This window comes from Oncorhynchus kisutch, linkage group LG27 (assembly GCF_002021735.2).
Source record: "Oncorhynchus kisutch isolate 150728-3 linkage group LG27, Okis_V2, whole genome shotgun sequence".
NCBI lineage: Eukaryota > Metazoa > Chordata > Actinopteri > Salmoniformes > Salmonidae > Oncorhynchus > Oncorhynchus kisutch.
This window is the reverse complement of record NC_034200.2, coordinates 40,952,542-41,092,495: the sequence shown is the minus strand read 5'-3', so window position 1 is coordinate 41,092,495 and position 139,954 is coordinate 40,952,542. Positions and strand designations below refer to the sequence as shown.

Genomic DNA, 139,954 nt, shown 5'->3' with positions numbered 1-139,954 from the left:
CCCCCTCAACGGCCCAACTCCGGACACCCCCCCGCAGCCCAACTCCGGTCCCCCTCAACAGCGTAACTCCGGTCCCCCTCAACAGCCCAACTCCGGTCCCCCTCAACAGCCCAACTCCGCCCCCCCTCAACGGCCCAACTCTGCCCCCCCTCAACGGCCCAACTCCGCCCCCCCTCAACGGCCCAACTCCGGTCCCCCCGCCCCCACAGCCCAACTCCGGGCCCCCCCCCCCCCACAGCCCAACTCCGGTCCCCTCAACGGCCCAACTCCGGTCCCCCTCAACGCCCCAATTCCGGTCCCCCTCACGGCCCAACTCCGGTCCCCCTCAACGGCCCCAACTCCGTCCCCCTCAATAGCCCAACTCCGGTCCCCCTTCCCAGAGAACAACTCCAGTCCCCTCAATAGCCCAACTCCGGTCCCCCTTCCCACAGCCCAACTCCAGTCCCCCTAAACAGCCCAACTCCGCCCCCCCCCCCCAACTCACTCCGGTCCCCCTCAACAGCTCAACTCCGGTCCCCTCAACAGCTCAACTCCGGTCCCCCTTAACAGCACAACTCCGGTCCCCCTCAACCACACAACTCCGGTTCCCCTCAACAGCACAACTCCGGTCCCCCCGCCCCCACAGCCCAACTCCGCCCCCTCCACAGCCCAACTCCGTCCCCCCTCAACAGCCCAACTCCGGTCCCCCTCAACAGCCCAATTCCAGTCCCCCCAACAGCCCAACTCCGGTCCCCCTCAACAGCCCAACTCCGGTTCCCCTCAACAGCCAACTCCGTCCCCCCTCAACGGCCCAACTCCGTCCCCCCCGCCCCCACAGCCCAACTCCGGTCCCCTCAACGGCCCAACTCCGGTGCCCCTCACGGACGCCCAACTCCCACCCCGGTCCCCCTCAACGGCCCAACTCCGGTTCCCTCAATAGCCCAACCTCCGCCCCCCCCCCCCGCAGTCAGACTCTGCCCCTCCACAGCCTAACTCTGGTCCCCCTCAACGCCCAACTCTGGTCCCCCTCAACGGCCCAACTCTGGTACCCCTCAACGGCCCAACTCCGGTCCCCCTCAACGGCCCAACTCCGGACACCCCCCGCAGCCCAACTCCGGTCCCCCTCAACAGCGTAACTCCGGTCCCCCTCAACAGCCCAACTCCGGTCCCCCTCAACAGCCCAACTCCGGTTCCCCTCAATAGCCCAACTCCAGTCCCCCTCAACAGCCCAACTCCTGTCCCCCTCAACAGCCCAACTCCTGTCCCCCTCAACAGCCCAACTCCGTCCCCCTCAACAGCCCAACTCCGGTCCCCCTCAACGGACCAACTCCGGTCCCCCTCAACGGCCCAACTCCGGTCCCCTCAACGGCCCAACTCCGGTCCCCCTCAACGGCCCAACTCCGGTCCCCCTCAACAGCACAACTCCGGTTCCCCTCAATAGCCCAACTCCGCCCCCGCCCCCACAGTCAGACTCCGACACCCCTCCACAGCCCAACTCCGGTCCCCCTCAACGGCCAAACTCCGGTCCCCCCGCCCCCACAGCCCAACTCCGGTCCCCCTCAAAAGCCCAACTCCGGTCCCCCTCAATAGCCCAACTCCGGTCCCCCTTCCCACAGCCCAACTACAGTCCCCCTAAACAGCCCAACTCCGGCACCCCCCCCAATTCCAGTCCCCCTCAACAGCTTAACTCCGGTCCCCCTCAACAGCCCAACTCCAGTCCCCCTCAACAGCCCAACTCCGTCCCCCTTCCCACAGCCCAACTCCAGTCCCCCTCAACAGCCCAACTCCGGTCCCCCCGCCCCCACAGCCCAACTCCGCCCCCCCTCAACAGCCCAACTACAGTCCCCCTAAACAGCCCAACTCCGGCCCCCCCCAATTCCAGTCCCCCTCAACAGCTTAACTCCGTCCCCCTCAACAGCCCAACTAGGGTCCCCCTCAATACCACAACTCCCCCCCCCCCCCTCCCCCCACAGTCAGACTCCGCCCCCTCCACAGGCCCAACTCCGGTCCCCCTCAATAGCACAACTCCGGTTCCCCTCAATAGCCCAACTCCGGTTCCCTTCAATAGCCCAACTCCGCCCCCCCCCCCCGCAGTCAGACTCTGCCCCCTCCACAGCCTAACTCTGGTCCCCCTCAACGGCCCAACTCTGGGTCCCCCTCAACGGCCCAACTCTGGTCCCCCTCAACGGCCCCAACTCCGGTCCCCCTCAACGGCCCAACTCCGGTCCCCTCAACGGCCCAACTCCGGACACCCCCCGCAGCCCCAACTCCGCCCCCCCCGCCCCCACAGTCAGACTCCGCCCCCTCAACAGCAACTCCGGTCCCCCTCAACAGCTCAACTCCGGTTCCCCTCAACAGCCCAACTCCGGTTCCCTCAACAGCCCAACTCCGGTCCCCCCGCCCCCACAGCCCAACTCCGCCCCCCCCTCAACGGCCCAACTCCACCCCCCCTCAACGGCCCAACTACTCCGCCCCCCCCTCACGGCCCAACTCCGCCCCCCCTCAACGCCCAACTCCGGTCCCCCCGCCTCCACAGCCCACATCCGGTCCCCCTCAACGGCCCACTCCGTCCCCCTCAACGGCCCAACTCCGGTCCCCCTCAACGGCCCAACTCACCGGACCCCCCCGCAGCCCAACTCCGGTCCCCCTCAGACAGCGTAACTCCGGTCCCCCTCAACAGCCCAACTCCGGTCCCCCTCAACAGCCCAACTTCCGCCCCCCCTCAACGGCCCAACTCTTGCGCCCCCCTCAACGGCCCAACTCCGCCCCCCCTCAACGTCCCAACTCCGGTCCCCCCCGCCCCCACAGCCCAACTCCGGTCCCCCCGCCCCCACAGCCCAACTCACGTTCCCCCTCAACGGCCCAACTCCGTCCCCCTCAACGGCCCAATTCCGGTCCCCCTCACGGCCCAACTCCGGTCCCCCTCAACGGCCCAACTCCGGTCCCCCTCAATAGCCCAACTCCGGTCCCCCTTCCCAGAGACAACAACTCCAGTCCCCCTCAATAGCCAACTCCGGTCCCCCTTCCCACAGCCCAACTCCAGTCCCCCTAAACAGCCCAAACTCCGCCCCCCCCCACACAACTCCGGTCCCCCTCAACAGCTCAACTCCGGTCCCCCTTAACAGCACAACTCCGGTCCCCCTCAACAGCAACAACTCCGGGTTCCCCTCAACAGCACAACTCCCGGGCCCCCCGCCCCCACAGCCCAACTCCGCCCCCTCCACAGCCCAACTCCGGTCCCCCTCAACAGCCCAACTCCGGTCCCCCCCCTCAACAGCCCAATTCCAGTCCCCTCAACAGCCCAACTCCGTCCCCCTCAACAGCCCAACTCCGGTCCCCCTACAACAAGCCCAACTCCGGTTCCCCTCAACAGCCCAACTCCGTCCCCCCCTCAACGGCCCAACTCCGGTCCCCCCCGCCCCACAGCCCAACTCCGGGCCCCCTCAACGGCCCAACTCCGGTGCCCCTCAACGGCCCAACTCCGGTCCCCCTCAAACGGCCCAACTCCGGTCCCCCTCAACGGCCCAACTCCGGTCCCCCTCACAGCATCACTCCGGTTCCCCTCATAGCCCAACTCCCGCCCCCGCCCCCACAGTCAGACTTCCGACACCCCTCCACAGCCCCAACTCCGGTCCCCCCTCAACGGCCAAACTCCGGTCCCCCCGCCCCCACAGCCCAACTCCGGTCCCCCTCAAAAGCCCTAACTCCGTCCCCCTCAATAGCCCAACTCCGGTCCCCCTTCCCACAGCCCAACTACAGTCCCCCTAAACAGCCCCACTCCGGCACCCCCCCCCAATTCCAGTCCCCCTCAACAGCTTAACTCCGGTCCCCCTCAACAGCCCAACTCCAGTCCCCCTCAACAGCCCAAACTCCGGTCCCCCTTCCCACAGCCCAACTCCAGTCCCCCTCAACAGCCCAACTCCGGTCCCCCCCGCCCCCACAGCCAACTCCGCCCCCCCTCAACAGCCCAACTACAGTCCCCCTAAACAGCCAACTCCGGCCCCCCCCAATTCCAGTCCCCCTCAACAGCTTAACTCCGGTCCCCCTCAACAGCCCAACTAGGGTCCCCCTCAATAACACCAACGTCCCCCCCCCCCCCCCCTCCCCCACAGTCAGACTCCGCCCCCTCCACAGCCCAACTCCGGTCCCCCTCAATAGCACAACTCCGTTCCCCTCAATAGCCCAACTCCGGTTCCCTTCAATAGCCCAACTCCGCCCCGCCCCCACAGCCCAACTCCGCCCCTCCACAGCCCAACTCCGGTCCCCCTCAACAGCCCAACTCCGGTCCCCCTCAACAGCCCAATTCCAGTCCCCCTCAACAGCCCAACTCCGGTCCCCCTCAACAGCCCAACTCCGGTTCCCCTCAACAGCCCAACTCCGTCCCCCCTCAACGGCCCAACTCCGGTCCCCCCCGCCCCCCAACAGCCCAACTCCGTCCCCCTCACGGCCCAACTCCGGTGCCCCTCAACGGCCCACTAACTCCGGTTCCCCCTCAACGGCCCAACTCCGGTTCCCTTCAATAGCCCAACTCCGCCCCCCCCCGCAGTCAGACTCTGCCCCCTCCACAGCCTAACTCTGGTCCCCCTCAACGGCCCAACTCTGGTCCCCCCTCAACGGCCCAACTCTGGTCCCCCTCAACGGCCCAACTCCGGTCCCCTCAACTGCCCAACTCCGGACACCCCCCGCAGCCCAACTCCGGTCCCCCTCAACAGCGTAACTCCGGTCCCCCTCAACAGCCCAACTCCGGTCCCCCTCAACAGCCCAACTCCGGTTCCCCTCAATAGCCCAACTCCAGTCCCCCTCAACAGCCCAACTCCTGTCCCCCTCAACAGCCCAACTTCCTGTCCCCCTCAACAGCCCAACTCCGGTCCCCCTCAACAGCCCAACTCCGGTCCCCCTCAACGGACCAACTCCGGTCCCCCTCAACGGCCCCAACTCCGGTCCCCCTCAACGGCCCAACTCCGGTCCCCCTCAACGGCCCCAACTCCGGTCCCCCTCAACAGCACAACTCCGGTTCCCCTCAATAGCCCACTCCGCCCCCGCCCCCACAGTCAGACTCCGACACCCCTCCACAGCCCAACTCCGGTCCCCCTCAACGGCCAAACTCCGGTCCCCCCCGCCCCCACAGCCCAACTCCGGTCCCCCTCAAAAGCCCAACTCCGGTCCCCCTCAATAGCCCAACTCCGGTCCCCCCTTCCCACAGCCCAACTACAGTCCCCCTAAACAGCCCCACTCCGGCACCCCCCCCAATTCCAGTCCCCCCTCAACAGCTTAACTCCGGTCCCCCTCAACAGCCAACTCCAGTCCCCCTCAACAGCCCAACTCCGGTCCCCCTTCCCACAGCCCAACTCCAGTCCCCCTCACAAGCCCAACTCGGTCCCCCCCCCGCCCCCCCACAGCCCAACTCCGCCCCCCCCTCAACAAGCCCAACTACAGTCCCCCTAAACAGCCCAACTCCGGCCCCCCCCAATTCCAGTCCCCCTCAACAGCTTAACTCCGGTCCCCCCTCAACAGCCCAACTAGGGTCCCCCCTCAATAACACAACTCCCCCCCCCCCCCCTCCCCCACAGTCAGACTCCGCCCCCTCCACAGCCCACTCCGGTCCCCCTCAATAGCACAACTCCGGTTCCCCTCAATAGCCCAACTCCGGGTCCCTTCAATAGCCCAACTCCGCCCCCCCCCGCAGTCAGACTCTGCCCCCTCCACAGCCTAACTCTGGTCCCCCTCAACGGCCCAACTCTGGTCCCCCTCAACGGCCCAACTCTGGTCCCCCTCAACGGCCCAACTCGGTCCCCCTCAACGGCCCAACTCCGGTCCCCCTCAACGGCCCAACTCCGGACACCCCCCCCGCAGCCCAACTCCGCCCCCCCCGCCCCCACAGTCAGACTCCGCCCCCTCAACAGCCCAACTCCGGTCCCCCTCAACAGCTCAACTCCGGTTCCCCTCAACAGCCCAACTCCGGTTCCCTCAACAGCCCAACTCCAGGTCCCCCCGCCCCCCCACAGCCCAACTCCGCCCCCCTCAACGGCCCAACTCCACCCCCCCTCAACGAGCCCAACTACTCCCCGCCAACTCCGCACCCCCTCAACGGCCCAACTCCGCCCCCCCTCAACGGCCCAACTCCGTCCCCTCCGCCTCCACAGCACCAACTCCGGTTCCCACCTCAACGGCCCAACTCCGTCCCCCTCAACGGCCCAACTCCGGTCCCCCTCAACGGCCCAACTCCGGTACACCCCCCGCAGCCCAACTCCGGTCCCCCTCAACAGCGTACTCCGGTCCCCCTCAACAGCCCAACTCCGGTCCCCCTCAACAGCCCAACTCAGCGCCCCCCTCACGGCCCAACTCTGCCCCCCCTCAACGGCCCAACTCCGCCCCCCCTCAACGGCCCAACTCCGGTCCCCCCCGCCCCCCACAGGCCCAACTCCGGTCCCCCCGCCCCCACAGCCCAACTCCGGTCCCCCTCAACGGCCCAACTCCGGTCCCCCTCAACGGCCCAATTCCGGTCCCCCTCAACGGCCCAACTCCGGTCCCCCTCAACGGCCCAACTCCGGTCCCCCTCAATAGCCCAACTCCGGTCCCCCTTCCCAGAGAACAACTCCAGTCCCCCTCAATAGCCCAACTCCGGTCCCCCTTCCCACAGCCCAACTCCAGTCCCCCTAAACAGCCCAACTCCGCCCCCCCCCCCCAACTCCGGTCCCCCTCAACAGCTCAACTCCGGTCCCCCTTAACAGCACAACTCCGGTCCCCCTCAACAGCACAACTCCGGTTCCCCTCAACAGCACAACTCCGGTCCCCCCGCCCCCACAGCCCAACTCCGCCCCCTCCACAGCCCAACTCCGGTCCCCCTCAACAGCCCAACTCCGGTCCCCCTCAACAGCCCAATTCCAGTCCCCCTCAACAGCCCAACTCCGGTCCCCCTCAACAGCCCAACTCCGGTCCCCCTCAACAGCCCAACTCCGGTTCCCCTCAACAGCCCAACTCCGTCCCCCCTCAACGGCCCAACTCCGGTCCCCCCGCCCCCACAGCCCAACTCCGGTCCCCCTCAACGGCCCAACTCCGGTGCCCCTCAACGGCCCAACTCCGGTCCCCCTCAACGGCCCAACTCCGGTCCCCCTCAACGGCCCCAACTCCGGTCCCCCTCAACAGCACAACTCCGGTTCCCCTCAATAGCCCAACTCCGCCCCCGCCCCCACAGTCAGACTCCGACACCCCTCCACAGCCCAACTCCGGTCCCCTCAACGGCCAAACTCCGGTCCCCCCCGCCCCCACAGCCCAACTCCGGTCCCCCTCAAAAGCCCACTCCGGTCCCCCTCAATAGCCCAACTCCGGTCCCCCTTCCCACAGCCCAACTACAGTCCCCCTAAACAGCCCAACTCCGGCACCCCCCCAATTCCAGTCCCCCTCAACAGCTTAACTCCGGTCCCCCTCAACAGCCCAACTCCAGTCCCCCTCAACAGCCCAACTCCGGTCCCCCTTCCCACAGCCCAACTCCAGTCCCCCTCAACAGCCCAACTCCGGTCCCCCCGCCCCCACAGCCCAACTCCGCCCCCCCTCAACAGCCCAACTACAGTCCCCCTAAACAGCCCAACTCCGGCCCCCCCCAATTCCAGTCCCCCTCAACAGCTTAACTCCGGTCCCCCTCAACAGCCCAACTAGGGTCCCCCTCAATACCACAACTCCCCCCCCCCCCCCCTCCCCCACAGTCAGACTCCGCCCCCTCCACAGCCCAACTCCGGTCCCCCTCAATAGCACAACTCCGGTTCCCCTCAATAGCCCAACTCCGGTTCCCTTCAATAGCCCAACTCCGCCCCCCCCCCGCAGTCAGACTCTGCCCCCTCCACAGCCTAACTCTGGTCCCCCTCAACGGCCCAACTCTGGTCCCCCTCAACGGCCCAACTCTGGTCCCCCTCAACGGCCCAACTCCGGTCCCCCTCAACGGCCCAACTCCGGACACCCCCCCGCAGCCCAACTCCGGTCCCCCTCAACAGCGTAACTCCGGTCCCCCTCAACAGCCCAACTCCGGTCCCCCTCAACAGCCCAACTCCGGTTCCCCTCAATAGCCCAACTCCAGTCCCCCTCAACAGCCCAACTCCTGTCCCCCTCAACAGCCCAACTCCTGTCCCCCCTCAACAGCCCAACTCCTGTCCCCCTCAACAGCCCAACTCCGGTCCCCCTCAACGGACCAACTCCGGTCCCCCTCAACGGACCAACTCCGGTCCCCCTCAACGGCCCAACTCCGGTCCCCCTCAACGGCCCAACTCCGGTCCCCCTCAACAGCACAACTCCGGTTCCCCTCAATAGCCCAACTCCGCCCCCGCCCCCACAGTCAGACTCCGACACCCCTCCACAGCCCAACTCCGGTCCCCCTCAACGGCCAAACTCCGGTCCCCCCGCCCCCACAGCCCAACTCCGGTCCCCCTCAAAAGCCCAACTCCGGTCCCCCTCAATAGCCCAACTCCGGTCCCCCTTCCCACAGCCCAACTACAGTCCCCCTAAACAGCCCAACTCCGGCACCCCCCCCAATTCCAGTCCCCCTCAACAGCTTAACTCCGGTCCCCCTCAACAGCCCAACTCCAGTCCCCCTCAACAGCCCAACTCCGGTCCCCCTTCCCACAGCCCAACTCCAGTCCCCCTCAACAGCCCAACTCCGGTCCCCCCGCCCCCCACAGCCCAACTCCGCCCCCCCTCAACAGCCCAACTACAGTCCCCCTAAACAGCCCAACTCCGGCCCCCCCCAATTCCAGTCCCCCTCAACAGCTTAACTCCGGTCCCCCTCAACAGCCCAACTAGGGTCCCCCTCAATACCACAACTCCCCCCCCCCCCTCCCCCACAGTCAGACTCCGCCCCCCTCCACAGCCCAACTCCGGTCCCCCTCAATAGCACAACTCCGGTTCCCCTCAATAGCCCAACTCCGGTTCCCTTCAATAGCCCAACTCCGCCCCCCCCCCGCAGTCAGACTCTGCCCCCTCCACAGCCTAACTCTGGTCCCCCTCAACGGCCCAACTCTGGTCCCCCTCAACGGCCCAACTCTGGTCCCCCTCAACGGCCCAACTCCGGTCCCCCTCAACGGCCCAACTCCGGACACCCCCCGCAGCCCAACTCCGGTCCCCCTCAACAGCGTAACTCCGGTCCCCCTCAACAGCCCAACTCCGGTCCCCCTCAACAGCCCAACTCCGGTTCCCCTCAACAGCCCAACTCCGGTTCCCCTCAATAGCCCAACTCCAGTCCCCCTCAACAGCCCAACTCCTGTCCCCCTCAACAGCCCAACTCCTGTCCCCCTCAACAGCCCAACTCCGGTCCCCCTCAACAGCCCAACTCCGGTCCCCCTCAACGGACCAACTCCGGTCCCCCTCAATGGCACAACTCCGGTTCCCCTCAATAGCCCAACTCTGGTCCCCCTCAACGGCCCAACTCCGGTCCCCCTCAACGGCCCAACTCCGGACACCCCCCCGCAGCCCAACTCCGGTCCCCCTCAACAGCGTAACTCCGGTCCCCCTCAACAGCCCAACTCCGGTCCCCCTCAACAGCCCAACTCCGGTTCCCCTCAACAGCCCAACTCCGGTTCCCCTCAATAGCCCAACTCCAGTCCCCCTCAACAGCCCAACTCCTGTCCCCCTCAACAGCCCAACTCCTGTCCCCCTCAACAGCCCAACTCCGGTCCCCCTCAACAGCCCAACTCCGGTCCCCCTCAACGGACCAACTCCGGTCCCCCTCAATGGCACAACTCCGGTTCCCCTCAATAGCCCAACTCCGGTCCCCCTCAATAGCCCAACTCCGGTCCCCCTTCCCACAGCCCAACTCCAGTCCCCCTCAATAGCCCAACACCGGTCCCCCTTCCCACAGCCCAACCCCAGTCCCCCTAAACAGCCCAACTCCGCCCCCCCCCCCCAACTCCGTTCCCCCTCAACAGTTCAACTCCGGTCCCCCTTAACAGCACAACTTCGGGTCCCCCTTAACAGCACAACTTCGGGTCCCCCTCAACAGCACAACTCCGGTCCCCCTCAACAGCACAACTCCGGTTCCCCTCAACAGCACAACTCCGGTCCCCCCGCCCCCACAGCCCAACTCCGCCCCCTCCACAGCCCAACTCCGGTCCCCCTCAATAGCCCAACTCCAGTCCCCTAAACAGCCCAACACCGCCCCCCCCCCCCCCCCCCCCCCCCCAATTCCAGTCCCCCTCAACAGCCCAACTCCGGTCCCCCTCAACAGCCCAACTCCGCCCCCTCAACAGCCCAACTCCGGTCCCCCTCAACAGCTCAACTCCGGTTCCCCTCAACAGCCCAACTCCGGTTCCCCTCAACAGCCCAACTCCGGTCCCCCCGCCCCCACAGCCCAACTCCGCCCCCCCTCAACGGCCCAACTCCGCCCCCCCTCAACGGCCCAACTCCGCCCCCCCTCAACGGCCCAACTCCGGTCCCCCCGCCTCCACAGCCCAACTCCGGTCCCCCTCAATAGCCCAACTCCGGTCCCCCTCAATAGCCCAACTCCAGTCCCCCTAAACAGCCCAACTCCGCCCCCCCCCCAACTGCGGTCCCCCTCAACAGCTCAACTCCGGTCCCCCTCAACAGCACAACTCCAGTCCCCCTCAATAGCCCAACTCCGGTCCCCCTCAATAGCCCAACTCCGGTCCCCCTCAATAGCCCAACTCCGGTCCCCCTCAACAGCACAACTCCAGTCCCCCTCAATAGCCCAACTCCGGTCCCCCTCAATAGCCCAACTCCGGTCCCCCTCAATAGCCCAACTCCGGTCCCCCTTCCCACAGCCCAACTCCAGTCCCCCTCAATAGCCCAACTCCGGTCCCCCTTCCCACAGCCCAACTCCGGTCCCCCTTCCCACAGCCCAACCCCAGTCCCCCTAAACAGCCCAACTCCGCCCCCCCCCCCCAACTCCGGTCCCCCTCAACAGTTCAACTCCGGTCCCCCTTAACAGCACAACTTCGGGTCCCCCTCAACAGCACAACTCCGGTCCCCCTCAACAGCACAACTCCGGTTCCCCTCAACAGCACAACTCCGGTCCCCCCGCCTCCACAGCCCAACTCCGGTCCCCCTCAATAGCCCAACTCCAGTCCCCCTAAACAGCCCAACTCCGCCCCCCCCCCCCAATTCCAGTCCCCCTCAACAGCCCAACTCCGGTCCCCCTCAACAGCCCAACTCCGGTTCCCCTCAACAGCCCAACTCCGGTCCCCCTCAATAGCACAACTCCGGTTCCCCTCAATAGCCCAACTCCGCCCCCCCCCGCCCCCACAGTCAGACTCCGCCCCCTCAACAGCCCAACTCCGGTCCCCCTCAACAGTTCAACTCCGGTCCCCCTTAACAGCACAACTTCGGGTCCCCCTCAACAGCACAACTCCGGTCCCCCTCAACAGCACAACTCCGGTTCCCCTCAACAGCACAACTCCGGTCCCCCCGCCTCCACAGCCCAACTCCGGTCCCCCTCAATAGCCCAACTCCAGTCCCCCTAAACAGCCCAACTCCGCCCCCCCCCCCCAATTCCAGTCCCCCTCAACAGCCCAACTCCGGTCCCCCTCAACAGCCCAACTCCGGTTCCCCTCAACAGCCCAACTCCGGTCCCCCTCAATAGCACAACTCCGGTTCCCCTCAATAGCCCAACTCTGCCCCCCCCGCCCCCACAGTCAGACTCCGCCCCCTCCACAGCCTAACTCTGGTCCCCCTCAACGGCCCAACTCTGGTCCCCCTCAACGGCCCAACTCTGGTCCCCCTCAACGGCCCAACTCCGGTCCCCCTCAACGGCCCAACTCCGGACACCCCCCGCAGCCCAACTCCGGTCCCCCTCAACAGCGTAACTCCGGTCCCCCTCAACAGCCCAACTCCGGTCCCCCTCAACAGCCCAACTCCGGTTCCCCTCAACAGCCCAACTCCGGTTCCCCTCAATAGCCCAACTCCAGTCCCCCTCAACAGCCCAACTCCTGTCCCCCTCAACAGCCCAACTCCTGTCCCCCTCAACAGCCCAACTCCGGTCCCCCTCAACAGCCCAACTCCGGTCCCCCTCAACGGACCAACTCCGGTCCCCCTCAATGGCACAACTCCGGTTCCCCTCAAAAGCCCAAACCCGGGTCCCCCTCAATAGCCCAACTCCAGTCCCCCTAAACAGCCCAACTCCGCCCCCCCCCCCCAACTCTGGTCCCCCCTCAACAGCTCAACTCCGGTCCCCCTCAATAGCCCAACTCCGGTCCCCCTCAATAGCCCAACTCCGGTCCCCCTCAATAGCCCAACTCCGGTCCCCCTTCCCACAGCCCAACTCCAGTCCCCCTCAATAGCCCAACACCGGTCCCCCTTCCCACAGCCCAACCCCAGTCCCCCTAAACAGCCCAACTCCGCCCCCCCCCCCAACTCCGGTCCCCCTCAACAGTTCAACTCCGGTCCCCCTTAACAGCACAACTTCGGGTCCCCCTTAACAGCACAACTTCGGGTCCCCCTCAACAGCACAACTCCGGTCCCCCTCAACAGCACAACTCCGGTTCCCCTCAACAGCACAACTCCGGTCCCCCCGCCCCCACAGCCCAACTCCGCCCCCTCCACAGCCCAACTCCGGTCCCCCTCAATAGCCCAACTCCAGTCCCCCCCCCCCCCCCCCCCCCCCCCCCCCCCCCCCCCCCCCCCCCCAATTCCAGTCCCCCTCAACAGCCCAACTCCGGTCCCCCTCAACAGCCCAACTCCGGTTCCCCTCAACAGCCCAACTCCGGTCCCCCTCAATAGCACAACTCCGGTTCCCCTCAATAGCCCAACTCTGCCCCCCCCGCCCCCACAGTCAGACTCCGCCCCCTCAACAGCCCAACTCCGGTCCCCCTCAACAGCTCAACTCCGGTTCCCCTCAACAGCCCAACTCCGGTTCCCCTCAACAGCCCAACTCCGGTCCCCCGCCCCCACAGCCCAACTCCGCCCCCCCTCAACGGCCCAACTCCGCCCCCCCTCAACGGCCCAACTCCGCCCCCCCTCAACGGCCCAACTCCGGTCCCCCCGCCTCCACAGCCCAACTCCGGTCCCCCTCAATAGCCCAACTCCGGTCCCCCTCAATAGCCCAACTCCAGTCCCCCTAAACAGCCCAACTCCGCCCCCCCCCCAACTGCGGTCCCCCTCAACAGCTCAACTCCGGTCCCCCTCAACAGCACAACTCCAGTCCCCCTCAATAGCCCAACTCCGGTCCCCCTCAATAGCCCAACTCCGGTCCCCCTCAATAGCCCAACTCCGGTCCCCCTTCCCACAGCCCAACTCCAGTCCCCCTCAATAGCCCAACTCCGGTCCCCCTTCCCACAGCCCAACCCCAGTCCCCCTAAACAGCCCAACTCCGCCCCCCCCCCCAACTCCGGTCCCCCTCAACAGTTCAACTCCGGTCCCCCTTAACAGCACAACTTCGGGTCCCCCTCAACAGCACAACTCCGGTCCCCCTCAACAGCACAACTCCGGTTCCCCTCAACAGCACAACTCCGGTCCCCCCGCCTCCACAGCCCAACTCCGGTCCCCCTCAATAGCCCAACTCCAGTCCCCCTAAACAGCCCAACTCCCCCCCCCCCCCCCCCCCCCCAATTCCAGTCCCCCTCAACAGCCCAACTCCGGTCCCCCTCAACAGCCCAACTCCGGTTCCCCTCAACAGCCCAACTCCGGTCCCCCTCAATAGCACAACTCCGGTTCCCCTCAATAGCCCAACTCCGCCCCCCCCGCCCCCACAGTCAGACTCCGCCCCCTCAACAGCCCAACTCCGGTCCCCCTCAACAGCTCAACTCCGGTTCCCCTCAACAGCCCAACTCCGGTTCCCCTCAACAGCCCAACTCCGGTCCCCCCGCCCCCACAGCCCAACTCCGCCCCCCCTCAACGGCCCAACTCCGCCCCCCCCTCAACGGCCCAACTCCGCCCCCCCCTCAACGGCCCAACTCCGGTCCCCCCGCCTCCACAGCCCAACTCCGGTCCCCCTCAACGGCCCAACTCCGGTCCCCCTCAACGGCCCAACTCCGGTCCCCCTCAATGGCCCAACTCCGGTCCCCCTCAATAGCACAACTCCGGTCCCCCTCAATAGCCCAACTCCGGACATCCCCCCCCCCCAAAGCCCAACTCCGGTCCCCCTCAACAGCCCAACCTCTGTCCCAGGTTGTATCTAGTTTTACAGTAAAGTGAAGACACGTCACTATACAGCTGTGTCCCAGGTCTTCCTAGAGTTGTGCTGACTAACTCTCCTGTCGTCTCAGGATCCAAGCTCTCCTCCTCCAACGGCTCCAGACAGCGGATGATGCAGCGGAAGTCACGCAGGAAGCTGTAACTCCGGCAGGAAGCTGTAACTCCGGCAGGAAGCTGTAACTCCGGCAGGAAGCTGTAACTCCGGCAGGAAGCTGTAACTCCGGCAGAGAGAACGGTTTTGCTGAAGAGAGGGAGAGGGGATGCCCAAGCAGAGGTTGTGACTGTGGGAAGACCGGTTGGAGAGAACCAGACGGGGCCTCTCTCTTGTCATACATAATGTATTCACCTGATGAATCAGTACCTGTTGCTTTCAACAGTGATACAGTATCACTTTTTAAAGACATGATTTACAATTGTTTTTTCCCCCCCAGACATATTTAATTATAATAAATCAGTCTGTAATGAATGCTTTTAAGTGACACGATGAAATAAATACACAGATCTGCTTTTAAACTCGTCTGTCTTGCTTTTTCATTCTGGTGGTGTATTCATTAGTGGGACACTGTTGCTAAATGTTTACGTCTGTTTGCTTCCTAGTCCTATAACAGGCGTGTGTTAGACCCAGTCTACACTATAACAGGTGTGTGTTAGACCCAGTCTACACTATAACAGGTGTGTGTTAGACCCAGTCTACACTATAACAGGTGTGTGTTAGACCCAGTCCACACTATAACAGGTGTGTGTTAGACCCAGTCCACACTATAACAGGTGCGTGTTAGACCCAGTCTACACTATAACAGGTGTGTGTTAGACCCCAGACTAACCAGTCTACACTATAACAGGTGTGTGTTAGACCCCAGACTAACCAGTCTACACTATAACAGGTGTGTGTTAGACCCAGTCTACACTATAACAGGTGCGTGTTAGACCCCAGACTAACCAGTCTACACTATAACAGGTGTGTGTTAGACCCAGTCTACACTATAACAGATGTGTGTTAGACCCCAGACTAACCAGTCCACACTATAACAGGTGTGTGTTAGACCCCAGACTAACCAGTCTACACTATAACAGGTGTGTGTTAGACCCGGTCCACACTATAACAGGTGTGTGTTAGACCCCAGACTAACCAGTCTACACTATAACAGGTGTGTGTTAGACCCCAGACTAACCAGTCCACACTATAACAGGTGTGTGTGTTAGACCCCAGACTAACCAGTCTACACTATAACAGGTGTGTGTTAGACCCAGTCTACACTATAACAGGTGTGTGTTAGACCCCAGACTAACCAGTCCACACTATAACAGGTGCGTGTTAGACCCAGTCTACACTATAACAGGTGTGTGTTAGACCCCAGACTAACCAGTCTACACTATAACAGGTGTGTGTTAGACCCAGTCTACACTATAACAGGTGTGTGTTAGACCCCAGACTAACCAGTCCACACTATAACAGGTGCGTGTTAGACCCAGTCTACACTATAACAGGTGTGTGTTAGACCCCAGACTAACCAGTCTACACTATAACAGGTGTGTGTTAGACCCCAGACTAACCAGTCTACACTATAACAGGTGTGTGTTAGACCCAGTCTACACTATAACAGGTGCGTGTTAGACCCCAGACTAACCAGTCTACACTATAACAGGTGTGTGTTAGACCCAGTCTACACTATAACAGATGTGTGTTAGACCCCAGACTAACCAGTCCACACTATAACAGGTGTGTGTTAGACCCCAGACTAACCAGTCTACACTATAACAGGTGTGTGTTAGACCCGGTCCACACTATAACAGGTGTGTGTTAGACCCCAGACTAACCAGTCTACACTATAACAGGTGTGTGTTAGACCCCAGACTAACCAGTCCACACTATAACAGGTGTGTGTGTTAGACCCCAGACTAACCAGTCTACACTATAACAGGTGTGTGTTAGACCCAGTCTACACTATAACAGGTGTGTGTTAGACCCCAGACTAACCAGTCCACACTATAACAGGTGTGTGTTAGACCCAGTCTACACTATAACAGGTGTGTGTTAGACCCCAGACTAACCAGTCCACACTATAACAGGTGTGTGTTAGACCCAGTCCACACTATAACAGGTGTGTTAAACCCAGTCTACACTATAACAGGTGTGTGTTAGACCCAGTCCACACTATAACAGGTGTGTGTTAGACCCCAGACTAACCAGTCTACACTATAACAGGTGTGTGTTAGACCCAGTCTACACTATAACAGGTGTGTGTTAGACCCCAGACTAACCAGTCTACACTATAACAGGTGTGTGTTAGACCCCAGACTAACCAGTCTACACTATAACAGGTGTGTGTTAGACCCAGTCTACACTATAACAGGCGTGTGTTAGACCCCAGACTAACCAGTCTACACTATAACAGGTGTGTGTTAGACACCAGACTAACCAGTCCACACTCTGACAGGCGTGTGTTAGGCTGATATAGTGTACCTATGATGAAAATTACAGGCCTCTCTCATCTTTTTAAGTGGGAGAACTTGCACAATTGGTGGCTGACTAAATACTTTTTTGCCCCACTGTATACACCAGACATATACACTAGCCATATACACTAGACATAAACACCAGACATATACACCAGACATATAGACTAGACATATACACTAGACATATACACCAGACATACAGTGCCTTGCGAAAGTATTCGGCCCCCTTGAACTTTGCGACCTTTTGCCACATTTCAGGCTTCAAACATAAAGATATAAAACTGTATTTTTTTGTGAAGAATCAACAACAAGTGGGACACAATCATGAAGTGGAACGACATTTATTGGATATTTCAAACTTTTTTAACAAATCATTAACTGAAAAATTGGGCGCGCAAAATTATTCAGCCCCTTTACTTTCAGTGCAGCAAACTCTCTCCAGAAGTTCAGTGAGGATCTCTGAATGATCCAATGTTGACCTAAATGACTAATGATGATAAATACAATCCACCTGTGTGTAATCAAGTCTCCGTATAAATGCACCTGCACTGTGATAGTCTCAGAGGTCCGTTAAAAGCGCAGAAAGCATCATGAAGAACAAGGAACACACCAGGCAGGTCCGAGATACTGTTGTGAAGAAGTTTAAAGCCGGATTTGGATACAAAAAGATTTCCCAAGCTTTAAACATCCCAAGGAGCACTGTGCAAGCGATAATATTGAAATGGAAGGAGTATCAGACCACTGCAAATCTACCAAGACCTGGCCGTCCCTCTAAACTTTCAGCTCATACAAGGAGAAGACTGATCAGAGATGCAGCCAAGAGGCCCATGATCACTCTGGATGAACTGCAGAGATCTACAGCTGAGGTGGGAGACTCTGTCCATAGGACAACAATCAGTCGTATATTGCACAAATCGGTCCATTATGGAAGAGTGGCAAGAAGAAAGCCATTTCTTAAAGATATCCATAAAAAGTGTCGTTTAAAGTTTGCCACAAGCCACCTGGGAGACACACCAAACATGTGGAAGAAGGTGCTCTGGTCAGATGAAACCAAAATTGAACTTTTTGGCAACAATGCAAAATGTAAAACGTTATGCTTTTGGCGTAAAAGCAACACAGCTCATCACCCTGAACACCCTATCCCCACTGTCAAACATGGTGGTTGCAGCATCATGGTTTGGGCCTGCTTTTCTTCAGCAGGTACAGGGAAGATGGTTAAAATTGATGGGATGATGGATGGAGCCAAATACAGGACCATTCTGGAAGAAAACCTGATGGAGTCTGCAAAAGACCTGAGACTGGGACAGAGATTTGTCTTCCAACAAGACAATGATCTAAAACATAAAGCTAAATCTACAATGGAATGGTTCAAAAATAAACATATCCAGGTGTTAGAATGGCCAAGTCAAAGTCCAGACCTGAATCCAATCGAGAATCTGTGGAAAGAACTGAAAAGAACTGCTGTTCACAAATGCTCTCCATCCAACCTCACTGAGCTCGAGCTGTTTTGCAAGGAGGAATGGGAAAAAATTTCAGTCTCTCGATGTGCAAAACTGATAGAGACATACCCCAAGCGACTTACAGCTGTAATCGCAGCAAAAGGTGGCGCTACAAAGTATTAACTTAAGGGGGCTGAATAATTTTGCACGCCCAATTTTTCAGTTTTTGATTTGTTAAAAAAGTTTGAAATATCCAATATATGTCGTTCCACTTCATGATTGTGTCCCACTTGTTGTTGATTCTTCACAAAAAAATACAGTTTTATATCTTTATGTTTGAAGCCTGAAATGTGGCAAAAGGTCGCAAAGTTCAAGGGGGCCGAATACTTTCGCAAGGCACTGTACATAATAATACTACAGGTTAGTATATATAATACTACTACAGGTTAGTATATATAATACTACTACAGGTTAGCATATATAATACTACTACAGGTTCAGACATGTTTCATGACATCAGTTCAGACCAGCATATCTTTTCAGTTCATAAAGATGTTTTTTACATTCATATACAGAGAAAATAAATCATTTTTGGACACAACGATTATATACAGTGCAGTGATCTATGATTTCCATTCTAGATTTTGTCCTTTTTATTGGCAGACATTTTGGAATCATTTCAGAAAAAAACATTACTTGAAAGGAACCTATTCCACTCTTCACGTTATTTGCAGAAATACAGCAAATAGATACATCACGGAGCCTTCTGTCGTATGGTGACCAACAGGCACTTTGGAATGGGATTCTATAAATGTAGAATTAAACAAAAGACATTTGGACAACCTGGTCTCCTCAATATATATATATATATATATATTTATTTTTTTAAAGAAATAGCCTTTATAAGCTTGGTATTATAAAATACAATGTTAAAACCATATTTCTAGCCAATACATCTATTTGAGAGTAGAAGAGAAAGAGAAGATGTTTTATATTTATATCTTATATAACATAGGATGAACTCTACAGATCAGGACTCCAGATCCTCAGATGAAATGTCATCCTGAAGGACAATGCACAACATAACGGTCGGCGGCTGTGCAGATCCCCTGCTGGGTGGCGATAAAAGCTGCTGATTCAACACGGAGAATCGTCTGAAAATTAACAGAAAATTAACACAGCCATCTGCTTTCAACCGTTTGTCGACGAGGTCTGTTTTGTCCTTATTAACACTGCTTATTAATATCATCATAACACCATATGATAACACCGTATGATACCACCATATGATAATGCCATATTATACCAGCATATGATAACACCATATGATAACACCATATGATAACATCATATCATTACACTGTATGATAACACCATATGATAACACCATATCATTACACCATATCATTACACCATATAACACCATATGATAACACCATATCATTACACCATATGATAACACCATATCATTACACCATATGATAACACCATATCATTACACCATATGATAACACCATATCATTACACCATATGATAACACCATATGATAACACCATATGATAACACCATATCATTACACCATATGATAACACCATATCATTACACCATATAACACCATATGATAACACCATATGATAACACCATATCATTACACCATATGATAACACCATATCATTACACCATATGATAACACCATATCATTACACCATATGATAACACCATATCATTACACCATATGATAACACCATATGATAACACCATATCATTACACCATATAACACCATATCATTACACCATATAACACCATATCATTACACCATAACATTACACCATATCATTACACCATAACATTACACCATATAACACCATATCATTACACCATATAACACCATAACATTACATATCAACACAGCTCAAATTGTAAAAATAAAAAACAAAGAAGCAAAAACAGTTATTACCTACTACACTGAGTATATCAAACATTAAGAACACGTCCTAATATAGAGTTGACCCTCTTTTTCCCCTCAGAACAGCCTCAAATCATCCGGGCATGGACTCTACAAGGTGTTGAAAGCGTTCCACAGGGATGCTGGCCCATGTTGACTCTACAAGGTGTTGAAAGCGTTCCACAGGGATGCTGGTCCATGTTGACTCTACAAGGTGTTGAAAGCGTTCCACAGGGATGCTGGCCCATGTTCACTCTACAAGGTGTTGAAAGCGTTCCACAGGGATGCTGGCCCATGTTCACTCCAGGGATGCTGGCCCATGTTGACTCCAGGGATGCTGGCCCATGTTGACTCCAGGGATGCTGGCCCATGTTAACTCCAGGGATGCTGGCCCATGTTGACTCCAGGGATGCTGGCCCATGTTGACTCCAGGGATGCTGGCCCATGTTCACTCCAGGGATGCTGGCCCATGTTGACTCCAGGGATGCTGGCCCATGTTGACTCCAGGGATGCTGGCCCATGTTGACTCCAGGGATGCTGGCCCATGTTGACTCCAGGGATGCTGGTCCATGTTGACTCCAGGGATGCTGGCCCATGTTGACTCCAGGGATGCTGGCCCATGTTGACTCCAGGGATGCTGGCCCATGTTGACTCCAGGGATGCTGGCCCATGTTGACTCCAGGGATGCTGGCCCATGTTGACTCCAGGGATGCTGGCCCATGTTGACTCCAGGGATGCTGGCCCATGTTCAAGATGGCTGGATGTGCTTCGGGTGGTGGACCTTTCTTGATACAGATGGGAAACTGTTGAGCGTGAAAAACCCAGCAGCGTTGCAGTTGTTGATACTCAAACCGGTGCGCCTGGTACCTCCTACCATACCCCGTTCTAAGGCATTCCCATATTTTGTCCTAATCATTCACCCTCTGAAAGGCACACATACACAATCCATGTCTCAAGGCTTAAAAATCATCCTTTAACTGGTCTCCTCACCTTCATCTACACTGATTTGAAGTGGATTTAACAGGTGACATCAATAAGGGATCATAGCTTTCACCTGGATTCACCTGTTCAGTCTGTCATGGAAAGAGCAGGTGTTCCTAATGTTTCGTCCACATTGAACCATGAGCTGTTTTCATTGTGTTGACATACTGTGTACCGATGGCTGATATAGAAAATAAAGGACCACATTTCACCACCTTATTTTTCAAAGACATAAAACATCTAAGTTAAAATAGTTACTGAAGCGTTTTACAGACATGTCTGAGATCTGGTTGGTCTCTCTCTCTTGATCCTGGTCATATCAGAGCTATAGAGATCTGGTTGGTCTCTCTCTCTGGATCCTGGTCATATCAGAGCTATAGAGATCTGGTTAGTCTCTCTCTGGATCCTGGTCATATCAGAGCTATAGAGATCTGGTTGGTCTCTCTCTGGATCCTGGTCATATCAGAGCTATAGAGATCTGGTTAGTCTCTCTCTGGATCCTGGTCATATCAGAGCTATAGAGATCTGGTTGGTCTCTCTCTCTATATATGGCTCTGTGTCAGGTCACGACCTCAGAGGAGACAACCTGTATGGCACTACATGATGTAGAATAACAGCAAAAGCCACAATATGGCATCACATTTTACATTTGTAATTATTTGGTGAATATATTGTTCATGTCAAAGAATACATTTATATCACATTATATGAGAGAGCCTGGCTAGTGGGAGGAGTTAGTTACTCTATGAGAGAGCCTGGCTAGTGGGAGGAGTTAGTTACTCTATGAGAGAGCCTGGCTAGTGGGAGGAGTTAGTTACTCTATGAGAGAGCCTGGCTAGTGGGAGGAGTTAGTTACTCTATGAGAGAGTCTGGCTAGTGGGAGGAGTTAGTTACTCTATGAGAGAGCCTGGCTAGTGGGAGGAGTTAGTTACTCTATGAGAGAGTCTGGCTAGTGGGAGGAGTTAGTTACTCTATGAGAGAGCCTGGCTAGTGGGAGGAGTTAGTTACTCCATGAGAGAGCCTGGCTAGTGGGAGGAGTTAGTTACTCTATGAGAGAGCCTGGCTAGTGGGAGGAGTTAGTTACTCTATGAGAGAGTCTGGCTAGTGGGAGGAGTTAGTTACTCCATGAGAGAGCCTGGCTAGTGGGAGGAATTAGTTACTCTATGAGAGAGCCTGGCTAGTGGGAGGAGTTAGTTACTCTATGAGAGAGCCTGGCTAGTGGGAGGAGTTAGTTACTATATGAGAGAGCCTGGCTAGTGGGAGGAGTTGGTTAATCTATCAGAGAGCCTGGCTGGTGGGAGGAGTTAGTTACTCTATCAGAGAGCCTGGCTAGTGGGAGGAGTTAGTTACTATATGAGAGAGCCTGGCTAGTGGGAGGAGTTGGTTACTCTATCAGAGAGCCTGGCTGGTGGGAGGAGTTAGTTACTCTATCAGAGAGCCTGGCTAGTGGGAGGAGTTAGTTACTCTATCAGAGAGCCTGGCTAGTGGGAGGAGTTAGTTACTCTATTAGAGCCTGGCTAGTGGGAGGAGTTAGTTACTCTATGAGAGAGCCTGGCTAGTGGGAGGAGTTAGTTACTCTACGAGAGAGCCTGGCTAGTGGGAGGAGTTAGTTACTCTATGAGAGAGCCTGGCTAGTGGGAGGAGTTAGTTACTCTATGAGAGAGCCTGGCTAGTGGGAGGAGTTAGTTACTCTACGAGAGAGCCTGGCTAGTGGGAGGAGTTAGTTACTCTACGAGAGAGCCTGGCTAGTGGGAGGAGTTAGTTACTCTATGAGAGAGCCTGGCTAGTGGGAGGAGTTAGTTACTCTACGAGAGAGTCTGGCTAGTGGGAGGAGTTAGTTACTCTACGAGAGAGTCTGGCTAGTGGGAGGAGTTAGTTACTCTATGAGAGAGCCTGGCTAGTGGGAGGAGTTAGTTACTATATGAGAGAGCCTGGCTAGTGGGAGGAGTTAGTTACTCTACGAGAGAGCCTGGCTAGTGGGAGGAGTTAGTTACTCTATGAGAGAGCCTGGCTAGTGGGAGGAGTTAGTCACCTTATGTTTGAACATATTATTTGAAAGAGAGCATCAACTCTTTTTATTTTCTAAAGATAACTAAAGGACATGAATCTGAATTGTCTGGGAAGATAAGTGGTTGGTGAGGGGTCTGAGCCAATTACACAATCCGGTGGGCGAGTGGGTTCTCAGCCAATCAGGTGGGCAGCTTGAGTGTGGACGGTGTCTCGGCCAGGGGTTTGAGACAATCAGGTGGGCAGGTTGAGTGTGGACGGTGTCTCGGCCAGGGGTTTGAGACAATCAGGTGGGCAGGTTGAGTGTGGACGGTGTCTCGGCCAGGGGTTTGAGACAATCAGGTGGGCAGGTTGAGTGTGGACGGTGTCTCGGCCAGGGGTTTGAGACAATCAGGTGGGCAGGTTGAGTGTGGACGGTGTCTCGGCCAGGGGTTTGAGACAATCAGGTGGGCAGGTTGAGTGTGGACGGTGTCTCGGCCAGGGGTTTGAGACAATCAGGTGGGCAGGTTGAGTGTGGACGGTGTCTCGGCCAGGGGTTTGAGACAATCAGGTGGGCAGGTTGAGTGTGGACGGTGTCTCGGCCAGGGGTTTGAGACAATCAGGTGGGCAGGTTGAGTGTGGACGGTGTCTCGGCCAGGGGTTTGAGACAATCAGGTGGGCAGGTTGAGTGTGGACGGTGTCTCGGCCAGGGGTTTGAGACAATCAGGTGGGCAGGTTGAGTGTGGACGGTGTCTCGGCCAGGGGTTTGAGACAATCAAGTGGGCAGGTTGAGTGTGGACGGTGTCTCGGCCAGGGGGCCCACCATGCGTATCTGTAAGGCGGAGGAGCTCTTGGAACTGAGCATGGAGAGCTGTGTTCCCCCGTTGACACCGCTGCTGACCAGGGATGGGTGGCGCTGCTGATGCTTCAGATCCACGGTAAAGTACCGGTTCACCCTCCAGCTACGCCACTTCCTCTTGATCTCAGACTGCACCTGGAATAACAGACAACAACAGAGTGACAATGTAACAGTCTAGTCCACTAGGTGGTTACTAAACAATAAAAGAGTTACAATGTAACTGTCTAGTCCACTAGGTGGTTACTAAACAATAACAGAGTTATAATGTAACAGTCTAGTCCACTAAGTGGTTACTAGACAACAACAGAGTTACAATGTAACAGTCTAGTCCACTAGGTGGTTACTAAACAATAACAGAGTTACAATGCAACAGTCTAGTCCACTAGGTGGTTACTAAACAATAAGAGTCACAATGTAACAGTCTAGTCCACTAGGTGGTTACTAAACAATAAGAGTCACAATGTAACAGTCTAGTCCACTAGGTGGTTACTAAACAATAACAGAGTCACAATGTAACAGTCTAGTCCACTAGGTGGTTACTAAACAATAACAGAGTCACAATGTAACAGTCTAGTCCACTAGGTGGTTACTAAACAATAAGAGTCACAATGTAACAGTCTAGTCCACTAGGTGGTTACTAAACAATAACAGAGTCACAATGTAACAGTCTAGTCCACTAGGTGGTTACTAAACAACAACAGAGTTATAATGTAACAGTCTAGTCCACTAGGTGGTTACTAAACAATAACAGAGTCACAATGTAACAGTCTAGTCCACTAGGTGGTTACTAAACAATAACAGAGTTACAATGTAACAGTCTAGTCCACTAGGTGGTTACTAAACAATAAGAGAGTCACAATGTAACAGTCTAGTCCACTAGGTGGTTACTAAACAATAACAGAGTTAAAATGTAACAGTCTAGTCCACTAGGTGCTTACTAAACAATAAGAGAGTCACAATGTAACAGTCTAGTCCACTAGGTGGTTACTAAACAATAACAGAGTCACAATGTAACAGTCTAGTCCACTAGGTGGTTACTAAACAATAACAGAGTTATAATGTAACAGTCTAGTCCACTAGGTGGTTACTAACACTACTACTTAGTATAATACTGCAGGCAGTTATTCATAACGACACTGGGCTATAATCAGCTGATGCTATCATCAGATACCATGTCTAGAGAGGGTAAAGAAGCCTCCTACCTCTCCATTGAGGAAACAGTAGAGGACAGCCACAACAAAACCCTGGAAAGGGAAAGAAGAAGAGAGATGAGCAGTTCGATTGCCCTTTTCAACAATGCTCTCAGAGTTACTGCTATTCCACTAACCCACCGTCTTAGAAGGAGTGTGTTACCTGGAAAGATCCTAGGCCCAGCTCAAACACCAGCCTCTCCTTCTTGCTGACGTCCTCTGGTGAGAAGGCAAACACAGTGTAGTGGATCCCGAAGAGGGGGATGAGTAAAAGGGTGGACCGAGCCAGACGCCTGACAACAACACATCATATTGTTACTACTTATACAAAACCAATACACAACACAACATTGTCACAACCTTAGAACAACAAATACACAACGTTATACTGTTTCAACCTTAGAAAAACCAATACACAATATTGCACTGTTTCAATCTTAGCACAACTAATAGAACTATAATAAAATGAACACACATCACTGTTACAAGCTTAGAACAACTAATACACAACATTACACTGTAACAACCTTAGAACAACAACCATACAACACTCTTACAACCGTCGAACAACCAATACATTCCTGCCACAACCTAAGAGAAACCAACACACAACAAAAACAACTAACAGGCAACATTATATATCCTACTAATAACAACACTACTACAACCTGACTAAGACTCAGACATCCTCCTGACAACAACACTACTACAACCTGACTAAGACTCAGACATCCTCCTGACAACAACACTACTACAACCTGACTAAGACTCAGACATCCTCCTGACAACAACACTACTACAACCTGACTAAGACTCAGACATCCTCCTGACAACAACACTACTACAACCTGACTAAGACTAATACTCAGACATCAACACCACTACAACCTGACTAAGACTCAGACATCCTCCTGACAACAACACTACTACAACCTGACTAAGACTCAGACATCCTCCTGACAACAACACTACTACAACCTGACTAAGACAAACACTCAGACATCCTCCTGACAACAACACTACTACAACCTGACTAAGACTAATACTCAGACATCAACACCACTACAACCTGACTAAGACTAATACTCAGACATCAACACCACTACAACCTGACTAAGACTAATACTCAGACATCAACACCACTACAACCTAAGACTCAGACATCCTCCTGACAACAACACTACTACAACCTGACTAAGACTCAGACATCCTCCTGACAACAACACTACTACAACCTGACTAATACTCAGACATCCTCCTGACAACAGCACTACTACAACCTGACTAAGACAAACACTCAGACATCCTCCTGACAACAACACTACTACAACCTGACTAATACAAACACTCAGACATCCTCCTGACAACAACACTACAACAACCTGACTAATACAAACACTCAGACATCCTCCTGACAACAACACTACTACAACCTGACTAAGACAAACACTCAGACATCCTCCTGACAACAACACCACTACAACCTGACTAAGACAAACACTCAGACATTCTTCCGACAACAACACCACTACAACCTGACTAAGACAAACACTCAGACATCCCGCTGACAAAAACACCACTACAACCTGACGAAGACAAACACTCAGACATCCTCCTGACAACAACACCACTACAACCTGACTAAGACAAACACTCAGACATCCTCCTGACAACAACACTACTACAACCTGACTAACACTCAGACATCCTCCTGACAACAACACTACTACAACCTGACTAAGACAAACAATCAGACATCCTCCTGACAACAACACTACTACAACCTGACTAAGACTCAGACATCCTCCTGACAACAACACTACTACAACCTGACTAAGACTCAGACATCCTCCTGACAACAACACTACTACAACCTGACTAAGACAAACAATCAGACATCCTCCTGACAACAACACTACTACAACCTGACTAAGACAAACACACAGACATCCTCCTGACAACAACACCACTACAACCTGACTAAGACTAACACTCAGATTCCGGGTTGCTTCTGAGAATAACATTGACGTATACACTGACACAGTGACGGAGTTCATCAGGAAGTGCATAGGAGAGTTGTTCCCTCTGTGACTATTAATATCTACCTGAACCATATACTGTGGATAGATGGCAGCATTCGCGCAAAACTGAAAGCGCTAACAAATGCATGTAACCACGGTGACTGAGAACATGGTTGAATACAAACAGTCCGTAAGGCAATAAAACAGGCAAAATGTCAGTATCGAGATAAAGTGGAGTGGCAATTCAACGGCTCAGACACGAGACCTAAGTGGCAGAGACTCCAGACAATCACGGATTACAAAGGGAAAACCAGCCACTTCATGCTCCCAGGCAAGCTAAACTCCTTCTTCGCCTTCTTTGAGAAGAACACAGTATTGTTCTCTCTGCCCAAGATGGCGTAGCAGTAGGTCGTCCTGTCCTGTCGTGTCCCTGTATATATCGTTTCTTTTTCGTTTTTTACATATTCTCTCCACATATCTCTTTGAAAACATTTTGCTAAACCTTAAGCTTCCAAATACTCTCCTGCAACCCGACTCACCCAATGTAGCTATTTTTCCTAAAGTATTTATATTTACTTCGGGACCCCTCAACTGAAACTAGCCAGCTAACCAGCGGGTATGCTAGCGGTCTTCAGCTAACCGGTCATCAGCTAACCTGTAGTTCGGAAAGCTCTCGCCTGTTCGTACAACGCGACTTTAACCAGAGCATAACGGACCTATTTATTTTTCATCCCCGGATTCATCCCCGGATTCCCACCGCACACGGAACATCTTTCAGCTGGATTTTTCAGCAACTAGCTATCTAGCTAAACCGCAACTCCGGATTACTCCTGGCTAGCGTTTCCACCCACTTAGCTTGAAGCTAGCCCGGCCGTAGCACCTGTGCTACCACCGTAGCATACTCCTGAGCTACAATACCCGGGCCCACGACCGGTCTACCGATGTCATCGCATGAAGAGGAATAAACAGACTCACCCCATCGCGACGTCCCCCAAAGGCTAACTCTCTAGCCCTCGCTATCTCCCTGCTTGCTAATTCGGCCTGCTAACTGCTAGCTTGTCCAGCTCCGGTCCGCTAACTGCTACCTTGTCTAGCCCGGGCCTACAAACTGTTAGCTTGTTAGCACAGGCCTGCTAACCGCCTGAATCGCCGCGTCCCAAACGCTCACCGGACCCATATTTACTTTCTATCTCTTTTGACTTTTAATTTGTTTATACCTTCCGGAAACCTGCCTCACCCAATGTGATACGGAATCGCTATTATTTTTTTTATTTTTAGAACACACTCAAGAACCTCCAGAAGCTAACCAGCTAACTAGCTACAAGCTATTTAGTCATTGTTATTTTTTTTTTACCTGGATAACACTCGCCAGTCCAGCTTCCCTGCCCCATCCACCGCTGCCCCCTGGACACTGATCTCTTGGCTACATAGCTGATGCACGCTGGACTGTCCATTAATCACGGTACTCCATTCTGCTTGTTTGTTTTATCTGTTGGCCCCGTTGCCTAGTCTACGCCATTTTACCTGCTGTTGTTGTGCTAGCTGATTAGCTGTTGTCTCACCTACTGTTTTAGCTAGCTTTCCCAATTCAACACCTGTGATTACTGTATGTCTCTCTCAAATGTCAATATGCCTTGTATACTGTTGTTCAGGTTAGTTATCATTGTTTTAGTTCACAATGGAGCCCCTAGTTCCACTCTTCATGCCCCTGATAACTCCTTTGTCCCACCTCCCACACATGCGGTGACCTCACCCATTACTACCAGCATGTCCAGAGTTACAACCTCTCTCATCATCACCCAGTGCCTGGGCTTACCTCCGCTGTACCCACACCCCACCATACCCCTGTCTGCGCATTATGCCCTGAATATATTCTACCATGCCCAGAAACCTGCTCCTCTTATTCTCTGTCCCCAACGCTCTAGGCGACCAGTTTTGATAGCCTTTAGCCGCACCCTCATACTACTCCTTCTCTGTTCCGCGGGTGATGTGGAGGTAAACCCAGGCCCTGCATGTCCCCAGGCACCCTCATTTGTTGACTTCTGTGATCGAAAAAGCCTTGGTTTCATGCATGTCAACATCAGAAGCCTCCTCCCTAAGTTTGTTTTACTCACTGCTTTAGCACACTCTGCTAACCCTGATGTCCTTGCTGTGTCTGAATCCTGGCTCAGGAAGGCCACCAAAAATTCAGAGATTTCCATACCCAACTATAACATCTTCCGTCAAGATAGAACTGCCAAAGGGGGAGGAGTTGCAGTTTACTGCAGAGATAGCCTGCAAAGTAATGTCATACTTTCCAGGTCCATACCCAAACAGTTCGAACTACTAATTTTGAAAATTACTCTCTCCAGAAATAAGTCTCTCACGGTTGCCGCCTGCTACCGACCCCCCTCAGCTCCCAGCTGTGCCCTGGACACCATTTGTGAATTGATCGCCCCCCATCTAGCTTCAGAGTTTGTTCTGTTAGGTGACCTAAACTGGGATATGCTTAACACCCCGCCAGTCCTACAATCTAAGCTAGATGCCCTCAATCTCACACAAATCATCAAGGAACCCACCAGGTACAACCCTAACTCTGTAAACAAGGGCACCCTCATAGACGTCATCCTGACCAACTGGCCCTCCAAATACACCTCCGCTGTCTTCAACCAGGATCTCAGCGATCACTGCCTCATTGCCTGTATCCGCTACGGAGCCGCAGTCAAACGACCACCCCTCATCACTGTCAAACGCTCCCTAAAACACTTCTGTGAGCAGGCCTTTCTAATCGACCTGGCCCGGGTATCCTGGAAGGACATTGACCTCATCCCGTCAGTTGAGGATGCCTGGTCATTCTTTAAAAGTAACTTCCACACCATTTTAGATAAGCATGCTCCGTTCAAAAAATGCAGAACTAAGAACAGATACAGCCCTTGGTTCACCCCAGACCTGACTGCCCTCGACCAGCACAAAAACATCCTGTGGCGGACTGCAATAGCATCGAATAATCCCCGTGATATGCAACTGTTCAGGGAAGTCCGGAACCAATACACGCAGTCAGTCAGGAAAGCTAAGGCCAGCTTCTTCAGGCAGAAGTTTGCATCCTGTAGCTCCAACTCCAAAAAGTTCTGGGACACCGTGAAGTCCATGGAGAACAAGAGCACCTCCTCCCAGCTGCCCACTGCACTGAGGCTAGGTAACACGGTCACCACTGATAAATCCATGATTATCGAAAACTTCAATAAGCATTTCTCAACGGCTGGCCATGCCTTCCGCCTGGCTACTTCAACCTCGGCCAACAGCTCCGCCTCCCCGCAGCTCCTCGCCCAAGCCTCTCCAGGTTCTCCTTTAACCAAATCCAGATAGCAGATGTTCTGAAAGAGCTGCAAACCCTGGACCCGTACAAATCAGCTGGGCTTGACAATCTGGACCCTCTATTTCTGAAACTATCTGCCACCATTGTCGCAACCCCTATTACCAGCCTGTTCAACCTCTCTTTCATATCGTCTGAGATCCCCAAGGATTGGAAAGCTGCCGCAGTCATCCCCCTCTTCAAAGGGGGAGACACCCTGGACCCAAACTGTTACAGACCTATATCCATCCTGCCCTGCCTATCTAAGGTCTTCGAAAGCCAAGTCAACAAACAGGTCACTGACCATCTCGAATCCCACCGCACCTTCTCCGCTGTGCAATCTGGTTTCCGAGCCGGTCATGGGTGCACCTCAGCCACACTCAAGGTACTCAACGATATCATAACCGCCATCGATAAAAGACAGTACTGTGCAGCCGTCTTCATCGACCTTGCCAAGGCTTTCGACTCTGTCAATCACCATATTCTTATCGGCAGACTCAGGAGCCTCGGTTTTTCGGATGACTACCTTGCCTGGTTCACCAATTACTTTGCAGACAGAGTTCAGTGCGTCAAATTGGAGGGCATGCTGTCTGGTCCTCTGGCAGTCTCTATGGGGGTGCCACAGGGTTCAATTCTCGGGCCGACTCTTTTCTCTGTGTATATCAATGATGTTGCTCTTGCTGCGGGCGATTCCCTGATCCACCTCTACGCAGACGACACCATTCTATATACTTTCGGCCCGTCTTTGGACACTGTGCTATCTAACCTCCAAACAAGCTTCAATGCCATACAACACTCCTTCCGTGGCCTCCAACTGCTCTTAAACGCTAGTAAAACCAAATGCATGCTTTTCAACCGGTCGCTGCCTGCACCCGCATGCCCGACTAGCATCACCACCCTGGATGGTTCCGACCTAGAATATGTGGACGTCTATAAATCAAATCAAATCAAATTTATTTATATAGCCCTTCGTACATCAGCTGATATCTCAAAGTGCTGTACAGAAACCCTGCCTAAAACCCCAAACAGCAAGCAATGCAGGTGTAGAAGCACGGTACCTAGGTGTCTGGCTAGACTGCAAACTCTCCTTCCAGACTCATATCAAACATCTCCAATCGAAAATCAAATCAAGAGTCGGCTTTCTATTCCGCAACAAAGCCTCCTTCACTCACGCCGCCAAGCTTACCCTAGTAAAACTGACTATCCTACCGATCCTCGACTTCGGCGATGTCATCTACAAAATGGCTTCCAACACTCTACTCAGCAAACTGGATGCAGTCTATCACAGTGCCATCCGTTTTGTCACTAAAGCACCTTATACCACCCACCACTGCGACTTGTATGCTCTAGTCGGCTGGCCCTCGCTACATATTCGTCGCCAGACCCACTGGCTCCAGGTCATCTACAAGTCCATGCTAGGTAAAGCTCCGCCTTATCTCAGCTCACTGGTCACGATGGCAACACCCATCCGTAGCACGCGCTCCAGCAGGTGTATCTCACTGATCATCCCTAAAGCCAACACCTCATTTGGCCGCCTTTCGTTCCAGTACTCTGCTGCCTGTGACTGGAACGAATTGCAAAAATCGCTGAAGTCGGAGACTTTTATCTCCCTCACCAACTTCAAACATCAGCTATCTGAGCAGCTAACCGATCGCTGCAGCTGTACATAGTCTATTGGTAAATAGCCCACCCTTTTTCACCTACCTCATCCCCATACTGTTTTTATTTATTTACTTTTCTGCTCTTTTGCACACCAATATCTCTACCTGTACATGACCATCTGATCATTCATCACTCCAGTGTTAATCTGCAAAATTGTAATTATTTGCCTACCTCCTCATGCCTTTTGCACACATTGTATATAGACTCCCCCTTTGGTTTCTACTGTGTTATTGACTTGTTAATTGTTTACTCCATGTGTAACTCTTTGTTGTCTGCTCACACTGCTATGCTTTATCTTGGCCAGGTCGCAGTTGCAAATGAGAACTTGTTCTCAACTAGCCTACCTGGTTAAATAAAGGTGATCTCAACTAGCCTACCTGGTTAAATAAAGGTGTTCTCAACTAGCCTACCTGGTTAAATAAAGGTGTTCTCAACTAGCCTACCTGGTTAAATAAAGGTGTTCTCAACTAGCCTACCTGGTTATATAAAGGTGTTCTCAACTAGCCTACCTGGTTAAATAAAGGTGTTCTCAACTAGCCTACCTGGTTAAATAAAGGTGTTCTCAACTAGCCTCCCTGGTTAAATAAAGGTGTTCTCAACTAGCCTACCTGGTTAAATAAAGGTGTTCTCAACTAGCCTACCTGGTTAAATAAAGGTGTTCTCAACTAGCCTCCCTGGTTAAATAAAGGTGTTCTCAACTAGCCTACCTGGTTAAATAAAGGTGTTCTCAACTAGCCTACCTGGTTAAATAAAGGTGTTCTCAACTAGCCTACCTGGTTAAATAAAGGTGTTCTCAACTAGCCTACCTGGTTAAATAAAGGTGTTCTCAACTAGCCTACCTGGTTAAATAAAGGTGTTCTCAACTGGCCTACCTGGTTAAATAAAGGTGTTCTCAACTGGCCTACCTGGTTAAATAAAGGTGATCTCAACTAGCCTACCTGGTTAAATAAAGGTGTTCTCAACTGGCCTTCCTGGTTAAATAAAGGTGTTCTCAACTAGCCTACCTGGTTAAATAAAGGTGTTCTCAACTGGCCTTCCTGGTTAAATAAAGGTGTTCTCAACTAGCCTACCTGGTTAAATAAAGGTGTTCTCAACTAGCCTACCTGGTTAAATAAAGGTGTTCTCAACTAACAAACTGCCATGGCAACAGATGACAACCAGAGGAAAACAACAAGACCATCTATTGATGTGTCCCAAATCTCACCCAATAAGGCTCTGGTCTAAAGTAGTGCACTACATAAGGAATAGGGCTCTGGTCTAAAGTAGTGCACTACATAAGGAATAGGGCTCTGGTCTAAAGTAGTGCACTACATAAGGAATAGGGCTCTGGTCTAAGAGAAATAAAAATACAAAATAAAACAGTGGCAACGAAGACTGCTCTCGATGAAGCTCTCGCTCTGCGTGGCCAATGTGAGTAAGACGTTTAAGCGCGTTAACCCTCGCATGGCTGCCGGCCCTGACGGCATCCCTAGCCGCGTCCTCAGAGAATGCACAGACCAGCTGGTTGGAGTGTTTGCAGACATATTCAATCTCTCCCAATCCCAGTCTGCTGTCCCCACTTGTCTCAATATGTCCACCATTGTTCCTGTACCCAAGAAAGCAAAGGTAACTGAACTAAATGACTATCGCCCTGTAGCACTCACTTCTGTTATCATGAAGTGCTTTGAGAGGGCCGCCCCCAGGTGGTGAAGGCAGGACACAACATGTCCACTTTGCTATTCCTCAACACGGGGGCCCCTCAGGGGTGCGTGCTCAGTCCACTCCTGTAATCCATGAGAGCCAAGCACGCTCCAATTCACATCGCCGGGGCTGCAGTGGAGCAGGTTGAGAGCTTCACGTTCCTTTGTGTCCACATCAACAACAAACAATCATGGTTCAAACACACCAAGACAGTCATGAAGAGGAAAATACAAAATCTATTCCCCCTCAGGAGACTGAACATATTTGGCATGGGTGCTCAGATCCTCAAAAGGTTCTACAGCTGAGAGCATCCTGGCGGGTTGCATCATATGGTAACTGCTCGGCCTCCGACCGGAAGGCACTACAGAGGGTAGTGCGTACGGCCCAGTACATCACTGGGGCCAAGCTTCCTGTCATCCAGGACCTCTATACCAGGCAGTGTCAGAGGAAGGCCCTAAAGATTGTCAAAGACTCCAGCCACCCTAGTCATAGACTGTTGAATAATAGGGAAGATATCAAAACTATGAAATATAAATCATGTGGTTTCCAAAAAAAGTGTTAAACAAATCACAATATATTTTATATTTGAGATCCTTTGCCTTGATGACTGCTTTGCAAACTCTTGGCATTTTCCCAACCAGCTTCATGAGGGAGTCACCTTCTTAAAATGTTTGAGGCAATCAGTTGTGTTGTGACAAGGTAGGGGTGGTATACAGTAGATAGCCCTATTTGGTAAAAGGCCAAGTCCATATTATGGTAAGAACAGCTCAAATAAGCAAAGAGAAACAACAGTCCATCATTATTTTAAGACATGAAGTTCAGTCAATACGGAAAATGTAATGAACTTTGAAAGTTTCTTCAAGTGCAGTCGCAAAAAGCATCAAGCGCTATGATGAAACTAGCTCTCATGAAGACCGCCACAGGAAAGGAAGACGCAGAGTTGCCTCTACTGCAGAGGATAAGTTCATAAGAGTTACCAGCCTCAGAAATTGCAGCCAAAATAAATGCTTCACAGAATTCAAGTAACAGACACATCTCAGCATCAACTGTTCAGAGGAGACTGTGTGAATCAGGCCTTCATGGTTGAATTTCTGCAAAGAAACCACTACTAAAGAACACACATAGAAGAAGAGACTTGCTTGGGCCAGGAAACACAAGCAATGGACATTAGACCGGAGGAAATCTGTCCTTTGATCTGATGATGTATGAAGCATGGAGGAGGAAGTGTGATGGTGCTTTGTGAGAGGCAGAGTAGGTGAACGGATGATCTCTGCATGTGTGGTTCCTACTGTGAAGCATGGAGGAGGAAGTGTGATGGTGCTTTGTGAGAAGCAGAGTAGGTGAACGGATGATCTCCGCATGTGTGGTTCCCACTGTGAAGCATGGAGGAGGAGGTGTGATGGTGCTTTGTGAGAAGCAGAGCAGGTGAACGGATGATCTCCGCATGTGTGGTTCCCACTGTGAAGCATGGAGGAGGAAGTGTGATGGTGCTTTGTGAGAGGCAGAATAGGTGAACGGATGATCTCCGCATGTGTGGTTCCTACTGTGAAGCATGGAGGAGGAGGTGTGATGGTGCTTTGTGAGAGGCAGAGTAGGTGAACGGATGATCTCCGCATGTGTGGTTCCTACTGTGAAGCATGGAGGAGGAGGTGTGATGGTGCTTTGTGGGTTACACTGTCTGTGATTTATTTAGAAATCAAGGCACACTTAACCAGCATGGCTACCACATCATTCTGCAACGATATGCCATCCCATCTGGTTTGCGCTTAGTGGGACTATCATTTGTTTTTCAACAGGACAATGACCCAACACACCTCCAGACTGTGTAAGGGCTATTTGACCAAAAAGGAGAGTGATGGAGTGCTCCATCAGATGACGTGGCCTTCACAATCATCCAACCTCAACCCAATTGAGATGGTTTGGGATGAGTTTGACCGCAGAGTGAAGGAAAAGCAGCCAACAAGTGCTCAGTATATGTGGGAACTCCTTCAAGATGGTTGAAAAATCATTCCAGGTGAAGCTGGTTGAGAGAATGCCAAGAGTGGCTACTTTGAAGAATCTATTTTATATCTAAATATATTTAATATATTTTGATTTGTTTAACACTTTTTTTGGTTACTACATGATTCCATATGTGTTATTTCATAGTTGTGATGTCTTCACTATTATTCTACAATGTAGAAAATAGTTAAAAATAAAGAAAAAATCTTGAATGAGTAGGTGTGTCTACACTTTTGACTGGTACTGTATATATTTATACTGCGGAATCCGACATTGCTCGTCCTAATATTTATATATTTCTTAATTCCATTATTTTTCTTTAAGATTTGTGTGTTTTGTTGTGAATTGTTAGATATTACTGCACTGTTGGAGCTAGCAACACAGACATTTAGCTATAACATCTGCTAAACATGTGTATGCGACAAATAACATTTGATTTGACCTGACTAAGAATAACACTCAGACTTTAACATATGAGGAAACTCACACACACACACACTCAGACTTACAGTGTGATGACTGATAGCTCTGACATCCTGCAGGAATGTTGTACAGCCTGAGTGGGCTCACTGAAGCATTTCTGAGCACAGCTGCTACAATAGAGACAGACAGACAGACAGACCCAAAGACAGACAGACACAGACAGACAGACCCAAAGACGGACAGACACAGACAGACAGACAGACAGACAGACAGACAGACAGACAGACAGACAGACAGACAGACAGACAGACAGACAGACAGACAGACAGACAGACACAGACAGACAGACAGACCCAAAGACGGACAGACACAGACAGACAGACAGACAGACAGACAGACAGACAGACAGACAGACAGACAGACAGACAGACAGACAGACAGACAGACAGACAGACAGACAGACAGACAGACCCAAAGACAGACAGACACAGACAGACACCACCAGTAAAACACACACAGTCACACACACAAGTCTTAACTATACAGCACATCAGACAGTCTCATTAAACACCTCTTCTTATAAAAGACTAGACCGCGGCTAATATAAACAGACCACATTATGTCGATGAGCTAAAGATTCCAGCAGCCTTCATAGACATGTGGCTGTAGAGGTGGAGCTAAGACCAGGTATTTACAAGTAGATACTGGACATAGAGGTAGGGCTAAGACCAGGTACTTACAGGTAGATACTGGACATAGAGGTAGGGCTAAGACCAGGTACTTACAGGTAGATACTGGACATAGAGGTAGGGCTAAGACCAGGTACATACAGGTAGATACTGGACATAGAAGATGGGCTAAGACCAGGTACTTACAGGTAGATACTGGACATAGAGGTAGGGCTAAGACCAGGTACATACAGGTAGATACTGGACATAGAGGTAGGGCTAAGACCAGGTACATACAGGTAGATACTGGACATAGAGGTAGGGCTAAGACCAGGTACTTACAGGTAGATACTGGACATAGAGGTAGGGCTAAGACCAGGTACATACAGGTAGATACTGGACATAGAGGTAGGGCTAAGACCAGGTACTTACAGGTAGATACTGGACATAGAGGTAGGGCTAAGACCAGGTACTTACAGGTAGATACTGGACATAGAGGTAGGGCTAAGACCAGGTACATACAGGTAGATACTGGACATAGAGGTAGGGCTAAGACCAGGTACATACAGGTAGATACTGGACATAGAGGTAGGGCTAAGACCAGGTACTTACAGGTAGATACTGGACTCATTCCCTCTGATGTCAGGCGACTGCAGCTTCTGGACCAGAATGACTATGATCCCAACAAACAGGACAAAGTTGATCTAGAGAAGCACATAGCAAGGATGATTATCATTATTACATTACTGTTATCATCATTACTTTTCATTACATTTTAACACAAGAATACACACCAAAACTCAATCTACAAAAATGCAGTAGATCTAAGACCGGTCAGACGAAGTTGTATTAATGTGGGGAGGAAATATAATAGATTCTCAATTTTATTTTACCTTTATTTAACAAGGAAAGTCAGTTAAGAACAAATTCTTATGTACAATGACGGCCTACCAAAAGGCCTCCTGCGGGGACGGGGCCTGGGATTACAAATACACAAATAAATATAAATATAGGACAAAACACAAGACAAGAGAGACACCACAACACTACATAAAGAGAGACACCACAACACTACATAAAGAGAGACACCACAACACTACATAAAGAGAGACACCACAACACTACATAAAGAGAGAGACACCACAACACTACATAAAGAGAGACAACACTACACTACATAAAGAGAGACACCACAACACTACATAAAGAGAGACACCACAACACTACATAAAGAGAGACACCACAACACTACATAAAGAGAGACAACACAACACTACATAAAGAGAGACACTACAACACTACATAAAGAGAGACACCACAACACTACATAAAGAGAGACACCACAACACTACATAAAGAGAGAGACACCACAACACTACATAAAGAGAGACCACACAACACTACATAAAGAGAGACAACACAACACTACATAAAGAGAGACAACACAACACTACATAAAGAGAGACACCACAACACTACATAAAGAGAGACACCACAACACTACATAAAGAGAGACACCACAACACTACATAAAGAGAGACAACACAACACTACATAAAGAGAGACAACACAACACTACATAAAGAGAGACACCACAACACTACATAAAGAGAGACACCACAACACAACACTACATAAAGAGAGACAACACAACACTACATAAAGAGAGACACCACAACACTACATAAAGAGAGACACCACAACACTACATAAAGAGAGACCTAAGACACCACAACACTACATAAAGAGAGACCTAAGACAACACAACACTACATAAAGAGAGACCTAAGACAACAACATAGCATGGTAGCAATATATGACAACACAGCATGGCAGCAACACAACATGACAACAACATGGTAGCAGCACATGGCAGCAACACAACATGACAACAACATGGTAGCAGCACAACATGACAACAACATGGTAGCAGCACAACATGGCAGCAACACAACATGACAACAACACAACATGACAACAACATGGCAGCAGCACAAAATGGTAATATTATAGTTATTGTGAAATGGCACCCTACTCCCTACATAGTGCACTACTTTTCCAATCAAATGTTATCATGTTGTCACATGCGCCGAATACAACAAGTGTAGACCTCAACGTGCAATGATTACTGACATGCCCTTAACCAACAACGCAGTTGAAAGAAAAATTAAATAAATGTAGTAAATAAAGTAAAGAAAATAAAACAACAATAAAACAATAACAAGACTATATACAGGGTATTACGGTACAGAGTCAATGTGGAGGCTATATACAGGGTATTACAGTACAGAGTCATGTGGAGGCTATATACAGGGTATTACGGTACAGAGTCAATGTGGAGGCTATATACAGGGTATTACGGTACAGAGTCAATGTGGAGGCTATATACAGGGTATTACGGTACAGAGTCAATGTGGAGGCTATATACAGGGTATTACGGTACAGAGTCAATGGTGGAGGCTATATACAGGGTGTTTACGGTACAGAGTCAATGTGTAGGCTATATACAGGGTAGTTACGGTACAGAGTCAATGTGGAGGGCTATATACAGGTATTACGGTTACAGAGTCAATGTGGAGGCTATATACAGGGTGGTATACGGTACAGAGTCAATTGTGGAGGCTATATACAGGGTATTACGGTACAGAGTCAATGTGGAGGCTATATACAGGGTATTACGGTACAGAGTCAATGTGGAGGCTATATACAGGGTATTACGGTACAGAGTCAATGTGGAGGCTATATACAGGGTATTACGGTACAGAGTCAATGTGGAGGCTATATACAGGGTATTACGGTACAGAGTCAATGTGGAGGCTATATACAGGGTATTACGGTACAGAGTCAATGTGGAGGCTATATACAGGGTATTACGGTACAGAGTCAATGTGGAGGCTATATACAGGGTATTACGGTACAGAGTCAATGTGGAGGCTATATACAGGGTATTATGGTACAGAGTCAATGTGGAGGCTATATACAGGGTGTTACGGTACAGAGTCAATGTGGAGGCTATATACAGGGTATTACGGTACAGAGTCAATGTGGAGGCTATATACAGGGTGTTATGGTACAGAGTCAATGTGGAGGCTATATACAGGGTGTACCGGTACAGAGTCAATGTGGAGGCTATATACAGGGTGTACCGGTACAGAGTCAATGTGGAGGCTATATACAGGGTGTTACGGTACAGAGTCAATGTGGAGGCTATATACAGGGTATTATGGTACAGAGTCAATGTGGAGGCTATATACAGGGTATTACGGTACAGAGTCAATGTGGAGGCTATATACAGGGTATTACGGTACAGAGTCAATGTGGAGGCTATATACAGGGTATTACGGTACAGAGTCAATGTGGAGGCTATATACAGGGTATTACGGTACAGAGTCAATGTGGAGGCTATATACAGGGGATTACCAGTACAGAGTCAATGTGGAGGCTATATACAGGGTATTACGGTACAGAGTCAATGTGGAGGCTATATACAGGGTATTACGGTACAGAGTCAATGTGGAGGCTATATACAGGGAAGTACCGGTACAGAGTCAATGTGGAGACTATATACAGGGTATTACGGTACAGAGTCAATGTAGAGGCTATATACAGGGTATTACGGTACAGAGTCAATGTAGAGGCTATATACAGGGTATTACGGTACAGAGTCAATGTGGAGGCTATATACAGGGGGGTTACGGTACAGAGTCAATGTGGAGGCTATATACAGGGGGTACCAGTTATATACAGGGGGTTACGGGTACAGAGTCAATGTGGAGGCTATCTACAGGGGGTACCAGTACAGAGTCAATGTGGAGGCTATATACAGGGTATTACGGTACAGAGTCAATGTGGAGGCTATATACAGGGGGTACCAGTACAGAGTCATGTGGAGGCTATATACAGGGGGTTACGGTACAGAGTCAATGTGGAGGCTATATACAGGGGGTACCAGTACAGAGTCAATGTGGAGGCTATATACAGGGTGTTACGGTACAGAGTCAATGTGGAGGCTATTTACAGGGTGTTATGGTACAGAGTCATCCGTGGAGGCTATATACAGGGTATTACGGTACAGAGTCAATGTGGTGGCTATATACAGGGTATTACGGTACAGAGTCACTGTGGAGGCTATATACAGGTATTACGGTACAGAGTAATGTGGAGGCTATATACAGGGTATTACGGTACAGAGTCAATGTGGAGGCTATATACAGGTATTACGGTACAGAGTCAATGTGGTGGCTATTACAGGGTATTACGTACAGAGTCAATGTGGAGGCTATATACAGGGTGTTATGGTACAGAGTCAATGTGGAGGCTATATCAGGGTATTACGGTACAGAGTCAATGTGGAGGCTATATACAGGGTATTACGGTACAGAGTCAATGTGGAGGCTATATAAGGGTATTACGGTACAGAGTCAATGTGGAGGCTATATACAGGGTGTTACGGTACAGAGTCAATGTGGAGGCTATATACAGGGTATTACAGTACAGAGTCAATGTGGAGGCTATATACAGGGTGTTACGGTACAGAGTCAATGTGGAGGCTATATACAGGGTGTTACGGTCACAGAGTCAATGTGGAGGCTATATACAGGGGGTACCAGTACAGAGTCAATGTGGAGGCTAATACAGGGTGTTACGGTACAGAGTCAATGTGGAGGCTATATACACAGGGGGTACCAGTACAGAGTCAATGTGGAGGCTATATACAGGGGTGTTACGGTACAGAGTCAATGTGGAGGCTATATACAGGGTGTACGGTACAGAGTCAATGTGGAGGCTATATACAGGGTTACCAGTACAGAGTCAATGTGGAGGGGCATATATACAGGGTGTTACGGTACAGAGTCAATGTGGAGGCTATATACAGGGGGGGCTCATATACAGGGGGTACAGTACAGAGTCAATGTGGAGGCTATATACAGGGGTTACGGTACAGAGTCAATGTGGAGGCTATATACAGGGGTGTTACGGTACAGAGTCAATGTGGAGGCTATATACAGGGTATTACGGTACAGAGTCAATGTGGAGGCTATATACAGGGTGTTACGGTACAGAGTCAATGTGGAGGCTATATACAGGGGTTACGGTACAGAGTCAATGTGGAGGCTATATACAGGGTGTTACGGTACAGAGTCAATGTGGAGGCTATATACAGGGTGTTATGGTACAGAGTCAATGTGGAGGCTATATACAGGGTGTTACGGTACAGAGTCAATGTGGAGGCTATATACAGGGTGTTACGGTACAGAGTCAATGTGGAGGCTATTACAGGGTGTTATGGTACAGAGTCAATGTAGAGGCTATATACAGGGTGTTACGGTACAGAGTCATGTGGAGGCTATATACAGGGTATTACGGTACAGAGTCAATGTGGTGGCTATATACAGGGTATTACGGTACAGAGTCATGTGGTGGCTATATACAGGGTGTTACGGTACAGAGTCAATGTGGAGGCTATATACAGGGTATTACGGTACAGAGTCAATGTGGAGGCTATATACAGGGTATACGGTACAGAGTCAATGTGGAGGCTATATACAGGGTATTACGGTACAGAGTCAATGTGGAGGCTATATACAGGGTATTATGGTACAGAGTCAATGTGGAGGCTATATACAGGGGTACGGTACAGAGTCAATGTGGAGGCTATATACAGGGTATTACGGTACAGAGTCAATGTGGAGGCTATATACAGGGTATTACGGTACAGAGTCAATGTGGAGGCTATATACAGGGTGTTACGGTACAGAGTCAATGTGGAGGCTATATACAGGGTGTTACGGTACAGAGTCAATGTGGAGGCTATATACAGGGTGTTACGGTACAGAGTCAATGTGGAGGCTATATATACAGGGTATTACGGTACAGAGTCAATGTGGAGACTATATACAGGGTGTTACGGTACAGAGTCAATGTGGAGGCTATATACAGGGTGTTACGGTACAGAGTCAATGTGGAGGCTATATACAGGGTGTTATGGTACAGAGTCAATGTGGAGGCTATATACAGGGGTATTATGGTACAGAGTCAATGTGGAGGCTATATACAGGGTATTATGGTACAGAGTCAATGTGGAGGCTATATACAGGGTATTACGGTACAGAGTCAATGTGGAGGCTATATACAGGGTATTACGGTACAGAGTCAATGTGGAGGCTATATACAGGGTGTACGGTACAGAGTCAATGTGGAGGCTATATACAGGGTATTACGGTACAGAGTCAATGTGGAGGCTATATACAGGGTATTACGGTACAGAGTCAATGTGGAGGCTATATACAGGGTATTACGGTACAGAGTCAATGTGGAGGCTATATACAGGGTATTACGGTACAGAGTCATGTGGAGGCTATTACAGGGGTATACGGTACAGAGTCAATGTGGAGGCTATATACAGGGGTGTTACGGTACAGAGTCAATGTGGAGGCTATATACAGGGTGTTACGGTACAGAGTCAATGTGGAGGCTATATACAGGGTATTACGGTACAGAGTCAATGTGGAGGCTATATACAGGGGGTTACGGTACAGAGTCAATGTGGAGGAAATATACAGGGTATACGGTACAGAGTCAATGTGGAGGCTATATACAGGTATTACGGTACAGAGTCAATGTGGAGCTATATACAGGGTATTACGGTACAGAGTCAATGTGGAGGCTATATACAGGGTATTACGGTACAGAGTCAATGTGGAGGCTATATACAGGGTATTACGGTACAGAGTCAATGTGGAGGCTATATACAGGGTATTACGGTACAGAGTCAATGTGGAGGCTATATACAGGGTATTACGGTACAGAGTCAATGTGGAGGCTATATACAGGGGTTACGGTACAGAGTCAATGTGGAGGCTATATACGGGGGTATTACGGTACAGAGTCAATGTGGAGGCTATATACAGGGTATTACGGTACAGAGTCAATGTGGAGGCTATATACAGGGTATTACGGTACAGAGTCAATGTGGAGGCTATATACAGGGTGTTACGGTACAGAGTCAATGTGGAGGCTATATACAGGGTGTTACGGTACAGAGTCAATGTGGAGGCTATATACAGGGTGTTACGGTACAGAGTCAATGTGGAGGCTATATAACAGGGTATTACGGTACAGAGTCAATGTGGAGGCTATATACAGGGGGTACGGTACAGAGTCAATGTGGAGGCTATATACAGGGGTTACGGTACAGAGTCAATGTGGAGGCTATACAGGGGGGTACGGTACAGAGTCAATGTGGAGGCTATATACAGGGTATTACGGTACAGAGTCAATGTGGAGGCTATATACAGGGTATTACGGTACAGAGTCAATGTGGAGGCTATATACGGGTATTACGGTACAGAGTCAATGTGGAGGCTATATACAGGGGTATTACGGTACAGAGTCAATGTGGAGGCTATATACAGGGTGTTACGGTACAGAGTCAATGTGGAGGCTATATACAGGGTGTTACGGTACAGAGTCAATGTGGAGGCTATATACAGGGGTATTACGGTACAGAGTCAATGTGGAGGCTATATACAGGGTATTACGGTACAGAGTCAATGTGGAGGCTATATACAGGTATTACGGTACAGAGTCAATGTGGAGGCTATATACAGGGTGTTACGGTACAGAGTCAATGTGGAGGCTATATACAGGGTGTTACGGTACAGAGTCAATGTGGAGGCTATATACAGGGTGTTACGGTACAGAGTCAATGTGGAGGCTATATACAGGGTTTAGGTACAGAGTCAATGTGGAGGCTATATACAGGGTGTTACGGTACAGAGTCAATGTGGAGGCTATATACAGGGGTATTACGGTACAGAGTCAATGTGGAGGCTATATACAGGGGGTACCGGTACAGAGTCAATGTGGAGGCTATATACAGGGGTTACGGTACAGAGTCAATGTGGAGGCTATATACAGGGTTAGTACGGTACAGAGTCAATGTGGAGGCTATATACAGGGTATACGGTACAGAGTCAATGTGGAGGCTATATACAGGGGGTACCGGTACAGAGTCAATGTGGAGGCTATATACAGGGGTGTTACGGTACAGAGTCAATGTGGAGGCTATATACAGGGTATTACGGTACAGAGTCAATGGAGGCTATATACAGGGTATTATGGTACAGAGTCAATGTGGAGGCTATATACAGGGTATTATGGTACAGAGTCAATGTGGAGGCTATATACAGGGTGTTATGGTACAGAGTCAATGTGGAGGCTATATACAGGGTGTTATGGTACAGAGTCAATGTGGAGGCTATATACAGGGGTTACGGTACAGAGTCAATGTAGGCTATATACAGGGTGTTACGGTACAGAGTCAATGTGGAGGCTATATACAGGGTGTTACGGTACAGAGTCAATGTGGAGGCTATATACAGGTGTTACGGTACAGAGTCAATGTGGAGGTATATACAGGGTGTTACGGTACAGAGTCAATGTGGAGGCTATATACAGGGTATTACGGTACAGAGACAATGTGGAGGCTATATACAGGGTATTACGGTACAGAGTCAATGTGGAGGCTATATACAGGGTGTTATGGTACAGAGTCAATGTGGAGGCTATATACAGGGTGTTACGGTACAGAGTCAATGTGGAGGCTATATACAGGGTATTACGGTACAGAGTCAATGTGGAGGCTATATACAGGGTGTTACGGTACAGAGTCAATGTGGAGGCTATATACAGGGTATTACGGTACAGAGTCAATGTGGAGGCTATATACAGGGGGTACCAGTACAGAGTCAATGTGGAGGCTATATACAGGGTGTACGGTACAGAGTCAATGTGGAGGCTATATACAGGGTGTTACGGTACAGAGTCAATGTGGAGGCTATATACAGGGTGTTACGGTATAGAGTCAATGTGGAGGCTATATACAGGGTATTACGGTATAGAGTCAATGTGGAGGCTATTACAGGGTGTTATGGTACAGAGTCAATGTGGAGGCTATATACAGGGTGGTACGGTACAGAGTCAATGTGGAGGCTATATACAGGGTGTTACGGTACAGAGTCATGTGGAGGACTATATACAGGGTGTTACGGTACAGAGTCAATGTGGAGGCTATATACAGGGGGGTGTTACGGTACAGAGTCAATGTGGAGCTATATACAGGGTATTACGGTACAGAGTCAATGTGGAGGCTATATACAGGGTGTTACGGTACAGAGTCAATGTGGAGACTATATACAGGGTATTACGGTACAGAGTCAATGTAGAGGCTATATACAGGGTATTATGTACAGAGTCAATGTGGAGGCTATATACAGGTATTATGGTACAGAGCGGTCAATGTGGAGGCTATATACAGGGTATTATGGTACAGAGTCAATGTGGAGGCTATATACAGGGTGTTATGGTACAGAGTCAATGTGGAGGCTATATACAGGGTATTACGGTACAGAGTCAATAGGGGCTAATACAGGGTGTACGGTACAGAGTCAATGTGGAGGCTATATACAGGGTATTACGGTACAGAGTCAATGTGGAGGCTATATACAGGGTATTACGGTACAGAGTCAATGTGGAGGCTATATACCGGTGTACGGTACAGAGTCAATGTGGAGGCTATATACAGGGTGTTATGGTACAGAGTCAATATGGAGGCTATATACAGGGTGTTATGTACAGAGTCAATGTGGAGGCTATATACAGGGTATTACGGTACAGAGTCAATATGGAGGCTATATACAGGGTGTTACGGTACAGAGTCAATGTGGAGGCTATATACAGGGTGTTACAGTACAGAGTCAATGTGGAGGCTATATACAGGGTATTACGGTACAGAGTCAATGTGGAGGCTATATACAGGGTGTTAAGGTACAGAGTCAATGTGGAGGCTATATACAGGGTATTACGGTACAGAGTCAATGTGGAGGCTATATACAGGGTATTACGGTACAGAGTCAATGTGGAGGCTATATAACAGGGTATGACGGTACAGAGTCAATGTGGAGGCTATATACAGGGTATTACGGTACAGAGTCAATGTGGAGGCTATATACAGGGGTTATGGTACAGAGTCAATGTAGAGGCTATATACAGGGTGTTATGGTACAGAGTCAATGTGGAGGCTATATACAGGGGGGTACCGTTACAGAGTCAATGTGGAGGCTATATACAGGGTATTACGGTACAGAGTCAATGTGGAGGCTATATACAGGGGTTTATGGTACAGAGTCAATGTGGAGGCTATATACAGGGGGGTACCAGTACAGAGTCAATGTGGAGGCTATATACAGGTGTTATGGTACAGAGTCAATGTGGAGGCTATATACAGGGGGTACCAGTACAGAGTCAAGTGGAGGCTATATACAGGGTATTACGGCACAGAGTCAATGTGGAGGCTATATACAGGGTGTTATGGTACAGAGTCAATGTGGAGGCTATATACGGGGGGTACCAGTACAGAGTCAATGTGGAGGCTATATACAGGGTGTTATGGTACAGAGTCAATGTGGAGGCTATATACCGGGGGTACCAGTACAGAGTCAATGTGGAGGCTTATACAGGGGGTACCCGGTACAGAGTCAATGTGGAGGCTATATACAGGGTGGGGGGTGGGGGGGTGCGGTAACGGGTACACAGTCAATGTGGAGGCTATATACAGGGGGTACGGTACACAGTCAATGTGGAGCAGGCTATACAGGGGGTCGGGTACCAGTACAGATCAATGTGGAGGCTATATACAGGGTGTTACGGTACAGAGTCAATGTGGAGGCTATATACAGGGTGTTATGGTACAGAGTCAATGTGGAGGCTATATACAGGGGGTACCAGTACAGAGTCAATGTGGAGGCTATATACAGGGTATTACGTTACAGAGTCAATGTGGAGACTATATACAGGGTATTACGGTACAGAGTCAATGTGGAGACTATATACAGGGTATTACGGTACAGAGTCAATGTGGAGACTATATACAGGGTATACGGTACAGAGTCAATGTGGAGGCTTATACAGGGTATTACGGTACAGAGGTCAATGTGAGCTATATACAGGGTATTACGGTACAGAGTCAATGTGGAGGCTATATACAGGGTATTACGGTACAGAGTCAATGTGAGGCTATATACAGGGTGTTACGGTACAGAGTCAATGTGGAGGAGGCTATATACAGGGTGTTACGGTACAGAGTCAATGTGTGTGGAGGCTATATACAGGGTATTACGGTACAGAGTCAATGTGGAGGCTATATACAGGGTATTACGGTTACAGAGTCAATGTAGAGGCTATATACAGGGGGGGGTACGGTACGAGTCAATGTGGAGACTATATACAGGGGCTACCGGTACAGAGTCAATGTGGGGGCTATATACAGGGGGTACCGGTACAGAGTCAATGTGGAGGCTATATACAGGGTATTACCGTACAGAGTCAATGTGGAGGCTATATACAGGGTATTACGGTACAGAGTCAATGTGGAGGCTATATACAGGGTATTACGGTACAGAGTCAATGTGGAGGCTATATACAGGGGTTACGGTACAGAGTCAATGTGGAGGCTATATACAGGGTATTACGGTACAGAGTCAATGTGGAGGCTATATACAGGGGTGTACGGTACAGAGTCAATGTGGAGGCTATATACAGGGTGTACCGGTACAGAGTCAATGTGGGAGACTATATACAGGGGTTTATTACGGGTACAGAGAGTCAATGTTGGAGGCTATTATACAGGGTATTACGGTTACAGAGTCAATTGTGGAGGATAATATACAGGTATTATGGTACAGAGTCAATGTGGGCTAGGGCTAATACAGGGTTAAGGGTATTTACTGGTACAGAGTCGTATGTGGAGGCTAAGTGATACAGGGTATTACGGTTACAGAGGTCAATGTGGAGGCTATATACAGGGTGTTACGGTACAGAGTCAATGTGGAGGCTATATATACAGGGTATTTACGGCTACAGAGTCAATGTCGTGGCTATATACAGGGTACTACGGTACAGAGTCAATGTGGAGGCTATATACAGGGTATTACGGTACAGAGTCAATGTGGAGGCTATATACAGGGTATTACGGTACAGAGTCAATGTGGAGGCTATATACAGGGTATTACGGTACAGAGTCAATGTGGTGGCTATATACAGGGTGTTACGGTACAGAGTCAATGTGGAGGAGGCTATATACAGGGTATTACGGTACAGAGTCCAATGTGGGGCTATATACAGGGTATTACGGGTACAGAGTCAATGTGGCGGCTATATACCAGGGTATTACCGTACAGAGTCAATGTGGAGGCTATATACAGGGTATTACGGTACAGAGTCAATGTGGTGGCTATATACAGGGTATTACGGTACAGAATCAATGTGGAGGCTATATAAAGGGGGGGGGTACCGGTACAGAGTCAATGTGGAGGCTATACTACAGGGGGGTTACCGGTACAGAGTCAATGTGGAGGCTATATACAGGGTGGTACCGGTACAGAGTCAATGTGGAGGGCTATATACAGGGGGGTACCGGGTACAGAGTCAATGTGGAGGCTATATACAGGGGGGGGGTACCGATACAGAGTCAATGTGGAGGCTATATAACAGGCGGACAGTAGTACCGGTACATGAGTCAATGTGGATGCCTATATACAGGGAGGTACCCAGTACAGAGTCAATGTGGAGGCTATATACAGGGGGCGGGGTGCCGGGGTAACGGTAACAGAGTCCATGTGGAGGCTATATACAGGGTCTTACGGTACAGAGTCAATGTGGAAGGCTATATACAGGGTATTACTGGTACAGAGTCAATGTGAGAGGCTATATACAGGGTGTTATGGTACAGAGTCAATGTAGAGGCTATATACAGGGTGTTATGGTACAGAGTCAATGTGGAGGCTATAATACAGGGGTGGTACCAGTACAGAGTCAATGTGGAGGCTATATACAGGGTATACGGTACAGAGTCAATGTGGAGGCTATATACAGGGTGTTATGGTACAGAGTCAATGTGGAGGCTATATACAGGGGGTACCAGTACAGAGTCAATGTGGAGGCTATATACAGGGTGTTATGGTACAGAGTCAATGTGGAGGCTATATACAGGGGGGGTACCAGTACAGAGTCAATGTGGAGGCTATATACAGGGGTATTACGGCACAGAGTCAATGTGGAGGCTATATACAGGGTGTTATGGTACAGAGGTCAATGTGGAGGCTATATACAGGGGGGTACCAGTACAGAGTCAATGTGGAGGCTATATACAGGGTGTTATGGATACAGAGTCAATGTGGAGGCTATATACAGGGGGTACCAGTACAGAGTCAATGTGGAGGCTATATACAGGGGGTACGGTACAGAGTCAATGTGGAGGCTCTATACAGGGGGTACCGGTACACAGTCAATGTGGAGGCTATATACAGGGGGGGGGTACCGGTACACAGTCAATGTGGAGGCTATATACAGGGGGTACCAGTACAGAGTCAATGTGGAGGCTATATACAGGGTGTTACGGTACAGAGTCAATGTGGAGGCTATATACAGGGTGTTATGGTACAGAGTCAATGTGGAGGCTATATACAGGGGTGGTACCAGTACAGAGTCAATGTGGAGGCTATATACAGGTATTACGGTACAGAGTCAATGTGGAGACTATATACAGGTATTACGGTACAGAGTCAATGTGGAGACTATATACAGGGTATTACGGTTACAGAGTCAATGTGGAGACTATATACAGGGTATTACGGTACAGAGTCAATGTGGAGGCTATATTACAGGGTATTACGGTACAGACGTCAATGTCGAGGCTATATACAGGGTATTACGGTACAGAGTCAATGTAGAGGCTATATACAGGGTATTACGGTACAGAGTCAATGTGGAGGCTATATACAGGGTGTTACGGTACAGAGTCAATGTGGAGGCTATATACAGGGTGTTACGGTACAGAGTCAATGTGGAGGCTATATACAGGGTATTACGGTACAGAGTCAATGTGGAGGCTATATACAGGGTATTACGGTACAGAGTCAATGTAGAGGCTATATACAGGGGGGTACCGGTACTGAGTCAATGTGGAGGCTATATAAAGGGGTGTTACAGTACAGAGTCAATGTGGAGGCTATATACAGGGGGGGGGGGTACCGGTCAGAGTCAATGTGGAGGCTATATCAGGGGGTGCCGGTACAGAGTCAATGTGGAGGCTATATACAGGGGGGTACCAGTACAGAGTCAATGTGGAGGCTATATACAGGGTATTACGGTACAGAAGTCAATGTAGAGGCTATATACAGGGTATTACGGTACAGAGTCAATGTAGAGGCTATATACAGGGTATTACGGTACAGAGTCAATGTGGAGGCTATATACAGGGTGTTACGGTACAGAGTCAATGTGGAGGCTATATACAGGGTGTTACGGTACAGAGTCAATGTGGAGGCTATATTCAGGGTATTACGGTACAGAGTCAATGTGGAGGCTATATACAGGGTATTACGGTACAGAGTCAATGTAGAGGCTATATACAGGGGGGTACCGGTACTGAGTCAATGTGGAGGCTATATACAGGGGGTACCGGTACTGAGTCAATGTGGAGGCTATATAAAGGGTGTTACAGTACAGAGTCAATGTGGAGGCTATATACAGGGGGTACCGGTACAGAGTCAATGTGGAGGCTATATACAGGGGGTGCCGGTACAGAGTCAATGTGGAGGCTATATACAGGGGGGTACCAGTACAGAGTCAATGTGGAGGCTATATACAGGGTGTTACGGTACAGAGTCAATGTGGAGGCTATATACAGGGGGTACCGGTACAGAGTCAATGTGGAGGCTATATACAGGGGGTACCAGTACAGAGTCAATGTGGAGGCTATATACAGGGTGTTACGGTACAGAGTCAATGTGGAGGCTATATACAGGGTATTACGGTACAGAGTCAATGTGGAGGCTATATACAGGGTGTTACGGTACAGAGTCAATGTGGAGGCTATATACAGGGTATTACGGTACAGAGTCAATGTGGAGGCTATATACAGGGGGGTACCGGTACAGAGTCAATGTGGAGACTATATACAGGGGCTACCGGTACAGAGTCAATGTGGGGGCTATATACAGGGTGTTACGGTACAGAGTCAATGTGGAGGCTATATACAGGGTGTTACGGTACAGAGTCAATGTGGAGGCTATATACAGGGTATTACGGTACAGAGTCAATGTGGAGGCTATATACAGGGTGTTACGGTACAGAGTCAATGTGGAGGCAATATACAGGGTATTACGGTACAGAGTCAATGTAGAGGCTATATACAGGGTATTACGGTACAGAGTCAATGTGGAGGCTATATACAGGGTATTACGGTACAGAGTCAATGTGGAGGCTATATACAGGGTGTTACGGTACAGAGTCAATGTGGAGGCTATATACAGGGTGTTACGGTACAGAGTCAATGTGGAGGCTATATACAGGGTATTACGGTACAGAGTCAATGTGGAGGCTATATACAGGGTATTACGGTACAGAGTCAATGTAGAGGCTATATACAGGGGGTACCGGTACTGAGTCAATGTGGAGGCTATATACAGGGGGTACCGGTACTGAGTCAATGTGGAGGCTATATAAAGGGTGTTACAGTACAGAGTCAATGTGGAGGCTATATACAGGGGGTGCCGGTACAGAGTCAATGTGGAGGCTATATACAGGGGGTACCAGTACAGAGTCAATGTGGAGGCTATATACAGGGTGTTACGGTACAGAGTCAATGTGGAGGCTATATACAGGGGGTACCGGTACAGAGTCAATGTGGAGGCTATATACAGGGGGTACCAGTACAGAGTCAATGTGGAGGCTATATACAGGGTGTTACGGTACAGAGTCAATGTGGAGGCTATATACAGGGTATTACGGTACAGAGTCAATGTGGAGGCTATATACAGGGTGTTACGGTACAGAGTCAATGTGGAGGCTATATACAGGGTATTACGGTACAGAGTCAATGTGGAGGCTATATACAGGGGGTACCGGTACAGAGTCAATGTGGAGACTATATACAGGGGCTACCGGTACAGAGTCAATGTGGGGGCTATATACAGGGTGTTACGGTACAGAGTCAATGTGGAGGCTATATACAGGGTGTTACGGTACAGAGTCAATGTGGAGGCTATATACAGGGTATTACGGTACAGAGTCAATGTGGAGGCTATATACAGGGTGTTACGGTACAGAGTCAATGTGGAGGCAATATACAGGGTATTACGGTACAGAGTCAATGTAGAGGCTATATACAGGGTATTACGGTACAGAGTCAATGTGGAGGCTATATACAGGATATTACGGTACAGAGTCAATGTGGAGGCTATATACAGGGTGTTACGGTACAGAGTCAATGTGGAGGCTATATACAGGGTGTTACGGTACAGAGTCAATGTGGAGGCTATATACAGGGTATTACGGTACAGAGTCAATGTGGAGGCTATATACAGGGTATTACGGTACAGAGTCAATGTAGAGGCTATATACAGGGGGTACCGGTACTGAGTCAATGTGGAGGCTATATACAGGGGGTACCGGTACTGAGTCAATGTGGAGGCTATATAAAGGGTGTTACAGTACAGAGTCAATGTGGAGGCTATATACAGGGGGTACCGGTACAGAGTCAATGTGGAGGCTATATACAGGGGGTGCCGGTACAGAGTCAATGTGGAGGCTATATACAGGGGGTACCAGTACAGAGTCAATGTGGAGGCTATATACAGGGTGTTACGGTACAGAGTCAATGTGGAGGCTATATACAGGGGGTACCGGTACAGAGTCAATGTGGAGGCTATATACAGGGGGTACCAGTACAGAGTCAATGTGGAGGCTATATACAGGGTGTTACGGTACAGAGTCAATGTGGAGGCTATATACAGGGTATTACGGTACAGAGTCAATGTGGAGGCTATATACAGGGTGTTACGGTACAGAGTCAATGTGGAGGCTATATACAGGGTATTACGGTACAGAGTCAATGTGGAGGCTATATACAGGGGCTACCGGTACAGAGTCAATGTGGAGACTATATACAGGGGCTACCGGTACAGAGTCAATGTGGGGGCTATATACAGGGTGTTACGGTACAGAGTCAATGTGGAGGCTATATACAGGGTGTTACGGTACAGAGTCAATGTGGAGGCTATATACAGGGTATTACGGTACAGAGTCAATGTGGAGGCTATATACAGGGTGTTACGGTACAGAGTCAATGTGGAGGCTATATACAGGGTATTACGGTACAGAGTCAATGTGGAGGCTATATACAGGGGGTACCGGTACAGAGTCAATGTGGAGACTATATACAGGGGCTACCGGTACAGAGTCAATGTGGGGGCTATATACAGGGGGTACCGGTACAGAGTCAATGTGGAGGCTATATACAGGGTATTACCGTACAGAGTCAATGTGGAGGCTATATACAGGGTATTACGGTACAGAGTCAATGTGGAGGCTATATACAGGGTATTACGGTACAGAGTCAATGTGGAGGCTATATACAGGGTGTTACGGTACAGAGTCAATGTGGAGGCTATATACAGGGTATTACGGTACAGAGTCAATGTGGAGGCTATATACAGGGTGTACCGGTACAGAGTCAATGTGGAGGCTATATACAGGGTGTACCGGTACAGAGTCAATGTGGAGACTATATACAGGGTATTACGGTACAGAGTCAATGTGGAGGCTATATACAGGGTATTACGGTACAGAGTCAATGTGGAGGCTATATACAGGGTATTACGGTACAGAGTCAATGTGGAGGCTATATACAGGGTATTACGGTACAGAGTCAATGTGGAGGCTATATACAGGGTATTACGGTACAGAGTCAATGTGGAGGCTATATACAGGGTGTTACGGTACAGAGTCAATGTGGAGGCTATATACAGGGTATTACGGTACAGAGTCAATGTGGTGGCTATATACAGGGTATTACGGTACAGAGTCAATGTGGAGGCTATATACAGGGTATTACGGTACAGAGTCAATGTGGAGGCTATATACAGGGTATTACGGTACAGAGTCAATGTGGAGGCTATATACAGGGTATTACGGTACAGAGTCAATGTGGTGGCTATATACAGGGTGTTACGGTACAGAGTCAATGTGGAGGCTATATACAGGGTATTACGGTACAGAGTCAATGTGGAGGCTATATACAGGGTATTACGGTACAGAGTCAATGTGGAGGCTATATACAGGGTATTACCGTACAGAGTCAATGTGGAGGCTATATACAGGGTATTACGGTACAGAGTCAATGTGGTGGCTATATACAGGGTATTACGGTACAGAATCAATGTGGAGGCTATATACAGGGGGTACCGGTACAGAGTCAATGTGGAGGCTATATACAGGGGGTACCGGTACAGAGTCAATGTGGAGGCTATATACAGGGGGTACCGGTACAGAGTCAATGTGGAGGCTATATACAGGGGGTACCGGTACAGAGTCAATGTGGAGGCTATATACAGGGGGGTACCGATACAGAGTCAATGTGGAGGCTATATACAGGGGAGTACCGGTACAGAGTCAATGTGGAGGCTATATACAGGGGGTACCAGTACAGAGTCAATGTGGAGGCTATATACAGGGGGTACCGGTACAGAGTCAATGTGGAGGCTATATACAGGGTATTACGGTACAGAGTCAATGTGGAGGCTATATACAGGGTATTACGGTACAGAGTCAATGTGGAGGCTATATACAGGGGGTACCGGTACAGAGTCAATGTGGAGGCTATATACAGGGGGTACCGGTACAAAGTCAATGTGGAGGCTATATACAGGGTTTTACAGTACAGAGTCAATGTGGAGGCTATATACAGGGGGTACTGGAACAGAGTCAATGTGGAGGCTATATACAGGGTTTAACAGTACAGAGTCAATGTGGAGGCTATATACAGGGGGGTACCGGTACAAAGTCAATGTGGAGGCTATATACAGGGGGTACTGGTACCGAGTCAATGTGGAGGCTATATACAGGGGGTACTGGTACCGAGTCAATGTGCGAGGGTACAGATTAGTCGAGGTAACTGAGGTAATATGTACATGAAGGTAGGAGTAAATTGATTGTAAATAGTCCATTTGATTAGCTGGTCAGCAGTCTTATGGGGCTAGAAGCTGTTAAGCCGTTTGGATCTATACTGAGGTGGTATACTCCTCGATGCCATGGGATGAATCCCGGAACATATTCCAGTCTGTGCTAGCAAAACAGTCCTGCAGCTTTCTGCATCTGCGTCATCTGACCACTTCAGTATCCAGCGAGTCACTGGTACTTCCTGCTTTAGTTTTCGCTTGTTAGCAGAAATCAGGAGGATAGAACTATCGTCAGATATATCCAAATGGAGTGAAAGTAGTCTCCAATTTGTTTTCCTCTGGTTGCACAGAAATGAGGTAAAAACAAATTTAAGTTTCCCTGCATTAAGGTTCCCGGCAACTAGGAGCACCGCCTCTGGATGAGCATTTTCCTGTTTGCCTATGGCCTTATACTGATCGCTATCCGAGTGGCTACTCCTGGCTAACGTCTCTGTCCCGAAGCAAGCACCAGTTAGCCTGGAACTAGCCTCGAGCTAGGCCCATCTCCCGGGTAGCCGAACAATATATACCATATGTGAGTCTCTCACTGTTGCCGCCTGTTATAGACCCCCCTCAGCTCCCAGCTGTGCCATGGACACCATATGTGAATTGATTGCCCCCCATCTATCTTCAGAGTTCATTCTGTTAGGTGACCTAAATTGGGATATGCTTAACACCCCAGCAGTCCTACAATCTAAGCTAGATGCCCTCAATCTCACACAAATTATCAAGGAAACCACCAGGTACAACCCTAAATTCGTAAACATGGGCACCCTCATAGATATTATCCTGACCAACTCGCCCTCCAAATACACCTCCACTGTCTTCAACCAGGATCTCAGCGATTACTGCCTCATTGCCTGTGTGCGTAATGGGTCCGCGGTCAAACGACCACACCTCATCACTGTCAAACGCTCCCTAAAACACTCCTGCAAGCAGTCAGGAACACTCAGTCAGTTAGGAAAGCTAAGGCTAGCTTTTTCAAACAGAAATTTGCTTCCTGTAGCACTAATTCCAAAACGTTTTGGGACACTGTAAAGTCCATGGAGAATAAGAGCACCTCCTCCCAGCTGCCCATTGCACTGAGGATAGGAAACACTGTCACCACCGTTAAATCTACGATAATCGATCATTTCAATAAGCAATTCTTCCACCGCTGGCCATGCTTTCCACCTGGCTACCCCGGCCAACATCTCAACACCCCCTGCAGCAACTTGCCCCCCCCCCCTTCTCCTTCACCCGATGTTCTGAAAGAGCTGCAAAATATGGATCCCTATAAATCAGCTGGACTAGACAATCAGAATCCCCTCTTCCTAAAATTATCCACAGAAATGGTTGCAACCCCTATTACTAGCTTATTCAACCTCTCTTTCATCCCCAAAGATGGGAAAGCTACCGTGGTCATCCCTCTCTTCAAAGGGGGAGACACTCTAGACCCAAACTGTTATAGACCTATATCCATCCTGCCCTGCTGTTCTAAAATCTTTGAAAGCCAAGTTAATAAACAGATCACCGACCATTTTGAATCCCACCGTACCTTCTCCACTATGCAATCTGGTTTCCAAGCTGGTCATGGGTTCACCTCAGCCATGCTCAAGATCCTAAACTATATCATAACCGCCATCGATAAAAGACTGTGTACTGGGCAGCCGTCTTCATCGACCTGGCCAAGGCTTTCGACTCTGTCAATCACCACATTCTTATCGGCAGACTAAACAGCCTTGGTTTCTCAAATGACTGCCTCGCCTGGTTCACCAACTACTTCTCAGATAGAGTTCAATGTGTCAAATCGGAGGGCCTGTTGTCCGGACCTCTGGCAGTCTCTGTGGGGGTGCCACAGGGTTCAATTGTAGGGCCGACTCTTTTCTCTGTATATATCAATGATATCACTCTTGCTGCTGGTGATTCTCTGATCCACCTCTACGCAGACGACACCATTCGGTATACATCTGGACACTGTGTTAACTAACCTCCAGACGAGCTTCAATGCCATACAACTCTCCTTCCGTGGCCTCCAACTGCTCTTAAATGCTAGTAAAACTAAACGCATGCTCTTCAACCGATCGCTGCCCGCACCCTCCCGCCCGACAAGCATCACTACTCTGGACGGTTCTGACCTAGAATATGCGGACAACTACAAATACCTAGGTGTCTGGTTAGACTGTAAACTCTACTTTCCAGCCTCACATTAAGCATCTCCAATCAAAAATGAAATCTAGAATCGGCTTCCTATTTCGCAACAAAGCCTCCTTCACTCATGCTGTCAAACATACCCTCATAAAACAGACTATCCTACCAATCCTTGACATCGGCGATGTCATCTATAAAATAGCCTCCAAACACTCTACTCAGCAAACTGGATGTAGTCTATCACAGTGCAATCCGTTTCATCACCAAAGCCCCATATACTACCCACCACTGGGACCTGTATGCTCTCGTTGGCTGGCCCTCGCTTCATCTATAAGTCTTTGCTAGGTAAAGCCCCACCTTATTTCAGCTCACTGGTGACCATAGCAACACCCACCCATAGCACACGCTCCAGCAGGTATATCTTACTGGTGACCATAGCAACACCCACCCATAGCACGCGCTCCAGCAGGTATATCTTACTGGTGACCATAGCAACACCCACCCATAGCACACGCTCCAGCAGGTATATTTCAGTGGTCACGATAGCAACACCCACCCATAGCACGCGCTCCAGCAGGTATATTTCACTGGTCACCATAGCAACACCTACCTATAGCACACGCTCCAGCAGGTATATCTTACTGGTGACCATAGCAACACCCACCCATAGCACGCGCTCCAGCAGGTATATCTTACTGGTCACCATAGCAACACCCACCCATAGCACACGCTCCAGCAGGTATATTTCACTGGTCACCATAGCAACACCCACCCATAGCACACGCTCCAGCAGGTATATCACACTGGTCACCATAGCAACACCCACCCATAGCACACGCTCCAGCAGGTATATCACACTGGTCACCATAGCAACACCCACCCATAGCACACGCTCCAGCAGGTATATCACACTGGTCACCATAGCAACACCCACCCATAGCACGCGCTCCAGCAGGTATATCTCACTGGTCATCATAGCAACACCCACCCATAGCACGCGCTCCAGCAGGTATATTTCACTGGTCATCCCCAAAGCCAACACTTCCCTTGGCCGTCTTTCCTTCCAGTTCTCTGCTGCCAATGACTGGAACGGATTGCAAAAATCTCTAAAGCTGTACACAGCCAATGTGTAAATAGACCACCCAACTACCTCATCCCATATTATTACTTACCCTCTTGCTTTTTTGCACCCCAGTATCTCTATTTGCACATCGTCATCTGCACATCTATCGCTCCAGTATTGCTTTATCTTGGCCAGGTCGCAATTGTAAATGAAAACTTGTTCTCAACTTGCCTACCTGTTTAAATAAAGGTGAAATAAAATAAATAAATAAATGCTAAATTGTAATTGTAATTATTTTCACCTCTATGGCCTATTTATTGCCTTACCTCCCTAATCTCCTACATTTGCACACACTGTACATATATATTTTTGTGTGTTTGACTGTATGTTTGTTTATGTGTAACTCTGTGTTGTTGTTTGTGTCGCACTGCTTTGCTTTATCTTGGCCAGGTCACAGTTGTAAATGAGGACTTGTTCTCAACTGGCCTACCTGGTTAAATAAAGGGTTAGGGTTATATATATAAACACCTGGTTAAATAAAGGGTTAGGGTTATATATATAAATACCTGGTTAAATAAAGGGTTAGGGTTATATATATAAATACCTGGTTAAATAAAGGGTTAGGGTTATATATATAAATACCTGGTTAAATAAAGGGTTAGGGTTATATATATAAATACCTGGTTAAATAAAGGGTTAGGGTTATATATATAAACACCTGGTTAAATAAAGGGTTAGGGTTATATATATAAACACCTGGTTAAATAAAGGTGAAATAAAAATAAGATAAAAACTGTCAAGTGTCTTCACTGACATTTTCAACCTCCCTGTCCGAGTCTGTAATGCCTACATGTTTCAAGCAGATCACCATAGTCCCTGTGACCAAAGAAGCGAAGGTAACCTGCCTAAATGACTACTGACCCGTAAGCACTCACATCGGTAGCCATGAAGTGCTTTGAAAGGCTGGTAATGGCTCACATAAACACCATCATCCCAGGAACCCTAGACCCACTCCAATTCACATACTGCCCTAACAGATCCACAGATGATGCAATCTCTATTTCACTCCACACTGCCCTTTCCCACCTGGATAAAAGGATCACCTACGTGAGAATGCTGTTCATTGACTACAGCTCAGCGTTCAACACCGTAGTATCCACAAAGCTCATCACTAAGCTAAGGACCCTGGGACTATAAACACCCCCCTCTGCAACTGGATCCTGGACTTCCTGACGTGCTGCCCCCAGGTGGTAAGGTTAGGTAACAACAAATCCGCCACGCTGATCCTCAACACGGGGGCCCTTCAGGGGTTCGTGCTCAATTCCCTCCTGTACTCCCTGTTCACCCACGACTGCTTGGCCAAACATGACTCTAATATCATCATTAAGTTTGATGACGACAAAACAGTGGTAGGTCTGATCACTGACAACGATGAGACAGCCATTAGGGAGCAGGTCAGAGACCTGGCAGTGTGATGCCAGGGCAACAACCTCTCCCTCAATGTGATCAAGACAAAGGAGCTGATTGTGGACTACAGGAAAAGGTGGGCCGAACAGGCTCCCATTAACATCAACGGGGCTGCAGTGCAGCAGGTCGAGAGATTCAAGTTCCTTGGTTTCCACATCACCAACGAGCTATCATGGTCCAAACACACCAAGACAGACGTGAAGAGGGCACGACAAAACATTTTCCCCCTCAGGAGATTGGCATGAGATCCTCAAAAAGTTCTACAGCTGCACCATCGAGAGCATCCTGACCACTTGCATCACCGCCTGGTATGGTAACTGCTCAGCATCTGACCGTAAGGCGCTACAGAGGGAAGTACATATGAACCAGTACAACACCAAGCTTTCTGCCATCCAGGACCAATATACTAGGTGGTGTCAGAGGAAGCCCCAAGTCACAGTCTGTTTTTTCTGCTACTGCACGGCAAGCCTTACCAGAGCACCAAGTCTAGGACCAAAAGGCTCCTTAACACCTTCTAACCCATAAGCCATAAGACTGCTAAACAATTAATCAATTAGCCACCTGGATTATTTACATTGACACCCCCCACCCTCCTCCATTTGTTTTTACACTGCTGCTACTTGCTGCTTATTACATATGCATAGTCACTATACCCATACCTACAAGTACAAATTACCTCGACTAACCTGCACATTGACTCTGTACCGGTACCCCCTGTATATAGCCTCCACATTGACTCTGTACCGGTACCACCTGTTTATAGCCTCCACATTGACTCTGTACCGGCACCACCTGTTTATAGCCTCCACATTGACTCTGTACCGGCACCACCTGTTTATAGCCTCCACATTGACTCTGTACCGGCACCACCTGTTTATAGCCTCCACATTGACTCTGTACCGGCACCACCTGTTTATAGCCTCCACATTGACTCTGTACCGGCACCACCTGTTTATAGCCTCCACATTGACTCTGTACCGGCACCACCTGTTTATAGCCTCCACATTGACTCTGTACCGGTGCCCCCTGTATATAGCCTCCACATTGACTCTGTACCGGTGCCCCTTGTATATAGCCTCCACATTGACTCTGTACCGGTGCCCCCTGTATATAGCCTCGTTATTGTTATTTTATTGTGTTACTTAAAAAAAAATGGTACTTTGCTTTAGTGCCGAATACCTGTTGTATACCAATAAAATGTGATTTCATTTAATGAATCAAAATAGTTAGTGCAAAAAAGGGTCAACGCAGATAGTCCGGGTCTGTTCTCTCCGGGTAGCTGTTTAGCAGACTTAAAGGGTTGGGAGTAGAAGCTGTTTGGGGCCCGTGGTTCCATACTTGGTACATTGGTACTGCCTGCCGTGCGGTAGCAGAGAGAACAGTCTATGACTTGGGTGGCTGGAGTCTTTGACCATTTTTAGGGCCTTCCTCTGACACCGCCTGGTATAGAGGTCCTGGATGTCAGGAAGCTTGGCCCCAGTACTGTGCCGTACACACTACCCTCTGTATCGCCTTGCGGAGGGATGCCAAAGAGTTGACATACCAGGCGGTGATGCAGCCAGTCAAGATGCTCTCAATGGTGCAGCTGTAGAACTTTTTGAGGATCTGAGGACCCGTTCTCAATCTTTTCAGCCTCCAGAGGGGGAAGAGGACTTGTCGTGACTTCTTCACGACTGTGTTGGTGTGTGGACAATGTTAATTTCTTAGTGATATTTACATTTGTAAAAAAATGTAACCTTTATTTAAGTAGGCAAGTCAGTTAAGAAAAAAGTATTATTTACAATGACGGCCTACCCCGGCCAAACCCAGACGACGCTTAGCCAATTGTGTGCCGCCCAGCCTGGATCCGGCACTGAGATGCATATAGACCGCTACGCCACTCGGGAGCCCCGAAGAACTTGAATCTCTTGATCCGATCCACCACAGCCTCGTCAATGTGGATGGGTGTGGCTCGGCCCTCCGTTTCCTGTAGTCCACAATCAGCTCCTTTGTCTTGCTGACGTTGAGGGAGAGGTTGTTATCCTGGCACCACCCGGCCAGGTCTCTGTCCTCCTCCCTATAGGCTGTCTCATCGTTGAGGGAGAGGTTGTTGTCCTGGCACCACCCGGCCAGGTCTCTGTCCTCCTCCCTATAGGCTGTCTCATCGTTGAGGGAGAGGTTGTTGTCCTGGCACCACCCGGCCAGGTCTCTGACCTCCTCCCTATAGGCTCTCATCGTCGTTGTTTATCAGGTCTACCACCGTTGTATAATAGCTCTCTAAGGTCTAAGAGGAAGAACTAAACCTTGTGTATTCTACTATTACTACTTTCAAGAGGAAGTTGAAAGCCTGACTGAGTTCCTTAAACTCAGCCCCCCCCCCCCCCTCCCGCCGACCCTTTGACCCACAGTTTGAGAACCACTGATCTAGGGAATAGGGTTCCATTTGGGTCAGCCGTGATAAAGCCTGTTCCACCCACCATGATGGAGACGACCGTAGGTCCCTTGATCACCCACCAGAGGGCAGTGGTGTTGTTGGTATCCCAGCAACTACAGGGTACAGGACAAGAGACACAGCAGGGGGTGAGACTGATATTGTCCCAAAAGGCAACCTATGCCCTTTATAGTGCGTATGACCAGGGCCCATAGGGGATAGGGCACTATATAGGGAATAGGGCTCCGTTTGGGACACAAATATTATTATCCATATTATAAGGTTCTAAACGATGACATCACATCAGCGATAATAAATAAATATATTAGGCTGTGGTTTGATATAGCCTTCACCTGGTACAGGCTAAAGGAAGCACATTAAAAACCTTCACCTGGTACAGGCTAAAGGAAGCACATTAAAAACCTTCACCTGGTACAAGCTAAAGGAAGCACATTAAAAACCTTCACCTGGTACAGGCTAAAGGAAGCACATTAAAAACCTTCACCTGGTACAGGCTAAAGGAAGCACATTAAAAACCTTCACCTGGTACAGGCTAAAGAAAGCACATTAAAAACCTTCACCTGGTACAGGCTAAAGGAAGCACATTAAAAACCTTCACCTGGTACAGGCTAAAGGAAGCACATTAAAAACCTTCACCTGGTACAGGCTAAAGGAAGCACATTAAAAACCTTCACCTGGTACAGGCTAAAGGAAGCACATTAAAAACCTTCACCTGGTACAGGCTAAAGGAAGCACATTAAAAACCTTCACCTGGTACAGGCTAAAGGAAGCACATTAAAAACCTTCACCTGGTACAGGCTAAAGGAAGCACATTAAAAAGCTTGGAAGCAGCATATGTCATGTGCAGACTTTCTTTATTCAAAAGTTCACAAGTTTGTTATTGAGGTATAAACAGATAGTGAATGTGCAGTTCCTAGGTCTGTTGTAAACATCTTTACATGAGTCATGTAAAGATGTAACCCTGGTTTGGACGTACCTTGTGTCGTCAAAGTGAAGCCTCAGAGCAGCCCAGACAGTTACACAAATGGTGGGAGTACCTAAACACACAGACAGAGAGAACAGATCAGGAATCTGATCTGAATCCTGAAGACAGAGAGAACAGATCAGGAATCTGATCTGAAACCTGAAGACAGAGAGAATTGATGAGGAATCTGATCTGAAACCTGAAGACAGAGAGAACAGATGAGGAATCTGATCTGAAACCTGAAGACAGAGAGAACAGATCAGGAATCTGATCTGAATCCTGAAGACAGAGAGAACAGATGAGGAATCTGATCTGAAACCTGAAGACAGAGAGAACAGATCAGGAATCTGATCTGAAACCTGAAGACAGAGAGAACAAATAAGGAATCTGATCTGAATCCTGAAGACAGAGAGAACAGATGAGGAATCTGATATGAAACCTGAAGACAGAGAGAACAGATAAGGAATCTGATCTGAAACCTGAAGACAGAGAGAACAGATGAGGAATCTGATCTGAATCCTGAAGACAGAGAGAACAGATGAGGAATCTAATCTGAATCCTGAAGACAGAGAGAACAGATAAGGAATCTGATCTGAAACCTGAACACATTGATAAGACTTAGAAGACAAAAGGGTTCAACCAGCAGATAAGGGTCGTGACATTGGGCTCAACCAGACGATGAGGACAACGACATTGGGTTCAACCAGCAGATAAGAGCTGTGAGATTGGGTTCAACCAGCAGATAAGATCTGTGAGATTGGGTTCAACCAACAGATAAGGGTCGTGGAATTGGGTTGAACCAGCAGATAAGAGCTGTGAGATTGGGTTCAACCAGAAGATGAGGACAACGACATTGGGTTCAACCAGCAGATAAGGGCCGTGACATTGGGTTCAACCAGCAGATAAGGGTCATGACATTGGGTTCAACCAGCAGATAAGAGCTGTGAGATTGGGTTCAACCAGCAGATAAGGGTCGTGACATTGGGTTCAACCAGCAGATAAGGGTCGTGACATTGGGTTCAACCAACAGATAAAGGTCGTGACATTGGGTTCAACCAGCAGATAAGGGTCGTGACATTGGGTTCAACCAGCAGATAAGGGTCGTGACATTGGGTTCAACCAGCAGATAAGGGTCGTGACATTGGGTTCAACCAACAGATAAAGGTCGTGACATTGGGTTCAACCAGCAGATAAGGGTCGTGACATTGGGTTCAACCAGCAGATAAGGGTCGTGACATTGGGTTCAACCAGCAGATAAGGGTCGTGACATTGGGTTCAACCAACAGATAAAGGTCGTGACATTGGGTTCAACCAACAGATAAGGGCTGTGATATTGGGTTCAACCAACAGATAAGAGCTGTGACATTGGGTTCAACCAGCAGATAAGGGCCGTCACGGCTCAACCAGAAGATGAGGACAACGACATTGGGTTGAACCAGCAGATAAGGGCTATTGGGTTCAACCAGAAGATGAGGACAACAACATTGGGTTCAACCAGTAGATAAGGGCCGTGACACTGGGTTCAACCAGCAGATAAGGGTCGTGGCATTGGGTTCAACCAGCAGATAAGGGTCGTGACATTGGGCTCAACCAACAGATAAGGGCCGTGACATTGGGTTCAACCAACAGATAAGGGCCGTGACATTGGGTTCAACCAACAGATAAGGGCCGTGACATTGGGCTCAACCAGCAGATAAGGGCCGTGACTGTCGGCTCCTGGAGAGGGAGAAACCCACAGTTAAAACTACCCCAGGCTAACCTACTGTCGGCTCCTAGAGAGGGTGAAACCCACAGTTAAAACTACCTCAGGCCAACCTACTGTCGCCTCCTGTTTCTCCCTCTCCAGGGGGTGTTTTGACTACTATGTAGGAGGTATCTGGTCTCCAGGGTGTTTTGACTGTACTATGTGGGAGGTATCTGGTCTCCAGGGGTGTTTTGACTGTACTATGTGGGAGGTATATGGTCACCAGGGTGTTTTGACTACTATGTGGGAGGTATCTGGTCTCCAGGGGTGTTTTGACTGTACTATGTGGGAGGTATTTGGTCTCCAGGGGTGTTTTGACTACTATGTGGGAGGTATTTGGTCTCCAGGGTGTTTTGACTGTACTATGTGGGAGGTATTTGGTCTCCAGGGTGTTTTGACTGTACTATGTGGGAGGTATTTGGTCTCCAGGGGTGTTTTGACTGTACTATGTGGGAGGTATTTGAGGACAGCAGCTCTGATCTTGATGAACTCACAGATGTTGTTTCAGACTGTTAACTTCTGTGCTGAGTCAGTTGTTCCTACTAAAACCTATAAAATCTTCCTTAACAATAAGCCTTGGGTATCAAAACATCTAAAATCACTACTTGATAGGAAGAAGGCAGTTTATGCTGAGGGTGATAAACAGGCTTTAAGAGATGTACAACGTGAGATCAGTTTATGCTGAGGGTGATAGACAGGCTTTAAGAGATGTACAACGTGAGATCAGTTTATGCTGAGGGTGATAGACAGGCTTTAAGAGATGTACAACGTGAGATCAGTTTATGCTGAGGGTGATAGACAGGCTTTAAGAGATGTACAACGTGAGATCAGTTTATGCTGAGGGTGATAGACAGGCTTTAAGAGATGTACAACGTGAGATCAGTTTATGCTGAGGGTGATAGACAGGCTTTAAGAGACGTACAACGTGAGATCAAAAGACATACTGGTGGACAAGGAGGTATACAAGGGTGGAGAGGAGCCTCTCATGAAACACAAGGGTGGAGAGGAGCCTCTCAGGAAACACAAGGGTGGAGAGGAGCCTCTCCTCAGGAAACACAAGGGTGACCTGGCAAGGGATTAAATCCACGGCTAGTGCCCCCACAAGGCAGGGGAAAAACCAGTGCTGACCTTGGGGGACCTGAGGGCCAGAACATGGCTAATGAACTGAATGTTTTCTTCTCAAGATTTGAATCAGACAACTTCGTGTCGGAGGTGAAACAAATGGAAGCATCATTACAAATGTTTGAGAGAGATGTTGTTCAACAGTCTGACGTTTTAAAGTTGTGCAGCGGATGTAACACATACGAAAGCCCAGACACGTTAAGTGGACATGTGTTAAAGCTGTGCTGAACAACTTTTACAGACCTTTTCCAATCCTCACTCGACCAGAACATGTGCCAGCATTGTGGAAGAACTCAATAATTATACCAATTCCTAAAGCATCTAATCCCTCTGTGCTGAATGACTACCTTCCTGTTGCCTTGACATCCTTAGTAATGAAATGCCTTGAGAAACTTGTGAAAAGTCATATTCTCAGCGTCACCCGGAAGCTTCTCGACCCATTTCAGTTTGCCTATCAGCCTAGCAGAGGAGTTGATGATGCCATTCTTACCCTCCTTAACATGGTCTACAGACATCTAGAGGGGGTATTAACATGGTCTACAGACATCTAGAGGGGGTATTAACATGGTCTATAGTCATCTAGAGGAGTATTAACATGGTCTATAGACATCTAGAGGGGGTATTAACATGGTCTATAGACATCTAGAGGGGGTATTAACATGGTCTATAGTCACCTAGAGGGGGTATTAACATGGTCTACAGACATCTAGAGGAGGTATTAACATGGTCTATAGACATCTAGAGGGGGTATTAACATGGTCTATAGACATCTAGAGGGGGTATTAACATGGTCTATAGACATCTAGAGGGGGTATTAACATGGTCTATAGACATCTAGAGGGGGTATTAACATGGTCTATAGACATCTAGAGGGGGTATTATCATGGTCTATAGACATCTAGTGGGGGTATTAACATGGTCTACAGACATCTAGAGGGGGTATTAACATGGTCTATAGACATCTAGAGGGGGTATTAACATGGTCTACATGGTCTATAGACATCTAGAGGGGGTATTAACATGGTCTATAGACATCTAGAGGGGGTATTAACATGGTCTATTGACATCTAGAGGGGGTATTAACATGGTCTATAGACACCTAGAGGGGGTATTAACATGGTCTATAGACATCTAGAGGAGGTATTAACATGGTCTATAGACATCTAGAGGGGGTATTAACATGGTCGACGTGGTCTATAGACATCTAGAGGGGGTATTATCATGGTCTATAGTCATCTAGAGGGGGTATTAACATGGTCTATAGACATCTAGAAGGGGTATTAACATGGTCTACAGACATCTAGAGGGGATATTAACATGGTCTATAGACATCTAGAGGGGGTATTAACATGGTCTATAGACATCTAGAGGGGGTATTAAGATGGTCTATAGACATCTAGAGGGGGTATTGTCATGGTCTATAGACATCTAGAGGGGGTATTAACATGGTCGACGTGGTCTATAGACATCTAGAGGGGGTATTATCATGGTCTATAGTCATCTAGAGGGGGTATTAACATGGTCTATAGACATCTAGAGGGGGTATTAACATGGTCTATAGACATCTAGAGGGGGTATTAACATGGTCTACAGACATCTAGAGCCAAATACCATGTCAGGGTTCTGTTTGTTGACTTTTCTTCTGCCTTCAACACAATCCAGCCCTACATTCTGGCACAGAGACTCATTCAGGACTTCCTGAGCCAACGCTCACAGTGAGTTAAAATAGGTCCCCACGTGTCGGACATACGCACCACCAACACAGTCTCTCCTCAGGGATGTGTTGTGTCCCCCACTCCACCACCAACACAGTCTCTCCTCAGGGATGTGTTGTGTCTCCACTCCACCACCAACACAGTCTCTCCTCAGGGATGTGTTTTGTCTCCACTCCACCACCAACACAGTCTCTCCTCAGGGATGTGTTATGTCTCCACTCCACCACAGTCTCTCCTCAGGGATGTGTTTAGTCTCCACTCCACCACCAACACAGGCTCTCCTCAGGGATGTGTTTTGCCTCCACTCCACCACCAACACAGGCTCTCCTCAGGGATGTGTTGTGTCTCCACTCCACCACCAACACAGGGATGTGTTTTGTCTCCACTCCACCACCAACACAGTCTCTCCTCAGGGATGTGTTTAGTCTCCACTCCACCACCAACACAGGCTCTCCTCAGGGATGTGTTTTGCCTCCACTCCACCACCAACACAGTCTCTCCTCAGGGATGTGTTTTGTCCCCACTCCACCACCAACACAGGGATGTGTTTTGTCCCCACTCCACCACCAACACAGTCTCTCCTCAGGGATGTGTTTAGTCTCCACTCCACCACCAACACAGGCTCTCCTCAGGGATGTGTTTTGCCTCCACTCCACCACCAACACAGGCTCTCCTCAGGGATGTGTTGTGTCTCCACTCCACCACCACCACAGTCTCTCCTCAGGGATGTGTTTTGTCTCCACTCCACCACCACCACAGTCTCTCCTCAGAGGTGTGTTTTGTCCCCACTCCACCACCAACACAGGCTCTCCTCAGGGATGTGTTGTGTCTCCACTCCACCACCACCACAGTCTCTCCTCAGGGATGTGTTTTGTCTCCACTCCACCACCAACACAGGCTCTCCTCAGGGATGTGTTTTGCCTCCACTCCACCACCAACACAGGCTCTCCTCAGGGATGTGTTGTGTCTCCACTCCACCACCACCACAGTCTCTCCTCAGGGATGTGTTTTGTCTCCACTCCACCACCAACACAGGCTCTCCTCAGGGATGTGTTTTGCCTCCACTCCACCACCAACACAGGCTCTCCTCAGGGATGTGTTGTGTCTCCACTCCACCACCACCACAGTCTCTCCTCAGAGGTGTGTTTTGTCCCCACTCCACCACCAACACAGTCTCTCCTCAGGGATGTGTTGTGTCTCCACTACACCACCAACACAGTCTCTCCTCAGGGATGTGTTGTGTCTCCACTCCACCACCAACACAGGGATGTGTTTTGTCCCCCACTCCACCACCAACACAGTCTCTCCTCAGGGATGTGTTTTGCCTCCACTCCACCACCAACACAGTCTCTCCTCAGGGATGTGTTGTGTCTCCACTCCACCACCAACACAGGGATGTGTTGTGTCCCCCACTCCACCACCAACACAGTCTCTCCTCAGGAATGTGTAGTGTCCCCCACTCCACCACCAACACAGTCTCTCCTCAGGGATGTGTTGTGTCCCCCACTCCACCACCAACACAGGCTCTCCTCAGGGATGTGTTGTGTCTCCACTCCACCACCACCACAGTCTCTCCTCAGGGATGTGTTGTGTCTCCACTCCACCACCAACACAGGGATGTGTTTTGTCTCCACTCCACCACCAACACAGTCTCTCCTCAGGGATGTGTTGTGTCCCCCACTCCATCACCAACACAGGGATGTGTTGTGTCTCCACTCCACCACCAACACAGTCTCTCCTCACGGATGTGTTGTGTCTCCACTCCACCACCAACACAGTCTCTCCTCAGGGATGTGTTTTGTCTCCACTCCACCACCAACACAGTCTCTCCTCAGGGATGTGTTTTGTCTCCACTCCACCACCAACACAGTCTCTCCTCAGGGATGTGTTTTGTCTCCACTCCACCACCACAGTCTCTCCTCAGGGATGTGTTGTGTCTCCACTCCACCACCAACACAGTCTCTCCTCAGGGATGTGTTGTGTCCCCCACTCCACCACCAACACAGTCTCTCCTCAGGGATGTGTTGTGTCTCCACTCCACCACCAACACAGTCTCTCCTCAGGGATGTGTTTTGTCTCCACTCCACCACCAACACAGTCTCTCCTCAGGGATGTGTTTTGTCTCCACTCCACCACCAACACAGGCTCTCCTCAGGGATGTGTTTTGCCTCCACTCCACCACCAACACAGGCTCTCCTCAGGGATGTGTTGTGTCTCCACTCCACCACCACCACAGTCTCTCCTCAGAGGTGTGTTTTGTCCCCACTCCACCACCAACACAGTCTCTCCTCAGGGATGTGTTGTGTCTCCACTACACCACCAACACAGTCTCTCCTCAGGGATGTGTTGTGTCTCCACTCCACCACCAACACAGGGATGTGTTTTGTCCCCCACTCCACCACCAACACAGTCTCTCCTCAGGGATGTGTTTTGCCTCCACTCCACCACCAACACAGTCTCTCCTCAGGGATGTGTTGTGTCTCCACTCCACCACCAACACAGGGATGTGTTGTGTCCCCCACTCCACCACCAACACAGTCTCTCCTCAGGAATGTGTAGTGTCCCCCACTCCACCACCAACACAGTCTCTCCTCAGGGATGTGTTGTGTCCCCCACTCCACCACCAACACAGGCTCTCCTCAGGGATGTGTTGTGTCTCCACTCCACCACCACCACAGTCTCTCCTCAGGGATGTGTTGTGTCTCCACTCCACCACCAACACAGGGATGTGTTTTGTCTCCACTCCACCACCAACACAGTCTCTCCTCAGGGATGTGTTGTGTCCCCCACTCCATCACCAACACAGGGATGTGTTGTGTCTCCACTCCACCACCAACACAGTCTCTCCTCACGGATGTGTTGTGTCTCCACTCCACCACCAACACAGTCTCTCCTCAGGGATGTGTTTTGTCTCCACTCCACCACCAACACAGTCTCTCCTCAGGGATGTGTTTTGTCTCCACTCCACCACCAACACAGTCTCTCCTCAGGGATGTGTTTTGTCTCCACTCCACCACCACAGTCTCTCCTCAGGGATGTGTTGTGTCTCCACTCCACCACCAACACAGTCTCTCCTCAGGGATGTGTTGTGTCCCCCACTCCACCACCAACACAGTCTCTCCTCAGGGATGTGTTGTGTCTCCACTCCACCACCAACACAGTCTCTCCTCAGGGATGTGTTTTGTCTCCACTCCACCACCAACACAGTCTCTCCTCAGGGATGTGTTATGTCTCCACTCCACCACAGTCTCTCCTCAGGGATGTGTTTAGTCTCCACTCCACCACCAACACAGGCTCTCCTCAGGGATGTGTTTTGCCTCCACTCCACCACCAACACAGGCTCTCCTCAGGGATGTGTTGTGTCTCCACTCCACCACCAACACAGGGATGTGTTTTGTCTCCACTCCACCACCAACACAGTCTCTCCTCAGGGATGTGTTTAGTCTCCACTCCACCACCAACACAGGCTCTCCTCAGGGATGTGTTTTGCCTCCACTCCACCACCAACACAGTCTCTCCTCAGGGATGTGTTTTGTCCCCACTCCACCACCAACACAGGGATGTGTTTTGTCCCCACTCCACCACCAACACAGTCTCTCCTCAGGGATGTGTTTAGTCTCCACTCCACCACCAACACAGGCTCTCCTCAGGGATGTGTTTTGCCTCCACTCCACCACCAACACAGGCTCTCCTCAGGGATGTGTTGTGTCTCCACTCCACCACCACCACAGTCTCTCCTCAGGGATGTGTTTTGTCTCCACTCCACCACCACCACAGTCTCTCCTCAGAGGTGTGTTTTGTCCCCACTCCACCACCAACACAGGCTCTCCTCAGGGATGTGTTGTGTCTCCACTCCACCACCACCACAGTCTCTCCTCAGGGATGTGTTTTGTCTCCACTCCACCACCAACACAGGCTCTCCTCAGGGATGTGTTTTGCCTCCACTCCACCACCAACACAGGCTCTCCTCAGGGATGTGTTGTGTCTCCACTCCACCACCACCACAGTCTCTCCTCAGAGGTGTGTTTTGTCCCCACTCCACCACCAACACAGGCTCTCCTCAGGGATGTGTTGTGTCTCCACTCCACCACCACCACAGTCTCTCCTCAGAGGTGTGTTTTGTCTCCACTCCTGTACATCCTGTACACTAATAGTTGTACTAGTTCCCATCCTGACAGGTCACCTCGTTAAGTTTGCTGATGCCACTGCCTTGATCAGCCTGTTGCATGATGATGAGGAACATCATGGCCCGGTCCTAGATTACTTTGTAGAGTGGTGTTACGAATCACACTTGAATCAACCTCAGGAGGCTGAAGAAATTTGGCTTCTCTCCATAAGCACTCACAAACTTTTACAGATGCACATTCGAGAGCATCCTGTCGGGCTGTATCACCGCCTGGTACGGCAACTGCTCCGCCCACAACCGTAAGGCTCTCCAGAGGGTGCACAACGCATCACCGGGCAAACTACCTGCCCTCCAGGACACCTACACCACCCGATGTCACAGGAAGGCCAAAAAGATCATCAAGGACAACAACCACCCGAGCCACTGCCTGTTCACCCTGCTATCATCCAGAAGGTGAGGTCAGTACAGGTGCATCAAAGCAGGGACCGAGAGACTGAAAAACAGCTTCTATTACAAGGCCATCAGACTGTTAAACAGCCATCACTAACATTGAGTGGCTGCTGCCAACATACTGACTCAACTCTAGCCACTTTAATAATGGAAAAATGTACAGTATGTAAAAAATGTTTCACTCACCACTTTAAACAATGCCACTTTACATCATGTTTACATACCCTACATTACTCATCTCGTATGTATATACTGTACTCGATACCATCTACTGCATCTTGCCTATGCCGTTCTGTACCATCACTCATTCATATATCTTTATGTACATATTCTTCATCCCTTTACACTTGTGTGTATAAGGTAGTTGTTGTGGAATTGTTAGGTTAGATTACTCGTTGGTTATTACTGCATTTTCGGAACTAGAAGCACAAGCATTTCGCTACCCTCGCATTAACATCTGCTAACCATGTGTATGTGACAAATAACATTTGATTTGATTTGATAAGGGCCGTGACATTGTAAATATGACATTTGAGTAATTTAGCAGACGCTGTTATCGAGAGCGACTTACAGGAGCAATTAGGGTTAAGTGCCTTGCTCAAGAGCACATCGACAGATTGATCAAACAGTCGGGTCGGGAATTCAAACCAGCGACCTTTTCGGTTGTAGGCCCAACACTCTCAACCGCTAGGCTGCCTGCCACCCTGTAATAATGGACCAGGAACAAAGCCAACCAGGAACCAAAAGCTGTAACAGCCAATATTCAGAAAAAAGTAGCTGTGGGCTAGCAGAGATCAAACCCAGTTGGTAGCAGTTTATTCTACTCACCCCACCCTACCACGGTGTACCAGTAGAAGTACCGCCTCTCTGGGAAGAAGGTTTGGACCAGCAGGGTGAAGAGGTACAGGCCTTCGATGAACAGCCAGAAGTAGTTGGACATCACACAGTAGTGGAATAATACCATGACTGCTTTACACTCCACCTAGTGGACACATACAGGTTAACACCATGACTGCTTTACACTCCACCTAGTGGACACATACAGGTTAACACCATGACTGCTTTACACTCCACCTAGTGGACACATACAGTATAACAGCATGACTGCTTTACACTCCACATAGTGGACACATACAGTATAACACCATGACTGCTTTACACTCCACCTAGTGGACACATACAGTATAACACCATGACTGCTTTACACTCCACCTAGTGGACTCATACAGTATAACACCATGACTGCTTTACACTCCACCTAGTGGACTCATACAGTATAACACCATGACTGCTTTACACTCCACCTAGTGGACACATACAGTATAACACCATGACTGCTTTACACTCCACCTAGTACAGAGTGTGTGTGTGTGTGTGTGTGTGTGTGTGTGTGTGTGTGTGTGTGTGTGTGTGTGTGTGTGTGTGTGTGTGTGTGTGTAACTCACAGTGTGTGTGTGTGTGTGTGTGTGTGTGTGTGTAACTCACAGTGTGTGTGTGTGTGTGTGTGTGTAACTCACGGGGTGTGTGTGTGCGTGTGTGTGTGTGTGTGTAACTCACGGTGTGTGTGTGTGTGTGTGTAACTCACAGTGTGTGTGTGTGTGTGTGTGTAACTCACGGGGTGTGTGTGTGTGTGTGTGTGTGTGTGTGTGTGTGTGTGTGTGTGTGTGTGTGTGTGTAACTCACGGTGTGTGTGTGTGTGTGTGTAACTCACAGTGTGTGTGTGTGTGTGTGTGTAACTCACGGTGTGTGTGTGTGTGTAACTCACGGTGTGTGTGTGTAACTCACGGTGTGTGTGTGTGTGTGTAACTCACGGTGTGTGTGTGTGTGTGTGTAACTCACGTTGTGTGTGTGTAACTCACGGTGTGTGTGTGTGTAACTCACGGTGTGTGTGTGTGTGTGTGTAACTCACGGTGTGTGTGTGTGTGTGTAACTCACGGTGTGTCTGAAGCAGTGGTTTTCTTCCTCCTGGGTGTACAGAACCCCATCCTTGATGAACACAGAGATAGCTCTCAGCATGAAGGAGACGAACAGGTTCATATGGATATAGTTCCTGGTACAGTGGAGCTTCCTGAGGGAGAGGAGGGAGGAGAGAGATGGAAGAGGTGTTTAAAAACCCAGCACCTATGATTCAAATGAGAGCCAGGCTGAGCTGAGATCCAGTACCTTTTCATACTTGAATTATCTAATAAAAAATGGTTGTCCACATCTCATTTTCCACAGCAAGCAACAGCAAAATCAGACAACGCCATAATAGAACATTTCACCTATTCAATTGTTCAGCTGTTACAATCAAATTGCTAGAGGCACACAGGGAGAGATATATGCAGATATATCCTGTCATGTGGACTATTCCTACAATCATATGTCATTACATACAGAACCAGTTGGGTCCATACTAACATTACATACAGAACCAGTTGGGTCCATACTAACATTACATACAGAACCAGTTGGGTCCATACTAACATTACATACAGAACCAGTTGGGTCCAAACTAACATTACATACAGAACCAGTTGGGTCCATACTAACATTACATACAGAACCAGTTGGGTCCATACTAACATTACATACAGAACCAGTTGGGTCCAAACTAACATTACATACAGAACCAGTTGGGTCCATACTAACATTACATACAGAACCAGTTGGGTCCAAACTAACATTACATACAGAACCAGTTGGGTCCAAACTAACATTACATACAGAACAAGTTGGGTCCATACTAACATTACATGCAGAACCAGTTGGGTCCATACAGAGCCAGTTGGGTCCAAACTAACATTACATACAGAACCAGTTGGGTCCATACAGAACCAGTTGGGTCCATACTAACATTACATACAGAACCAGTTGGGTCCAAACTAACATTACATACAGAACCAGTTGGGTCCAAACTAACATTTCCTACAGAACCAGTTGGGTCCATACTAACATTACATACAGAACCAGTTGGGTCCAAACTAACATTACATACAGAACCAGTTGGGTCCAAACTAACATTACATACAGAACCAGTTGGGTCCAAACTAACATTTCCTACAGAACCAGTTGGGTCCATACTAACATTACATACAGAACCAGTTGGGTCCATACAGAACCAGTTGGGTCCAAACTAACATTACATACAGAACCAGTTGGGTCCATACTAACATTACATACAGAACCAGTTGGGTCCAAACTAACATTACATGCAGAACCAGTTGGGTCCAAATTAACATTACATGCAGAACCAGTTGGGTCCAAATTAACATTACATGCAGAACCAGTTGGGTCCATACAGAACCAGTTGGGTCCAAACTAACATTACATACAGAACCAGTTCGGTCCATACTAACATTACATACAGAACCAGTTGGGTCCATACTAACATTACATACAGAACCAGTTGGGTCCATACTAACATTACATACAGAACCAGTTGGGTCCAAACTAACATTTCCTACAGAACCAGTTGGGTCCATACTAACATTACATACAGAACCAGTTGGGACCAAACAGAACCAGTTGGGTCCAAACTAACATTACATACAGAACCAGTTGGGTCCATACTAACATTACATACAGAACCAGTTGGGACCAAACTAACATTACATACAGAACCAGTTGGGTCCATACAGAACCAGTTGGGTCCAAACTAACATTACATACAGAACCAGTTGGGTCCATACAGAACCAGTTGGGTCCAAACTAACATTACATACAGAACCAGTTGGGACCAAACTAACATTACATACAGAACCAGTTGGGACCAAACTAACATTACATACAGAACCAGTTGGGACCAAACTAACATTACATACAGAACCAGTTGGGACCAAACTAACATTACATACAGAACCAGTTGGGTCCATACAGAACCAGTTTGGTCCATACTAACATTACATACAGAACCAGTTGGGACCAAACTAACATTACATACAGAACCAGTTGGGTCCAAACTAACATTACATACAGAACCGGTTGGGTCCAAACTAACATTACATACAGAACCAGTTGGGTCCATACTAACATTACATACAGAACCAGTTGGGTCCAAACTAACATTACATACAGAACCAGTTGGGTCCAAACTAACATTACATACAGAACCAGTTGGGTCCAAACTAACATTACATACAGAACCAGTTGGGTCCAAACTAACATTACATACAGAACCAGTTGGTGGGTCCAAACTAACATTACATACAGAACCAGTTGGGACCAAACTAACATTACATACAGAACCAGTTGGGACCAAACTAACATTAGACATAGTTCCCGGTTCAGCCTAAGTATGAAATGTAGAGTGGTAATATTGGTCTGAAATGTAGAGTGGTAATATTGGTCTGAAATGTAGAGTGGTAATATTGGTCTGAAATGTAGAGTGGTAATATTGGTCTGTTTGATAGGAGAATATTCTATAAACGTCCCACCAAACATACACAGAACATGGTTTTCATGTTCTCAGAACGTGGTTTTCATGTTCACAGAACGTGGTTTTCATGTTCTCAGAACATGGTTTTCATGTTCACAGAACGTGGTTTTCATGTTCTCAGAACATGGTTTTCATGTTCACAGAACGTGGTTTTCATGTTCTCAGAAAATAAGATATTAATGTTTTAGAGACGTTTCATGGGAATGTGACAACAACATGAATGTGTCTAGTTTTCTGTGGGTTAGGAGAATATTCTATCAACGTCCCACCAAACATACCCAGAATGTGGTTTTCATGTTTTCAGAATGTGGTTTTTATGCTTTCAGAATGTGGTTTTTATGTTTTCATGTTCTCAGAACGTGGTTTTTATGCTTTCAGAATGTGGTTTTTATGTTTTCATGTTCTCAGAACGTGGTTTTCATGTTCTTAGAATGTGGTTTTCATGTTCTCAGAATGTGATTTTCATGTTCTCAGAACGTGGTTTTCATGTTCTCAGAATGTGGTTTTCATGTTCTCAGAATGTGGTTTTCATGTTCTCAGAATGTGGTTTTCATGTTCCCAGAATGTGGTTTTCATGTTCTCAAATGTGGTTTTCATGGTCCCAGAATGTGGTTTTCATGTTCTCAGAATGTGGTTTTCATGTTCTCAGAATGTGGTTTTCATGTTCTCAGAACGTGGTTTTTATGTTTTCATGTTCTCAGAACGTGGTTTTCATGTTCTCAGAACGTGGTTTTTATGTTCACAGAACATGGTTTTTATGTTCTTAGAATGTGGTTTTCATGTTCTCAGAATGTGATTTTCATGTTCTCAGAACGTGGTTTTCATGTTCTCAGAATGTGGTTTTCATGTTCTCAGAATGTGGTTTTCATGTTCTCCGAATGTGGTTTTCATGTTCTCAGAATGTGGTTTTCATGTTCTCAGAACGTGGTTTTCATGTTCTCAGAATGTGGTTTTCATGTTCTCAGAATGTGGTTTTCGTGTTTTCAGAACGTGGTTTTCATGTTCTCAGAATGTGGTTTTCATGTTCTCAGAATGTGGTTTTCATGTTCTCAGAATGTGGTTTTTATGTTTTCATGTTCTCAGAACGTGGTTTTCATGTTCTCAGAACGTGGTTTTTATGTTTTCAGAACGTGGTTTTTATGTTTTCATGTTCTCAGAACGTGGTTTTTATGTTCTCAGAACGTGGTTTTTATGTTCTCAGAATGTGGTTTTCATGTTCTCAGAATGTGGTTTTCATGTTCCCAGAATGTGGTTTTCATGTTCTCAGAATGTGGTTTTTTTCATGTTCTCAGAATGTGTTTTTTATGTTTTCATGTTTTCAGAACGTGGATTTTTTCATGTTCTCAGAATGTGGTTTTTATGTTCTCAGAATGTGGTTTTTATGCTTTCATGTTCTCAGAACGTGGTTTTCATGTTCTCAGAACGTGGTTTTTATGTTCACAGAACGTGGTTTTTATGTTCTTAGAATGTGATTTTCATGTTCTCAGAATGTGGTTTTCATGTTCCCAGAATGTGGTTTTCATGTTTTGAGAACGTGGTTTTCATGTTTTCAGAACGTGGTTTTCATGTTCTCAGAATGTGGTTTTCATGTTCTCAGAATGTGGTTTTCATGTTCTCAGAACGTGGTTTTCATGTTTTCAGAACGTGGTTTTTATGTTTTCATGTTCTCAGAACGTGGTTTCATGTTTTCAGAACGTGGTTTTTATGTTTTCATGTTCTCAGAACGTGGTTTTCATGTTCTCAGAACGTGGTTTTTATGTTTTCATGTTCTCAGAACGTGGTTTTCATGTTCTCAGAACGTGGTTTTTATGTTCTCAGAACGTGGTTTTTATGTTTTCATGTTCTCAGAACGTGGTTTCATGTTTTCAGAACGTGGTTTTTATGTTTTCATGTTCTCAGAACGTGGTTTTCATGTTCTCAGAACGTGGTTTTTATGTTCTCAGAACGTGGTTTTTATGTTCTTAGAATATGGTTTTCATGTTCTCAGAACGTGGTTTTCATGTTTTCAGAACGTGGTTTTCATATTTTCAGAACGTGGTTTTCATGTTCTCAGAATGTGGTTTTCATGTTTTCAGAACGTGGTTTTCATGTTCTCAGAACGTGGTTTTCATGTTCTCAGAATGTGTTTTTATGTTCTCAGAATGTGGTTTTTATGTTTTCAGAACGTGGTTTTTATGTTTTCATGTTTTCAGAATGTGGTTTTTATGTTTTCATGTTTTCAGAACGTGGTTTTTTTCATGTTCTCAGAACGTGGTTTTTATGTTTTCAGAATGTGGTTTTTATGTTTTCATGTTCTCAGAACGTGGTTTTTATGTTCACAGAACGTGATTTTTATGTTCACAGAACGTGGTTTTTATGTTCTTAGAATGTGGTTTTCATGTTCTCAGAATGTGATTTTCATGTTCTCAGAACGTGGTTTTCATGTTTTCAGAACGTGGTTTTCATGTTTTCAGAATGTGGTTTTCATGTTCCCAGAATGTGGTTTTCATGTTCTCAGAATGTGGTTTTCATGTTCCCAGAATGTGGTTTTCATGTTCTCAGAATGTGGTTTTCATGTTCTCAGAATGTGGTTTTCATGTTCTCAGAATGTGGTTTTCATGTTCCCAGAATGTGGTTTTCATGTTCCCAGAATGTGGTTTTCATGTTCTCAGAATGTGGTTTTCATGTTCTCAGAATGTGGTTTTCATGTTCCCAGAATGTGGTTTTCATGTTCCCAGAATGTGGTTTTCATGTTCTCAGAATGTGGTTTTCATGTTCTCAGAATGTGGTTTTCATGTTCTCAGAATGTGGTTTTCATGTTCCCAGAATGTGGTTTTCATGTTCCCAGAATGTGGTTTTCATGTTCTCAGAATGTGGTTTTCATGTTCTCAGAATGTGGTTTTCATGTTCTCAGAACATGAGATATTCATGAAAAATTCATTACACATCACTTTATTATTCCTCAGCCAATCAAGGCCCTGATTGGTGAACTACTGCTCCGGTCATAGCTCTTTGTCAAGGATACTCACACACACAGTGCATTTAACATAGTGTTTTCAACTTACATATTTGACATACATTGTGCATGTTCATTTATACAGTCATTATTATACAACATGTCCTCTCCTGGGATTTGAACTCACAACCTCTTGGTTCATGGCATTCACATCTTCCTGCTACGCCACCATGTTTGCCAGGTATCAATTCATCTGACTATTCTCTCATCATTGATTTTATTAAGTCATTTCAGCAATTTAAGGGTTTTCTGTATAGTTGTCTAATGTTGGTGTGGCATATTAACCTGTTTTAATGACACTCCTGAATCACTATGATCAATAAAAGTTGCAATGAGCTGATGTGCCAAGAGTGTGCAGAGCTGTCATCAAGACAAAGGGTGGCTACTTTGAAGAATCTCAAATATAAAATATATTTTGATTTGTTTAACACTTTTCTTTGGTTACTACATGATTCCACATGTGTTATTTCATAGTGTTGATGTCTTCACTATTATTCTACAATGTAGAAAATAGTAAAAATAAAGAAAAACTTTTGACTAGTACTGTAGAGAGAGATATACACTGCTCAAAAAAATAAAGGGAACACTTAAACAACACAATGTAACTCCAAGTCAATCACACTTCTGTGAAATCAAACTGTCCACGTAGGAAGCAACACTGATTGACAATAAATTTCACATGATGTTGTGCAAATGGAATAGGCAACAGGTGGAAATTATAGGCAATTAGCAAGACACCCCCAATAAAGGAGTGGTTCTGCAGGTGGTGACCAGAGACCACTTCTCAGTTCCTATGCTTCCTGGCTGATGTTTTGGTCACTTTTGAATGCTGGCGGTGCTTTCACTCTAGTGGTAGCATGAGACAGAGTCTACAACCTGCACAAGTGGCTCAGGTAGTGCAGCTCATCCAGGATGGCACATCAATGCGAGCTGTGGCAAGAAGGTTTGCTGTGTCTGTCAGCGTAGTGTCCTGAGCATGGAGGCGCTACCAGGAGACAGGCCAGTACATCAGGAGACGTGGAGGAGGCCGTAGGAGGGCAACAACCCAGCAGCAGGACCGCTACCTCCGCCTTTGTGCAAGGAGGAGCAGGAGGAGCACTGCCAGAGCCCTGCAAAATGACCTCCAGCAGGCCACAAATGTTCATGTGTCTGTTCAAACGGTCAGAAACAGACTCCATGAGGGTGGTATGAGGGCCCGACGTCCACAGGTGGGGGTTGTGCTTACAGCCCAACACCATGCAGGACGTTTGGCATTTGCCAGAGAACACCAAGATTGGCAAATTCGCCACTGTCGCCCTGTGCTCTTCACAGATGAAAGCAGGTTCACACTGAGCACGTGACAGACGTGACAGAGTCTGGAGATGCCGTGGAGAATGTTCTGCTGCCTGCAACATCCTCCAGCATGACCGGTTCGGCGGTGGGTCAGTCATGGTGTGGGGTGGCATTTCTTTGGGGGGCCGCACAGCCCTCCATGTGCTCGCCAGAGGTAGCCTGACTGCCATTAGGTACCGAGATGAGATCCTCAGACCCCTTGTGAGACCATATGCTGGTGCGGTTGGACCTGGGTTCCTCCTAATGCAAGACAATGCTAGACCTCATGTGGCTGGAGTGTCAGCAGTTCCTGCAAGAGGAAGGCATTGATGCTATGGACTGGCCCGCCCGTTCCCCAGACCTGAATCCAATTGAGCACATCTGGGACATCATGTCTCGCTCCATCCACCAACGCCACGTTGCACCACAGACTGTCCAGGAGTTGGCGGATGCTTTAGTCCAGGTCTGGGAGGAGATCCCTCAGGAGACCATCCGCCACCTCATCAGGAGCATGCCCAGGCATTGTAGGAAGGTCATACAGGCACGTGGAGGCCACACACTCTACTGAGCCTCATTTTGACTTGTTTTAAGGACATTACATCAAAGTTGGATCCGCCTGTAGTGTGGTTTTCCACTTAAATTTTGAGTGTGACTCCAAATCCAGACCTCCATGGGTTGATAAATTTGATTTCCATTGATCATTTTTGTGTGATTTTGTTGTCAGCACATTCAACTATGTAAAGAGAAAAGTATTTAATAAGAATATTTCATTCATTCAGATCTAGGATGTGTTATTTTAGTGTTCCCTTTATTTTTTTGAGCAGTGTATATGTATGTATATATAACAGTGCATTCGTAAAGTATTCACACCCCTTGATTTCCCCCCCACATTTTATTACGTTACAGCCTTATTCTGTAATGATGTCAGTGATCACTGTGCAATTGCTTGTTTTAGAAATACAAAAATAAAATATACAAAATCAGAAATACAAAAATGACCAAAGCCAAACCTTGTTATATTTTTTAAATACATTTGAGACAGTTTGATTAACAGGCGTTCTTACATGATCTGTACCATAATATTGACAAAGTAAGTTTGATTCCCGATGTTGACACTGCCTGGGACTATTTTTATATGACATTTGTGTTGATGTGTGATAAGCATGCCCCTGTGAGGAAATGTAGAATCAGTGGAAGGGAATCCCTGGTTTTCAGATAACTTGGCACAATTCATTAGAAAGAGAAATATCTCTTGGGCTCGAGCTAGACATACAAATGCTCCTGTTGACTGGGCCTCCTTCAGAGCGCTAAGAAACAAATGCACAGGATTGACCAGGAAGTCCAAATCAGATTACTATTTAAATGCAGTCCACAGAGAACCTAAAACAACCCTACCAAGTTCTGGAAGCCAATCAGATCAGTGTCAGGTTCTAATGTCTCCTCTGGCCTTCCTGATCATTTAATGACGGATTCTAATGTCTCCTCTGGGCTTCCTGATCATTTAATGACGGATTCAAATGTCTCCTCTGGCCATCCTGACCATTTAATGATGGATGCTAATGAAGTGAAGGATAAAGCTGATACTGTAGGGGTTTTAACAAGCACTTCATATCTGCTGGTTCAGTTGTTGATAATGGTGGGGCCCAGGCCTCTAATGTCAGCTCTGTTACAGTCAACTATGTTTTGGTCCTTATGTCAACCATTTTAACTTTGAGCCTGTTTCTTATACTGAGGTCTATAAAGCACTAAAGGCAATAGACACTAAAAAGTCTGCATGTCCAGACAATCTGGACCCCCTACCTGTTAACGATAGCAACTGGTATTATTACTGAACCTGTGGCTCACATTTTCAACTTGATTCTCTTGACCAATTCCATACCCAGCATTTGGAAATCAGCTTATGTCCTCCCACTGCTAAAGGGTGGAGATCCCTCAGATGCTAATAACTATCATCCTCTCTCTAAACTCCCTATCCTGGACAAAGTCTATGAATCCCTAGTGAACTCTGTATCCTGGACAAAGTCTATGAATCCCTAGTGAACTCTGTATCCTGGACAAAGTCTATGAATCCCTAGTGAACTCCCTATCCTGGACAAAGTCTATGAATCCCTAGTGAACTCCCTATCCTGGACAAAGTCTATGAATCCCTAGTGAACTCCCAATTAAAAAACTTCTTCATTGAAATGAACATACTGAGCAGGGTTCAGTCTGGCTTTAGATCAGGACACAGCACCACAACTGCAGCTATGGCCGTGGCAAATAACATCATTAATGCACTTGATAAAAAGCAACACTGTGCTGCTCTGTTTGTGGATTTATCAAAAGGCCTTTGACTCAGTTGACCATGAATTGTTGCTAGCTAGAATCAGTAATATTGGTCTCAGTGAAGGGGCAGTAAATTGGTTTAGGAACTAATCTTTCTGACAGAATACTGACAATCACAAGTCTAGTTGTCTAGAGATTAATAGAGGTGTGGCCCAGGGTTCCATTTTATCTCCTGTGTTGTTCTCAATTTGTATTAATGATTTGGGAAACGGGATGCAACCAGCTAAGTTCCATCTATATGCAGATGATGCAGTCATCTATTCATGTGCTCCTCCTCTGGTTCAGGCTGTTGAAGAGCTCCAGACTGCTTTTCAGTCACTGCAGGCCTCCCTTTATGTTCTCAAACTGGTCTTGAATGTACAAACAACTAAATGCATGACCTTTACCAGAGCTAGAACTCTGCCAGAGAACGTTAGCATTGTCACATGTGGTGGCTTATCCATTGAAGAAATGTCTTCCTACAAATACCTAGGTATTTGATTGGATGACAAGTTGTCCTTTAAAGTTCATGTGGATAATCTTGTGACAAAGCTTATATTTACATTTTTGTTTTCGTAAAATGCTTCCCGCTTATGGTTAGAAATGAGCTTGTTCAGGCCATTTCTCTCTCTGTAATTGATTATGGAGACTTGTTGTATTTGCATGTAGCCTCCTCCGTCTTACAGAGACTGGACTCTGCTTATCATGCAGCCTCCTCTGTCTAACAGAGACTGGACTCTGTTTATCATGTAGCCTCCTCTGTCTAACAGAGACTGGACTCTGTTTATCATGCAGCCTCCTCTGTCTGACAGAGACTAGACTCTGTTTATCATGCAGCCTCCTCTGTCTTACAGAGACTAGACTCTGTTTATCATGCAGCCTCCTCTGTCTTACAGAGACTAGACTGTTTATCATGCAGCCTCCTCTGTCTGACAGAGACTGGACTCTGTTTATCATGCAGCCTCCTCTGTCTTACAGAGACTAGACTCTGTTTATCATGCAGCCTCCTCTGTCTTACAGAGACTAGACTGTTTATCATGCAGCCTCCTCTGTCTGACAGAGACTGGACTCTGTTTATCATGTAGCCCTCTCTGTCTTACAGAGACTGGACTCTGTTTATCATACAGCCTCCTGTCTGACAGAGACTGGACTCTGTTTATCATGTAGCCTCCTCTGTCTGACAGAGACTGGACTCTGTTTATCATGCAGCCTCCTCTGTCCTACAGAGACTGGACTCTGTTTATCATGCAGCCTCATCTGTCTTACAGAGACTGGACTCTGTTTATCATGCATCCTCCTCTGTCCTACAGAGACTGGACTCTGTTTATCATGCAGCCTCCTCTGTCCTACAGAGACTGGACTCTGTTTATCATGTAGCCTCCTCTGTCTGACAGAGACTGGACTCTGTTTATCATGCAGCCTCCTCTGTCCTACAGAGACTGGACTCTGTTTATCATTCAGCCTCCTCTGTCTGACAGAGACTGGACTCTGTTTATCATGTAGCCCTCTCTGTCTTACAGAGACTGGACTCTGTTTATCATACAGCCTCCTGTCTGACAGAGACTGGACTCTGTTTATCATGTAGCCTCCTCTGTCCTACAGAGACTGGACTCTGTTTATCATTCAGCCTCCTCTGTCTTACAGAGACTGGACTCTGTTTATCATTCAGCCTCCTCTGTCCTACAGAGACTGGACTCTGTTTATCATGCAGCCTCCTCTGTCCTACAGAGACTGGACTCTGTTTATCATGCAGCCTCCTCTGTCTTACAGAGACTGGACTCTGTTTATCATGCAGCCTCCTCTGTCCTACAGAGACTGGACTCTGTTATCATGCAGCCTCCTCTGTCCTACAGAGACTGGACTCTGTTTATCATGCAGCCTCCTCTGTCCTACAGAGACTGGACTCTGTTTATCATTCAGCCTCCTCTTTCTGACAGAGACTGGACTCTGTTTATCATGCAGCGTCCTCTGTCCTACAGAGACTGGACTCTGTTTATCATGCAGCCTCCTCTGTCTGACAGAGACTGGACTCTGTTTATCATGCAGCCTCCTCCGTCTGACAGAGACTGGACTCTGTTTATCATGCAGCCTCCTCTGTCTGACAGAGACTGGACTCTGTTTATCATGCAGCCTCCTCTGTCCTACAGAGACTGGACTCTGTTTATCATGCAGACTTGGGTTTTATTACAGATGCCAAGTCCCTCCCCCACCATTGCACAAACAAAAGGTTGGACTTTACATTATATTCTCAGAAAGCTACATATGTGTTCATCTACAAAGCCCTTTTGGGTAAACTCCCTCTTAACATCTGTAGTCTGGTCTCCTTCACCACCAGCAGTTACCATACCCGGTCTGCTAGGTGGTTGCTATGTTACCATACCCGGTCTGCCAGGTGGTTGCTATGTTACCATACCCGGTCTGCCAGGTGGTTGCTATGTTACCATACCCGGTCTGCCAGGTGGTTGCTATGTTACCATACCCGGTCTGCCAGGTGGTTGCTATGTTACCATACCCGGTCTGCCAGGTGGTTGCTATGTTACCATACCCGGTCTGCCAGGTGGTTGCTATGTTACCCTACCCGGTCTGCCAGGTGGTTGCTATGTTACCATACCCGGTCTGCTAGGTGGTTGCTATGTTACCATACCCGGTCTGCCAGGTGGTTGCTATGTTACCATACCCGGTCTGCTAGGTGGTTGCTATGTTACCATACCCGGTCTGCCAGGTGGTTGCTATGTTACCATACCCGGTCTGCCAGGTGGTTGCTATGTTACCATACCCGGTCTGCTAGGTGGTTGCTATGTTACCATACCCGGTCTGCCAGGTGGTTGCTATGTTACCATACCCAGTCTGCTAGGTGGTTGCTATGTTACCATACCCGGTCTGCCAGGTGGTTGCTATGTTACCATACCCGGTCTGCTAGGTGGTTGCTATGTTACCACACCCGGTCTGCCAGGTGGTTGCTATGTTACCATACCCGGTCTGCTAGGTGGTTGCTATGTTACAATACCCGGTCTGCCAGGTGGTTGCTACTTAAAGTCCCCAGGACATTCACAGTATTAGGCAAGACTGCCTTCTCTTCTTGTGCACGAGAGGCATGGAATAGTCTACAATCCCTGCTTCATCTAGATATGTTAGTGCCACTGAATGAATTTAAAATATTGATGGGAGACTCTGTCATAAGTGTAAATGCTTTTTTTTAGGCTGGATCATGTTTTAATGTATTAATGTATTGATTATTGCTACTGCCTTGGCCAGGTCTCCCTTAAAGAGACTCTGGGTCTCCCTTAAAGAGACTCTGGGTCTCCCTTAAAGAGACTCTGGGTCTCCCTTAAAGAGACTCTGGGTCTCCCTTAAAGAGACTCTGGGTCTCCCTTAAAGAGACTCTGGGTCTCCCTTAAAGAGACTCTGGGTCTCCCTTAAAGAGACTCTGGGTCTCCCTTAAAGAGACTCTGGGTCTCCCTTAAAGAGACTCTGGGTCTCCCTTAAAGAGACTCTGGGTCTCCCTTAAAGAGACTCTGGGTCTCCCTTAAAGAGACTCTGGGTCTCCCTTAAAGAGACTCTGGGTCTCCCTTAAAGAGACTCTGGGTCTCCCTTAAAGAGACTCTGGGTCTCAATGGGCTTTTCCTGTTAAATAAAACAAATGAAACATTCAAAAATGGATTGAATAAAATATATACACACTAATTGAAATGCCTTACTTACATAAGTATTCAGACCCTTTGCTATGAGACTCGAAATTGAGCTGAGGTGCATCCATCCATTGATTATCTTTGAGATGTATCTACAACTTCATTGGAGTCCAACTGTGGTAAATTCAATTGATTTAAGAGATTTGGAAATGCACACACCTGTCTATATAAAGGTCCCACAGTTCACAGTGCATATCAGAGCAAAAACCAAGCCATGACGTCAAATGAATTGTCCATAGAGAGAAAGGATTGTCTCCAGGCACAGATCTGGGGAAATGTTTAATGGATCAGTTGTTATTGTAATCTGGTATTTATCGTATTCCCACCTGACTTTACATGGCTAGGCCTGATAACATGAGGGGCAGCTGGTTACTTTACATGGCTAGGCCTGATATCATGAGGGACAGCTGGTTGCTTTACATGGCTAGGCCTGATATAATGAGAGGGACAGCTGGTTGCTTTACATGGCTAGGCCTGATAACATGAGGGACAGCTGGTTGCTTTACATGGCTAGGCCTGATATCATGAGGGACAGCTGGTTGCTTTACATGGCTAGGCCTGATATCACGAGGGACAGCTGGTTGACTTTACATGGCTAGGCCTGATAACATGAGGGACAGCTGGTTACTTTACATGGCTAGGCCTGATATCATGAGGGACAGCTGGTTGCTTTACATGGCTAGGCCTGATAACATGAGGGACAGCTGGTTAGTTTACATGGCTAGGCCTGATATAATGAGAGGGACAGCTGGTTGCTTTACATGGCTAGGCCTGATATAATGAGAGGGACAGCTGGTTGACTTTACATGGCTAGGCCTGATATAATGAGAGGGACAGCTAGTTGACTTTACATGGCTAGGCCTGATATCATGAGGGACAGCTGGTTGCTTTACATGGCTAGGCCTGATAACATGAGGGACAGCTGGATGACTTTACATGGCTAGGCCTGATATCATGAGGGACAGATGGTTACTTTACATGGCTAGGCCTGATATCATGAGGGACAGCTGGTTGCTTTACATGGCTAGGGCTGATATAATGAGAGGGACAGCTGGTTGCTTTACCTGGCTAGGCCTGATATAATGAGAGGGACAGCTGGTTGCTTTACATGGCTATGCCTGATATAATGAAAGGGACAGCTGGTTACTTTACATGGCTAGGCCTGATATAATGAGAGGGACAGCTGGTTGCTTTACATGGCTAGGCCTGATAACATGAGGGACAGCTGGTTGACTTTACATGGCTAGGCCTGATATAATGAGAGGGCAAGCTGGTTGCTTTACATGGCTAGGCCTGATAACATGAGGGACAGCTGGTTGACTTTACATGGCTAGGCCTGATATAATGAGAGGGACAGCTGGTTGACTTTACATGGCTAGGCCTGATATAATGAGAGGGACAGCTGGTTGACTTCACATGGCTAGGCTTGATAACATGCGGGACAGCTGGTTGACTTCACATGGCTAGGCCTGATAACATGAGGGACAGCTGGTTGCTTGGGCACTTTAGCTAGCTGCAATTTTACATCTTTAAACCACCCAGTAAAAAGGTAACAAGGTAAAAGGTAAAAACATATCGTTCGCATAAAACCTTCTCACGTAGACTTCTTTTTCCAGGACAATAGATTTCTGCCACTTATCGCGGAGTGTGATTACCAAGCTATAGTCATTTCGAATCATTATCCTCTTACTATGAAACTACTTATACCAAATACACAACCCAGTTATCACCCTTGTAGGCTTAAAGGGAAGCAGGTAGCCTAGTGGATAGAGCACTGGGCGAGTAACCGCAAGGTTGCTGGATCGAATCCCAGTTGAATGCATGCAGTCGTACAACTGACTAGGTATCCCCCTTAACTCACTACTGCTATCAGAAGAAACCTTTGTTGCTTTTATATAATCTCAAATTGAGCTGTTTCTTGAGCTTAATCAACCCCCTGGAATGTCTCCTACCACAGTATAGGAATCAATGAAGGCTTATCTAAGGGGCCAAATGATTTAGTACAGCGCAAGATTAAGGAAGTGCAATATTCAACTACTCGGGGAACTTACAAATAACATCTGGGATTTGGATATTATTCACACTCTTCATCCGCAGATTTACTAAAACAACAGTTTGACACTTCAGACAGAGTTTAATCTTCTTTCAACTCGATAAGCAGAAAATCGAATGAGTGAATCTCGATACAAAAAATGATGAACATGGAGAGAAACCAGGGAAAATGCTGCGTCAGAGAACAAATCAAACCATACCTGAGATAACTGATGAGCTGGGTAACACATGTATTGATCATTTAGAGGTCAATTCATGCTTTCATAACTTTTACTCATAATTATACACTTCAGAATCAGCTGGTAATGCCACCTTACTCCACACCTTTGAGAATTTAGATATTCCTACAGTTGAACCTGAGACAGCTGCTAAACTAGAAGAGCAGCTCTCTGTAGAAGAGATCGTGTTGCCAATTAAATCCCCTGGACCCGACGGATTTCAGAGCTAATTCTTAAAATAAATTCTCAGATCGGGCCTCCCGAGTGGCGAGCTAGCTGTGCCACTAGAGATTCTGGGTGTGAGTCCAGCCTTTGTCGCAGCCGGCCACGACCGGGAGACCCATGGGGCGGCACACAATTGGCCCAGCGTCGCCTGGGTTAGGGGAGGGTTTGGCCGGCAGGGATGTCCTTGTACCATCAAGCACTAGCGACCGGGCGGAGTCCACGCTGACACGGTCGCCAGGTGTTTCCTCCGACACATTGGTGCAGCTGGCTTCCGGGTGGGATGCGCGCTGTGTTAAGAAGCAGTGCGGCTTGGTTGGTTTGTGTTTTGGAGGATGCATGGCTCTAGACCTTCGCCTCTCTCTCTCTAGTCCGTACGGGAGTTGGAGCGATAAGGCAAGACCGTAAATACCAATTGGATATCATGAAATTGGGGAGAAAAAGGTCAAAAAAATATATTTAAAAAATAAACAAAGGAAAATCAACTCTCTCCTCTCTTTCCGTATTTGAGGAATCATTCTCCTCAAAATCTTTACCTTCAACAATAAGACAAGCATGTATTTCACTTATTCTGAAAATTGAAAAAAACTTGTGTGGTTCATGTAGTCAAATTTCTTTACTTAATTGAAATGTAAAGATACTTTCTATGATTGCCTGCCGTTTTGAGTCAGTTCTTCCCTTCCGTTATGCTTAAAAATCGTCATTCTTTTTAAACATCAGACGTCTTTATAATGATAATCATAATATAATAATAATCATAATCATAATAATCTTTATAACTTTATAATCCCTCTTCATCTGACACTCCAGAGATATTATTATCACTTGATGCTGAGATGGAGTTTGATCAGGTTGAGTGGGATTATCTGTTTTATATCCTCAAACAATTTGGATTCGGTCCCAAATTTATGTCCTGGATCAAAGTCCTTTACTCCTCCCCTATGCCTGCAGTGCGCACAAATATTAACCTTTCATCCTATTTCTAACTTCAACATGGGACAAGACAGGGTTGTCCTCTATCCCCTCAGCTGTTTGCTTTCACAATTGAGCCTTTAGCCGTAACAATATGTGAATAACACTACTATGCGGATGACATTATATTATAAATGTCTGACCCTTTAACTGGTCTTCCCAAGATCCAGGTTCTACTAAAGACAGTTGGTAAATATGAGGTTCATCTATAAAAACGTGAATTGATGTGTATTAATCCTTCTGACAGGCAAACGTATTTTAGTCATGTGCCCTTCAGAGTCACTACACAGAAACTGTATTTGGGAATTTGAGTCACACTCAACTTCAACTTTTTCTTCACGAGGAATGAATGTATTACCTACGTTTTCATTTCAAATGTATTACTTTTTTCTTTCTGACAAAATATATTTTTTTATCTCCATAGATAAAAGCAGATATTAGTTTATCTGGAACAAGAAAAACCCTCGGACACGTAGGAGCAGAGTCTCGTCCCCAGGGTGGTCTAGCGCTACCCAACTTTCAATATTATTACTGGGCAGCTGACATGGTTGACCTTGGAGATCTCATCCTGTGGCCCCACCTCCTTAGCAGCCTTTGCTCTGAACTAGCTGAGCCTGTTTCCAAATACATTAAAAACCCTATTCAAATCAAATCACATTTATTCGTACATCAGCTGATATCTCAAAGTGCTGTACAGAAACCCAGCGTAGAAGCACGGTGGCTAGGAAAAACTCCCTAGAAAGGCCAAAACCTAGGAAGAAACCTAGAGAGGAACCAGGCTATGTGGGGTGGCCAGTCCTCTTCTGGCTGTGCTGGGTGGAGATTATAACAGAACATGGCCAAGATGTTCAAGATGTTGTATGGTTTTTTAATTATGGGGGAGAAGTTGAAAATTCACTGAGACCAAAAGATCTTCTTAACTGTTTCCAGATCAGCTAATGCAAGTAGGGTATTTCATATCTGGTCTGGAAAAGGGATCTCCTCACAGAACGACCTGTACATACAGTTTGGGGAGGCAGATGGCTAGCCTAGTGGTTAGAGTGTAGGGACGGCAGGTAGCCTAGTGGTTAGAGTGTAGGGGCGGCAGGTAGCCTAGTGGTTAGAGTGTAGGGCTGGCAGGTAGTCTAGTGGTTAGTGTAGGGGCGGCAGGTAGCCTAGTGGTTAGTGTAGGGCCGGCAGGTAGCCTAGTGGTTAGTGTAGGGCCGGCAGGTAACCTAGTGGTTTGAGTGTAGGGCCGGCAGGTAGCCTAGTGGTTAGTGTAGGGCCGGCAGGTAGCCTAGTGGTTTGAGTGTAGGGCCGGCAGGTAGCCTAGTGGTTAGAGTGTAGGGCTAGTAACTGAAAGGTTGCTGGATCAAATCTCCGAGCTGACAAAACACACTGTCATTCTATTGTTCTGCCCCTGAACAAGGCAGTTAACACTGTTCCTAGGCTGTCATTGTAAATAAGAATTTGTTCTTAACGGACTTGCCTAGTTACATAAAAAAATATCAGAGGGGGCTCTGCATGTTATTAAACTTCCACAATCTGGATTCCCTGAACTCTCAAGAACCAATGGGAAGAGGACTTAGGTGAACAACTTTCAGACAAAACTCGTCAGAGTATGCTTCATACTCTACATACTGTTCAACCTCTCCTTCGTATCATCTGAGATCCCCAAGGATTGGAAAGGTGCCGCGGTCATCCCTTCTTCAAAGGGTGAGGCACCCTGGACCCAAACTGTTACAGACCTATATCCATCCTGCCCTGCCTATCTAAGGTCTTCGAAAGCCAAGTTAACAAACAGATCACTAACCATCTCGAATCCCACCGTACCTTCTCCGCTGTGCAATCCGGTTCCGAGCCGGTCACGGGTGCACCTCAGCCACGCTCAAGGTACTAAACGATATCATAACCACAATCGATAAGAGACAGTACTGTGCAGCCGTCTTCATCGACCTTGCCAAGGCTTTCGACTCTGTCAATCACCATATTCTTATCGGCAGACTCAGTAGCCTCGGTTTTTCTAATGACTGCCTTGCCTGGTTCACCAACTACTTTGCAGACAGAGTTCAGTGTGTCAAATCGGAGGGCATGTTGTCCGGTCCTCTGGCAGTCTCTATGGGGGTACAGGGTTCAATTCTTGGGCCGACTCTTTTCTCTGTTTATATCAATGATGTTGCTCTTGCTGCGGGCGATTCCCTGATCCACCTCTACGCAGACGACACCATTCTATATACTTTCGGCCCGTCATTGGACACTGTGCTATCTAACCTCCAAACGAGCTTCAATGCCATACAACACTCCTTCCGTGGCCTCCACCTGTTCTTAAACGCTAGTAAAACCAAATGCATGCTTTTCAACCGTTCGCTGCCTGCACCCGCATGCCCGACTAGCATCACCTCCCTGGATGGTTCCGACCTAGAATATGTGGACATCTATAAGTAGCTAGGTGTGTGGCTAGACTGCAAACTCTCCTTCCAGACTCATATCAAACATCTCCAATCTAAAATCAAATCTAGAGTCGGCTTTCTATTCCGCAACAAAGCATCCTTCACTCACGCCGCAAAACTTACCCTAGTAAAACTGACTATCCTAACGATCCTCGACTTCGGCGATGTCATCTACAAAATAGCTTCCAATACTCTACTCAGCAAACTGGATGCAGTTTATCACAGTGGCATCTGTTTTGTTAATAAAGCACCTTATACCACCCACCACTGCGACCTGTATGCTCTAGTCGGCTGGCCCTCGCTACATGTTCGTCGCCAGACCCACTGGCTGCAGGTCATCTACAAGTCTATGCTAGGTAAAGCTCCGCCTTATCTCAGTTCACTGGTCACGATGGCAACACCCACCCGTTTTACGCGCTCCAGCAGGTGTATCTCACTGATCATCCCTAAAGCCAAAACCTTATTTGGCCGCCTTTCCTTCCAGTTCTCTGCTGCCTGCGACTGGAACGAAGTGCAAACATCTCTGAAGTTGGAGACTTTTATCTCCCTCACCAACTTTAAACATCTGCTATCTGAGCAGCTAACCGATCGCTGCAGCTGTACATAGTCTATTGGTAAATAGCCCACCCATTTTCACCTACCTCATCCCCATACTGTTTTTATTTATTTACTTTTCTGCTCTTTTGCACACCAGTATCTCTACCTGTACATGTTCATCTGATCATTTATCACTCCAGTGTTAATCTGCTAAATTGTAAATATTCACTCCTATGGCCTATTTATTGCCTACCTCCTCATGCCTTTTGCACACAATGTATATAGATTCTCTTTTTTTTCTACTATGTTATTGACTTGTTTATTGTTTACTCCATGTGTAACTCTGTGTTGTTGTCTGTTCACACTGCTATGCTTTATTTTGGCCAGGTCGCAGTTGCAAATGAGAAGTTGTTCTCAACTAGCCTACCTTGTTAAATAAAGGTTAAATAAAAAAATACAAAATATATTACTCATTGTATATCATGCCGCTTTAAGTCTGGTTTTGGGGTGGGGCTCTGTTAGAGCATGTGGGGTTGGGGTGGGGCTCTGTTAGAGCATGTGGGGTTGGGGTGGGGCTCTGTTAGAGCATGGGGGGTTGGGCTCTTTTAGAGCATGGGGGGTTGGGCTCTGTTAGAGCATTGGGCTCTGTTAGAGCATGGGGGGTTGGGGTGGGGCTCTGTTAGAGCACGGGGGGGTTGATTTGGTAGGGGATCTGTGTGCTCTGTTAGAGCATGGGGGGTTGGGGTGGGGTCTCTGTTAGAGCATGGGGGGTTGGGCTCTTTTAGAGCATGGGGGGTTGGGCTCTGTTAGAGCATTGGGCTCTGTTAGAGCATGGGGGGTTGGGGTGGGGCTCTGTTAGAGCACGGGGGGTTGATTTGGTAGGGGATCTGTGTGCTCTGTTAGAGCATGGGGGGTTGGGGTGGGGCTCTGTTAGAGCATGGGGGGTTGGGCTCTTTTAGAGCATGGGGGGTTGGGCTCTGTTAGAGCATTGGGCTCTGTTAGAGCATGGGGGGTTGGGGTGGGGCTCTGTTAGAGCACGGGGGGGTTGATTTGGTAGGGGATCTGTGTGCTCTGTTAGAGCATGGGGGGTTGGGGTGGGGCTCTGTTAGAGCACGGGGGATCTGTGTGCTCTGTTAGAGCACGGGGGGGGGGTGATTTGGTAGGGGATCTGTGTGTTCTGTTAGAGCATGGGGGGGTGATTTGGTAGGGGATCTGTGTGTTCTGTTAGAGCACGGAGGGGGGGTTGATTTGGTAGGGGATCTGTGTGTTCTGTTAGAGCACGGGGGGAGGGGGTTGATTTGGTAGGGGATCTGTGTGTTCTGTTAGAGCACGGGGGGGGGGTGATTTGGTAGGGGATCTGTGTGCTCTGTTAGAGCACAGGGAGGGGGGGGTGATTTGGTAGGGGATCTGTGTGTTCTGTTAGAGCATGGGGGGGATTGATTTGGTAGGGGATCTGTGTGTTCTGTTAGAGCATGGGGAGGTTGATTTGGTAGGGGATCTGTGTGTTCTGTTAGAGCACGGGGGGGGGGGTGATTTGGTAGGGGATCTGTGTGTTCTGTTAGAGCATGGGGGGTGGGCTCTTTTAGAGCATGGGGGGTTGGGCTCTGTTAGAGCATTGGGCTCTGTTAGAGCATGGGGGGTTGGGGTGGGGCTCTGTTAGAGCACGGGGGGGGGGGGTTGATTTGGTAGGGGATCTGTGTGCTCTGTTAGAGCACGGGGGGGGTGATTTGGTAGGGGATCTGTGTGTTCTGTTAGAGCACGGGGGGGTGATTTGGTAGGGGATCTGTGTATTCTGTTAGAGCACGGAGGGGGGTGATTTGGTAGGGGATCTGTGTGTTCTGTTAGAGCATCGGGGGTGGGTTGATTTGGTAGGGGATCTGTGTGTTCTGTTAGAGCACGGGGGGGGTTGATTTGGTAGGGGATCTGTGTGTTCTGTTAGAGCACGGGGGGGGTTGATTTGGTAGGGGATCTGTGTGTTCTGTTAGAGCACGGGGGGGGGGTGATTTGGTAGGGGATCTGTGTGTTCTGTTAGAGCATGGGGGGGGTGATTTGGTAGGGGATCTGTGTGTTCTGTTAGAGCACGGAGGGGGGGTTGATTTGGTAGGGGATCTGTGTGTTCTGTTAGAGCACGGGGGGAGGGGGTTGATTTGGTAGGGGATCTGTGTGTTCTGTTAGAGCACGGGGGGGGGGGGGTGATTTGGTAGGGGATCTGTGTGCTCTGTTAGAGCACAGGGAGGGGGGGGTGATTTGGTAGGGGATCTGTGTGTTCTGTTAGAGCATGGGGGGGATTGATTTGGTAGGGGATCTGTGTGTTCTGTTAGAGCATGGGGAGGTTGATTTGGTAGGGGATCTGTGTGTTCTGTTAGAGCACGGGGGGGGGTGATTTGGTAGGGGATCTGTGTGTTCTGTTAGAGCATGGGGGGGTGGGGTGATTTGGTAGGGGATCTGTGTGCTCTGTTAGAGCATGGGGGGGTGGGGTGATTTGGTAGGGGATCTGTGTGTTCTGTTAGAGCACGGGGGGAGGGGGGTGATTTGGTAGGGGATCTGTGTGTTCTGTTAGAGCACGGGGGGAGGGGGGTGATTTGGTAGGGGATCTGTGTGTTCTGTTAGAGCACGGGGGGAGGGGGGTGATTTGGTAGGGGATCTGTGTGTTCTGTCCTGCTGTTCTGTCTTATTTGTATAATCATAAAAAATGCCAAATGTTTAAAAAAAATTGAAGAAAAAATTTGAAACAGAAACAACTTGACGGGTAAGTTTAGGAATTCATTCCGAGTGTTTAAGTTAAATAGTTTGGGAAAGGCAATTTTTACAAAAATACACCATCCCTGTCCAAAACACCCTAGCAAGCCACAAGACTACTTGATGGTAATAATGCAAACCGTTGCCCCCTAGTGGCCGGTTATCTGAACCTGCAGAGTATAGTCATGGCGGTGGTGAGAGACCAGATCTAACCTGAACCTGCAGAGTATAGTCATGGATGTGATGAGAGAGACCAGATCTAACCTGAACCTGCAGAGTATAGTCATGGCGGTGGTGAGAGAGACCAGATCTAACCTGAACCTGCAGAGTATAGTCATGGCGGTGGTGAGAGAGACCAGATCTAACCTGAACCTGCAGAGTATAGTCATGGCGGTGGTGAGAGAGACCAGATCTAACCTGAACCTGCAGAGTATAGTCATGGCGGTGGTGAGAGAGACCAGATCTAACCTGAACCTGCAGAGTATAGTCATGGCGGTGGTGAGAGACCAGATCTAACCTGAACCTGCAGAGTATAGTCATGGCGGTGGTGAGAGAGACCAGATCTAACCTGAACCTGCAGAGTATAGTCATGGCGGTGGTGAGAGAGACCAGATCTAACCTGAACCTGCAGAGTATAGTCATGGCGGTGGTGAGAGAGACCAAAGAGGTGCTGTATCCTGCTGTGTACAGAGCTTTCACAGACGCATAGTGCATGTCCTGGAAGAGACAGAGAGACATTGTTATAGTATATGTCCTGGAAGAGACAGAGAGACACTGTTATAGAACATAGTATATGTCCTGGAAGAGACAGAGAGACATTGTTATAGTATATGTCCTGGAAGAGACAGAGAGACACTGTTATAGAACATAGTATATGTCCTGGAAGAGACAGAATAGCACATGGTTCTACTGTTTGCAGTGTTCAACGGAAGTTTACATTGTGAAAGAAGGTCCTGTTCTAGGTTCTATATAATTGGTTTTAGAGGTGCTATGTTGTTTCCTGTCTGGTTCTAGGAGTTAGGTTCTAGGTTCTTACCTGTCTAGTTCTAGAAGTTAGGTTCTATGTTCTTACCTGTCTAGTTCTAGGTTCTATAGGTTAGGTTCTAACCTGTCTAGTTCTAGGTTCTAGAGGTTAGGTTCTAGGTTCTTACCGGTCTGGTGGTGTTATCGTCTGACAGACAGGCGTCAACGTAGTGAGGAAATGTTTCTGACCAGCCCTCTGCTGTACAGTTCCTACTGATCCAACCAATCTCTGAAACACCACACACACACACACACACACACACACACACACACACACACACACACACACGTCAATCAACAAAATGCTGAATACCATAGCACTTCAACCAAGCCAAGCCATACTGTTTGAATCACTAGTACAGTAGAAGCCATGCTACAAACCATCGTCAGGACTCAGGAGGTCATGAAAGACTTCAGGACATCTGACTGATACCACTTCACCTACAGCTGCATCCTGCCAACAAGACAGATCGTCCCACATCCACGGACAGCCTGCAACACACAGGGTATATCCAGTATCTCATACAGTAGCAGGATCTCTGTCTGGTGGTCTGGATGAAGCCAATTACCTTTTAAAGACCCGAGACGAGCGAAGCACACTGAGCCAGACAGACAGACAGACCCAGAGCTAACCAATTAAACCTGTCTATACTATCACTGTGAATAACACACACGCACACACACAGGCACACACACTAACACACACCCACTAACACACACCCACTAACACACACCCACTAACACACCCACTAACACACCCACTAACACACCCACACTAATACACCCACTAACATTCACCCACTAACACATACACTAACACACACCCACACACTAATACACCCACTAACACACCCACTAACACACCCCCACTAACACACCCACTAACACACCCACACTAATACACCCACTAACACACACCCACACTAATACACCCACTAACCCACACCCACGAATACACCCACTAACACACTCCCACTAACACACACACACCCACTAACACACACCCACTAACACACTCCCACTAGACACCCACTAACACACACCCACTAACACACACCCACTAACACACACCCACTAGACACCCACTAACACACCCACTAACACACACCCACTAGCACACTCCCACTAGACACCCACTAACCCACACCCACACCCACTAACACACTCCCACTAGACACCCACTAACACACACCCACTAACACACTCCCACTAACACACACACACACTAATACACCCACTAACCCACACCCACTAATACACCCACTAACACACACCCACTAACACACACACAATAATACACCCACTAACACACCCACTAACACACCCACACTAATACACCCACTAACACACACACACTAACACACCCACTAACACACACCCACTAACACACACCCACAAGTGATAATGCAATCCCTCGAGGGGAATGACTAGTGTTGATCTGAATAATATTTCAGGATTCTGTGTCCAGTATAAAGGAAGGTAGAGGTAGTTTCGGGAGCCAATGCTAACTAGCATCAGCGCTATGCATATCTACTAGATACCCATAGACCTCCAGCAATTAGTTAGTTCCTGCAACTTCCTTCATACTGGACACAGAGACATAAAAGTGGTTTCCACGAGTTCATCTGACTCTGGGTCAGTAGATGAAGGGCCTCATCTGACTCTGGGTCAGTAGATAAAGGGCCTCATCTGACTCTGGGTCAGTAGATAAAGGGCCTCATCTGACTCTGGGTCAGTAGATAAAGGGCCTCATCTGACTCTGGGTCAGTAGATAAAGGGCCTCATCTGACTCTGGGTCAGTAGATAAAGGGCCTCACCTGACTCTGGGTCAGTAGATAAAGGGCCTCACCTGACTCTGGGTCAGTAGATAAAGGGCCTCACCTGACTCTGGGTCAGTAGATAAAGGGCCTCACCTGACTCTGGGTCAGTAGATAAAGGGCCTCATCTGACTCTGGGTCAGTAGATAAAGGGCCTCATCTGACTCTGGGTCAGTAGATAAAGGGCCTCATCTGACTCTGGGTCAGTAGATAAAGGGCCTCATCTGACTCTGGGTCAGTAGATAAAGGGCCTCATCTGACTCTGGGTCAGTAGACAAAGGGCCTCACCTGACTCTGGGTCAGTAGACAAAGGGCCTCATCTGACTCTGGGTCAGTAGATAAAGGGCCCCATCTGACTCTGGGTCAGTAGATAAAGGGCCTCATCTGACTCTGGGTCAGTAGATAAAGGAGACCATCTGACTCTGGGTCAGTAGATAAAGGGCTTCACCTGACTCTGGGTCAGTAGATAAAGGGCCTCACCTGACTCTGGGTCAGTAGATAAAGGGCCTCACCTGACTCTGGGTCAGTAGATAAAGGGCCTCACCTGACTCTGGGTCAGTAGATAAAGGGCCTCACCTGACTCTGGGTCAGTAGATAAAGGGCCTCATCTGACTCTGGGTCAGTAGATAAAGGGCCTCACCTGACTCTGGGTCAGTAGACAAAGGGCCTCATCTGACTCTGGGTCAGTAGATAAAGGGCCCCATCTGACTCTGGGTCAGTAGATAAAGGGCCTCATCTGACTCTGGGTCAGTAGATAAAGGAGACCATCTGACTCTGGGTCAGTAGATAAAGGGCTTCACCTGACTCTGGGTCAGTAGATAAAGGGCCTCATCTGACTCTGGGTCAGTAGATAAAGGGCCTCACCTGACTCTGGGTCAGTAGATAAAGGGCCTCACCTGACTCTGGGTCAGTAGATAAAGGGCCTCATCTGACTCTGGGTCAGTAGATAAAGGGCCTCATTGCCAATTTCACAGTATCCCTTTAAATGACCATAGAAACATAAAAACAACAGACCTGAGTGACATCTACTGAGCCTTCAACATCACACCATGATGTCCTAGAGAAGTCTGAGCCAGCTGGACTTCAGTCGACCTGACACAGTAGCTGCTTTAAGCTGTAGCTCAACCAGACAAGCTAATAAGACAGTCTATCCCCATCTCTGCTATACTCCTCTCTCTCCTGCAGTCAGTCTGACTGATGTTTCTCCTCTCCACTGATGTGTCTGTTGTCAACAGAAACAGGGGCAAAGGGAGTGTTGCTTTACAGAGCTATTATAGGGACACTACAGGAAGACAGTAGCACTGCCATAGGAGCTATTATAGGGACACTACAGGAAGTCAGTGGCACTGCCATAGGCAGGAGAGTGACCTTAGACAGGAAGACAGTAGCACTGCCATAGGCAGGAGAGTGACCCTAGGCAGGAGAGTGACCCTAGACAGGAAGTCAGTAGCACTGCCATAGGCAGGAGAGTGACCCTAGGCAGGAGAGTGACCCTAGACAGGAAGTCAGTAGCACTGCCATAGGCAGGAGAGTGACCTTAGACAGGAAGACAGTGGCACTGCCATAGGCAGGAGAGTGACTGTCTCACAGGAAGTCAGTAGCACTGCCATAGGCAGGAGAGTGACCCTAGGCAGGAGAGTGACCCTAGACAGGAAGTCAGTAGCACTGCCATAGGCAGGAGAGTGACCCTAGACAGGAAGTCAGTAGCACTGCCATAGGCAGGAGAGTGACCCTAGACAGGAAGTCAGTAGCACTGCCATTGGCAGGAGAGTGACCCTAGACAGGAAGTCAGTAGCACTGCCATAGGCAGGAGAGTGACCCTAGACAGGAAGTCAGTAGCACTGCCATAGGCAGGAGAGTGACCCTAGACAGGAAGTCAGTAGCACTGCCATAGGCAGGAGAGTGACCTTAGACAGGAAGTCAGTAGCACTGCCATAGGCAGGAGAGTGACTGTCTCACAGGAAGTCAGTAGCACTGCCATAGGCAGGAGAGTGACCCTAGACAGGAAGACAGTAGCACTGCCATAGGCAGGAGAGTGACCTTAGACAGGAAGTCAGTAGCACTGCCATAGGCAGGAGAGTGACCCTAGACAGGAAGTCAGTAGCACTGCCATAGGCAGGAGAGTGACCCTAGACAGGAAGTCAGTAGCACTGCCATAGGCAGGAGAGTGACCCTAGACAGGAGGAGAGATGCAGATGTTAAAGGTGTGGATATGAAACAGTGAAAACAGACACTTTTTCTTGTTGTTGTCCGAAGCGACATGCATCTTGGGATTTGTAATTTGTTTTAAACACCTAAATCAGATCCAAGAGTCTGTATCTGTCAGTGATATTCATTGTGGTTCTTTATGATTTGGCAATAAGAACAGGATAAAGTGATCATCTTAGCCCAGGCTTCCTATAAACATCCACACTGAGCTACAGACAGAAACCATTTAATTGGATATACAGAACCACAGAGACAACCCCAACTGCTGCTTCTCTGCTCTTAGAATGGCCTTTAAAACACACCATGATAAATTATCTCAACTTCAACCTGTTTAAATTGGTTGTTTTCAGACTGATTCAGACTTCTCCTCTCCTGTCCTCTCCTTTCATATCCTCGTCTCTTCTCTCCTATCCTTTCCTTTCATATCCTCGTCTCTTCTCTCCTCTCCTCTCCTCTCCTCTCATATTCTTTCTTCTCTGTCCTCTTTTCTCATCTCATCCTTCTCTCCTCTCCTCTCCCATCCGTTCCTCTCCTCTCCCATCCTCTCTCTCCTCTCCCATCCTCTCTCTCCTCTCCTCTCCAATCCTCTGTTTTCCACCATCCTCTCCAATCCACCATCCTCTGCTCTCCTCTCCCATCCTCTGCTCTCCTCTCCCATCCTCTGCTCTCCTCTCCCATCCTCTGTTCTCCACCACCCTCTCCTCTCCTATCCTCTCTTCTCTCTCATTCTCTCCTCTCCTCCCCATCCTCTCACCTCTTCTCCCTTCTCATCCTTTCCACCATCCTCTCCTCTCCCATTCTATCCTCTCCTCTCCCATCCTTTCCTCTCTTCTCTCATCCTCTCCTCTCTTCTCCTCTCCCAGCCTCTCTACCATCCCCTCCTCTCCCTCCTCTCCTCTCCCCTCCTCTCCACCATGCTCTCGTCTCCCATCCCTTCCTCTCGCATCCTCTCTCCTCTACCATCCCCTCCTCTCCCATCCTCTCTTCTCCACATCCTCTCCTCTCCCATCCTCTCTTCTCCACCATCCTCTCCTCTCCCATCCTCTCTTCTCCACCATGCTCTCCAATCCTCTCCTCTGCCGTCCTCTCCCATCCTTTCCTTTCCTCTCCTCTCCCATCCTTTTCTCCACCATCCTCTCCTCTCCCATCCTTTCCTCTCCCAGCCTCCAATCCTCTCTCCTCTCCTCTCCTCTCCTCCCCTCCACCATCCTCTCCCCTCCCATCTTTTCCTTTCCTCTCCAATCCTCTCCTCTTCTCCACCATCCTCTCCTTTCCCATCCCATCCTCTCCTTTCCCATCCTTTTCTCAACCATGCTCTCCTCTCCCATCCTTTCCTCTCCCAGCCTCCTCTCTCTCCTCTCCTCTGCCATCCTCTCCCCTCCCCTCCCATCCTTTCCTTTCTCATCCTCTTCTCCACCATCCTCTCCTCTCTCAACCTCTCCTCTCCGCTCCTCCACCATCCTCTCGTCTCCCATCCTCTCCTCTCCAATCCTATCTCTCCCATCCTCCTCTCCAATCCTCTCTCTCCTCTCCAATCCTCTCTCCCATCCTCTCTTCTCCACCATCCTTTCCTCTCCCATGATTGTTTCCAGATTTGTCCTCCCAGAGTGAAAGAGAGACAATGCCACCTGGAGAGTGTGGAGGAGGATGAGACACTCAGAGGAGAGTGATTATACACATGCAAGCACACACACACAGTCCTACCATTATCCAGGTAGTGTGTTAGGTTGTGCAGGGCGATCCTCTCCATACATCTCTCCTGCTGTCTTTTGACCACACAGTCGGAGTTCTCAGAATACATGGAGCACACCTGGAACACACACACACACACACACACACACATTGACTTGAACATTGATTGACATTGACTTGAACTGTGTAGCTGTTGCTAACGTCATCTGTCTATTTATAAAAAACTGTTTGACTAGAAGCAGGTAACCAGCCAGCCAACCAACCAGCCAGCCAGCCAGCCAGCCAGCCAGTCAACCAATTAGTCAGCAATCCAGCCAGTCAGCAAGCCAACCAGCCATCCAACCTGTCAGTCAGCCTTCCAGTCAGCCAGCAACCAGTCAGCTAGCCAGTCAGCCATTTAATCAGCCAACCAGGCACCCAGCCAACTAGGCAGCCAACCAGTCAGTCAGTCAGCCAATCTGTCAGCCAGCCAGCCAGCCAGCCAGCTAATCATTCACAGTCAGTCAGACAGTTGATCAGCCAGCCAGCCAACCAGTCAGCCTTCCAGTCAGTCAGCCAACCAGTTAGCCAAGCAGCCAGCCTGTCAACCTTCCAGTCAGTCAGCTAACGTTCCAGTCAGTCAGCCAACCAGCCAGTCAGCCTTCCATTCAGCCAGCCAACCAGTCAGCCAGCCAGCCAGCCAATGAATCAGACAGCCATTTAATCAGTCAGCCAGCCATCCAACCAGACAGCCAGTTAATCCGCCATTCATCCAGTTAACCAGACAGTCAGCCAGCCAATCAGCCAGCCAGTTAATCAGCCAGCCAGTCAGCCAGCCAACCAGTCAGCCAGACAGTTAGTCAGCCAGCCAGTCAGGATTTCCCAGAAACAATAATGTGCAGAATAGTAAATAGTGCTGCTGATCATTCATGTTCTCTCTGAGAATCTCTCAGCTCTGTACTACATCTAGCAGCAACACATTGGCCACGTGTTCACAAAGAGCTATTTGGAATGGCTTGTCTACTGAAGGTGAATGTCTATATGGCTATCCTATCTATCCCTTCTCCACTGTGTGTCCTATCTATCCCTTCTCCACTGTGTGTCCTATCCAGTCCTTCCCCACTGTGTGTCCTATCCAGTCCTTCTCCACTGTGTGTCCTATCCAGTCCTTCTCCACTGTGTCCTATCTATCCCTTCTTCACTGTGTGTCCTATCTATCCCTTCTCCACTGTGTGTCCTATCCAGTCCTTCCCCACTGTGTGTCCTATCCAGTCCTTCCCCACTGTGTGTCCTATCCAGTCCTTCTCCACTGTGTGTCCTATCCAGTCCTTCTCCACTGTGTCCTATCTATCCCTTCTTCACTGTGTGTCCTATCTATCCCTTCTCCACTGTGTGTCCTATCCAGTCCTTCTCCACTGTGTGTCCTATCCAGTCCTTCTCCACTGTGTGTCCTATCCAGTCCTTCTCCACTGTGTTTCCTATCCAATCATTCTCCACTGTGTGTCCTATCCAGTCCTTCTCCACTGTGTGTCCTATCCAATCCTTCTCCACTGTGTGTCCTATCCAGTCCTTCTCCACTGTGTGTCCTATCCAGTCCTTCTCCACTGTGTGTCCTATCCAATCCTTCTCCACTGTGTGTCCTATCCAGTCCTTCTCCACTGTGTGTCCTATCCAGTCCTTCTCCACTGTGAGTTTCGTGTCCAGTCCTTCTCCACTGTGTGTGTGTCCTGGTTTACTTACCACCGGCAGGAGTAGAATGGTAATCAGCAGGAGGCCTCTCATCTTGACCAGAGAGGTGTATGGCAAGGGTGGGTGTGTGTGTGTGTGTGTGTGTGTGTGTGTGTGTGTGTGTGTGTGTGTGTGTGTGTGTGTGTGTGTTCCAAGTAATCCACACAAAAAGCTCCTGTTAGCTCGACTGCACTCCAGCAGTCATTAGAACACAGAGGGTCTGAAACAGAGACAAGGACCTGACATTAGACCTAATATGAAGACATTACAACACAAACATAGGGCATCCTCTACTGTGTAGTCTTCTACAGTCCTGTACTGTGTAGTCTTCTACAGTCCTCTACTGTGTAGTCTTCTACAGTCCTCTACTGTGTAGTCTTCTACAGTCCTGTACTGTGTAGTCTTCTACAGTCCTCTACTGTGTAGTCTTCTACAGTCCTCTAATGTTTAGTCTTCTACAGTCCTCTACTGTGTAGTCTTCTACAGTCCTCTACTGTGTAGTCTTCTACAGTCCTCTACTGTGTAGTCTTCTACAGTCCTCTACTCTACTGTTTAGTCTTCTACAGTCCTCTACTGTGTAGTCTTCTACAGTCCTCTACTGTTTAGTCTTCTACAGTCCTCTACTGTGTAGTCTTCTACAGTCCTCTACTGTGTAGTCTTCTACAGTCATCTACTGTGTAGTCTTCTACAGTCCTCTACTGTTTAGTCTTCTTCAGTCCTCTACTCTACTGTTTAGTCTTCTACAGTCCTCTACTGTGTAGTCTTCTACAGTCCTCTACTGTGTAGTCTTCTACAGTCCTCTACTGTTTAGTCTTCTACTGTTTAGTCTTCTACAGTCCTCTACTGTGTAGTCTTCTACTGTTTAGTCTTCTACAGTCCTCTACTGTGTAGTCTTCTACAGTCCTCTACTGTGTAGTCCTCTACTGTTTAGTCTTCTACAGTCCTCTACTGTGTAGTCTTCTACAGTCCTCTACTGTGTAGTCTTCTACAGTCCTCTACTGTGTAGTCTTCTACAGTCCTCTACTGTGTAGTCTTCTACAGTCCTCTACTGTGTAGTCTTCTACAGTCCTCTACTGTGTAGTCTTCTACAGTCCTCTACTCTACTGTTTAGTCTTCTACAGTCCTCTACTGTTTAGTCTTCTACAGTCCTCTACTGTGTAGTCTTCTACAGTCCTCTACTGTTTAGTCTTCTACAGTCCTCTACTGTGTAGTCTTCTACAGTCCTCTACTCTACTGTTTAGTCTTCTACAGTCCTCTACTCTACTGTTTAGTCTTCTACAGTCCTCTACTCTACTGTTTAGTCTTCTACAGTCCTCTACTGTGTAGTCTTCTACAGTCCTCTACTGTGTAGTCTTCTACAGTCCTCTACTGTGTAGTCTTCTACAGTCCTCTACTGTGTAGTCTTCTACAGTCCTCTACTGTGTAGTCTTCTACAGTCCTCTACTGTGTAGTCTTCTACAGTCCTCTACTCTACTGTTTAGTCTTCTACAGTCCTCTACTGTTTAGTCTTCTACAGTCCTCTACTGTGTAGTCTTCTACAGTCCTCTACTGTTTAGTCTTCTTCAGTCCTCTACTGTGTAGTCTTCTACAGTCCTCTACTGTGTAGTCTTCTACAGTCCTCTACTGTGTAGTCTTCTACAGTCCTCTACTCTACTGTTTAGTTTTCTACAGTCTTCTACTGTTTAGTCTTCTACAGTCTTCTACTGTTTAGTCTTCTACAGTCCTCTACTCTACTGTTTAGTCTTCTACAGTCCTCTACTGTGTAGTCTTCTACAGTCCTCTACTCTACTGTTTAGTCTTCTACAGTCCTCTACTGTGTAGTCTTCTACAGTCCTCTACTGTGTAGTCTTCTACAGTCCTCTACTGTGTAGTCTTCTACAGGCCTCTACTGTGTAGTCTTCTACAGGCCTCTACTGTGTAGTCTTCTACAGGCCTCTACTCTACTGTTTAGTCTTCTACAGTCTTCTACTGTTTAGTCTTCTACAGTCCTCTACTCTACTGTTTAGTCTTCTACAGTCCTCTACTGTGTAGTCTTCTACAGTCCTCTACTGTGTAGTCTTCTACAGTCCTCTACTGTGTAGTCTTCTACAGTCCTCTACTGTGTAGTCTTCTACAGTCCTCTACTGTGTAGTCTTCTACAGTCCTCTACTGTTTAGTCTTCTACAGTCCTCTACTCTACTGTTTAGTCTTCTACAGTCCTCTACTCTACTGTTTAGTCTTCTACAGTCCTCTACTGTGTAGTCTTCTACAGTCCTCTACTGTGTCATCTTCTACAGTCCTCTACTGTGTAGTCTTCTACAGTCCTCTACTGTGTAGTCTTCTACAGTCCTCTACTGTGTAGTCTTCTACAGTCCTCTACTGTGTAGTCTTCTACAGTCCTCTACTGTTTAGTCTTCTACAGTCCTCTACTGTTTAGTCTTCTACAGTCCTCTACTCTACTGTTTAGTCTTCTACAGTCCTCTACTGTGTAGTCTTCTACAGTCCTCTACTGTGTAGTCTTCCACAGTCCTCTACTGTGTAGTCTTCTACAGTCCTCTACTGTTTAGTCTTCTACAGTCCTCTACTCTACTGTTTAGTCTTCTACAGTCCTCTACTGTGTAGTCTTCTACAGTCCTCTACTGTGTAGTCTTCTACAGTCCTCTACTGTGTAGTCTTCTACAGTCCTCTACTGTGTAGTCTTCTACAGTCCTCTACTGTGTAGTCTTCTACAGTCCTCTACTCTACTGTTTAGTCTTCTACAGTCCTCTACTATGTAGTCTTCTACAGTCCTCTACTGTGTAGTCTTCTACAGTCCTCTACTCTACTGTTTAGTCTTCTACAGTCTTCTACTGTTTAGTCTTCTACAGTCTTCTACTGTTTAGTCTTCTACAGTCCTCTACTCTACTGTTTAGTCTTCTACAGTCCTCTACTATGTAGTCTTCTACAGTCCTCTACTGTGTAGTCTTCTACAGTCCTCTACTGTGTAGTCTTCTACAGTCCTCTACTGTGTAGTCTTCTACAGTCCTCTACTGTGTAGTCTTCTACAGTCCTCTACTGTTTAGTCTTCTACAGTCCTCTACTCTACTGTTTAGTCTTCTACAGTCTTCTACTGTTTAGTCTTCTACATACAGTCTTCTACTGTTTAGTCTTCTACAGTCCTCTACTCTACTGTTTAGTCTTCTACAGTCCTCTACTGTGTAGTCTTCTACAGTCCTCTACTGTTTAGTCTTCTACAGTCCTCTACTGTGTAGTCTTCTACAGTCCTCTACTGTGTAGTCTTCTACAGTCCTCTACTGTGTAGTCTTCTACAGGCCTCTACTGTGTAGTCTTCTACAGTCCTCTACTGTTTAGTCTTCTACAGTCCTCTACTGTTTAGTCTTCTTCAGTCCTCTACTCTACTGTTTAGTCTTCTTCAGTCCTCTACTGTGTAGTCTTCTACAGTCCTCTACTGTGTAGTCTTCTTCAGTCCTCTACTCTACTGTTTAGTCTTCTACAGTCCTCTACTGTTTAGTCTTCTACAGTCCTCTACTCTACTGTTTAGTCTTCTACAGTCCTCTACTGTTTAGTCTTCTACAGTCCTCTACTGTTTAGTCTTCTACAGTCCTCTACTCTACTGTTTAGTCTTCTACAGTCCTCTACTGTTTAGTCTTCTACAGTCCTCTACTGTGTAGTCTTCTACAGTCCTCTACTGTGTAGTCTTCTACAGTCCTCTACTGTTTAGTCTTCTACAGTCCTCTACTGTGTAGTCTTCTACAGTCCTCTACTGTGTAGTCTTCTACAGTCCTCTACTGTGTAGTCTTCTACAGTCCTCTACTCTACTGTTTAGTCTTCTACAGTCCTCTACTGTTTAGTCTTCTACAGTCCTCTACTGTGTAGTCTTCTACAGTCCTCTACTCTACTGTTTAGTCTTCTACAGTCCTCTACTGTTTAGTCTTCTACAGTCCTCTACTCTTTAGTCTTCTACAGTCCTCTACTGTTTAGTCTTCTTCAGTCCTCTACTGTGTAGTCTTCTACAGTCCTCTACTGTGTAGTCTTCTACAGTCCTCTACTGTGTAGTCTTCTACAGTCCTCTACTGTGTAGTCTTCTACAGTCCTCTACTGTTTAGTCTTCTACAGTCCTCTACTCTACTGTTTAGTCTTCTACAGTCCTCTACTCTACTGTTTAGTCTTCTTACAGTCCTCTACTGTGTAGTCTTCTACAGTCCTCTACTGTTTAGTCTTCTACAGTCCTCTACTGTTTAGTCTTCTACAGTCCTCTACTGTTTAGTCTTCTACAGTCCTCTACTCTACTGTTTAGTCTTCTACAGTCCTCTACTGTTTAGTCTTCTACAGTCCTCTACTGTGTAGTCTTCTACAGTCCTCTACTGTGTAGTCTTCTACAGTCCTCTACTGTGTAGTCTTCTACAGTCCTCTACTCTACTGTTTAGTCTTCTACAGTCCTCTACTGTTTAGTCTTCTACAGTCCTCTACTGTGTAGTCTTCTACAGTCCTCTACTGTTTAGTCTTCTACAGTCCTCTACTGTTTAGTCTTCTACAGTCCTCTACTGTTTAGTCTTCTACAGTCCTCTACTGTGTAGTCTTCTACAGTCCTCTACTGTGTAGTCTTCTACAGTCCTCTACTGTGTAGTCTTCTACAGTCCTCTACTGTGTAGTCTTCTACAGTCCTCTACTGTGTAGTCTTCTACAGTCCTCTACTGTGTAGTCTTCTACAGTCCTCTACTGTGTAGTCTTCTACAGTCCTCTACTGTTTAGTCTTCTACAGTCCTCTACTCTACTGTTTAGTCTTCTACAGTCCTCTACTCTACTGTTTAGTCTTCTTACAGTCCTCTACTGTGTAGTCTTCTACAGTCCTCTACTGTTTAGTCTTCTACAGTCCTCTACTGTTTAGTCTTCTACAGTCCTCTACTGTTTAGTCTTCTACAGTCCTCTACTGTTTAGTCTTCTACAGTCCTCTACTGTTTAGTCTTCTACAGTCCTCTACTGTTTAGTCTTCTACAGTCCTCTACTGTTTAGTCTTCTACAGTCCTCTACTGTTTAGTCTTCTACAGTCCTCTACTGTGTAGTCTTCTACAGTCCTCTACTGTGTAGTCTTCTACAGTCCTGTACTGTGTAGTCTTCTACAGTCCTCTACTGTGTAGTCTTCTACAGTCCTCTAATGTTAGTCTTCTACAGTCCTCTACTGTGTAGTCTTCTACAGTCCTCTACTGTGTAGTCTTCTACAGTCCTCTACTGTGTAGTCTTCTACAGTCCTCTACTCTACTGTTTAGTCTTCTACAGTCCTCTACTGTGTAGTCTTCTACAGTCCTCTACTGTTTAGTCTTCTACAGTCCTCTACTGTGTAGTCTTCTACAGTCCTCTACTGTGTAGTCTTCTACAGTCATCTACTGTGTAGTCTTCTACAGTCCTCTACTGTTTAGTCTTCTTCAGTCCTCTACTCTACTGTTTAGTCTTCTACAGTCCTCTACTGTGTAGTCTTCTACAGTCCTCTACTGTGTAGTCTTCTACAGTCCTCTACTGTTTAGTCTTCTACTGTTTAGTCTTCTACAGTCCTCTACTGTGTAGTCTTCTACTGTTTAGTCTTCTACAGTCCTCTACTGTGTAGTCTTCTACAGTCCTCTACTGTGTAGTCCTCTACTGTTTAGTCTTCTACAGTCCTCTACTGTGTAGTCTTCTACAGTCCTCTACTGTGTAGTCTTCTACAGTCCTCTACTGTGTAGTCTTCTACAGTCCTCTACTGTGTAGTCTTCTACAGTCCTCTACTGTGTAGTCTTCTACAGTCCTCTACTGTGTAGTCTTCTACAGTCCTCTACTCTACTGTTTAGTCTTCTACAGTCCTCTACTGTTTAGTCTTCTACAGTCCTCTACTGTGTAGTCTTCTACAGTCCTCTACTGTTTAGTCTTCTACAGTCCTCTACTGTGTAGTCTTCTACAGTCCTCTACTCTACTGTTTAGTCTTCTACAGTCCTCTACTCTACTGTTTAGTCTTCTACAGTCCTCTACTCTACTGTTTAGTCTTCTACAGTCCTCTACTGTGTAGTCTTCTACAGTCCTCTACTGTGTAGTCTTCTACAGTCCTCTACTGTGTAGTCTTCTACAGTCCTCTACTGTGTAGTCTTCTACAGTCCTCTACTGTGTAGTCTTCTACAGTCCTCTACTGTGTAGTCTTCTACAGTCCTCTACTCTACTGTTTAGTCTTCTACAGTCCTCTACTGTTTAGTCTTCTACAGTCCTCTACTGTGTAGTCTTCTACAGTCCTCTACTGTTTAGTCTTCTTCAGTCCTCTACTGTGTAGTCTTCTACAGTCCTCTACTGTGTAGTCTTCTACAGTCCTCTACTGTGTAGTCTTCTACAGTCCTCTACTCTACTGTTTAGTTTTCTACAGTCTTCTACTGTTTAGTCTTCTACAGTCTTCTACTGTTTAGTCTTCTACAGTCCTCTACTCTACTGTTTAGTCTTCTACAGTCCTCTACTGTGTAGTCTTCTACAGTCCTCTACTCTACTGTTTAGTCTTCTACAGTCCTCTACTGTGTAGTCTTCTACAGTCCTCTACTGTGTAGTCTTCTACAGTCCTCTACTGTGTAGTCTTCTACAGGCCTCTACTGTGTAGTCTTCTACAGGCCTCTACTGTGTAGTCTTCTACAGGCCTCTACTCTACTGTTTAGTCTTCTACAGTCTTCTACTGTTTAGTCTTCTACAGTCCTCTACTCTACTGTTTAGTCTTCTACAGTCCTCTACTGTGTAGTCTTCTACAGTCCTCTACTGTGTAGTCTTCTACAGTCCTCTACTGTGTAGTCTTCTACAGTCCTCTACTGTGTAGTCTTCTACAGTCCTCTACTGTGTAGTCTTCTACAGTCCTCTACTGTTTAGTCTTCTACAGTCCTCTACTCTACTGTTTAGTCTTCTACAGTCCTCTACTCTACTGTTTAGTCTTCTACAGTCCTCTACTGTGTAGTCTTCTACAGTCCTCTACTGTGTCATCTTCTACAGTCCTCTACTGTGTAGTCTTCTACAGTCCTCTACTGTGTAGTCTTCTACAGTCCTCTACTGTGTAGTCTTCTACAGTCCTCTACTGTGTAGTCTTCTACAGTCCTCTACTGTTTAGTCTTCTACAGTCCTCTACTGTTTAGTCTTCTACAGTCCTCTACTCTACTGTTTAGTCTTCTACAGTCCTCTACTGTGTAGTCTTCTACAGTCCTCTACTGTGTAGTCTTCCACAGTCCTCTACTGTTTAGTCTTCTACAGTCCTCTACTCTACTGTTTAGTCTTCTACAGTCCTCTACTGTGTAGTCTTCTACAGTCCTCTACTGTGTAGTCTTCTACAGTCCTCTACTGTGTAGTCTTCTACAGTCCTCTACTGTGTAGTCTTCTACAGTCCTCTACTGTGTAGTCTTCTACAGTCCTCTACTGTGTAGTCTTCTACAGTCCTCTACTCTACTGTTTAGTCTTCTACAGTCCTCTACTATGTAGTCTTCTACAGTCCTCTACTGTGTAGTCTTCTACAGTCCTCTACTCTACTGTTTAGTCTTCTACAGTCTTCTACTGTTTAGTCTTCTACAGTCTTCTACTGTTTAGTCTTCTACAGTCCTCTACTCTACTGTTTAGTCTTCTACAGTCCTCTACTATGTAGTCTTCTACAGTCCTCTACTGTGTAGTCTTCTACAGTCCTCTACTGTGTAGTCTTCTACAGTCCTCTACTGTGTAGTCTTCTACAGTCCTCTACTGTGTAGTCTTCTACAGTCCTCTACTGTGTAGTCTTCTACAGTCCTCTACTGTTTAGTCTTCTACAGTCCTCTACTCTACTGTTTAGTCTTCTACAGTCTTCTACTGTTTAGTCTTCTACATACAGTCTTCTACTGTTTAGTCTTCTACAGTCCTCTACTCTACTGTTTAGTCTTCTACAGTCCTCTACTGTGTAGTCTTCTACAGTCCTCTACTGTTTAGTCTTCTACAGTCCTCTACTGTGTAGTCTTCTACAGTCCTCTACTGTGTAGTCTTCTACAGTCCTCTACTGTGTAGTCTTCTACAGGCCTCTACTGTGTAGTCTTCTACAGTCCTCTACTGTTTAGTCTTCTACAGTCCTCTACTGTTTAGTCTTCTTCAGTCCTCTACTCTACTGTTTAGTCTTCTTCAGTCCTCTACTGTGTAGTCTTCTACAGTCCTCTACTGTGTAGTCTTCTTCAGTCCTCTACTCTACTGTTTAGGCTTCTACAGTCCTCTACTGTGTAGTCTTCTTCAGTTCTCTACTCTACTGTTTAGTCTTCTACAGTCCTCTACTGTTTAGTCTTCTACAGTCCTCTACTCTACTGTTTAGTCTTCTACAGTCCTCTACTGTTTAGTCTTCTACAGTCCTCTACTGTTTAGTCTTCTACAGTCCTCTACTCTACTGTTTAGTCTTCTACAGTCCTCTACTGTTTAGTCTTCTACAGTCCTCTACTGTGTAGTCTTCTACAGTCCTCTACTGTGTAGTCTTCTACAGTCCTCTACTGTTTAGTCTTCTACAGTCCTCTACTGTGTAGTCTTCTACAGTCCTCTACTGTGTAGTCTTCTACAGTCCTCTACTGTGTAGTCTTCTACAGTCCTCTACTCTACTGTTTAGTCTTCTACAGTCCTCTACTGTTTAGTCTTCTACAGTCCTCTACTGTGTAGTCTTCTACAGTCCTCTACTCTACTGTTTAGTCTTCTACAGTCCTCTACTGTTTAGTCTTCTACAGTCCTCTACTCTTTAGTCTTCTACAGTCCTCTACTGTTTAGTCTTCTTCAGTCCTCTACTGTGTAGTCTTCTACAGTCCTCTACTGTGTAGTCTTCTACAGTCCTCTACTGTGTAGTCTTCTACAGTCCTCTACTGTGTAGTCTTCTACAGTCCTCTACTGTTTAGTCTTCTACAGTCCTCTACTCTACTGTTTAGTCTTCTACAGTCCTCTACTCTACTGTTTAGTCTTCTTACAGTCCTCTACTGTGTAGTCTTCTACAGTCCTCTACTGTTTAGTCTTCTACAGTCCTCTACTGTTTAGTCTTCTACAGTCCTCTACTGTTTAGTCTTCTACAGTCCTCTACTCTACTGTTTAGTCTTCTACAGTCCTCTACTGTTTAGTCTTCTACAGTCCTCTACTGTGTAGTCTTCTACAGTCCTCTACTGTGTAGTCTTCTACAGTCCTCTACTGTGTAGTCTTCTACAGTCCTCTACTCTACTGTTTAGTCTTCTACAGTCCTCTACTGTTTAGTCTTCTACAGTCCTCTACTGTGTAGTCTTCTACAGTCCTCTACTGTTTAGTCTTCTACAGTCCTCTACTGTTTAGTCTTCTACAGTCCTCTACTGTTTAGTCTTCTACAGTCCTCTACTGTGTAGTCTTCTACAGTCCTCTACTGTGTAGTCTTCTACAGTCCTCTACTGTGTAGTCTTCTACAGTCCTCTACTGTGTAGTCTTCTACAGTCCTCTACTGTGTAGTCTTCTACAGTCCTCTACTGTGTAGTCTTCTACAGTCCTCTACTGTTTAGTCTTCTACAGTCCTCTACTCTACTGTTTAGTCTTCTACAGTCCTCTACTCTACTGTTTAGTCTTCTTACAGTCCTCTACTGTGTAGTCTTCTACAGTCCTCTACTGTTTAGTCTTCTACAGTCCTCTACTGTTTAGTCTTCTACAGTCCTCTACTGTTTAGTCTTCTACAGTCCTCTACTGTTTAGTCTTCTACAGTCCTCTACTGTTTAGTCTTCTACAGTCCTCTACTGTTTAGTCTTCTACAGTCCTCTACTGTTTAGTCTTCTACAGTCCTCTACTGTTTAGTCTTCTACAGCCCTCTACTGTTTAGTCTTCTACAGTCCTCTTCTGTTTAGTCTTCTACAGTCCTCTTCTGTTTAGTCTTCTACAGTCCTCTTCTGTTTAGTATTCTGTATCCTGTGCATATGACAAATATACATAGATTTGATTTGATACAGTGCATGTTTACCAGAGACAGTAATGTGAAGAACAACATGACCTGCACCAAAGTCAGATTAGGATATAGGCCAAGGACTAGATGAAGTGTATTGTTACCTGGAGTTTTTCCTTATTGTAGGATGGGTGGAATAGGCATTGTGATAGGAGAGGGTAGGTTAGGTAAGTAGTGGGTAGGCAGGTTAGATAGGAGAGGGTGGGTTAGGTAAGTAGTGGGTAGGCAGGTAAGGTAGGTAAGGTAGGAGAGGGTAGGTTAGGTAAGTAGTGAGTAGGCAGGTTAGATAGGAGAGGGTAGGGTAGGTAAGTAGTGGGTAGGCAGGTTAGATAGGAGAGGGTAGGTTAGGTAAGTAGTGGGTAGGCAGGTTAGATAGGAGAGGGGGGGCAGGTTAGATAGGAGAGGGTAGGTTAGGTAAGTAGTGGGTAGGCAGGTTAGATAGGAGAGGGTAGGGTAGGTAAGTAGTGGGTAGGCAGGTTAGATAGAAGAGGGGGGGGCAGGTTAGATAGGAGAGGGTAGGTTAGGTAAGTAGTGGGTAGGCAAGTTAGATAGGAGGGGGGGGGGGCAGGTTAGATAGGAGAGGGTAGGTTAGGTAAGTAGTGGGTAGGCAGGTTAGATAGGAGAGGGGTAGGCAGGTTAGATAGGAGAGGGTAGGTTAGGTAAGTAGTGGGTAGGCAGGTTAGATAGGAGAGGGTAGGGTAGGTAAGTAGTGGGTAGGCAGGTTAGATAGAAGAGGGGGGGGGCAGGTTAGATAGGAGAGGGTAGGTTAGGTAAGTAGTGGGTAGGCAAGTTAGATAGGAGGGGGGGGGGGCAGGTTAGATAGGAGAGGGTAGGTTAGGTAAGTAGTGGGTAGGCAGGTTAGATAGGAGAGGGGTAGGCAGGTTAGATAGGAGAGGGGTAGGCAGGTTAGATAGGAGAGGGGGGGCAGGTTAGATAGGAGAGGGGTAGGCAGGTTAGATAGGAGAGGGGGGGCAGGTTAGATAGGAGAGGGGGGGCAGGTTAGATAGGAGAGGGGGGGCAGGTTAGATAGGAGAGGGGTAGGCAGGTTAGATAGGAGAGGGGGGGCTTGGACATTTACTTTCTTTGCTTTGGTTCCGTTCAGGCCCTCTTCCCAAAATTACCGTGTGGGGCCGGACAGGCTATGTGCACACTGCCCACAAATTGAGGTGGAAATTAAGCTGCTTTCCTATCCTCCTCCCATATTAGAGACACATATTTCCCTCAGATTACACAGATCCTCAAAGAATTAGAAAACAATTCATATTTTGATAAACTCCCATATCTATTGGGTGAAATACCACAGTGTGACATCACAGCAGCAAGATCTGTGACCTGTTGCCACAAGAAAAGGGCAACCAGTGAAGAACAAACACCATTGTAAATACAACCCATATTTATGTTTATTTATTTTCCCTTTTGTACTTGAACTATTTGCACATAATATGACATTTGAAATGTCTATTATTTTATAACTTTTGTGAGTGTAATATTTACTGTGAATTTTTGTATATTTCACTTTTGTTTATTATCTAATTCACTTGCTTTGGCGACGTTAACATATGTATGCCATGCTAAATAAAGCCCTTCAATTAAAATGAATTGTGAGAGGGATTGAAATTGAACTGAAAATTGACAGAGAGCGAGAGAGAGGGTTTGAAATTGAACTGAAAATTGACAGAGAGCGAGAGAGAGGGTTTGAAATTGAACTGAAAATTGACAGAGAGCGAGAGAGAGGGTTTGAAATTGAACTGAAAATTGACAGAGAGCGAGAGAGAGGGTTTGAAATTGAACTGAAATTTGACAGAGAGCGAGAGAGAGGGTTTGAAATTGAACTGAAATTTGACAGAGAGCGAGAGAGAGGGTTTGAAATTGAACTGAAATTTGACAGAGAGCGAGAGAGAGGGTTTGAAATTGAACTGAAAATTGACAGAGAGCGAGAGAGAGGGATGGAAATTGAACTGAAGAGAGCATATTCCGAGGCTACATTAGCAGGTAAGTAGGCTATAATAAACAATCAGTTTAACCAATCAGTTAACTATGTAGTATATAAGCATCCTATAGGCTACTATCCAACGCACTACCCCCCATTGCGCGCACACAGCCATACCTAAACTATATAGAAAGCCTGTTTGGGTAAGAGACAATTTATGCTTGATCCGAAATGTGGTCGGAGGCGTCCAATGGATGGTTTGACGCAAAGCGGAGCCTCTAGAGGCAAGCAGAGGAGGGCTCCATATAGCTCCGCATTGACATGATTAGTTGACCGTAGGTGAGGGCGGGAGGTCCTGTATAAACGCAAACTCACTTCCTTGACATCTTCCTTCACAACACTAATGTGCTGCTCGACAAAGAACAGGTATGCCTGCCCTGACTTCTGCAGAGGCCGTACCACTAAATGCTGGATGGCCAATGCAGAAATCAGATCGATCATGTAGCACCTTTCAGCCGCGATCATGCAGAGTAAACATCCCAGCACAGAATGAAACTATACAAAAAAACTCTCCCTTACCATGAAGCCATCGGTGTCCAGTCGGAGGGGGTTTGGGCCGGTATGTTCTCAGTTCCCGTTCCCAGTAAATCCTCCGTTCATTCGGTAATATCAAGCACGCAGCGCAGCTAGTAAGAGATGACAGGTATTTGATCACTGCAGCCGCAGCACGCGCTCAACGTGCACCCCCCTGCGCACGAGGGGAGACGGTATCTCCAGCTCGACCAGAGACATCTTTACCTTCACAGACCTGAGACAGCGGGACAGACAGGAGACAGACAGAGACAACTTCTGAGTTCCCACAGCGAGTCTGTCCATGGGTTTCCCATACTGGAGAATCAACCTACTCAGATCTTTACGGTAGCCTACAGTTCCCCATTTGTTGCTGCATAAATGTAAATACGGTATTTTAGGGCAGCGGTGTTGTGGAGACTTAGAAGACAAAACTCTGACTAGTCCGTTGGGCTGATGTGAATCTGCATATTACTGTATTCAGCCGCAGAGCAGAGCGGCCGGTAGATGGAGATATGGAGTCTTACCGTCCAAATGCATTGTATGCAGCGGAAATACACTCGTATCCCCAGTGAATTCGTACCTAAAACATTCTTCATTCAGTCTGCTGCAAAGAACTTGATTTCCTCCTTAACTAGATTTGACGGAGGGGCAAAAACGGGGAAAATGGTACTTTCTTTATGAAACACAGTTTTCCATCACCATGCTAAAGTGGCTAACGCCTAGAAATGCTAGTCCCGAATGTTTAATATAGCGTTTAGCCAATCAGGTTGCAGCAGTCTGTTTCCTGTATTATCAGTTTAGCAACAAAACGAATACAACTTTTCAAATTGTACAGAAAAATAAATATACACTACCAGTCAAACGTTTGGACACCTACTCATTCAAGGGTTTTTCTTTATTTTTACTATTTTCTAGAATAATAGTGAAGACATCAAAACTATGAAATAGCACATATGGAATCATGTAGAAACAAAAAAGTGTTAAATAAATCTAAATATATGTTATATTTGAGATACTTCAAAGTAACCACCCTATGCTTTGATGACATCTTTGCACACTCTTGACATTCTCTCAACCAGCTTCATGAGGTAGTCACGTGGAATGCATTTCAAATAACAAGTCTGCCTTGTTAAAAGTTAATTTGTGGAATTTATTTCCTTAATGCGTCTTTGCCAAGGAAATTGAAACTCTTGACCCACTCTACTTCAGTCCGGTCGATGTTAATGGGGGTCTGTTCGGCCCTTCTTTTCCTGTAGTCCACGATCAGCTCCTTTGTTTTGCTCACATTGAGGGAGAGGTTGTTGTCCTGGCACCACACGGCCAGGTCTCTGACCTCCTCTCTATAGGCTGTCTCGTCGTCGTCGGTGATCAGGCCTACCACTCTTGTGTCATCAGCAAACTGAATGATGGTGTTGGAGTCGTGCCTGGCAGTTCAGTTATGAGTGAACAGGGAGTACAGGAGGGGACTGAGCACACACCCCTAAGAGGCCCCAGTGTTGAGGATCAGTGTGGCAGATGTGTTGCTACCTACCCTCACCACCTGGGGGCGGCCCGTCAGGAAGTCCAGGAGCCAGTTGCAAAGGGAGGTGTTTAGTCCCAGGGTCCTTAGCTTAGTGATGAGCTTTGTGGATACTATGGTGTTGAACTCTGAGCTGTAGTCAATGAACAGCATTCTCACATAAGTGTTCCTTTTGTCCAGGTGGGAAAGGGCAGTGTGGAGTGAAATAGTGATTGCATCATCTGTGGATCTGTTGGGGCGGTATGCGAATTGGAGTGGGTCTAGAGTTTCTGGCGTGATGGTGTTGATGTGAGCCATGACCAGCCTCTGAAAGCACTTCATGGCTACCGACGTGAGTGCTATGGGTAACAGGACAATGACCCAACACACCTTCAGGCTGTGTAAAGGATATTTGACCAAGAAGGAGAGTGATGGAGTGCTGCATCAGATGACTCCTGACCTAGCCTCCACAATCACCCAACCTCAACCCAATTGATATTGTTTGGGATGAGTTGGACCGCAGAGTGAAGGAAAAGCAGCCAACAAGTACTCAGTATATGTGGGAACTCCTTCAAGACTGTTGGAAAAGCATTCCAGGTGAAGCTGGTTGAGAGAATGCCAAGAGTTTACAAAACTGTAATCAAGTCAAAGGGTGGCTAATTTGAAGGATCTCAAATATATTTTGATTTGTTTAACACTTTTTTGAAGACGTGATTTCATATGTGTTATTTCATAGTTTTGATGTCTTCACTAATATTCTACAATGTAGAAAATAAGTAGCTGTCCAAACTTTCGACTGGTACTGTAGTACAGTAGCTACATCAGAAAAACTACAGTGGCTTTGGAAAGTATTCAGACCCCTTCACCCTTTCCACATTTTCTTACGTTACAGCCTTATTCTAAAATGGATTATAAAAAAACATGTCCTCAGTAATCTATGCACATTACCCCATAATGACATCACAATACCCCATAATGACATCACATTACCCCATAATGACATCACATTACCCCATAATGACAAAGCGAAAACAGGTTTTTAGACATTTTTGAAAATGTAGTAAAAATTAAAAAAAACAGATATACCTTATTTACATCAGTATTCAGAGACCCTTTGCTATGAGACTTGAAATTGAGCTCAGGGTGTTTCCATTTAGTTTGGTATTTTAGTAGGATCCTGTTGCAAAAGCAGCAGCTACTCTTCCTGGGATCCACACAGAACATGAAACATAATACAGAACGACATAATACAGAACATTATTCGACAAGAACAGGTCAAGGACAGAACTACACACATATTTAAAAAGGCACACGTAGCCTACATATCAATGCATACACACAAACTATCTGGGTCCAATAGGGGAGAGGCGTTGTGCTGTGGGTCCAATAGGGGAGAGGCGTTGTGCTGTGGGTCCAATAGGGGAGAGGCGTTGTGCTGTGGGTCCAATAGGGGAGAGGCGTTGTGCTGTGGGTCCAATAGGGGAGAGGCGTTGTGCTGTGGGTCCAATAGGGGAGAGGCGTTGTGCTGTGGGTCCAATAGGGGAGAGGCGTTGTGCCGTGGGTCCAATAGGGGAGAGGCGTTGTGCCGTGGGTCCAATAGGGGAGAGGCGTTGTGCCGTGGGTCCAATAGGGGAGAGGCGTTGTGCCGTGGGTCCAATAGGGGAGAGGCGTTGTGCTGTGGGTCCAATAGGGGAGAGGCGTTGTGCTGTGGGACCAATAGGGGAGAGGCGTTGTGCTGTGGGTCCAATAGGGGAGAGGCGTTGTGCTGTGGGTCCAATAGGGGAGAGGCGTTGTGCTGTGGGTCCAATAGGGGAGAGGCGTTGTGCTGTGGGTCCAATAGGGGAGAGGCGTTGTGCTGTGGGTCCAATAGGGGAGAGGCGTTGTGCTGTGGGTCCAATAGGGGAGAGGCGTTGTGCTGTGGGTCCAATAGGGGAGAGGCGTTGTGCTGTGGGTCCAATAGGGGAGAGGCGTTGTGCTGTGGGTCCAATAGGGGAGAGGCGTTGTGCTGTGGGTCCAATAGGGGAGAGGCGTTGTGCCGTGGGTCCAATAGGGGAGAGGCGTTGTGCCGTGGGTCCAATAGGGGAGAGGCGTTGTGCCGTGGGTCCAATAGGGGAGAGGCGTTGTGCCGTGGGTCCAATAGGGGAGAGGCGTTGTGCCGTGGGTCCAATAGGGGAGAGGCGTTGTGCTGTGGGTCCAATAGGGGAGAGGCGTTGTGCTGTGGGACCAATAGGGGAGAGGCGTTGTGCTGTGGGTCCAATAGGGGAGAGGCGTTGTGCTGTGGGTCCAATAGGGGAGAGGCGTTGTGCTGTGGGTCCAATAGGGGAGAGGCGTTGTGCTGTGGGTCCAATAGGGGAGAGGCGTTGTGCTGTGGGTCCAATAGGGGAGAGGCGTTGTGCTGTGGGTCCAATAGGGGAGAGGCGTTGTGCTGTGGGTCCAATAGGGGAGAGGCGTTGTGCTGTGGGTCCAATAGGGGAGAGGCGTTGTGCTGTGGGTCCAATAGGGGAGAGGCGTTGTGCTGTGGGTCCAATAGGGGAGAGGCGTTGTGCTGTGGGTCCAATAGGGGAGAGGCGTTGTGCTGTGGGTCCAATAGGGGAGAGGCGTTGTGCTGTGGGTCCAATAGGGGAGAGGCGTTGTGCTGTGGGTCCAATAGGGGAGAGGTGTTGTGCCGTGAGGTGTTGCTTTATCTGTTTTTTGAAACCAGGTTTGCTGTTTATTTGAGCAATATGAGATGGGAGGAAGTTCCATGTAATAATGGCTCTATATAATACTGTACGTTTTCTTGAATTTGTTCTGCATTTGGGGACTGTGAAAAGACCCCTGATTGACTGAGAAACAAGATTCTCTGGTGAGATGAAACCAAGATTGAACTCTTTGGCCTGAATGTCAAGCGTCAAGTCTGGAGGAAACCTGGCACCATCCCTATGGTGAAGCATGGTGGTGGCAGCATCATGCTGTGGGGATGTTATTCAGCGGCAGGGACTGGGAGACTAGTCAGGATCAAAGGAAAGATGAACGGAGAGAAAAGTACAGAGAGCTCCTTGATGTAAACCTGCTCCAGAACGTTCAGGACCTCAGACTGGGGCGTAGTATCACCTTCTCTCTGATATTCTCTCTATAATACAGTAGCTACAGCAGTGGAGAGGAGAACATACTTGATGACACTCTTAGAGCAAATGGTTGCTGAACAGGCAGTTAACCCACTGTTCCCAGGCCGTCATTGAAAATAAGAATTTGTTCTTAACTGACTTGCCTAGTTAAATAAAGGTAAAATAAAAAAATATATATATATGGCACCGCTAAAGGTTCTATACAGAACCTGTATATATGAAGCAGGCGATAAGGTTCTATACAGAACCTGTATATATGAAGCAGGCGATAAGGTTCTATACAGAACCTGTATATATGAAGCAGGCGATAAGGTTCTATACAGAACCTGTATATATGAAGCAGGCGATAAGGTTCTATACAGAACCTGTATATATGAAGCAGACGATAAGGTTCTATACAGAACCTGTATATATGAAGCAGGCGATAAGGTTCTATACAGAACCTGTATATATGAAGCAGGCGATAAGGTTCTATACAGAACCTGTATATATGAAGCAGGCGATAAGGTTCTATACAGAACCTGTATATATGAAGCAGGCGATAAGGTTCTATACAGAACCTGTATATATGAAGCAGGCGATAAGGTTCTATACAGAACCTGTATATATGAAGCAGGCGATAAGGTTCTATACAGAACCTGTATATATGAAGCAGGCGATATAACCCCTTTTTTGGTTGTATACTGTATATAACTTTTATTTCTAATAGTTTATTGTAACGTTAGAGAGAGACAGTAGACATTATACTATACACTGCAGTATGCTAACTGCAGTATGCTAACTGCAGTATGCTAACAGTCAATAACATTTATCTGTATCTCCCCCCTCACTCCGTCACCATAGTAACTATGACCTGCTCCGTCTGGACTGTCTCACCTCTGTCTCCAGACCTGCTGAACACAATGCTCTAGAGTGAGTGTGTGTGTGTTAGTCCTAGTAGAGCCAGACACAGGGTGGTGACAGCAGCAGCCCAGCTCTCAGACCAGATGGTCCAGACAGGAGAGCACTTTACCACTCAACAGTGCTAGGTTAAACCGTACAGAACACACACACACACACAACACACACACACACACACACACACACACACACACACAACACACACACACACACACACACACACACACACACACACACACACACACACACACACACACACACACACACACACAGACACACCTCATCCCTGCCTTCTCTGCCCCTGTCTAACTCTCTGTCCTCTCTGTCTCATTTTCTCTGACTTTCTTCCTCTCCTTCATCTCATCTCCCATCCCGCCCTCTGTCTCCCAGCTGGTGGTGTCTGTCTGTGACAGCATGAAGGATGTCAGGTGCTGTGTCTCAGATGCTGTGTTTTAGGTGCTGTGTCTCAGATGCTATGTTTTAGGTGCTGTGTCTTAGGTGCTGTGTCTCCGGTGCTGTGTCTCCGGTGCTGTGTCTCAGGTGCTGTGTCTTAGATGCTGTGTCTTAGATGCTGTGTCTTAGATGATGTGTCTCAGATGCTGTGTCTCAGATGCTGTGTCTCAGGTAATGTGTCTTAGATGCTGTGTCTCAGATGCTGTGTCTCAGATGCTGTGTCTCAGATGGTGTGTCTCAGATGTGTGCTCAGGTGCTGTGTCTCAGGTGCTGTGTCTCAGGTGCTGTGTCTCAGATGCTGTGTCTCAGATGCTGTGTCTCAGGTGATGTGTCTCAGGTGATGTGTCTCAGATGCTGTGTCTCAGGTGCTGTGTCTCAGATGCTATGTCTCAGGTGCTGGGTCTCAGGTGCTGTGTCTCAGGTGCTGTGTCTCAGGTGCTGTGTCTCAGGTGCTGTGTCTCAGGTGCTGTGTCTCAGGTGCTGTGTCTCTGATGCTGTGCTCCCTTCTGCAGAGGAGAGAAGAAGAGGGATGAATAAAACATCCCTCGCTTCTCTCCTTTCTCCTCTCCTTTCTCCTCTCCTCTTCTCTCCTTTCTCCTCTTCTCTCCTTTCTCCTCTCCTCTTCTCTCCTTTCTCCTCTCCTCTTCTCTTCTCTCCTTTCTCTTCCCTGCTATTCTCATCATCTCCTCCTCTCCTCTTTCCTCTCCTCTCCTCTCCTCTCCTTTCTCCTCTCCTCTCCTCTCCTTTCTCCTCTCCTCTTCTCTCCTTTCTCCTCTCCTCTTCTCTCCTTTCTCTTCCCTGCTATTCTCATCTCCTCCTCTCCTCTTCTCTACTTTCTCCTCTCCTCTTCTCTCCTTTCTCCTCTCCTCTTCTCTCTCCTTTCTCCTCTCCTTTCTCTTCCCTGCTATTCTCATCATCTCCTCCTCTCCTCTCCTCTCCTCTCCTCTCCTCTCCTCTCCTCTCCTCTCCTCTCCTCTCCTCTCCTCTCCTCTCCTCTCCTCTCCTCTCCTCTCCTCTCCTCTCCTCTCCTCTCCTCTTCTCTCCTTTCTCCTCTCCTCTTCTCTCCTTTCTCCTCTCCTCTTCTCTCCTTTCTCTTCCCTGCTATTCTCATCATCTCCTCCTCTCCTCTTTCCTCTTTCCTCTCCTCTCCTCTCCTCTCCTCTCCTCTCCTCTCCTCTCCTCTCCTCTCCTCTCCTCTCCTCTCCTCTCCTCTCCTCTCCTCTCCTCTCTCTCCTCTCCTCTCCTCTCCTCTCCTCTCCTCTCCTCTCCTCTCCTCTCCTCTCCTCTCCTCTCCTCTCCTCTCCTCTCCTCTCTCTCCTTCTCTTCCCTGCTATTCTCATCATCTCCTCCTCTCCTCTCCTCTCCTCTCCTCTCCTCTCCTCTCCTCTCCTCTCCTCTCCTCTCCTCTCCTCTCCTCTCCTCTTCTCTCCTTTCTCCTCTTCTCTCCTTTCTCTTCCCTGCTATTCTCATCATCTCCTCCTCTCCTCTTTCCTCCTTTATTCTCTCCTCTTTCCTCTCCTCTCCTTTCCTTTCTCCTCTCCTCTTCTCTTCTCTTTCCTCTTCTTTTCAACAAGGTGCCTTTTAGCAAACTCCAAGCGGCCTGTCTCGGAGGTCTACGGACAATTCCTTCGACCTCATGGCTTGGTTTTAAACTCTGACATGCATTGTCAATCAAGTTGTAGATACATCTCAAGGATGATCAATGGAAACAGCTCAATTTCGAGTCTCATAGCAAAGATTTAGGAAGTCCCATTGCTTTAGGACTCAGGTTATCCTTCCTGTTTGGCCCTGTCCGGGGGTATTGTCGGACGAGGCCACAGTGTCTCTCGACCCCTCCTGTCTCAGCCTCCAGTATTTATGCTGCAGTAGTTTATGTGTCGGGGGGTCAGTCTGTTATATCTGGAGTATTTCTCCTGTCTTATCCGGTGTTCTGTGTGAGTTTAAGTATGCTCTCTCTAATTCTCTCTTTCTTTCTTTCTTTCTCTCTCTCGGAGGACCTGAGCCCTAGGACCATGCCCCAGTACTACCTGACATGATGACTCCTTGCTGTCCCCAGTCCACCTGGCCGTGCTGCTGTTCCAGTTTCAACTGACCTGAGCCCTAGGACCATGCCCCAGTACTACCTGACATGATGACTCCTTGCTGTCCCCAGTCCACCTGGCCGTGCTGCTGCTCCAGTTTCAACTGTTCTGCCTGTGGCTATGGAAATGTATGTAGTTCTGTCCTTGACTTACAACGTTTAGTGCAACTATCCGTGAGACAACTGAGGGAAGACCTATGATTGGAGGACCAATGGCTTTGGTAGGGAGTGGCTTTGGTAGGGAGTGGCTTTGAAAGATGTATCTTTGACTGGAAGATTCTGTCTAACAGTAGTTCATGTCTTCATCTGTTTATAATGTCTCTCGACCCCTCCTGTCTCAGCCTCCAGTATTCAAAAAAAGGTTAAGTATTCATGCTGCAGTAGTTTATGTGTCGGGGGGCTAGGGTCAGTCTGTTATATCTGGAGTACTTCTCTGAACTGAAAGATTCTGTCTAACAGTAGTTCATGTCTTCATCTGTTTATAATGTATGCGCTGTTTGGTTCTAGAAGTTATTTACGACAAAAAGTTAATCTAATAGGTAAAAACCAACCTACACCAAAGTGCTGATCTTTTTTGCTTGTACATAATTGCACATTGTAATTTTCCATTTAGAAATAATAATATTGATAATGTACAATATTTACACCAGACGTGCTACCTGTCCCAGACCTGCTGTTTTCAACTCTCTAGAGACAGCAGGAGCGGTAGAGATACTCTGAATGATCGGCTATGAAAAGCCAACTGACATTTACTCCTGAGGTGCTGACTTGCTGCACCCTCGACAACTACTGTGATTATTATCATTTGACCATGCTGGTCATTTATGAACATTTGAACATCTTGGCCATGTTCTGTTATAAATCTCCACCCGGCACAGCCAGAAGAGGACTGGCCACCCCTCAGAGCCTGGTTCCTCTCTAGGTTTCTTCCAACGTTCTGGCCTTTCTAGGGAGTTTTTCCTAGCCACCGTGCTTCCACACCTGCATCTCTAGGTTTCTTCCTAGGTTCCTGCCTTTCTAGGGAGTTTTTCCTAGCCACCGTGCTTCCACACCTGCATCTCTAGGTTTCTTCCTAGGTTCCTGCCTTTCTAGGGAGTTATTCTTAGCCACCGTGCTTCTAAACCTGCATTGCTTGCCGTTCGCTTGCCATTTGGGGTTTTAGGCTGGGTTTCTGTACAGCACTTTGTGACCTAGCAGGACAAATTCAGACTTAGTGTAAGGGGCCAGGAGAGAGCTTAGGGCAGGTAGGGTACCGGCCGGTGCTGATGGAGGACGATAACACCCAACAACACTCAACAAAGAGCTATTTGAAAGTTAAATGCTTAAAACCAGCAAATCAAATTGTTGTGGACAGACTAGGTGGGGACAACCGAGCACTGAGGGTGTTCCTTGGTAAAGATTGCCACTCCCCCACCTTTGGAAGATCTGTCTTGCTGAAAAAGGTTATAACCAGAAAGGTTACCATCAGTATTCAAAATATTCTTTCTTAACCACGTCTTAGTAATGACCAACACATCTGGATTGGAGCTGTGAACCCACACTTTAAATTTGAGGTAATAAGCTTCTAGTGTTAACGTGCAGAAATTACAGGCTTTTACGAGAGCCGAAATCAGTGAAACAGGTATCAAGAGGACAAGTCATTATGGGGTATTGTGATGTCATTATGGGGTATTGTGATGTCATTATGGGGTATTGTGTGTAGATTGCTGAGAAAAAAATCATATTGAATCCATTTTAGAATAAGGTTGTAACGTAACAAAATGTGGAAAAAGTCAAGGGGTCTGAATACTTTCTGAAGGCACTGTAGGTAAGGGTAAAGTGGGATCCTAAAGAAAATTGACTTCCTAAATCTTTATCAGATTATTACCAATCCCACAAATTTTGACTCCAAACACCCAGAAAAGGCTACTCTCCTTGATGTTATGCTCACAAATAATCCTGACAGGTATCAGTCTGGTGTTTTCTGTAATGACCTTAGTGATCACTGTTTTACAGCCTGTGTTCGTAATGGCTGCTCAGTGAAACGACCTGTCCTGATTTGTCATAGACGCTTGCTAAAAAACTTTAATGAGCAAGTCTTCCTTCATGAACTAACCTCTGTAAAATGGTATAGAATTAGCTTGATCACCTCTTTCGAAGACGCTTGGGCCTTCTTTTTTAATATTTTCAGTGGTATTGTGAACACACACGGCCCTCATAAAGAAAATGAGAATTAAAAACAAGTTCAGCCCCTTCAACACTGATCTTGAAGAGTTACTCCACCTCAAGAATTGCATTTGGCGACAGGCTCGGCACACGCATACTCAGGCTGACTGGCTCTCGCAAATGAGAAATAAGTCCGAGGTGCTAAATGAGCTCCATAAACTTGACCCCCAAAAATATCTGGGTCAGATGGTTTAGACCCTTTCTTCTTTAAGGTTGTTGCCCCTATCATCGCCAAGCCTATCGATGACCTTTTTAACCTCTCCTTTCTGACCTTTTAGTCTCTCCTTTCTGGGGAGGTTCCCATTGCTTGGAAGGCAGCCACAGTTAATCCTTTATTTAAAGGGGAATATAATTAGAAGGTTAATGTTAAAGTAATTAGAAGGTTAATGTTAATGTAATTAGAAGGTTAATGTTAAAGTAATTAGAAGGTTAATGTTAATGTAATTAGAAGGTTAATGTTATTGTAATTAGAAGGTTAATGTTAAAGTAATTAGAAGGTTAATGTTAATGTAATTAGAAGGTTGATGTTAATGTAATTAGAAGGTTAATGAAATTAGAAGGTTAATGTTAAAGTAATTAGAAGGTTAATGTTAAAGTAATTAGAAGGTTAATGTTGAAGGTTAATGAAATTAGAAGGTTAATGTTACAGTAATTAGAAGGTTAATGTTAAAGTAATTAGAAGGTTAGTGCTGCCGCTTCTCTCTATTAACCCTTTATCTCTGTTCCTGTGTCTGATTTATGTTGAGTGATGCACACACACACACAGACACACACACACAGACACACACACACACAGACACACACACACACAGACACACACACACACAGACACACACACAGACACACACAGACACACACACAGACACACACAGACACACAGACACAGACACACACACAGACACACACACACAGACACACACACAGACACACACACACAGACACACACACAGACACACACACACAGACACACACAGACACACACACACAGACACACACACAGACACACACAGACACACACACACAGACACACACACACAGACACACACACAGACACACACAGACACACACACACAGACACACACACAGACACACACACAGACACAGAAAGGGAGCAGTGGGATAATGAGTGGGGATAATCAAGGTAAAATCACTAAACATAGTGACCTTCTACAGTGGCTGGCAGCTAGCTAAGTTAATTTCAATTAAGCTATGACTGTTTTAGGAGTATCTTATATCCTGCCACTGTCTTTCTCTTCTCCTCTCACAGAGCCTTATATAGACCGAGGGGAGCTGAAGTCTTTATGCCACAAGTTCTAAGGGACTGGAAGTGTAACTATGTATTTACAGACAGTCTCTCTCCCTCTCTCCCTCTCTCTCTCTCTCCCTCTCTCCCTCTCTCTCTCTCCCTGTGTGTGTGTGTGTGTGTTTAACTATGTATTTACAGACAGTGCTTCTCTCTAATTGAAGTCAATGACACAAAGCTGTGGAGCTCAAAACTGATCGTAGCCATGGAAACAGAGTTCTGATGATCATGTCTGTAGGAGAGACCAGAGTGGAACATCATAATTACACAGCCATTTGTAGAATACTCATTCTCTCTCCTTGACCTCCTCCTCCTCTCTCCTTCCCCCCCTCTCTCCTTCCCCTCATCCCCCTCTCTCCTTCCCCTCATCCTCCTCTCTGCTTCCTTTCCTCCTCTCTCCTTCCCCTCCTCCTCCTCTCTCCTTCCCCTCCTCCTCCTCTCTCCTTCCCCTCCTCCTCCTCTCTCCTTCCCCTCCTCCTCCTCTCTCCTTCCCCTCCTCCTCTTCTCTCCTCCTCTCCTCCTCTCTCCTTCCACTTGAACGGGAGCAGAGTAGAGGCTAACTAGCATCCCTCCAGATCTAAACAGGAGCAGAGTAGAGGCTAGCTAGCATCACTCCAGACCTGACCAGCCCTATGGAGCAGAATAGAGGCTAGCTAGCATCACTCCAGACCTGACCAGCCCTATGGAGCAGAATAGAGGCTAGCTAGCATCACTCCATACCTGACCAGCCCTATGGAGCAGAGTAGAGGCTAGCTAGCATCTACTCTGCTCCTATTCAGGTCTGGAGTGGCTCATGCACTACTTTGTCTGCGTCACAAATGGCACCATATTCCCTATTAGTGCACTACTTTAGACCATAGCTCAATGGCCCTGGTCAAAGGTAGTGCAGTATAGGGATTAGGGTGCCTTTTGGGAGGCAGACCTGAGCCGGAAGAGATCTGGCTGCTGTCTGTGGGGCTGCATGGTGAGAGGGCGGTGTGAAAATGCTAGCGGTGCCTTCGTAGCATCCGATTGGTGTCGCTCTGAGACCTGGCAGAAGTGGTTTCACTTGCTCTGGGCCATGGCTTTCTGACGGACATTTGGTAACGATACTTCAAGGGGGACGTGTCTGTGTTCACAAGGTCCCTGGTTCAGTATAGGAACAGCAGCTATAATGTTACGGAAGTACTCTTAAGTATTCGACCAGTCGTACGTGGTGTGATCATGGTTCCTGACTTCTAATAACTTTTCTCCTGAATGGAGGGTTCTATTTATTAGTGGCGTGCGTTAACCATTGGAAGAGTGCAATGGAGATTCCCTTCCCCGTGTTGCACTCTGAGTGACTCCTATGTTGTAACTTGTGAGGTTACTAATCCTCTTATTGAGTGTTGCTGGACTGACTGTGGTATTGGTACTGGTACTCAAGGGGTCCAGTTGTCCGATTTATTCTGAAATGTTATCCTACAAGAATATATGATTAGAGCATTTTACTAGTTGTCTTGTAGTGACTACTACACATGTTGCCATTTGTTTTGGAGGTGTACAAGTCATACCTCAATACAACACCTCAGTACTATCTTAGATGTGTTCTAAGATAATCCCCGTCTAGGGGCCTGTTCTGCTCTTCACTGTTCTCAAAGGGGAGTTTACAACTAGATTTTATTTATGCTCTGGCGGCCTCGTACGGTGTTGTCCGTAGTCTCAACCCCCCCCCCCCACCGGCCTAGATAAGGCTCATCATGGGTCTGGGCTACTATTCCCCCCCCCACCAGTGGGTGGTGTCGGTAACCGAGGCGCAAATGAAAGTTGGCCGCGTCAGTGGCCGCGTTATTATGAGAGTGGCTGTAACCTTTCAACCAAATCTGTTTGTGTTTCAACACGCTCAGTGGCTGTCGAGGTCTGACTGTCACCACCGCGTCCGCGTGTGGCAACCTCTTCAGTATCTGCAAACTGAGACGAGGATATCGGTCTGTGATATCGCAAAGTGTTTCACCAGTGGGAGTCAACGGGTCAGTTGCTGGACTGACGCCATTAGTGTCATTGTAAGGGGTGACAGTCCCCCACAAAGCGGAAGGTGTATCATCGGAAGCAGAGAATACCCTGTGCATCAATGTCTTTCTTGCTGAGACGGCCGCAGTGTTTGCGGAAGTGTCCGAAGGGCAAGAGAAGTTCATCTCAACTACCGTATTACACGAATGCAAGGAGGAGGGAAGTTGCTCATTCACATAGACAGCTGGCTCCAAATCATGAAAAGAATGGTCAACCAGATTGGCTGATGGAATGTGTCGAGATATCGTAATATCTCCTTGGATTGGATTCTGCCCCAAGAGGTTTCTAAACGTCTTTTTCCCAAGGGGTGTTTTCGACAGATGACTGCGTTGCAGCTAGCGTAAGAGGGAGACAGTGTGGTCAGTGGAGAAGGCACTGTGGCCTGTGATCATACCTGGTTGGTTTTCCAATCCATCAATCCATCAAGTCTGCTCCAAGTACAGGGGTACAGTTTCGAGGCTGGTAACATACACAGGGTGAACGAGCGATACGTCCTTGAAGTGTAGTTTCAGAATCACTCTCAATGTGAGAGGTGAGGTAGTCTGAGTGACCTCTTGAAGTGTGGTGTCGCATCGTTCCACTTTTAACCAATGTTTAGACTTTAAATCGGCCAAATCGGTGTCGAAATATACCGAGTTCAAATTGTTATGAAAACTTGAAATTGGCCCTAATTAATCGGCCATTCCGATTTAATCGGTCGACCTCTAGTCAGAACCCGTAGCGTTCGGGTAGCCACCCAACGCGTCCTCTCTGCCAGCTAGGAACGTCTCAGTATCGTTTGGCTGACCTGGAACGGGGTCAAAGGTGGGGAAATTCCGCGTCAAGCGGGTGGAGAGGGTTGGCTTCATCCTGTGGGGGAAAATGGGGACGAAAGGCCAAAACGAGAAGCCGAGCTTTGGCTTTGTTGGCCAAGAGGCGCCATATTACTCAGTGCCGAATGGCAGAGAGGAGAAGACTGAGGGACACATGATGGAGGCAATGTCTGAAACCTATCGTCTTTACTCCTGTGAGTACAGGGCTCCGGTTGCTTGGATTGGTAGTCACGCTGTAGAACGTGACCATTCTGGACTTCCTCTAGATGGTACCTCTAGATGGTACCTAAGGGTGGTATTCTGCTGCATTGCATAGTCCACTTGAGCGCTTAGAGTACTGATTTTGGACATGTGAGTGTCGCACTTGCTCCTTTCGGTCTCAAACGTATCTGTCATGGTTTGCAGATAGAGGTCTTGAGTACAGAGCGAGAGATTCAGTGATGAGATTTCCTCCGCTTGCTTAGAAATCAATATTTCCATCTTCATCGCCTGAGTTCTCTCATCATTCATTTGGTCAGCGACTTCAATGAGTTCTGCTGATTTTTCATCCAACTTTTGATTTCATTAACTGATGGTCTTTGGCCTGCAGCGTTTTGAGTAGAACCGTGTTACTCTGAGTAACGTTCAACAGAACTGCATGTTATCAAGTTGAGCGCTCCTGTTTGTAGATAACTCTTCAGATTGATCTAGTTTGGCGTGGACATCATCGTATTTAGTTTTGGCTAAATCGAGTTGTACCTGGAGACAACGATTTTGTTGAAGAGTTTGTGCTCGTTCATCGTCATAAGTCATTCCTATCTCCAACTTTTAGATTCCTCGCACGGGGCTCCAAATATGTTGTGTCTTTGGCTATGCCGGATTAAGTGATAAGACATGCTATTCTATAAAATCCTTTCTCTGTAATTAATATTACCTGATTGAGCTAATCATGTAAATGTAATTAACTAGAACGTCGGGGCACCACAAAATAATATTTATAGAGCTGGTATTTTCCGAATAAACTCTTAAAGACCTAGTAATAGTTTACAGTCAATATTAATCGTCACCTTATTTCAGTCTCATCTGAAAGTTGTAAATTCTTGGTTATCTTCACAAACTCTGGCTAACAAGTTGAATCAGCAATACAAAATTGGGTTTAATTATTTATTTACTAAATACCTAACTAATCACACAGAATTACATATACACAGAATGAATCATACCTTGATTACAAATTATGTCATAAAGGAAAATGTCCCTAGCAGACGGAACAGTAATAACGGCTGGTTACACAAAGGAAAGTGGGTTGGGTTTGAGTGAAAGAGCGGGAAGACTGAGGAACAAAGGGGAGACGCTGTGCTATGGTAAATACAGTATCTTATGCATTCTAAATTACCGCCCATTTGGAAAAGGAAAATGCAATAAATATTTACTCTGAGCTGCGCTTCAATAGGTTGGTGGTAGATGGATGGCCGTGTTACCCAACAGAGTCCTTTGAAGAGTGTCTCTGGTGGTGAACGGGAAACGTTGTTGTCGTTGGGTGGTAGACGGAATACTCTGGGTGTCCTTTCCTAGCCCATGTTTACAGCTGCTGTTGCTAACATAACGGCTAGGTTGTCTCACTTCTTTAGTGAATAAGAGTTCAAAGTTCATACCATTCACAACCAAAGCTCCCAAGGTTGGCTTCGTTCTGTAGTTGACATGTTAGTCTTTTTAACGTATGGACCATCGTCCTCACATTCTCGGAACAGGAGGTTACATTGTTGTCAAAGCTTCATAAGGAAGGAAGGGAGAGGAGGGCGTGTTTCATTGGTTATAAATAAATCTCTTCACAGGGCCACTGAGTCGGGCCTAATTCACTCATGAAAACCCAATTTTCACATTTTAGAAGCTAAAATCACATTTCATCCCATCACAAATAATTTCCTATTCAAACATTTAAATTGCACAACAATTCCATGTGAATCTGATAACTATAATGTGTAGACGTTCCACTATACAGTTTATGTCATCCTATCATTGATGAGAATGTCTCAGGTGACAACCGAACTGACATCATATTCATTAAGTATCAACGCATATTTTCAACTCGTTGGATTCATTTCCCCCCACCTTCTGATGTTCACAGAATCTCTATGTTAACCAGGGTATTTTCAATAGTCACATCAGTAGGGTAGAGAGAGAGGGGGAGAGGCATTTATGGGGGGAAGAGGCATTTATGACTGCCATAAACCTACCCCCAGGCCAGCGTCATGACAGGGGTATGGAGAGAGAGAGAGAGGTGTAGGGAGCGAGAGGAGAGGAGTATGGAGAGAGAGAGTGAAGAGGGGTATGGGGAGAGAGGAGTAGGGAGAGAGAGAGGAGAGGGGTAGGGAGAAAGAGAGAGGAGAGGGGTAGGGAGAGAGAGAGGTGTCCATATTGTATGACTGTAGTTTGACATTTGGGAATGGGTTATTATTTTCAGTTGTTACTCATGAAACAGATGAGCTGTCAACCTTACTGTGTGTGCGCGCGTGCATGGTGTGTGTGTGTGTACCACGAGCATCCAGTGTGGGAGCAGTCTCGGCTATCACACGCTGTATAACAAGGTACAACGATGCTTCATCACAATCACTGTGACATCTTAGATTTGCCTTTTATCAAAACATGTACGTGGGTGGGTGTGTGTGTGTGTGTGTGTGTGTGTGTGTGTGTATAGACAGCTGGGGGAAACTGTTTGACATGAGCAAATAGTCTGAGTAGAGAAGGAGTGGAGGAAGAGGGATGAGGGGGCAGAGTAGCATCCATTACCCCAGTACGAAGCTGAGAGAGGAGGAAGAGGGAGGAGGGGGCTGAGTAGCATCCATTACCCCAGTACGAAGCTGAGAGAGGAGAGGAAAGGAAGAGGGAGGAGGGGGCTGAGTAGCATCCATTACCCCAGTACGAAGCTGAGAGAGGAGGACGAGGGAGGAGGGGGCTGAGTAGCATCCATTACCCCAGTACGAAGCTGAGAGAGGAGAGGAAAGGAAGAGGGATGAGGGGGCAGAGTAGCATCCATTACCCCAGTACGAAGCTGAGAGAGGAGGAAGAGGGAGGAGGGGACAGAGTAGCATCCATTACCCCAGTACGAAGCTGAGAGAGGAGCAAGAGGGAGGAGGGGGCAGAGTAGCATCCATTACCCCAGTACGAAGCTGAGAGAGGAGGAAGAGGGAGGAGGGGACAGAGTAGCATCCATTACCCCAGGACGAAGCTGAGAGAGGAGCAAGAGGGAGGAGGGGGCAGAGTAGCATCCATTACCCCAGTACGAAGCTGAGAGAGGAGAAAGAGAGAGGAGGGGGAAGAGTAGCATCCATTACCCCAGTACGAAGCTGAGAGAGGAGAAAGAGGGAGGAGGGGGCAGAGTAGCATCCATTACCCCAGTACGAAGCTGAGAGAGGAGGAATAGGGAGGAGGGGGCTGAGTAGCATCCATTACCCCAGTACGAAGCTGGCATAAATCATAGATCATCTGCAGGCATAGATCATCTGCAAAGAGTAGGCATTTAACCTCTGAATTGTGGAGCCTAACTCCAGGGGCTGAGGATTTCTCTAAAATAGTGGCCAATTTGTTGATGTAAATATTGAAGAGTGGAGGACTCAGATTGCAACTCTGGCGAAGGCCCCGCCCCTGTTTAAAGAACTCTGTTATTTTCTTGCCAAGTTGATAAAGCAAGAGTACATTTTGGTATTATTTTAGAACTCATAGCATTTATAATACTACAGAAAACCTTCCCCAGGTTACTGTTCACACTAATGTCTCTGTAATTGTTAGGGTCAAATTTGTCTCCATTCTTAAAGATTGGGGTTTATGAGTCCTTTTAATAGTTTAATAGATTTAATAGAGTCGATTGAGAGAGTCGATTGAGAGAGTCGAGTGAGAGAGTCGATTGAGATTTTGCGCTAGTGAGTTTTTTTAATTTGAGGGCCTGAAGTTTCTAATAGAGCTCCTGGTCAGTAATTGGGGCGGCAGGGTAGCCTAGTGGTTAGAGCGTTGGACTAGTAACCGGAAGGTTGCAAGTTCAAACCCCCGAGCTGACAAGGTACAAATCTGTCATTCTGCCCCTGTTTAGAGCACATATCGTTCTGCCCCTGAATAGCCATTGTTCCTAGGCTGTCATTGAAAATAAGAATTTGTTCTTAACTGACTTGCCAGGTTAAATAAAGGTAAAAAAAAATAATTGGGGAGTCCAATGGATTTTGATTGTCATTTATAGCTCTTTCTAATTCATTCCACTTCTCATGAATTTGCCGTTGTTCTGCGTTAGTGTCAATTTGTGTTTTAAAATGGGTTGTGTTTAAAAGTGGGTTGTCAATATGTCACCATTTTGTATTGATAATTCCTCGTTTAGATTCTTTTTTTCTCCAATTTTGCCAGAAGTTGTTTGTGTTTATGGACTTCTCAATTAGTGTCAGCTGCTTGCTGTTGTACTGTGCTTTTTTCATTTATAGAGTTTTAAAGTCTCACAGTAATTCACCATTATTTGGGTCTCTGTGGTAGAATACGTTTTTTTAAAATAATTTTACAATCTGCATCAAACCAGTTGTCATCTGTGGTCTGATGTTGTACAGCTGACTGGGCTGTGAATGTCTGGTGTTGTACAGCTGACTGGGCTGTGAATGTCTGGTGTTGTACAGCTGACTGGGCTGTGAATGTCTGTTGTACAGCTGACTGGGCTGTGAATGTCTGGTGTTGTACAGCTGACTGGGCTGTGAATGTCTGTTGTACAGCTGACTGGGCTGTGAATGTCTGGTGTTGTACAGCTGACTGGGCTGTGAATGTCTGTTGTACAGCTGACTGGGCTGTGAATGTCTGGTGTTGTACAGCTTACTGGGCTGTGAATGTCTGTTGTACAGCTGACTGGGCTGTGAATGTCTGGTGTTGTACAGCTGACTGGGCTGTGAATGTCTGATGTTGTACAGCTGACTGGGCTGTGAATGTCTGGTTGTTTCCATGTCTGTTCTATTGAGGAACAACATAACGTGTCTGTGATCAGACAGAGGTGTTAGTGGCTTGACAGTGAATGAGCTGAGAGAGAAAGGGTCCATGTCTGTGATCATATTCTGAGGGGGGGATATACTGCACAAAGGAACACATATTTTTCTGTCAGTACAAGTTATTTTTTCAGTTATAACTAAATATGATATTTTAGTTTGGATTTGTATCAGTCCTCCAGAGTCTGCCTCTACTGACAGAGCTGTGTTTCTGTGATGGACAATGCACAATGACCTCTCTGTACCCTGTGGGACAGTGATGGCACAGTAACCTCTCTGTAGCCAATGGGACAGTGATGGCACAATGACCTCTCTGTAGCCTGTGGGACAGTGATGGCACAATGACCTCTCTGTAGCCTGTGGGACAGTGATGGCACAATGACCTCTCTGTAGCCTGTGGGACAGTGATGGCACAGTGACCTCTCTGTAGCCTGTGGGACAGTGATGGCACAATGACCTCTCTGTAGCCTGTGGGACAGTGATGGCACAGTGACCTCTCTGTAGCCTGTGGGACAGTGATGGCACAATGACCTCTCTGTAGCCTGTTGGACAGTGATGGCACAATGACCTCTCTGTAGCCTGTGGGACAGTGATGGCACAGTGACCTCTCTGTAGCCAATGGGACAGTGATGGCACAATGACCTCTCTGTAGCCTGTGGGACAGTGATGGCACAGTGACCTCTGTAGCCTGTGGGACAGTGAGTGACAACATCTGCTTTACACCATGTCTCCTGCAGAATGATGACCTCTCTGTAGCCTGTGTAACAGTGATGGCAGATTGACCTCTCTGTAGCCTGTGGGACAGTGACCTCTCTGTAGCCTGTGGGACAGTGAGTGACAACGTCAGCTTTACACCATGTCTCGTGCAGAATGATGACCTCTCTGTAGCCTGTGGGACAGTGATGGCACAGTGACCTCTGTAGCCTGTGGGACAGTGAGTGACAACGTCTGCTTTACACCATGTCTCCTGCAGAATGATGACGTCAACATCTTTAAGATGTGTGTTGAACTGCAGCGTTAATCTCTTCAGTCTGAAGGTTGATGAGTTTAGGCCCTGAATGTTCCACATGCTGACTGATAGGTTGATGAGTTTAGGCCCTGAATGTTCCACATGCTGACTGATAGGTTGATGAGTTTAGGCCCTGAATGTTCCACATGCTAACTGATAGGTTGATGAGTTTAGGCCCTGAATGTTCCACATGCTAACTGATAGGTTGATGAGTTTAGGCCCTGAATGTTCCACATGCTGACTGATAGTGATTTAATGTTGCAGAAAGAAAGAATAGCAGTCAGAAATACAGTAACTACTAACTAATAAGTAGAGAGATAAACAGGATAACAGCTAACAACAACAACATCTGTTATATACACTACCGTTCAAAAGTTTGGGGTCACTTTGAAAGAAAAGCACATTTTTTGTCCATTAAAATAACATCAAATTGATCAGAAATACAGTGTAGACATCGTTAATGTTGTAAATGACTGTTGTAGCTGGAAACGGCAGATTTTTTATGGGAATATCTACATAGGCGTACAGAGGCCCATTATCAGCAACCATCACTCCTGTGTTCCAGTGGCATGTTGTGTTAGCTAATCCAAGTTTATAATTTTAAAAGGCTAATTGATTATTACAAAACCCTTTTGCAATTTTGTCAGCACAGCCAAATACTGCTGTTCTGGTTAAAGAAGCAATACAACTGTCATTCTTTACACTAGTTGAGTATCTGGAGCATCAGCATTTGAGGGTTCGATTACAGGCTCAAAATGGCCAGAAACAAAGACCTTTCTTCTGAAACTCGTCAGTCTATTCTTGTTCTGAGAAATGAAGGCTATTCCATGCGAGAAATGGCCAAGAAACTGAGGATCTCGTACAACGTTGTGTACTACTCCCTTCACAGAACAGCACAAACGGGCTCTAACCAGAATAGAAAGAGGAGTGGGAGGCCCCGGTGCACAACTGAGCAAGAGGACAAGTACATTAGTGTTTAGTTTGAGAAACAGATGCCTCACAAGTCCTCAACTGGCAGCTTCATTAAATAGTACCCGTAAAACACCAGCCTCAATGCCAACAGTGAAGAGGCGACTCCGGGATACTCACTCAGTTTTGTGTTGGATGGTATTTCCAGGTTTCTTTTGCAGGTTTTGGTTTGTCTTACAAAGCCCTACTGCCTCTTCTCTGGCTCTCTCGATCAGGACAGAATGCTATGGTAGGTGGGTGGGGCTATATCCTGCCTGGTTAGCCCTGTCCGGGGGTATCGTCAGACTGGGTCACAGTGTCCCTCAACCCCCCCCCCCCTGTCTCAGACTCCAGTACCTATGCTGCAATATGTGCCGGGTGGCTAGGGTCAGTCTGTCCTATCTGGTGTAATTCTCCCATCTTATCTGGTGTCCCGTGTGAACATAAGTATTCTCTCTCTCTCTCCTCTTTCTCTTCTCTTCACTCTCATTGGCATGCTGACTACAGAAATGCCCATTTGAGCTGTTGCCAGGGAATGTAATGTTAATTTCTCTACCATAAGCCGCCTTCAATGTCATTTTAGAGAATTGTGTTCTGCGGACTCACACCCGCAGAACACGTGAAACCACACCAGCCCAGGACCTCCCCATCCAGCTTCTTCACCTGTGGGATCGTATGAGACCAGCCACCGGGACAGCTGATCAAACTGTGGGTTTGCAAGACCCAAGAACTTCTTCTCAAACTGTCAGAAACAGTCTCAGGGAAGCTCATCTGCGTGCTCATCGTCCTCAACTGGGGTCGTGACCTGACTGCAATTCGACGTCGTAACAGACTTCAGTGGGGAAATGCTCACCT

General features: G+C 47.6%; 1 protein-coding gene across 2 annotated transcripts; it reads right to left on the bottom strand.

Annotated features, from left to right (window-relative positions):
• Positions 1-18,646: 18,646 nt before the first annotated feature.
• On the bottom strand, positions 18,647-118,551 carry LOC116357834 (pituitary adenylate cyclase-activating polypeptide type I receptor). 2 transcript variants are annotated; one of them, XM_031807290.1, is made up of 15 exons: positions 117,775-118,551; positions 105,371-105,578; positions 103,664-103,769; positions 98,316-98,426; positions 98,063-98,163; positions 97,531-97,628; positions 74,962-75,094; positions 73,855-74,008; positions 63,882-63,942; positions 62,931-63,000; positions 37,369-37,460; positions 36,175-36,258; positions 25,134-25,263; positions 24,983-25,024; positions 18,647-23,915 (listed from the first exon to the last, which is right to left on the bottom strand). In XM_031807290.1, the coding sequence occupies exons 2-15, from the start codon at positions 105,410-105,412 to the stop codon at positions 23,697-23,699; spliced, it is 1,443 nt and encodes a 480-aa protein (XP_031663150.1). In that variant the 5' UTR covers positions 105,413-105,578; positions 117,775-118,551; the 3' UTR covers positions 18,647-23,696. The 2 variants fall into 2 exon arrangements, with proteins under 2 accessions (XP_031663150.1, XP_031663151.1); XM_031807291.1 differs by lacking the exon at positions 36,175-36,258 and having other exon boundaries at positions 117,775-118,549.
• Positions 118,552-139,954: the final 21,403 nt, after the last annotated feature.

What these genes read in the sequence shown, in the direction of transcription:
- LOC116357834 (XM_031807290.1), bottom strand. Translation starts at nt 105,412, where the DNA reads ATGAGAGGCCTCCTGCTGATTACCATTCTACTCCTGCCGGTG. An exon ending in CTACGGTCGTCTCCATCATG is followed by an intron (nt 37,461 to 62,930) that starts GTGGGTGGAACA and finishes GTGCTTCTCTAG; the next exon opens with ATCAACTTTGTCCTGTTTGT. An exon ending in TGGGCCTAGGATCTTTCCAG is followed by an intron (nt 25,025 to 25,133) that starts GTAACACACTCC and finishes TTCCCTTTCCAG; the next exon opens with GGTTTTGTTGTGGCTGTCCT.